At 39.4% G+C, this 134,816-nt stretch overlaps 2 protein-coding genes across 2 annotated transcripts in view; both read left to right on the forward strand.

Moving 5' to 3' along the window:
* Positions 1 to 42,230: 42,230 nt before the first annotated feature.
* Positions 42,231 to 119,538, forward strand: LYST (lysosomal trafficking regulator). Its single transcript, XM_084202995.1, has 54 exons — positions 42,231 to 42,308; positions 50,101 to 50,195; positions 55,418 to 55,502; positions 56,685 to 56,883; positions 57,800 to 57,890; positions 59,880 to 61,956; positions 63,561 to 64,593; positions 65,520 to 65,681; positions 66,323 to 66,479; positions 68,841 to 69,067; positions 69,811 to 69,877; positions 70,651 to 70,760; positions 71,789 to 72,212; positions 73,243 to 73,387; positions 74,148 to 74,321; positions 75,722 to 75,882; positions 77,251 to 77,441; positions 78,976 to 79,221; positions 80,786 to 80,959; positions 81,219 to 81,368; positions 82,004 to 82,141; positions 83,882 to 84,080; positions 85,298 to 85,429; positions 87,522 to 88,164; positions 88,609 to 88,786; positions 89,677 to 89,846; positions 91,262 to 91,492; positions 92,404 to 92,570; positions 93,043 to 93,195; positions 94,355 to 94,546; positions 95,037 to 95,215; positions 96,167 to 96,373; positions 97,630 to 97,806; positions 98,273 to 98,349; positions 99,256 to 99,444; positions 100,171 to 100,316; positions 100,406 to 100,502; positions 101,154 to 101,215; positions 101,591 to 101,646; positions 102,666 to 102,818; positions 103,156 to 103,400; positions 104,091 to 104,157; positions 105,040 to 105,196; positions 105,589 to 105,729; positions 106,133 to 106,350; positions 107,698 to 107,928; positions 108,623 to 108,812; positions 109,686 to 109,822; positions 110,564 to 110,662; positions 114,111 to 114,250; positions 114,565 to 114,662; positions 115,705 to 115,861; positions 116,072 to 116,143; positions 117,493 to 119,538. The coding sequence occupies exons 4-54, from the start codon at positions 56,692 to 56,694 to the stop codon at positions 117,629 to 117,631; spliced, it is 11,418 nt and encodes a 3,805-aa protein (XP_084059121.1). The 5' UTR covers positions 42,231 to 42,308; positions 50,101 to 50,195; positions 55,418 to 55,502; positions 56,685 to 56,691; the 3' UTR covers positions 117,632 to 119,538.
* A 9,967-nt stretch (positions 119,539 to 129,505) lies between these two features.
* GNG4 (G protein subunit gamma 4) overlaps positions 129,506 to 134,816 on the forward strand; it is a gene marked incomplete at its 3' end in the record, with an annotated part of 6,534 nt that continues 1,223 nt past the window's right edge. The window contains exon 1 of the mRNA XM_084202562.1: positions 129,506 to 129,610. Coding sequence (XP_084058688.1) covers positions 129,515 to 129,610 — 96 coding nt within the window. The 5' untranslated portion in view covers positions 129,506 to 129,514. The remainder of the gene's footprint in view (positions 129,611 to 134,816) is intronic.

Raw genomic sequence — 134,816 nt, forward strand, 5'->3', positions numbered from 1 at the left:
TTTGCAAAGAATTCTCTACTTTTCTTCCAAAGAAAGCTGAGGTTAGCTAGAGTTCGGCACAATTGCATGTTTTCACTACATATTTAAGCTAGTGGGATAATTAACATTTCTTTTATACTTTCAACTCTAAAATCTGCTAACTAGCAAACAAAAAGCAAAGAGGGGGAATTTCAGTCAGAGAGGAAATACAAATACTTAAGGTCAGTACTCACATGCCTCATCTCAGCATGAAATATGAGTACTCTGTAATGGCATATTGACACTGATAAATCAGGGAGCAGAATCAGATGTAATATTTTGTCTTACAGCAACACTTACTTTGTGTGGGACGTTCTTCATCTCTGTGTTTTGGGGAGTGTTTTTAAGCACCCCCTGTTGTCTGGTTTCTTAGGGCCAGCGTAGCATCAGAGTAAAACATAGGATTCTCAAATCTTCAGAAATGTGTAATGGTTAAAATGTTACAGTGTCTTTAGCCTAATATGTTTTCCACACCTTCTGATGCAGGGCCTGAAAATCAGAGTAGAGGTAGAACAACTTTGATGGTGCTGTGTTAAACAAGGAACCCTTCTTCAGCTAAAGGCATGCCCTAGCGTCTGCTTTTTCCTTCCTTCTTTCCTTTTCCCAAGCCGGGTTGTGTACAGTGGCTGGAGCGTCCTGCTTCTGAGAGCAGGCACAGGGTGTCTGCCTAGGCAGCTGATGGCCACAGCTTTAATTTGCCCGAAAGGACCAGAGCCGCTTTGAAATTTGGATCCATCTTGTCAATCAACATCCCAGCTGGCTACTTAAACCCTGAAGGGGCAGCTGTGCTCCAGAGAGCAGCAGGTTCTTCTGAGGCAGTCCTTCAAGGCCTTTGCTCAGACACAGATTTAGCCCTGCGTGCTGCAGGAGGGACAGATGGTTTGGGCAGAGCTCTCTGTGGGACAGACAGCCAATTTGGATCAAAGAGCAATGGCGAGAATCGATGCTGCTGTTCATAGCAGCCAAGGGAAACGCCACTATCAGCCCGAGGGTACTGCAGGAGCCATGCCTGGGTAGAGCAGGAGCAATGCCTTTTCTCCAGACTTGCCCAGAAACCGTGAGATGAAGTTTGGAAGCCTGGCGGGCTGTAGGGAATTTGTGCCACGGCGCTCTGTGCGGGAGCAGTAGGTACCACTAGGTGGTAGCATATGGACACGGAATGCCTTTCCACAGCTGCCATCCTGCCAAACCTGAAGCCGGGGCAGCCAGGCTGAGCTTGGAGCAGGGAGAAGCTGGGCAGGCTTTGGACCCGCAGAACTTCTGCTGTAATTCCTTGACTACAAAGGAATGTAACTTTGCACGTTTCCTGCAGAACCTGAATTTGAATGGTAACATCAGGAAATACAGAGGGTTCAGAAAGTAAAATTAGTAGAATGTGGAACAAAAGAAAGTTAAACAACCAGCTGGGAATTAATCCCTTTTCTTCTCATTGCCAATAAAAGAGCAGCAGAACAAAGAGACAAGCCATAATCTGGCTAAAGATGCTGATGAGGTACCCCTTGGGATGGCACTGTTCCAAACTGACTTTGTGGGTGATTGCAAAAAAGCTGTTCTGAGGAAGCTGCTATCAGTTTATTAATCTGCCTTAGAGCTCTCAGCAGCTATCATGCTACTGAGATGACTCTGCATTAAGGCATCTCAGCCCTATGCAATCTTTAGTTTATGGGTCGCTGGAGAGTGCTGTGCTTCACAAAAGGTCTTCTGAAAAGCTGAACTGAATTAGAGTTTAGTTCATTTCTATCATTGCAATTGCAGCAATTGCTGTTAGTTTTCTTGAACAAAGACATTATGAATGAACCTCAACACTGACAATCTGGAGGACTCAAACAGGCAGAAAGGAGCTCAGACCTGTGAAAAAAAAACTGTTCTGCTCTGTACCAGCAACTGCCAGCATTAACATTGGGACTAGTTAATGATCCTCTCATTAACTAGCTCCCTGTGGAAACAAAGCTCCAACAAAGCAACTTGTTGTGAAAATTGATTCTAGTAAATGCTCAACAAACCCCAAAATATTGATTTTTCTCCTAGCACACTCTCCTGACTGTCAGTCAGTCCATCTGCCTGGCAGCTCATTGGGACCAGGTGCCATGTCAGGCCACCAGTGTCCTGGGTTACCAACGTGTCCCCAGCCTTGGCAGAGCATGGAGCCCCTGCCCATCAGCCAGCCAGACCCCAGTGGAGCCATTGGAATGGACTGTGGGAGAAGGTTCAGGTCTGTGACTCATCCCATATCACTGAATCTTTGCAAATGTATTTTTCTTGGGTTTATCCCCCTGTTGTTTTTTCCAGTCATAGGGGGAAATTAACTCCAAAATCTCCCTTAGGATAGTAATTGTGGCACCTTTTCAGGACTGACCACTGTGCCTATCAGGAAACTGTCGTAATGAATGTCATCCCATCTTTAGACAGCCTTTGCCTTTCAAGTCTCCCAAGATTTTCATCCACCTGCCTTTATTAAGCAGGGATTATCAGGCTGTTGAGGTAGCTGAGCCAACTGAATGGCAATGTAGTTAAAAAACCCCAAAAATATCTGAAAACATCTTCCGGAGGGTCATCACTGGTCCTTGAGCCAGCGTTTGAATAACTCTGAGGTAGATGGCCTAGCTGTTTTTCCACTCCAGTATTTCAGGGAGAGGTTCCAAATTCTGAGCGTAGTGATTTAAAAGAACTTTCTCATGGAGTAATTGTGGGCATTACAACATGCTTTATTAATTAATTAATTGACCCCTCTATGTTTTCTATTATAGCCACAAAATAATGAGGGTAGTTACTAGTACCTTGCAAAAAATAATGATGGAAGGTTTAACTACAATAATAGGATCATCTAAGTTTTTGGAAATAAGGGATGATACAAATTGAGACTATCAGAGATTTTTTTAGATTGTCTCTACACTATTGTGCCATTCAATTTCCCTTTCTGTGCAAATAATTTTTATACATGACACTTTGAAATAGCAATGTTTTTAAGCCAAGAACTGAATTAAGTACACATTTCTAGGCTTTATATTGCACGGACTTTAGCAAATTTGATATAGCATTTAGCAATTGTCTGGGAGCTTAGTACTTGGAGAAATCTTCCATAACTGAATCCAGTTGTCTGCCATTGTAGGCAGCCTTGTCATATTATCCTTTTAAAGGATTTATTAAGCTTCATCTTAAAACCGATTAGGCCTTTTCCAGTTACTGTTCCTGACAGGAAGTCTGTTCCAGTGCATCACTTTATTGATGAGTAGAAATAATCCCCAAACTCCAGCCTAAATTTGTATGGGGCTGGTTTACAGCCATATGTTCTTCTGCCAACATTATGCCATTTTTAAGCCTTCCTTTCCCTCTCTTCGTGTCTCTTTCCAGTGTTTTTACAAAAAGCAATCATATGCCCTCACAGACTTTTTAAAATGAAACACGCTTAGCTGGTTTAGTCTCCTCTTATAAGATAGTTTTAAACACCCAGCATCTTTCTCTGCATTCCTTCCAACATGAGTTAGGTTTTTCTGAACATGGGGACCCACTGTGCTCTGCCTTGTCCTGAAAAAAGCCTCACCCAGGCAGTGCCTCACAGCGTGGCACTCTCACACAGGGTTTTCTCCAAGAGTGCTGCACTGCGTACAAGCTTTTGGCAACCAATCCCTTCATCCATCATCACAGGCATGCCCAGCTCGTTGAGTGTCCTATGTCTTTACATCCCTTCTGCTGAGAAAGCAAACTGCAGGGGAAAAAAAAATTAAAAGAGCTGGCACAAAAAGGGAAATTCATCTTGCAGCATCTTCCCTTAAACAGGACACGTCAGACAATCCTTTGAGTAGTGTGAGTATAGACTTTGTCATTTCTGAATTGGTCAAGCCATAATAAGAGTGTGGGTTTTTTCCCTGATTAAATCTTTCCATATCCCAGTTCTATAAGCACAGTGGTAAAATACTAGGTGCAGCCTGTGGTATATATTTGATAGGATTTGAAGTTCTTCCAGTGTGGCTAGCTAACGTCTGATGACAAAGTTTTCCCAAGTAATTTTGAGGCATGTGGATTGGTAACCAGTAAAAAATATAACAAAGGGTCCCAGATACCTGCTACACAGTGCAGGTATCTTTTTAGTCCAGATAAAATTTATTCCATGATACTTTTTATTCCAGATTTTTTTTAAATGTGAACATTTTAGGCCTACTAATGTAATTTGAAGGAGAAAGCCATATAGTTGTGCCTAAATCTGCTGTAACTTAGCAATCTTCCTGGAACTTGGAAAATGCCTTTCTGTGTTTGCTGGATTCTTAGTTTGCATCAAAATGGAAGTAGAGTTCTCACCCATGAAGAGTGTTTGGAAGGACACCATAAGTTCTTGTGTTAGAGATGCCCTAGGGATAGATACAGCTCCTGCTTTTTTGAACTTAATTCTCATTTTTCCTATTCCAGTTAATATTGGTTGGCTCCTTTGGAGTAGCTGCTCACTTACACTGGTACACAGTCAGAATACAGGGATATGGAAAGGACTCTAGAGTGTTTTTACAAAACAAAAAGCAAATAGTATATTTTGTTCAGTTCCATGTTATTTTCAAGATAATGTGGCTCAGTCTAAAGCAATTATCAGTAAAATATTGCATCCGGAGCCATTTTCAGTCCTTGAGTCTATTTTCCGTTCTTTCTATGTATCATGTTCCAGATTTTCTGCATTTCTTTCTTGAATTGTTTTGTTACTTTATAAAAGTCAAAAAGTGACTAGTGTGAAAAAGATAAAAAGCTGTCCAGATGCAGAGGCTCATGACAGCTAAATAGATCAGCTTGATCATTTTTTTAAATAGCTCTTGATCCAGTCAATCTGCTCTGCTGCCCTGCTCTGCTGAATAAGGGCCACTTCACTAGGCTACACTGCCTAAAAGTCAAGCTGTACAGGAGACAGGTGTGCAGCTGCATCTTCCTCTGAAAAATTATCAGGAAAGTATCTACAAGGAAGGCCATCATCAGTAAACTGATCAGCTAAGAGAAACATTGTCTGCCTGGGAAAAATCACATAATCCTCATTATCTTTCTCATTTTTTGCTAAATATTTATTATTAATTACTGTTTTTATTGAACTGTCACTGCCTGGTACAAGATAATAAAGATGAGTGCAAGTTTTTATCAGAACCTTATTTTTCATTAGGCTGTACCCAGTGAGAGATGTTATTGCTTCAGAATGTTGCAAACCATGTGGGGAAAGCGTCCTGTGAACTGCCTTTCTCACCCACCAAGGAAAGTCCCTCAGGAGAAGGGATTTCTTGAGTATGAGGCATATTAAGAACCCCTGATCCAGAAAGATTGTGCTGCGAATCCCAGAGTTTAGTTTCAGGATTAGGTGTTCTGCTTGAGATTTTGCCCTCATTTTCCATCTCTCTGATTTCTGAAGTCCTTTTTCCTGCCTGCAGTCTCTCATTCTTCCTCCTGGAATGAGAAAGTAAGAACAAACTTTGCATCTATTCTGTGATCTAAATGCTTGGAATTGCCATAGAGCTTCTATTGTTGCTAATGATGGGACAGACATCTCAGTTGCCCTACATAAGGCTCATGCTCAGTACTTGATCAATAAAAGGATCTGATCACTCAAAGATCTTGACTAAATCACAAACAGACTCATGCTTTAAAGGTTTGTAAGTATAATAAAGGTAAGTCTTTGCAGACAGGCCAGGTTCTAGTCATAAACTTTTAGGCCATAAATTTTAGGCCAACAGACTTCTTAATCTATGGAGAGCACCACGTAAGCATTGCCCTTAATAAAACCTCATTTCTGTTTTCCTGGATTTATACATTCAAATTTTAAGTTTCTCACCTCATTGAGTTCTGCTGAACAATTAGCACAAATAGAGTGTTTTGTTTTGTGCACGTCCAAGAGTAAATTGGGGCTTGGGGGGGCCTTTTGGTTGTCTCTTTTTTTTTGTACATAAAGTAGAGAAGAGGTCCTAACAACTGCATGTTCTGATGGGGGACTGGAGATAAAATTAGCAGGCTTTTTAACATACACATTTTACCTGAAATTAATTTGAAAACTGAATGTGTTATCAGGAATTGCCCTTCACTGCCTTATTTTTAGAATTTGTGGAAAATACCAAACCATGTCATTTAGGCTGACAGTTGTTATGTTTCCTCAACTGAAGCTAATGAAACAGTGGCAGATGTTTATAAAGCCTCTTCTGCAAGCTCATTATGATATATGCAATAATTAGCTCTCCTGGGAATGTATTTCTCAGCAGCCTGCACAAATGACTCACACTGACTTCAGTGGAAGCTCCGTGCAGGGAAGTGGGTGACTTTATGTAATCTTGAGAAAGAAAAACGCTGTCATCCCTACTTAGAGAGGACAAGCTAAATCTACAGATACAGCTGACTATTTTTATGTCATCCTCCTGTTTTACCCACTGCCATTGAATTCTACCTAGCCTTATTGCTCTTTCAGATATTCCTTCTTCCCACCTCTCCTGTGGTGTTTGATCTACTCAGGCACTGTGCCCCATGTTTTCCTTTTAGGCACATCATCCCCACTGATGGCAGCATCACTCAAGATGCAGAATTGATTCCTCTGGCTCTGTCTGTAAGAGACTTCTCTTGTCTCCTAAAGTCCCCTCAGTAACAGGCAGCAGTTCAGAGTTTCATCCTCCTTTTATGTACTTCTGCTATACAGGACTGCAGCTGGGATGATTTTGCAGACCCAATCCTGGCATACGTTGGTGTGAGAGAGCTGGCTGCTCTCACTGTGTTTTGCTTAGGTTTTAGCTGTCGTGTTTGCACAGCGCAGTTTGTGAGCCTGACATTTTGTGCATTGTATAAGCTCCAGATGAGTCACAGAGGCAAAGATTCACGGGAATCTTTCCAGTAACTTCAATAGGCTTTGACTCGAGCCTCTAGCACCCTCGGCTGGAACAGATGGTGTGTCTGCAGGAAAGCAGGCAGCCTGATGGACATCATTTAGGGCTCTGTGATGTCACTGACATTGATTTGCATCAGTTGCTAGTGAAACCATAGTTCACATACATGGCAATATGGAGAGGCATTCACAAAGCCTCTCCTAAGTGTTGCCATACTGAGTGCAACCCTATTGCCCCTTTATTCCATTGTTCCATCCCTGACAGTGGGGATCAGCAACAGATAGATGGGGGTAACTCATTTCTATGACAATCTTCCCTAAGCATTAGGAACTGGGACTGGTTTAGCTCCTAAAGCATGGGGGGCTTTTGATCTTTTCACGTTCTCGCAATTATTTTTTAAAAATTCAGCACAGAGGGGATGAAACACTTTAGTAGAAATTAACTATTTGTAATTTCTACACAGAGAAAAATGGAAATTTTAAAATTGACTTCAACGGTAGTACAGTAAAAATCTGCTTACCCATGACACAACCTTTCTGAAGTCATCCAGTGATAGAGGGAAGCAGCCAAAAATGTATGCTTTGGGGTACTCAGAAACCTTTAACAGTTGTGGAAGTATCACCAGGTATTTGCTGCCTGTATAGAAACAAAATTACTCCTGCTACTAAATTTCCATCCTAAGACCTGACAGCAGGTAAATCACACAGCACTCTGTCCTGCTGTGGGAAGGACACACATTGTAAAGACTCGTGTCTCTAGGCAGGCTACACATACATTTGCTGACTGTCTTTGAAGAGACTTGCAATGACCACTTCCTTTTCACTGTCTTACTCTAAATGCTTTTATTTAACAGTAAAATTCTGGAAAGGGTAAAAAACTCCACCACTTCTTAGTCTGGGTAATTCAGCATTTTCCTTGTGCTGGCTTTGTCTGTCAGAGCTACTGACCCCCAGGCCAGCGTGATAGCAAACTCTCAGAAAGAACAAAATTCCTACGGGCTGGGAGGGATCAGAAAGCTCTTCTGTTCTGCCTTCTAAACTTTAGTGGTGATTTAGATAATTTACTGAGCTTGTAATTTTCAGTGAGAATGAAACTGGGGAACTTTCAGTACAAAATAGCCAAGCAGCCATTGATTAAGACATAGAATGCAAGAATGAAAATTTAAATCTCTGTGTTTCAAAAAGCATATGGAGGTGTCAAACTGAGCACTAAAAAGCAAGTTCTAGATGAAAAAAAAAGCTGCAATCAACCACTTTCACATGGTATAATTTCTTCTTAACCATTAGCACAAGGACCTCTCTCACTGCTCACGCTCCAACAGGCTCATGTTTCAGTTTTCCTCCTGAGGCAAAGGATGGGGGAGAATCCTTCTCACGGAGAGTACAAACTTAATCTTCAAATGAACAAAGGCTCCATGACTCACAAGTTTCCTCCTCAGGTCAGGTCAGCCACTGCCAACAGCTTCCTCTGTTTACAGTCTGCTGAGCTACAGCCAGGGGTGTGGGTTGTTCATGTTGCTGCTCACTGTCATGCCACTTATGAAAAGAGACTTTGTCTCTAAATAAAATGTTTGTCTCAAATAAAATCTCTGAAGTGATTAAAAAAATTCAGGACTGAAGTCACCACCATCTTTAAAAGAGAAATCTTCAGAGATTTCTAATATTTAAAAGAAAACAGACATTTGCCTTGTACTGTCCCAAATATTAATAGAATGCTTATTATCTTTAGGGAGAAAAACAGTTAATGGCTTTTATTGGCTTTGGACTTTTACGAACTGAAATTATTCATAATTTGAGTTTGGAACAGGTATCACATATTTTAGTTCATTTTTTCCTGGAGAAAACCATGATATTGAACAGCAAGCATGGGTTTGAACAATACATATAACATGTCTGTCTGCACATATGCTGTCAGACATACATTTAATAATGATGTACAGAATCACAGGGTTCTTTCCTTCATTTATGAATGTCATTAAAAATTTGGCTCAGTACCTTATGGAAAAACTTCCTTTCTGAGTGTCATGTTTTGCCAGTAGCTGAAGCTTCAGGATTTTTCATATATTGCCTCAAATCAAAAAATTCACATTTACTATGATATTAATCTGAAACCTCAATTTAAAAAGTACATGCAAATCTACTTGCAGGTAGTGAGGAGATGCCAGTGGTGGTATACACAGGTATGGGGCAAACAAAGAGATGAAGAAAAGAGTTCCTAGCTGTGAATTCACACGTTTTTATTTCAAAAGTGGTCTCGGGGGATTTCTTCAGCAACATGTGCCTGTATCAAGGCACAAATTGCCTAGAGTGGCTGGGAGAAGTTGGCTATCTATGTGTTCACTGTTCCTGCTTTAGAGTATTAGACCACTCCTTCTGCTTCCTCTTGTGGCTAAAAACAAGCTGGCTCACAGATAGTCCAACTCTGTGTGCCCATTACTAGAGATAAAATGTGAAAAAGGAGGGGGCTGTTACCCCCTTTTTGCTGTTCAACGACAGAAAACGAATTCAGGGTCAACATGCAGATGTGCACACCACAGAAATATCATGTCCAGAAGAAAATTACACATCAAACTCTACTGAGCTGGAGGGAGCTTGTTGCTCTGTATGAAAAAACCCCACAAAAATATCTATTTTTCTTTTCTGGGAAGGACTTATTCAACATCTAAACAGTAATTTAGATGCAGTAATTAGATTAAGCAGAGTTAGATTGCTACTCAATTTGGACACCCCTAAGACCAGATAAATAATGGCATCTTTAGCCCTCATGACCTGCTTAGAGCCATTGGACTTCCTCTCCATTGTCACTACAACTTCTCTCTGGCTAAGTACTGGGGGCTGTGTTAACAGGTATAATGTGTCACACCTCTGAAAGCAAAGTCTTCTAGCATTTCAAGGTTTTGTTTATATTTTTTCAGCATTTGAATTTTTTTTCCATCTGTGTTATAATGCATGGTTGAGAGCTTGAAGAAGCTTTCCCCTTGGTCTGAGCCACAGCCTCTGTGTGCTTCCACTAGAACAGAAGAACACTAATTTCTAATGGTCTGACATTTGTCTGGTTGAAAAGAGACAGAAGGCAACTCTTAGGACCTGGTGGTGGATTTCATGTACGTTGAATCAGTGCGTGTCATGATTTCAAGTGCTGTTCACAGGAGTCATGCAGAGAAGCTCTTCATTTTAGATACAGACCACATTTTCCAATGCATGTCAAGTTATACATGGTACCATGGGTCATATATCATGATACGTTCCTCTTTTGCATCAATATGTATGCTATCTTTGGTTTCAGTACATCTTGCAAAGTGATTATTTTATAAAGCAGGAGTATGAAGCTGCAGCCTCTCCATGCATCACAGAAATTGACTGATTAGCAGAATCAGCCTGTTATTATTCTACTTCCTTAAATGTTCCGTGTAACTCCATGTGTAGTGATCAGTCCACACCCAAGAGTTTACTAGCATGACCTACAATGTGTATTTAATTATTATTTTTTTGCCTGAGACCATAATTTCATTTAACAGTGCTCAGGCTGTTGGGCATAACACATTTCACAGGATCATCTGTTGTGCAGTGTCTAAAACCTGAAGAATTAATAGTCCACAGTAAATAAAAATGGAGTCCAAAGCCTGTGGATAAAGCAAGTACTTTTCACTGTATATGGGAAGAGAAAGTAGAAATCTTATGCTTTATTAAAATAGGTGTAGTCCCCACAATGTACTTCATGTTCAAGAACGAAAGCTCAGTGAGAGCACTGCAGAGCCTGCTTCCATCACAGCACTAATCCAAATAAACTGCTGTCCACGAGAACTCAGCCTGAGTTAGCTTGTCAAGCGTGAATGTCAACACAGCATGACTCCAGAGCTGCACAGATTTGCACTGCAGAGCAGCTCAGTTTGTACCCCCATGCTGCAAACATGTGATGACAAATCTGCCTTAAAATTTTCCTCTCTCCCTCCCCGCTGCAGCTGATTCAATGGGTTGTGTGACTGGACTCTGAACTGTGTCTGAGAGAGCCTGTATGGGTGACAGCATCACCTTTTTCAGGAGAGGAAGGGATGACTCTCTGGGTGCTGGAAACCTCTTCAGATGGATCTTTTGGTGATGAACCACTGCCTGCTAGGTCTGTGAGGACAAGCCTGGGAACTCATAGATAGCACAGGATGAGCTGCTATACTGTGTGCTGTTGGGTTGTTCCTATACCTGTCAGAAGACCATTCCAAGCACATCTCTATCTGTGCTTATCACTGGCCCCTCTGGACTGTACTCCCTCTCTTACACTGTCTTTTGTGAAATCCCATAATAAGTCATATTGTGTTCATCTCTAGGGCTGACCACTTTTTACCAACCACAGCTCTTCAGAAGCTCCAGGAAATTCAGCAGCTGTGAGACTTTTCCTCTGGGGCTGACGGCAGCAGGCAAAAACACTGAGTCACATTTGATCAACTCCTGCTCTCTGCAGAGGCTGTCTAAATCAGTCAAATGAAATGAAGTGAGTGACTTTCTGTTTAGCTGGTGTACAGGAGAGCAGAATTACCCACATGCTGGGCTTAAAGGCACAATTCACAGTCAAAGGTCTTCCTACCTCATCAACTATTTTCTAGAAATCTGGCTGACAAAATCTTGTGCTCACTCTTTCCTCCTTGTTTTCTTTTTCCCTTTACCCAGTTAACAACAAACTCAATGGGAGATTGCACCATTACAGGGTTGCATACCTGGATTAGTTGTCTATTTTTGGCATCATTCATTGAAAACGATTGTGTGGTTCTCTTCTTTTTTTCCTTCAATTGAAATAGTAGGGGTTGTATTTATCCCTGCAAGGGGATATATTAAAATATTCACAGAAGTGAATGTTTAAGGAAAAGAAAAGCTCACACTTTGTCTCTCTTACTGACTAGGTTTTGTCTCAGTATCTTAGCAGGGTCTTTGTCTTCAGTTCTGCTTTATTCTCCCTCCTAAGGACCTCGGTAGGAGTTCACTCCAAGCTGTTGTTGTCCTGGTCTGGATTCAAACTTTGGGGGTTTTAACTTGGATAGCAAGATTAAATGCCTGCCTGAGCAACTTCTGTGGTCTCATTGGCTACCCTGGCCTCAGATGACCCAGGCAGGATTCACATATTATTAAACAGATAAACAGTGAAAGTTCAAATATTAAGGCACAGCATGACTTGTCAATACACCTGCATGTGCACGTATACTTAACACTCCTTAGACACCTTCACTGGCAAGAGGTTACTGGACACTGTCAGAAAAAAATATTCTTTGAAAAATTATAGGTCTAATTCCATCTCTTCAATATCCCAAAGAATTGGGTTCCCTCTTGTGATTAGATGTTATTCTTTTTTATTTTCAACAACTACATGTTTTTGTAAGATAAAATTTCTCCCACCAGTTAGTATCTTACATTATTTAGTTAATGCCTGGCATCATTTGTTTGCTTGAGAGGAGTAAAATGCTATCTTTCTTTACTTTCTTTGCAATTTGCACTTGTAGAATATCCTATTTCAGGGATTAGGCTGGCAATTAGAAGCAAATTTATTTCTAAAACAAACCCTAATGTCTGCAGAGTGTGAAAGAGAATCATGGTAGCAACTTAAGTTGTTCTATCAGAGCATGTGAAAAAACTGTAATAACCTCCAGTTCTTCACAACAGAGCAGCAACAGTGTATTATGCATTTAAGATTAATTTCCCTTTTGAAGAAAAAGTAGGCCTCCTCTATCTTCATAATGTAGAAAAATAATGGGATTAAAGATGAGGCAGTTTTTCTAGACAGTCTTAGAATCAGGACAGGGATCTCCAAGGGAGGTGGTGGGTTTTCTTGTACAGAATAGGTGTACCACTAGGTGTTTGGTTCCAAGTAAATTTGAAAATTCAGAATTGAAAGCTCACGCAAATATGAAAGCCAGTAAAATCATAATTAGCTGGTTTCTGTTTTGCAGAAAGCAAACTCACGGATTTCATATAGAATTGGTAAAAGCACCCAACATCCTCCCCTGCAGAGCTACCTATGGAAGCTAGGAGAGATCAAAGCCAATTTACATTATTAGACAGGAATCAGGAAGAGAATGTATAATCGTGCTCATGGGTATTTCTCAGTTTAAAAAGAAACAAAATAGTATATTCAGCTCTTATACTTTAATTCTCAAAATAATTAGGAACATTTTTATATTAAACATTACTACTTGAAAATTTTTCAGCCTGTAGGATGATGAGAAATTTAAAACTAAGAGTTCATAAAAGCCACCGATTGACAAGCTCTCTAAGCCTCTGATTTTAGTAAATAAAGAAAAATTAGGTAATATTAGCAAACATCAGACTCTTTCACAAGCTTGCTTTTAAAAGCTGGAGTTCATAACTTTGGGGACGAGTCTTTGGTCCTTTGAAGGCCAAAACAGTTCTTTCTATCTGCTCTGTGATGAAAGAGGAACAAGTAGACACATTTTGCCTGTGGAAGTTGTCACAGAAATTAGGTCAGTAGTAAGGGTTGTGATTTTGGAACTTACTTTATTTTCAAATATGTTGACTATATTCTAACCCTGCTCGTCAGGGGCACTTGAAGAAAATGTGACTCATCAGCTATATGGCCTTGCCCGAAGAGATGAGATTTCAGAGATCTTCAGTGGTTGATCTGCAGTTACTACTAAGGCATGACAAAAAAGATTTCCTGGAATTTTGATCATGTGAGGGGAGGGAAGGACAGTCTTGGATTTTATTATAGTGACTCACCTTCCCTCTGGAGCAGACATGAAAAAATCTATTCTCATCAATACATCCTGCACCAGCTAAGACATGACTGCAAGGACTGCATGAGCAGACCACTTCTAAAATTACATTAAAAGCAAGCTATGTCATTGACATTGTGTGATTTACACTAGCTGGCTAATGGTGTTTGGCTGAAATTACCACTATAACTCAGTCATGGTGTGCAAAAGAACTGAGTGAGTCAGCCTCTGTTCAAAGGAAAATGAAGGTCATTATTCTTCAAAGGACTGCAGATTTGAAACCTTCTTGGTTTGAAAGTCCTCTCAACCTAGGCAGTAGCACAGGACCTGTAACAGCTCCTGGTTCTCTGTTGAAGTAGCAGCCATGTAGGAGCTTGTGTCTTAAGACAAAAAGGGGAATTGCAGTCAGCGTTGTCAGTGCCTGTCTTCACTGGCAGCAGGAAGGAAAGAGTAGATAAAGATGCACTATTTTCTGGTACACTTAACTTCTAACTAAGTAACTGGAGCCCAAAGTAGTGTGTTCTTGAATGTGTGTAGTTGCTGTGGATGGAAAAGCTGCTGACACCTGCCCCTCCTTGAAATCAATAACATGGCTCCCCTGGCTTTCAGGGGGAACAGAGGCCAAAACTGCAAATCCTATGGGATAATTATGAATCAAACAAAGAGTTGCAGTATACAGTAAAGCTCCACATGGCTATGGTTCAGAAAAGTACTCCATGGTCTTTGTTAGGGGAGTAAATCATGCAGCAGCAGGAGATATCTTCAGCATTCTAAATGCTCCTCAGGAAAACTAAATTCAATTTTCACTGTGCGGGTTTATGGACCTGGTGCCTTCATGAAATTTTTCCACCTTTGAGGACTGTTTGTGGTTGTTTCCTTCAAAAACAAAAACAAAAACAGAAACAGAAACAAACAAACAAAAATCAAACCCCAGTTTTCTCTTAATATTTTCCAGTGTGCATTTGTTTCCACAGCTGATGACTGAAACCGCAAGGAGGCAACAGCTGTTGTGAATGAAGAATCAGATTGCCCAACTAATTAATGGTTTTAAATGGATTTGGGTGGTTTTTTGCCACTCCTTCTTGGGATGTCAGTGCTGATGAAACTGTTAATAAATTCTTAATGAGGAAAAATGTTGCATAAATGTTGGGTAAAGCAGGTCTTTTATATTCAAAGCACAACACATAGTTTAAATGTATCATGTATAGAATCAGAGCTTCATTTAACTCATCTCAACCTACCCACTCTGTGCTGAGATGAATATATCCTGCTTCTCATTTGATGCGTCCTGTTGTGTTAAATGTGCCACACTGATCTAAAAATGGCAGATTCTGTGGGTGCCCAGGGTTGTTATCAGAACCAGATGCTGCACGCTTGCAAGACATGCCTCCACAGAGTGCCTCTACTCAGAAGAACAAGAAATGTGTAAAATCATCTCGCTTCTCTTTTAAAAACATGTTTCTAATCCATTTAATCCATTCCTTGCAAACAATCAACTGAAAATACAATTTCCCTGTTAAAATTGACAGTGTATTTTTTTTTTTCTGTAGCATTTCCTGGTTTACTAATAGTAAGATTATAATCAAGAAAGAACAGTCCAACCTGTAAGGAATTTTTAAAATTAGTTAGAAATCATTACTTTTAATAATTGCTGAACAGGATGCCTTCTTACCATAAATTTTTGAAACATACTATTTTTTTCCAAGAGCTTTCCCAAAATTGCATCTTAACAGCGTGATTTTTAAAGACAGAGTGTTATATTTTCGAATCACTAACCAAAGGTTAAAATCTTCAAAGTGGAATTTTGAGGAATCATATATTTATGGTAAACTCTCATTTTTTGTAAAACAGATATGTGTCATCAGCTATCTTTCTGGTATAAAATTCTGCTGTATTGTGTGTGATATTAACGAGCCTTAGAACGTGGAGAATTATTTAGCTCCTGTTCACTGCCATGGGAAGAAGGTTATGTAAAATTATGCTTATCATACCAGAGACCCAAAAGCCATGAATCAGTCTTCCTATTAAAAGAAAAATTTATTTAAAACTCATAATGTTTCTGAAAATACAGAATATTAATTTATTTTTTAGCCTTCTGTTTTCTGAGACTTTAGCACTTTCATTTTCTGTGTTTTGATCTACAGCTCTGAGGATATGAGTAACTTTTAAAGGGGAAGTGGAGTTTCTTCACTGACCACATAAATGCAAGAGCTGGGCTTTTATGAAAGATAATTAAATATTTTGAAACCTGGGGTGAACAAATCCAAATTGACATGGCTGAGACAACAGCCCTAGAGCATGAAAAGTACTGGGTGCTAATGAACAAGAGAGAAGGGAAAATAAATAATTCTGAATCCTGGTATTGCGTTTCAAGCAAGCACCTGAATTCAGAGTTCAGCTTAATTGTTCCTTCCCTTGCAGGCACCAGACAAAAGTTTTCTTACATGCACTTGTCTATATTTCTGGGCAGAGATTTAGCTTATATACCTAAGGTGAAACTATTTGATGATTTCCACTCACTTACTGCATGTGTCCTCCTCACAACTTTAGTTTTTATTGGTGTTTTAAGATAGAAATTTGGTCCTTATGCACCTCTAACTGTGAGGTTACATTTTCTTTAAATGCTGTTGGCGTTGCAATGTGCTGAGTATATACAGTAACAGAGGTACAGATGCTTCTGACCTATATTCAGGGGCCAGAGATGTGGATCAGAAAGAGAACGAGCTTTTCCCCTGTTTTGGCAGTGATATCCCAGCTGTTTTCATTGCAAATGTTGGAGCAGTGACTCTGTGACTTCAACAGGTAAGCTCTGCCAACCTGTTAGCTGAGTTGTTTGGTGTGGACTTTGATTACCTTTGTACAAATTTAACTTTTTCCTGGAAAACCTAGCTGTTTGTTTATTGCTGTTGCTACAGTTGTGGCTAATATATTCAGATCTACATTATAAAAATGAACAAATAACTTATTGTATTGATCCAGACTTTTGTTTGGCATCAGCAAGCTGCATTCATGATTACTGACAGCTGAAGCAGCCAGATGTGTGTGTGCGTGCTCAGTGCTTCAGCCACGTGGGCTTTTGCACAATAAATCCATTAGGGCTGATTGCTTCCCTTTCTCCAAAAGGCCCTGCTTTTTCACTTCATTTTGCTATCTCTTTCTCTAAATCAGCAAATAGCTTTTGGTAAAATCCTAAAGGGCTGGACATTTGTGAATTATATAATTTAACGCATTAGTCACAAAATTGCAGACGAATTTGTTAAGGGTGACTCATAACTTTATTGCCTGCATCTTCTAGATGTAAAATGGACCTTTATCACTTGGGTTTTCTTTTCTTGCCTTCACCCTTCTTTATTTTTTTTCTGAATGACAAATGCCTCTCCTATTTTATGGCTAAGAACACATATTGTGTGATACAGGCACCTGTTTTCCCTCTGAGAGAGAGAGATGGGGTTAGGAACCGTATGTGGTACAGTCGCTCGGTGGGAGAACATCCTCCTCTCTTGAAGGCAAATCATAAGTACATTTATGGAGGTTTATCGTCTTAGACTTGAAAAGTAGCCTGCAACTTGAAAGTCAACGTTCTTTCACAATTGGTGTGCTACTTTGGAGCCTGGCAACTGAAGGTAGTTAGAGAGAGAAGTGATTTCCTTGTGACCCCAACTATTTGTTTCACACCAATGTTTACGCAAGTGTTTGCACATTTCTGAGCACCCAAAGCTTACATGGTGACGAAGCTGTTACAACACCTCCCTGCCAGCAGAAGGAGAGGGCTTCCTTCCTCTCCATGCCCCTCCAAGTGCCCAGCCCCCTGCTCTCCATTCTGCTGTCTGCTGCTTGTGTGACTGGTCAGGGAGCTGGGCTAGCCCTGAGGACAGCCCTGAGGGCCAGAAGAGGAGGAAGAACGAGAAGGCTGGGGCAAAGAAGTAGATTCCATTCCCTTTTGATGGTTCTAAGATCAGCTGGTGCCACAGCCATAAGGCATGTAGATTCTCCCAAAGTTTGACTTTTCCCTTCCCTGGGTGGTTAGTCCATGAGTCATTGCCATACAATACAGAAAAACATTTTTTGAAGACTTGGGAAAGGCATCTGGATGATCATGAGATATGAAAGCCTGTATTGGTTCTTCCTCAGGGAAGAAGTTATCACAGTTTTTTTTTTCAAAACAGTCTCCCCAAGTACACCCTTAAGCAAGACAGAATGCAGGTTCTTCATGAGGTGGGTCCTCAAGACAAGGTCCATGAGTCAAGCTCTTACTCATTTCCATTGACATGCCAAGGAGTCTTTTTTAAGGCACGTACCTTCTAGCCAAATAGTGCCATCAGAAATAATTGTAGTGATGCAGCTCTTCCTTCCAAACAAGCCAACATTTGTTAATTCGCTGGACATAGTTGGCAGTACCCTTTGATTACAGGGCTGAGTCAAAATTCAGATTATGTCTACAGGTGCAGGAGTACCCATGCAACAAACTTTGCTTTTCCCAGAAAATATCTTGCTGCTTTCTCTCCCTCTAGATGATTCTTCTTCTACTTCTTTGCTTACTATGGTACGTTCCTTTAAAATTTGAATTGCTGAAATCACTCCTTAGTTATTGGACCTTCTGTTATCTCCACCATGGTGGTTTTCCCCTTAGGAAAATGGCCCAGTCATCTCTTGACAGATCTCTTCATGCCAGCCTGCCTGCTCTTGGTGCAATTTGCCATAGTTTGCTTTCTACAGTGAAAGCTAGTGATCAACTGATTTCTGACCTCTTCCCTCCCCTGCAGTACACAGGAAACTGGAGAAGCATAAATAAAAACGATACCCAAAGCCCCTCTCTACCTTCTGAGGGTTCATGTAGGGGTACAAAAAGAGTTGCCCCAGGAGTCTGGAAATCTTGCATGCTGCAGTGAGTTAAGTATTCTTGTTCACATGTGGAAATGGAACATTTCAGGAGTCTCCAACTCATCACCTGCATCTTGGAAGACCAGGAGTTTTTATGGGCTTTGTAAAAAGGATGATTTTGTCAATGGTTAGCCAAGTCAGTAACAAGACTGGGAAAACTGTTAATGATATGTTTACCCAAAAGTGCAGCTAGCGCAATTTGCAAAATGAGGTATGATATCCACATGAATACACAGACATTTATATCCCAGGGAAAAATGGGCAGAGTGTCATGAGTAGGGTGCAAGCTCCCTGACTCATAGGGCAAATAATACAATCAGGGGAGTATCACTTGGAATGATTCTTTCCAAAGACCAGCGCTATATAGAGGTAAAATTCACGTCAGTTGTGGTGGACTTCATTTCATTTTTGCCTGCCCGCATTTGGGATCAGAGCGATAACTTGTGCCAAAGAGTCTTTGACTCAGGAACACCCGGGTTCCTGCATGCTGCTGTGCTGATTGGACACTTTTGTTATGCAAACACTAAACGCTGTGGAGTACAGGCGAAAAAGAGAACTGGCTTGCTCTGGGATGTGGCCCTATGGTGCTCAGTCACCCCCTCCATTTCAGCCCCACCTCTGATGAAAAAGGCTTCTTTGCTTATGGATGCTGCCTGAAGCGCCAGTGGCTGCATATTAACGCCTCCTTTGTTCCCTGCCTTTGCATGAGATCAGCTTCTCAGGGACAGTCCCACTCCCTGTGCCACGTTTGTGCTAGCCCTGCCTCAGCCTGTGCATTGCAGCAGAGCCTCTGCTCATCAGCAGGGCATGGTTTTGAGAGGCCTCTGAACCACCATGGGCGTGCCCCTCTGCAGGGGAAGGGCTGCCACTCTCTCCCCCCTTTCACTGCCTCTCTGCGGGCCTCACTGACAACAGCAGCTGCTGGTCTGTTCGAAGGGAGCTTTCACATCTGTCTGCAGCCATGGGGACCAGGGACTTGGGCCCAGTGTCCTGGAGTTCAGGAGCTAGAGATGCAAGTGCATGTGTAATGTTTGTCTTCTGTGGCACCTTCTCTTTTTCCTGAAAATAACTGCATGTTCTCCTCATACTGTAGCCCTGGAGTTCAGATTTATGGAAAGGAGTTTCCCCTTGCATTTTTAAATACTTTTAGAGGCTGTTTTTTATTTCCAAGGGAGAAACACTCAGCTTCAAAGAATAGATTTAAGACAACATCATTTCTGTGATCATCCTTCATGCACTGGATGTATAAAAACATCTTCAGTCAGAAAAAATGCACAGAAGATTATTAATACAATGCAAATCTTATTAAAATATGACCTGTTCCTTCATTTTGTATTACAAACTGTGTGTTTGCTGAGTACTTTCTCTTTGCATTAAGAGGCTCAGTATTGCTGCTTGGCCTTCTGCCACTTTTCATTGTTTAACTCCTTTTGAAATTTAGCAGCTCTTCTGTTTATTAGGTTTGTATTAGTTTAGTAAGGCATCTCCACTGGGCACAGTTAAATCTCTCTCTCTCTCCCTCAGCACTCATACTTAGTGACTGCTTTCTCCTTTCTCTGCAACTCCATTTAGTGAACTCCCAAGCTTCTCCACCCAAAGTGCTGCACACAGTCAGTGTTACAGCAGTGCAGAGGAGAGGAGTGTCCTTGTCACAGGCTGACCCCACCGCCCACTGCTCTTGTATAGGAGTCCAGATCCCGTGGTGGCTCCTCCACAAGTAAATGGCAAACCTGAACACTGGAGGCTTTGCACATCCCTGGGGATCTGCAGTCAGAACATGGCTAAGCCCTAACCTGAGAGATGCTCATATAAACCTTTTGAAGAGAAGCAACATAGAAGCACCAACATCTGTGTAATATGTTTGTATAATGAAGTTAGAAAGTTACTGGGTATCAGAGTGACCAAAGGGGGTGATGTGGGTTCTGCTGAGGCCTGGAGAATTATTTTTGCTGCCTCTTGTGCTCTGTTTGGGCTTTTAAACTGAATTTACTTTGTCATGTACACAGCTTCTATGGAAGCACATAGATGTAAATATTTACTAAGATAAATACACCAGCTTTAATAAATGTCTCCTCAATGAAACCTGTCCATCTGGTATAAAATGGTACAGATATTAAAACAGGGGTAGCAAGTAGAAATTTCTCCTTTTGTGTGTCACAGTAGATGTCAACAAACTTAACTGTATTGGCATGACACTGTTATCTATACCATAAGTGGTGTCTAGGCTCACACACTTCTTGCACTGTGGAGATGGAAGAGAGGAGGGTTTTCCTCAGGGCAGCTAGACTTAAAAATGGGAATTCAATCCTTAAGCATGACAGAGATGACCTTGGTTTTTTCAGGAATGCTTTTAATAGTGCCTGGGAGCTCCATTTATCTGCCACAGAAAAACAATGGGCTGCAGGAGTCACTGCCACAGCCGTGTCTACCGAGTGTGTAGCTGTCACAGGGGCAAAGCTCCCTCAGCCCAGGGGCTCTGCAGCTCCTCACTCCCCTTGGTCTCTACAAAGTGACAGACCTGCTCTGCCCATGCTGAAATCTCTCAGCCTCCATGGAAACTACCTGAAGTGGAAAGTTCTAAATACTTTCCAGGAGCTACTTGACACTCTGCAAGCTGGAGCTGTAGCAGTTTGTCATTTATTTATCTTTCATTTGCATGTTGGCCATCTTGCTGAATGGTGCCTGGTGCATACCTACACCAAGGTAAGGCTTCCCTGGATCACTCCAGTTCAGGTGTGGTGATGACACTCGGTCTAAGTGAAGGTGCACCTGTGTGGTGAATATAGTCTGCAAAGCCCAAACTACTTTCTTTTGCGCCCTCTCTCTCTCTCTCTTCCCATCCCCCTTCCCTCTCTCCCTCTCTTTCTGAAAGGCTGTCAAATGCTGCCTCTCTTCCAAACTGTCAAATGCTGCTTCTCTGCTGCGCACTGTCAAATAAAGTGCTCGTGAAGAGACAAGCTTGAATTTACAATAAAATCTGATAAATGGAGTAAGGAGGCAAAAAAGAGCAAGAAAACCTAACTACCTGCACACCATAACTTGTCACTGGTATTCTTATGTTCCCTTCAGACCACTGAACCCTTTTAAAAGAATAGAGGTACAGCATATGACATCTGATGCTAGCAACAAACTGGAAAGTTTGGAAACTGAATCTCAGGACCTGTGCCTACTGAAGTCTGACTAATGTTTTGTGTCTTTGTTACATTGACTTGATCTCTGGTTCAAATTACAGCTCAGAAACTGAGACCATAAAGAGATAAAAGAGAAGTTTATCTGTATCAGACATAACCTTGTGCTTAGTCTCTCTCTGGCTGAATTGGCATAGCTTGACAGGATGTGAGTGAAAAAGGAAATAAAATATTTTCAGATATTTTATCTATACAAGAACCATCCTTGCTCAACTTACCCTACTTATGTTTTTCTTTTATTTTCTACCAACATTTGCAAAAGGTGTTTCGTTTTGCTGACATTTCTTGGAGATTTTTTTTAACAGACCAGTTTTAGATAAACTCACTGCATAGCAGAAATAATGCATATGATTTAACGAATGAGTCACATGCAACAAATAATGAATTATGGATGGTAGAAGTCAAAAGAGAAGTCACAAGCCTAATGCAGCATTTAAATCCTGTTTGCAACATCAAATGAATGTGCTTAGATTCAGTTCTTTGCATATTTGCTAACAAACTGGCAACCTTTCTGGTTTCCATGACCCAGAATGGAATGTCACTGATTTCCCTTTGTTTCTTGCTTTCCAGTCTATTAAAATAAAATTTAAAACAAAAAAAAAATTAAAATAAAAAAAGAAAGAAAAAAATAGGAAAACACAGGAAACATAGAATCAATAATTGTCCTTTAGGTGAGACTTTGAAAAGGGCAGCCATTGGCCAATGCACAGACACCACCACAGCTGCCAGGAATTGCCAGCATGTCTGAAAGTGTGAACCCAGAGAGGAAGGAGCAGGTGCCTGTGAGAGACAAACTGCTGCAGCCCCTCTGCCCCATCCCTGCAGCCCCTGCACCTGAATGAGGCACATTAAAGGCCCTGCTCATGCTGGGTTTGTCTTGTGGTTAAATATACAGTTTTACTTTCCAAAGTCCTCACTTTGGCATTTCTCACAAGTGTTCTGATCACCCCTATTAAATTCATACGTGGGCATGGGTAGAAGGAACACAAAGCACATTTTGGTTAGTTGCAGTAGAGTCTGAGGCTTGGAATAAAAGTGTCACTGCAAAATCTGTTATATCCCTACTTTGTGACCAAGATTGCATCTTTTATGCATCAAGCAGTCTGCCTAAATAGTAGCTTGCTTTTGCACCTTCTGGCACAGGCATTGGTATGCTCTTGATTCTACACAATCTTTCTCTTCAGGATCACACAGCTCAACATCTGCTCTGCACATACCAGCCCATCTCTCTGACCCTACAGGTAGAGCTGGCTGATGCAGGGAGTGCATTTGGAGCCAAAGCAGGGAGGCAAAGCTGGCTGGCATTGCTCCTGGACTGTACTGTGTCCCTGCCTACCTCCTCTGCAGATTGGCTATCAAGCCCAACTTCTTGCCATTCCATTTTCCCAGTTCCTTCACTTCCAGCCAGTTTCACTGCCTGTTCTTTCTCTTTGTCCATGGTTTACCTCCTTCAGCTTTGGTTTTCTCTCCTCCCCCAGATAAAATTGTGATGGTCTGTTTTCTCCTCTCTTGTTCTACTTTTTACTAGTGGGCACACCTGCAGTGCAAGCCCCTCGCAACAAAGGCTGCCTTACTGTGAGTTTCTTCAGTGCCCACCACACAAATGTCCCAGTGCAATCTGAGCCCTCTTGCTGCTGCTTGGCCGGCCCAACCACTGTATGAGGAGAGCCCTGCCCTCTGTCCTGGGGATGTAACAAGATAATTTTGGCCCCTACTCTCTCTGAAGGCCCAGCTGAAGTCACATCTCATATGGGAGCTGCCTGATGGTGAGCATTGTCTTCAAGGAGTAATTAATCCTGTGACAAACTTCCTGAAGTCTTCACCTCTCTCTTTTACCCTCTCACTCTTCCGCAGCTCCATGGCTTTTCCACCCTGCAGCTCCAACAGCCAGTGGAGGCAAGGTACTGTGTATTTTCTTGTCCATGCCTTTGCAGGCTTGGTAGAAGCCTCAGGTATAATTTCCTCACATTCCTAGAACTGGTGATGCCGAAGTGGCATAGGCGGAGCAGGGGAGAGACACCCTGTTTCTCAGAAGCAGGCAGAGCTGTCCCAGGCTGGTGGCCTCTTTCTGCTCTGGCTTGTGAGGTTGTTGCCTGCTGCCTCCTCCCCTGCCTGAGGTGAGGGAGCAGAGCTGCCTGCCTCCTCCAACAGCCCCAGCCGGCCCAGCCAGCCTTGCCAGAGCAGCCCTGGGAGACCCGGGCTGCCGGGCTGCCTCTCTCCACCCAGCACCACGGGCTGCCATGGGCTGCTGCTCATTGTCTGCAGGCTTCTGGGCAAGGCACGGGCTCCAGTGAGGCTTCCCAGGCTTGCTTGGGAGCCCAGCATCACTGAGGAGATTTGGAGGCTGCCCCAGAGCTGAAGAGACATCTGGCCACATTGTAAGGAGCTGAGCAGGGTCTCACCACTCAAGCTCAGGAAGACAAAGCAGAGCACTTGAAATTCCCATGCACTCCATGTCCATTAAGTCAACCTAGATAATGTTTTCCTGCTAATACTCTGTTAATGTGTTGGGATTTGGGGAGGTCTTCTGGCAAAGGAGAATGCTGGGAATGGGTCTGTGAGAAATGGTCCCAGAGGGCTGATGCTCATGTAGAAAAGGCAGAGAGATGTCTCCTTCCCATAGGCCCTTTACAAAGCATCTTCTGCAGGTCCTTTGCAGGGACCTTGCTCCAGCTTGCCATCCTATCCCTGCAAGCAGCTGCCTGGCTCTTGCAGTTACCCAGGAACCACTGTCACTTCTCCTCCCTCACTGTGAGGTGACAGGAGTTTTGAAAGGCTTCTGGAACCTCTGTTTGGAAAAGCAGCTCCTCCTACCCTCTGCTTCAGTCTAGCCAGCAATCAGAGGTTGCCATAGGAAGTAATGTGGGCACTTCTGCCACGTGGTTGATCTTTGTGATTCTGTGCCTTTGCGAGGCAGTTTCATCTCTGAGCTGCCTGTGGAACCTGCTTTAAGCCCTGGCTCAGAGCAGTCAGCAGCCCATGAAGGTGCCTGCTAACAGAAAGGCCATGGAGAAGTGAGTCTGGCTACTATTTATAAGGATAGACATTATTGTCAATGAGCCACTCTCATGACATGATGTCACTCAGCCTGTGGCCTTATTCTGTAGTGTAGGAAAATGAGTACTTTTGGTCAGCTGATCCATTCCTATTTGGAGGCAAATTTCATGCTGTAAAATGAGTGTGTAGTTAGCTGACAGAAAGAAAACAAAGGCAAAACTTTACTCTACTACGCAGAATGTTTTTATTGTTGAAAATGATGCAATTATAATGAGCCCAATTCATTAGCTCTCTTTTGAGTCACACACCTTTGTGAAGATATTGAGAGATAACAATCTAGATTTTAATTCCATTTCTAAGTGACTTGGTTTGACCTGTTTTGCTAGAAATAGTAATCCTGCTCATGAATGCCATCTGCCCATTCAGACTGCTCGTGTACCAAATAATATCTTAAAGGCTGGAGCTTATGGCTTTAACTATCACATGATACACAGTCCCATGCCTCTTAATCAGACCATCAAGTGATTTATTCAATGTGCTTTTTTATTTCCTGCCACGGCCTGCCCTCTCAGAAGTTTCCAACAGCTTGAGGCAGCCAGAATTCATTCTTAGGGCTGTCTACTTTCTGACCAGCACTGCTGTTTATAAGCTGCAGCCTTTTCTGCTTTATCTTGCTGTATTTGTTTCTCTCCCAGTAAACTTCTCCTTGTAAAGTGAAAGCCCATGGTAGTGGGGAGTGGGGAACAAGATGACCTTTAAGGTCCATTTCAACCCATGCTGTTCTATGATTGTACAATTCCCACACTGTCAGATGAAGCACATAATTCTGCAGTGAGTTCAGCAAGATCTTCTCTGGCTCCAAAACCTGCTTTAAGAAAGAAGATAATTTATCTGTACACCACCTGGCCCAATGGAACCCTGAACCAAGATCAAACTTCAGGCAGTACTGCACTGTAGCTGTGACAGATTGACAAGATTGCATGAGCAACACTACATGATGTTTCTGTGTCACATTGCTGCAGAAAATCTCAGTCTGTAATGTATTTGGCAAGTGGGTTTTTTTTGTGTCTGTGTTGCCATGACCTGAAAACAGCTTCTCATAGGTGAGCCATGGGTCTCCAGCACTACAGCACTGAATGCTTACTCCAAGCTTGCTATTAAGATAAGCAGCCACACTGATTTAGACACATGCAAAGCATTCATTTAGTCAGGTTTTCTGTTGGAAATGTAACTAGCCCTAGTTAACCAAAATTTGATCCAAGCACCAGACTTTAAATCCAGCATTTTTGGGTTTTATTCTTAAAAGTTCTTACAATCCTGTAAGCTAAGGAAGCACATCACTCACTCTTTCCTAGGGCAGAAACCAAAACTACTGAGAAAAATTTTGAAAAGCTTAATGTTGATCTCCTGACTTGTAGCCTTTGATTATAATCACAAGACCATCCATTTTTCTGTTTAAGTAATAAAAAGCAACAACAAAATCAGTCTGAAATGAGAAAAAGATGTCTCTCTTTTGTTGGAAAGTGATCAGTATTAAGATTAAGGATATGTGTTGCTGTTTGTTATTATTTTAGGTCACAGAGGAGTTAAGGAAGGGAACTTTCTTAGCACCTTCTTTTAAAATGGCTATCTCCCTGAATGTAGGGATGATCATCAAGATGATTTGATTCTGGCCATTTTATTGCACTGACAGCCTCCATCTGTGACTGAGTTGCACTGTGTTTCTCTTACAGCTGTGCAAGCAGATGGTAGGAGCTGTTACACTGCACACAGGGTTGGGAGGGAGGCTGTGGTGAGAGCACTGGAGCACAGAGCCAAAGGTACCATGCCCTGCCTTTCTTGACTCCTAAATTACATTCTGCATTTTTGTGTTTTAGGTGGAACATTACACTGGAGCCGAAGAAACAGAACCCTCTGGGATGAGTCGTTTGTATATCCTGTGATTGTGGTTTTGTTTACCATCCTGCCAAGATAAAGATTAAAATCCTTTGAAGGATGACTAAAAATTGTTGTATGTTGCTGCTAAAAAAGCATCAGCTGTCTACATTAGTGTTATCTTCTAATTTTTGTGATCTTTCTCATTCATCTCTTAAAGATTTTGTGTTAACAGGAACAGACATCTAGCTTTCTTAAAGGGCCTGGCATTGTTATGGCTGGCTGGGACAGCGTTAGTGCTACTGAGGTGATGCTTCTTGGGACATCCAAAGCATTAGAGCAGGATTTCCTGAGCACGTTCAGTACAAGTAGGATGTGTTAAAGCAGCTGGTATGTAGAGTGCATGCCACAGGGGAGAGCCTCTGATCTCCAGCATCACCTTGTGAAAAATATGCATTCAAGAGCTGAGCTGGTAAGGCATCACCAGTGTAAGAAAAACTGATCTCACTTGTGCACTGTAGAGACACCATTCCAGATGCGAGGGTCCTTCTTCTGTCTCCATGGTGTCCATATGAGTTCTGTCTACAGTCATGGTGACTTGGACACCAGTCTCGGGCCCCTGAAGCACTAGCTTTTTCTAAGTTTTCCAACAGGGACCCTGTTGTACAGTGGGAGAGGATGGCATTTATAGTCTGCTGGGCTACTCCACTCAGTCCCCTACTGCCAACACCAGTTTAAAGTTATTTTTTTAGAAGACAGATGAAGACTATGATAAGCTTTTATTTCCTACTGGTCATGAATAACTGAGAGACGTCTGAGTTAATTTCAGGACATGACAGGACTGTGTAGGAAGAACCAAAGCCTCAAAGACCACTTCTAAAATTCATTATGCTGTTATCAGACACCTTCTAGCAGCAGCCTGCTGTGAGGGTTCCATACTGCACCTGAAATAATTCTTTGTGACCTCTTTTAGATACAGACTCTGTCCAAACACTGATGTTCTTGGGTCTCAAAGAAGACTAGCAACTGTAGAACTGCTGGAGGGGGAATGAGTGTATCTGAGTCTTCATCAGGAATTTGGCACCACTGCACCTCAGCTCTGCCAGTTTGAAAAGGATCACAGTGGCGGCATCTGGAAACTTCCAGTTTATTCCAGGCAGTGTCGCCCAGTGGCTGGGGGAGCTGCAGTGGGCATTGCTGCAGCGTTTGGAAGCAGAGGTGAATGGTACAGCAGCACTCCTGATGGAAGTGCTGATAGATGAGGTCCCCAAGAAACCTCAACAAGAATTTAGTCTGATCCTCTTCCCCAGCAAGCCTTGAAGAACCATAACCTAACCCAAGCTGTGGTAAAGCAGATGTTAGAGACACGCAGGGCTGGGGCATGAATATCACATGAGGGGACACACTGCACACAATTATGGTCCAAATAATCTTTTTCTACTGAACTACACTGGAGCCATTGTTGCTGTCTTGCTGAGCATCTGACTGCACATCTACAGCAAATATTGGCAAGAATTTATTTTGACCACTTGTGTAACCACATGTAATATTACTTGTGATTTTGATTAACTCTCTTATCAGGATGTAATTTAGTAGAAATTGCTGAAGAAAATGAGAAAATGCTTGAACAAATTACTGTAACCAATAATCTGATAGCAGGTTTTCCTCAGTTTCCCCAGGAAAGGACCTGGAATGCATGAGCTAAGTAAACGTTATTTAGAGATATAATCACAAATAGTGTAATGCTGCAGTCAAGAAACCAGTACAGAGAAGATCTAGTAGCTGATCAGGTAATGGTAATTTTATAATGTGATATTTGCAATGAGTATCTTTTAAAGGCAAATCTTAACCAGCTCCTCCAATTAATTTTATTTTTCAGCCAAAACATACGCGTAGAAACAGTACCATTTGTGAGTGTAATTAATATACTTGTGGGAAAAACAAGCATTTCTGTAATAGAGAGAGCCAACCAAATACTTAGTGCAGTAAAAACTGACCTGTTATGTGGCATTTTACACCTCAATAATGTTTTGATATATAGTCACAACTTCATTCAAAATGAATATTATGTACTTTGTTTTCTCTTCATTGCCAGTATAAAATGCTTCAAAAGAAAATCCCAAATACCCTGGACTGTGAAGTATGCACAGTGCTAAGCTGAGCTAACAAGAACACCCTGCAACTAAAAAAAAGTAGCAAGAACAGTTTTCTGTGCATCAGGAATAACAAAGAAGCAGGAGCTATGATCATTATATTAAGCTGTGCAGCCAGTTGCCAAGTGCTAATCAATAGACACAGATTTAGAAACGAACGTAAGTCCTTTCCAGTAACAGAAGTAAGCAGAGAGCTCAGAAATAGCATAGCAACAAACCTGCTGTGCCTGGAGGAAGCCATTTCCATCACTCAGGCTCCACTGCCGTCAGCGGTGACACAGGCGGGCCCTGGAAATGGGACGGCTGCAGCACTGAGTGCAGGCAGCACCGAGGCTTCTCTGCCCCCAAATTGCACACTTGCCTTCTTGGCTGAGCAGAAATGTCTGTTCAAAATTGTACTCGTGCTAAGATTTATGTCCTACCTGGCCTGGAGCCAGCAAGTGACAAATTGACTTTGTACAAGATGCATGAAGACTTGCAAGCCTGATGCTGTCACTTTCAGCCAGAAGAGCATTTCCAGACTTTCAAGTCCTGCAGACTTCTGAACCTCCATCAAGTGCTTGTGCTTGTTTTCCAGTGTGGTGGGCACATGCTCAGGGTGAGCAGGATTTCAGTTCTACCCTGGCTTTGGGCCTCTGCACTCCTGCTCAGTGTGCCTCCTCTGCCCACAGCAGTCACCCACCCGAGAAAAGAGACCCCTCTCCCCACCCCCATACAACAGCATTGGCCCCGGTGCTTCCCAGCAGCCTAAGTTCCACAGGCTAATGACAGCTCAAGGAGTTAGAAAAAAACAGGCTTGCAGAAGTTTCTGACAGACCTGAGCCGTGGGTAGACAGCACCTGACACACACAGCTCTAGATTACCTTCACAGCCCGCTTCATCCTCATGAATCTGAGTTTTCTTTGGTTGAGATACATCTCTTAGTGAGTCCAGAGGAGTTCTTTTCCTTCTTCAGTTTAAGGCCTTGTCTTCTTTTACCTTCAGTGGTGAGGAGGGGAGAGGGGCATTTTCAGGGTTCAGTTCACCCCACATATGCATATCTGCTGGATGGACTGAGTTGTCTTCTGGAGGTTACTATCTCTCCCCACTTACCATATAAGAATTTTTATTTCAACTGCATCTCTAATTTATTGGAGGGAGAAGTTAGGTAAGACAAAGATCAAGATCCATTTACCTACCGCAGATGTCTGATTTCCAAGCAAAACTCTAAATGCCACCAAAAGATTTAGAAATGTCTAGACAGATGTGCAAACTGATTTCCTGGTCACCTGAAGGTACTACAGCACCTATGCAGGAATTGTTTAAGGTCTCTGTGTCAGACAGAAAATTTTGCTGCAGTATTTCATGGAGTCATGTGCTGATTTTGTCTCCTTGAAATTTAGAAGAAGGACTTTTACATCTGGAAAAATTCCAAAAGCTTAGCAAAGCTGAGAAGTCAAATTAAATAGTGATTACATGTTTTCAACAGCATTGCACTGGCAGTGCTCCTTATACAGAGATTGCCTGGGTTACCCCTCAGACAACTATAATTTTGCAGTAAATTCTCTGAAGTTAAGGTGGTGTATGTCTGGTGACTATAAATATAGACTCAAGCATGACAGAACCGCACTTAACCAGGATCTGTACTGTCCAAGTGTGTGGTGAATTTTGCCTTCATGGTGAGGCTTAAGAGGTGTTCATGCAGACTGAAATCAAAAGGAGTGGCATTATCCTTCATCTTGCAGGTGCAAGTCCCCCTCCTGCCTTGTGTTGGCAAAGTACTTGCGACTGTGCCATCAAAGAGATCAACAAGCTGATCCAGTGGAAAACTTGCCCTAGAAAACTAGCAGATTGTTTTTCAGCTGGGTCAGTAGGCTGATCCAGCTGACTGCAAGATCAGACAAGCATGAGTATTCCTGTTCCAGCACCTGAGCTCAGTGAAACTGTGCCCTGAGATGTAGCTGTGGCTGTGCAGAAAGTAAAAAACTAATATGCCCAGCAAATACTTGAGGCAAATCCCAAGTCCATATTATACAGGAGAAGCCATAAAGGTAATTCAGTGATTAAGACTAGTAGGTAGATCAGCATGGTCATATGTGTCAGGAAAGCTCAAAGAAGTAGTCTCAACCATCAATTCTTCATAAAGCCCACAAATATTACACTGACAGTTTCAGGGAGGTGCATCAAGATTTAGTGACTTTAGTGTTTTTGAAACCTTAGCACAGTCACAGTGCTAAGGCAGATCACTGTCTTAAAGGGTTTGTGGCTCTGGATCTCTCTACATTTTGCTGAAATCTGCTCACAAGTATTAGTCCTAAGAGAGTTGATGCCCATGCAGTTGGGATCATACACATTTAGATCAAGTAATTCATTATTTTTTAACAAATATAATTTCTTCAGTGTGACTAGAATAAGGGGATCCTGGCCTTGCTATCCTTGCAGTTGGAAATTCAAAAGGTGACATTTAAAACTGTAGACTCTGAAAGGTGTATGTAGACTTTGAATTGCGTGGTTTGAGCACCCTTTTCCTTTTTTTTTATTTTTTGTTATTGTTGTGCTTGGAGATGACATCAGTTGGAGACCAGAAACATTTTTGCAGATCAGCTCAGATTGCGTATTGAGAGACTTTTTGGCAGAACAGGACAGAGTTTTGAGTTTTTCACTCAGCAGTCTCAGTTCATGGAAGTGGCCTTAAGGCCACATTTCACTGTTCCTCTTTATACGCCTATGTACAATACTCAAGTAAACACAATGGGATGGCACATTGGAAAGCTTTTAGACTCTTGCAGCACTTAGCACAGTCTTTGTAGCTGTCTGCACTGTTTACTCATCCTCCTGCACCACTGACAGTAAAAGCCTGCAGGAATCCTTTTCTTTCCTTCCTTTCCTATATGCTTTTTTTTTTCTCCAGCAGCACTGCAGACACAGCAGCAGAACCAACTCAAAGAAAAACAAACCAAAACGTCTTTTGAATTCCAAGCCTCTGCAGGACAGCCTGCTTGTGTGAAGCTGAAAAGGAGCCAGAGCATACCAGCAAGGAAGCTGTGATTTCATCCAGCAGTCTGATAGAAAATCCAAGGTTCCACTGCAGCAGTTTGTGCAGATGCAGCAACCTCCCTCTGGCTGGGTCCATGTCAAATGCTAACAGAGGAGCGCCCAGGAGGCGGATGCCCATGTGATTCTGTGTTGCTATACCTTTGCTTTTTAGTAGCAAGTCTCTGAGGAAACCAGGTATGCTCTACAGGTTTTTAAACAGTTTTTATTCCTTACGGTGATGTCTAATTTCTAAGGGAAAGGGACGCTGCAAGGAAATGGGGAAGATTGTTGAGAGGAAGAAAGGTCCCCAAGGAGAGTCATTCTTGCTGCAGCGTGGTGGTAGTGGTGTGTGAGGGTGTGCAAGAAAATCAACCTGAGTGGAGGTGGCTGGGGCATTTGCCTGGGGTGCAGGTTGGCAGGGAAGTCTCTGGTGAGGTCTGGCGTGAGGACTCAGGGAGGATTAGCACCTGAGTCACACAAGTTTTGGTGTTTGCCCAGGGACTGATATTTGTGGTTTGGCATCTGTGCATCACTTGTATGCTAGGTCAGCAGGCAGGGAAGAAACACTGACCAAGGAGGGCACACAGCTTAGGATGGTGTGTGCTGGGTCAGGAAAACACTAAAGATTGTATCAAACCCATTTGCACCTGTGTGACTCTGGAATGACTCCGCTGACAGCAGTAGAGTAATACCAACAAAACTGTGAACAGGATTTTGCCTTATAGTGTGAGAACGAGAAGATTTGGCAGAGGGCCTGGATGGGTGCTGGGAGGTAGTCTCTGAATGTATGTGTCTGAAAAAGTCTGTGCCAATTGCTGGAGAGATGTCTGAAGCCCTACAAGCATGCGTCACCCTTCCCTTCACAGGAAACAAAGAGGCTGCTGCACTTCAGACAGCCTACCAACTGAATTATTCAATGCAACTAAATAACTACAGAGCTCCAGGGAGTTGCATAAAACTGCAAAACTGGCTCATTCCCTTGACTTGTATCAATAGTATTGTCTCTTTCTGATCAGTATTATAGCAGCAAATCTGTGGCTTGAGGCAATGCTTAAACACACTTGGAGGAAGAGCTGAAAACATAGTAAGAGGAGTGTGGAGGTGAACTGACAGTACACTGTGAGAGAGGTTCTTGCTGAGGAAAAGTCTCCTGCTCCTTGTGAGAAAGTGACAGTGTCTGAAATAAAGCATGTTTTGTGCCCTGTTGTGTCTTCAGACCTAATGCCTGCCCAAAAATGCTAATCTGGAGACAGACAAGCAGAAAAGCACAATGGCTGAGTGTTGTTACAGAGACTACTTCATGTGCTGGGTTTATTCCAAAACAGGCAATGCAAATCCTGCATACCGTCCATGCTGGCTCTCTTGCACCCTTTCACTTGCCAGGATCATCATTCTTCTTGTCAGATTCCCCCACTGTGCCAGAGCTGAAGCTGTGTCATGGTTTTAAGTCCAGCTGGAGATGAAACACCACACAGCCTCTCTCCTAACACCCTAAGGAATGGGGAGAAAGCAAATAAAACTTTTCCTTGAGATAAGAACATTTTAATAATTGAAAAGAAATTAAAATACAACAACAACAACAATATTAATAATAATAATAGCAATGGAAAAAAACTAATAAATGCACAATGTAGTTGCTCACCATCTGTTGACCAATGCCAGACCCCACTTCCCAAACCCGGGTCAGCTGTCCTTCCAGATAACTCCCCCAGTTTATATACTGCACATGACATTCTATGGTGTGGAATATCCATCTAGTCAGCTTGGATCACCTGTCCCAGCTGTGTTCCCTTCCAGTTTCTTTTGCTTACCTCCTCACTGGCAGAGCAAGACAGAAGGGAAAAAAAAGTCCTTGACTAGGGATAAACGACTTAGAAAGAAACAAAACATCAGTGTGTTATCAACACCATTCTCATTACAAATCCAAAACACAGCACTGTAATAGCTACTGAGAAGAAATTAACTCTACCTTAACTGAAACCAGGATTTTATATGCATATATATAATATCCACCCCATTTTCCATACCATTATATCATGCCAAGTTTCCCACTTCCCAATATCCCATGACCTTCCCTATTCATCTGTTTTGATAGGTGTACATGCAAACATCATTCTCTTAGTCTATGAAATGCCTCTGTCAAATGTTCATAAAATGTCCACACACACACACACACACACAAAAAAAAAAAAAAAAAAAAAAAAGTTTATGGAATTCTTTAACTCCATGACTTTGGCCTTCATCTTTGATAACAGTTCTTCAGGCAGGAAACATGGTGTGAGGTGTTGGATTGTTGCATGGTGCACATTTGAGTCAGTTCTCATTCCAGCACTGCTGCACTTGCTCTGTTTTATCAAAGTCCATTGTTCATTGGTGTGAACATGGCAATCAGCGGGAAGTCAGGCTCAGATCCCTAGAATGCTTGTGGCTGAGATTGATGCCATGAGATGCTCAGAGAGGTAATGCACACGTAGCCACTATATATATAATATTACCACTGGGTAGCTATAACATAATGTAATTAATTGTTCATTTTCACTCCAAGTCAAATCCATTTGGGGCACACTAGAACTTCTGCATCCTGCCACATCACCCACCAAGTGCATCCAGGTTTTTTAGCAAAAACCTGGTCAAGTTTGCCTTTGCCTGAGGCAGGACTACTCCAGGTTTTCCCCAGCATGTCTTTAACATGTACTACAAGAACTTTATCCACTTCTACACTATGTAGAATGTTTTGATTGGGCAGGCCATCCCACTTGGCCCTCTGGTGCTGACTAACAAGGTGAGTGTGTACCCAATGTTTGAACATCCCACCACCCATTGCAGCCAGTGTAGTCTTTAACAGTCCATTACGTCGCTGGATCTTTGCAGAGACTGGTGCCTAACAGGGAATGTGCTACCACCACTTAATGTTGTGTTCTTTGGCCCAAGTGTCTCTAAGGTTGTCTAGGAAATGAGTTCCATTGTCTGATTCAGCTCTTTCTGGAGTACCACGTGGCCATAAGGCTTGCTTTCCAAGGCCCAGGATAGCATTCCAATGGTGGCATGGGGCACAGGGTGTGTTTGCAGCTCTCCTGGGGTTGCTGCCACCATCATTAGCGCACGGAACTTGCCATCATGGGATTGGGCGAGTGTGATACAGACAATCTGCCGGGCCTCCCCATAGCTACATTTCAGCCATCATCCTCTACACCGAAGGGGCTTTACCCACTTGGGCTACTTGATTGCAGCACGTGTTTGACATTCATGGATAACGTGAAGCTGGCATATGTACCAACAGGGAACCAAACATCTCCAAATATCTGGAGCTGCTGGGCTGGGGAGAACAGTCTGTCCCCATTAAAGCAGCTCTAGGGAAATACTCTGTTTGCAGTGCTGACATGAGCACGCACAAACACTGTGACTGCTGGGGAACAGGCACTGAACCAGCCTCTCACCTCCCCCTGACAGCACACCTGTACCTCCTCCATGGGGAACAGGCAGCCACGAGCCATCCCAGCACCAGAGGAGTACTTGAAAGCACTCTTGTGATTGCCCTGTGTCTGCTTTACCAGCACCCTGAATGCTGCTTAGCATTGTGCACAGAGGTGAGTTACGTCTTCTGAAGATGGAGATATCTGGTGCTCAGGAAAAAAGTGTTTGCAAATATTGAACATTTATCTTTGCTGAATTACTTTTTCCTTTCCAACAAAGGAAAGTCACTAAGAAATTAATTGCTGGACTAGAAACAGAACTATTAGATTGATAATCAGAAATCACAGGGAGAAATGCAGTATCAGTCTTATGCAGAAATATTTTAAACAGCTTTCTTTGTTTTTATGTAGCATTAATATGTTGGTAAAAGTCATAGTCGGTCTGCCAGAAAATTGTAATGTTTGCCTCATTATTTATTCATAGTCTTGTGATTAATAGGTTTGTGTGGTTGACCTGCATTCTGTACTTTTCTTTTTAAAAAATCAACAAAACTAATCAATATAGAGTGACTATTTTTGTGAAAGACAGAGTTTTGCAGCTGAGTCTTTCTAATGTCACACTGACTACACTGAAATTCATGATATTTAAAGAGGTCAAGCCTTAAAAAAAAGTTGCAAAAATATTTAACAAAATGGTAGAAAATATACTATATATTGTAATTAGCAGGTATATAAATACATGCGATATTAGGGAAAAAAATGATACAACTTTTATAGGAAAAAAAAATCTCACAGCTTGATGGAGTTTTTTGGGCAGAGGAAGGAGATGGAAGTCCCCAGTGAAGTCTCAGAAATCTGGCCCCTGGAATTATTTTGCTTGACATAGAAGTTATCTGAAAAAAAAAAAGCATTGTCTGAGGTGAGAGATGGCAAATTCCTCTAGGTAGCAAAAATGAAAGTCAGCCAAAAAAAAGGGGTTTCATGCTATGAGTTATTGGGTTAAAATGGTAGAAAAAAAATCAATGTTAACAAAAGAATCCTAACATTGTGTCCAAAGACAGAAGTGCTGGAGAGAGAAGTCCCATTACTCAGGCAGAAGAGATCCCTGAGTTATGACAAACAGTTTTATAAAGGGCAAGAAAGCTGAACAAATGGTACACAGTGAATGATTAAATAGCCATGGACTCTTCTTCAGTGTGGAAAAAAAGAAGCAGATGGGAGATTTGACAAGGAGTCTTAAAAACATGAGCAATGTAGAGAGAACAACCACAGAGTCATTATTCCCTCCTTCACAAAGCAAAAGAACTAGACGAAACTAAGAGAAATGGGTGGGTAAAAAGTCCCAAACAAATTAAAGAGGTGCTTTTCACCAGACATGTAATTCAGCTTTAGGATCCTGCAGGACTTGGTGGTGCCAGAGGCTTTTGGGGTCTCACACAGCTACTGGGCAAATCAATGGAACAAAAATGAATCAAAGTCTATAGACCATGAAGACACCCCATCTGTCCCGGAATGCTCTTGAACTGAGCAGACTGCTGCAAACCAGAACAGGTACTAAGTGTCACCTTATACGTGTTCTGTTCATGCAGTCTTCTGCAGGCAGCTGATGCTGGGCTGAACAGGTCTGCTGTGACTCAGACTGGCCCTTTTGAAGGTGAGACTGGAATCCATCAGGAAACTGAAACAGTGAAAAAGACACTGGAGGTATTTGCATTGAAACAAAACCAGAAACTGTCCCCATGTGTCAAACCAAACAGCAATGAAGAAAGTTTAGCTGTCACTAGAATACTGAGCAGCATCATATTGTTCCAACTGTGTCCAGGCAAAATAAATAGGGTTTTCTTTTTTGCAAGTAGGAAAAGGAGAGATACACTGGAAGTGTGAGAAACAGGGTGAAAGAATTCTACAGGAAAGCTTGGCTAAGCTTTATCCAAACAAATATATACTCCTATCACCCCTGCCATAGAGTTCATGGAGTTTGGACCTGCAGTTCCCAGAGCTACCATTCTGATAATTTGCTCCTTTAAAAAATAGATTGTTAACTTAACAAATTCTTGAGGATAACCTCTATTAGGATATGAATGGATAAACAAATTATGACAGAAATACACATCTGGAAACAAGGTCACCTTCAGGGGCCTCTGCATGCTTTTGTGAATTTCATACTTTTGTATTGTTCGTTCTTTATAAAATATCTACCCATTCTAAACTCCAAAGTACAATCACAATTTTTCAAGAAGAGCAGTGCAAAAACTCAGAAATGGTGCATAACAGATGAAAATGAAAATCTGCTTGAACTTTTCCAATACTAAAAAGAAGTTTTTTAAAAATAATACTACTTTCTATGAATTACACAATTTCATAGGGAAAAGATAATATAAAGCATGTGTGTTATTGAGAACAGCAGATATACTTTTTGCAGCGGATTAGGAAGACAGTATTTTCCCATGGGTTATAGATCCAGCTAAAGACAGTGGTAGGCCTAATAAGGACATGTGAAAACTGCAGTCTGACATGCTTTTAATGAGATTTCATCTCAGTTTCACCTCTTGAACTGACTCATTTCAAGAACACATCCTTTGCCTGACTGTTTACTGCAGAACAGATGTGACTTGTTTGACACATGACAATGTGTAACTGTAAGAGACTATGATCTGGTGTAATTCATGCATTTACAAGCCATGAGTAGGTGCAAATTGAGACTCAAAGTCCTGTCTATGTTTTTAAACCATTTGCATTTCTCATTAGGCTTCTCTCCTTCTTTGTAGTGGGAATTATTCTAGCTTCAATCATTTCTGCATAAATCAAATTTCCTTGCATCACCCAAACTCACTTCACTAAAGGCAGTTTAATTCTAGTTCAACATACATTACAACAGTGATTTACCTCAGCTGTTTGTGAGTAAACTTTAAACTAGATTAATTCCTTCTAAATGGAAAAGCCAAGGCTGGTCAAAGTAGACTCACTGATTAAAAACTGATAATGCAAGTAATTTTTAATTCTTTCATCTAGATTAGATATTGACAAGTTTAGGGGTCATACAATGTATTTCCACCAGGCTATCTGGTTACCTCCTGTTCTGTTTTGGAAATGGGTCCTAGAACCATGAGTAAAAACATCCTGATGTCAGAGTGTGCTGACCAGGAATAACTGCAATGAAAAATCAAGCATGACAGGAAATCAAGTCCTGCTTGCAGTAGGCAAACCTAAACAAGGATTATAAACAACCAAGGAAGACTTTCTACAGCTCCTGTGCTTTAAGCCACTTTTGAAAGCATTTAATTTCACCTTTGCTTTCTACCTACTAGATAATGTTTTTCTTTTGTCTCTGGTCTTTCTATACTGCTGTAGCCAAACATGAAAAACGCAAACATGAAGTGTTCAGCCTGTATTTCTTTGTCCTTGAATTTATTCAACAGCTAACTCCTCCAACACTGATCTGGAAGTGAGTAGATAATCACAGACTGTTTCTCCCCATGATACAGATAAACCCACACACAGACTAGTATGTTTTTAATGGCTCTTTAACAATTTCTTGATTCCCTAAGTGCAAAACTGGTTTTGTACTTTGTTCACTCTTTTGATTTTTTTAAAGTAGTATAGGGATAAAAGGGTAATGTGCTTCCTTGGGAAAACAGACCTTTATTCATTCCCTGCTGCAAGGCTGCTCATCTCAGCTGACAAAAGATGCCCTTTCCACAAACCACTCCGATTTAAGATCATGGACTTAACACAGATTACATATTATATTAATTACTCCACAGTTTTAAACATTATTTTTATTATATCATCAAAACACTGGTAAATTTTCCAAGACAGGTATGTACTCATTGGAAAGGAGAGAAAATGAGACTGTAAAAGTGGCTAACAAAATCTAGGCCTTACGTTACATTATCTTTGCAAGGCTTTCAGCTGAAACCTTTATGATGAGAGTAGATAGACCTTTATTGAAAAATGTCTAATGGGTACTTAAGAAATTCCAGGAATGGACAGTGGCTCACTGAACACCAAAATTTTGAAACCACTGACATCAATCCACTCTCTGTGAACATTAGTACAACACACTGAAGAATTTGAGTACCAGTGTGACCTGTGCAGGTCTCAGTGCTGTGGACTTGTTCTACTGCTCAGGAGAACAGTAGGGAAATACCACTTGTATTCTTGCTCCTTCCTTGTTTTCCATCTTACTATTGTCTCCATTTATGCAGAAGAGAATGAATTATAGCAGAAACCCAGGAAGAATGATGCTGAAGTGAGATTCAGGTACTGATAGCAGGATAGAGGGAGTCATCAGAGAATGCTAAGAAGAACCAGGCTTGATTTGAAGTTATTCTAGTATGAACTGGGGTCATTCTACTCACTTTCATGGAGGTGCTGTGAATTTATATTGATGTAAATGAATTCAGAATACTTAGTACTTTACTGAAAAACTCTGATTTGAAATTGAAGAGCAAGCACAGTGTTGTATCTGTGCAGGATCTTTAATTATTGTAATTATAAAAAAATCTGCATGGCTGAAATGTTGTACTTTGAAGCATTCAAGTGAGAAAAACATTATCATTCTGATAAAATCTGTAATTGCCCCTACTTATCTTTCTCAACAATATTTTTAGTCCAAACAGTTTATAATCTTTTTTTAACACACATGATAACTGCTCAGTGCAGTTCTACTCAGGCTATGGTATACTTGCCTTCTAAAGATTTTAGTAAATACCTTGTGAAGATTCACTCAGATGTTTGCATGTGATGGCCAATTCTCTCCTGAAAACTCTTATTTTCAGTAAAATTTATGTTACCAATCTGAAATGTTCATATTCTTTGCACTATAAAATCTAATATTCCAAGGGTTAGCTGATGTGCTACTGGCCATTGACTTCATTTTCATTGCTGCTGTAACAGTTTTGCTGTACAATCACACAAGGCAATGTACAGCCTGCTTAGCTTCACTGGTCTCCTTGAGAAGCCGTAGATAATGTGCAAATGTCAAGCACTGCGTTTGTCCTGTCCTACATCTGTTTCTGAGGAAAACTGGGCAGCAGCAGAGAGAACAGCAAAGAGCCTTGGAGGTACTGGCACACAGGAGTTTTGTGGGAGAGGTCAATAGAAACCTCTGTCTTCAGGATGCTGCCAGCAGCGAGAAGGGACATACGCATGCATTCATCGTCTGGCAACTGTATGATCTGAGGGAAAGATAAAGGAGTGGTATCTCTACTTTTCAGTAAACAGGAAGTCCTGGTTCTGAGGTAGAAGAGACTTCTCTTTCTTCTCAGCTGCAGGAAGTGGAGAGGATTTGTGAGAACATTATTAGGGAAGGACTTCCTGAGCCTGAGTTTGGGAATCTTGGTTCACTTTCCTCTCCAGCAGCTGCAGTGCCAGATGGGATGGGTTGGATTGAATCCTACTACATTCTCCAGGAGTTTAAAATAAACTGGCTTAAAAGTAGGATTTAGTCTGCCTGAATTAGCAACTCTGGGACATCAATTGAAACATTGATTGAACTTTCTTTTAAGTTCTCTGTGGCCACTGAAGAGGCTTGGGTGCCTTTGAAAGCCACTTACCTCTCCGAGCTTCTCAAGGGTGGGTACCTAAGCAGGGACATGGGGTGTCACTGGGGCTCCCACACCTGCAGCTCTGTGACTCTGCTGTGTAACCTTGCTTAGCAGCAAAGCAGCGTCAGGCTCCTTTCCCTTCCTTCCTATTCTATTGGAATACTGGTGGCGCTTGCCTAGGACTGCTTTTCTTGAGGGATTTAAGCAATTTTTGGGTGCAGAAGTGTTGCGTAGGTGCTTAATTCCCAGAGAAAGGCACAGTTTTGGGGTCTGCACAGCTGGTCCTTGCAGGGAAGATGCTGTCTTGGCTTGGAATAGAGATCTGTTTAGCCCAGTACCCATCTGACAGGGATAGTTTGCTCCATGTCAATAAGGTGAGCACAAACATGGGACAACAGCCAAAAGCAGGTTCCAAGGGAAAAAAAGATGAAAGGTGGCCATAAGTAGATGCCATGGGAAAAAGTATGAGAAGCAGGGTGTACAGGCAGATTGAAGTTTATATTTGCAAGATTTAACTGCTGTTACCTCGTGTGTATCTAAACTTACTTTGGCAGGTGGGTCCTGGGATCCTGCTGTTTGAAGCATTCCCAAGATCTGTCTCTGTCCATCCGTGTAATTCTTGCAGGCAGCCTGGCTTAAGTTTTACAAAGCCAATATGACACCAAGGTAGCCAGCAGGCCCTGGGATGATAAGCAAAATACAATTACACAGTCCTCACCAGAAAAGGCAGCAAAAGTCAGGGAGTAGGAGGCCTATGGATGTGAGAAGGATACACTTGCTCAACCTCTGTATGTACATTTTTTGTGATTTCAAGAATCAAGATAGTGATGCCAAACCTAGGCATGCATAAATATATGAAGCATATTCTTATTAACATTGCCTGTACCATATTGCTCTCACTTTCATAAAATTACTGGGTGCCCTGGCCGTGCAAAGTGAAGTCCTGAAGCAGGCAAGAACAGTGACATGCAGTCAAGGCTCACTATTTATTTATTTGCCTAAGCGAACCTGTTCTGTCAGGGAGTTGATCAAACAGCATTCAGGACAACCATTTCTTCTGGGCATTCCAGACAAGTGCCAAAGCCCGGCTCCGCAGCCGTAAACCTGCTCCAAGAATTTACTCCGAGCAAACCCCGAAACAGAGCGCAAACCCTCCGGAGCCCTTCGTGAGCCAAGGCAGCGCTGCAGTGGCAGCAGCCCGGCAGCGCCAGACGCCAGCGGGCGGATGGCCACGGATACGTGACCCGCATGTTAAGGGCGTTTTTAATGTTGACGTTAAAGCCGGGCAGGGTAGTGGCGGTGGTGGCGGTGGAGTGAACCGGACTGGGGGGGACCTCCTGCCCTTTGGGCTCCCCAGCAGGAGCCGCAGGCCGGCCGCTGCTCGTGAGGCACTTGCCGGGCGCTGTTCCGGCCCGACCACAGGAGCAGGCGGAGCCGGCAGTCCCAGGCTCGCCGCGGCACTTCCAGGGGCGCCCTTGCACCGGCGGCCCGTCCGGCCCGGCGGAGCCGCGGCGGCGGGCGCGGGGCGGGGCGGGCGCTGTGTTGCCGGGGAGACGGGGGCGGGCGGCGCGGCGGGGCCGGGCAGGAACCTCCCGCCATGGGCTGCCGGGACGCTGTCAGCGGGATAAGAGCGGAGCGGGCGGCCGGGCGCGTCGGCTCTGGCGGGGAGAGGAGCGGGTAAGGGCGGGACGGGCACCGCCACGGCGGGGGGCTCGCCTGGCGGCACGGGGCCGTGGGAGGGCGTTCAGCACAGGCCCTGCCCGCGGGTTTCGGCGGGCCGAGGCCGGCAGCCGCGGCGCCGGGGCGGGCTGTCAGTGGCGCTGCTGCCGCCGCTGTCGCCTGGAGATGCCGCTGGCGGCTCGGGCAGCCCGGCGGCGGCGGCAGGAGTAGGCGGAAGGAGCCGCCGGAGGTGGCGCGGGCGGGGCCCGACCCACCCCGGGGCTCCCGGGCAGTGGCGGCCGCCGGCGGCGGGAGGGGCGCCGCGGGCTCGGGGCCCGAGTGTTGCCGGGGCCGGCGGCGAGCGTTCGGCGGCCCAGAGCGGTCCCTGCTGACGTGAGGCCTCGGCCTTTGCCGAAAGGCGACGTTTAATAGCCCGTGTGCTGTCCAGACGGTGCGTGCGGGTTCTCCTCCGCCCCCTCCCGTGTTACCGGGATGCTGTGCGGTGACCGAGCACTGGAACAGATTGCCCAGAGAGGTTGTGCAGCCTCCCTCACTGGAGGTGTTCAAGAACCGTCTGGACTCAATCCTGTGCCACGTGCTCTAGGATGACCCTGCAGGGAGCTTGGAGCAGATTCCCCGCTGTGGTCCCTTCCAGCCCGACCCGTTCCGTGCGCGCTGCCTGCGGTGGGCAGCGCTGCGCGAGGTGCTGGCGCAAAGCGCGAACACAAAGCCCGTGCTGTCAGCGAGGCGTTAGTCGCAGATGAGGATTGAAGAAAAGCAAATGAAGGCTGTGCACGGAAACGCGGTTACGCTGGAGGACGTGGAATATACAGGACTCGTAGCGTTTCAGCAGCTGAACTGCCCTTTTTCAAAAACATGCTTCAAAATGGATGGGCAGAGGCGCGTTGGAAACTCTTCTATATGTTCTTTGACTGTGGGGAGAATATTCAAAGATGCTTCTCCGAGAGAAAAGCAAAAATCTAAGAACTAGATATTGCTTGATATCCCCAGAAAAACTAAAGAGCTACGTTTTACTAACATCTGCAGTGAAGGGAGAAGGCAGGAAAAGCAAGTGCATCACTGGAAATGAAAATAAAACTTATTGTATAAGAGAAAACAGAGCAGTTGAAGAAATTCAGAAAGAAGATCAGATGGCTGAATGTCATGACCTAGGAGTTGGAAAAGCATCTAATGTGGTTATAAGTGGTACTGGCTAAAACAGAAAATCTGGATGGCAGACTTTTTTCTTCTTTTTTCCCCTTCTTGCTTGTAGTGCCATGTGAATCAGTAAGACTTCATTATAAGGGTCTACACGGAACTTGGAGCTAGTGACACAAGCTTGTGTACTGTTGCTGATGAGGTGGTGGGATAACTATCTGTTTTAGTCATATGTTTCATAATCTTGTGCCTGGTAGCAGAAAAGAGGTGTCTGGAACATTTAACCATTCCTGAAGGAAGGATCAGATTTTGCTTGCTTGGACAGGAGACCATGCCTGCATAGAGTTTTTATCATAATGGAGCTACAGTGTGATAAGGACTTGGGAAAATATTCTTGAGTCTCCTTTTTGCCTGTATTGTAGGCTTCCAGAGCAGTAGTGCAAAGGAGAAAGAATCCTCTCAGGTGCTTTAGAAAATTTGTGCTTTGCTGTCTCTGAGAGTTTCTGGTGGATGTTTTGAATAGAGTGAATGAAAAATAACATTGTTTTCATGTATTATTATAGGTAAGGAAAAAAACCCCATCTTTTTCCTAGGGGGTTTTAATTTAACTGTTCCTACTTGTTGTCCTTTGGACAGAGATTCTTGCAAGCTAAAAGCATATAGTTTTCAATGCTTTACTTCTAAAATCAAAGGTGGTTGCCAAAGGAAGTCAGTTGTCACTTGGTTTATAAGACTGTATACGGATTTCTTAAGAGGAGCTTTTTTGATGTCACTTACTTCCTGCCTTCCCTTTCTCCTTGCCCTGTGAATTTTTTTAACCATACTCAAAGACAGCTTTCTGTCAAAAATGTTTGATTGTAAGACGTTTTTCTGTAAGGTTAATAACCATTTAATTAAGATTGTCCTTTGATGCTTCTTTTGCTTCTTCCTTTCTCGTAGTCCCTGGTAGGTTTTTCATGTGTCACCACATCAGTTGTTAATGCAGCTTAAGATAGTAGGGAAAGAGTCTGTGAGTACTTTGAACAATAGTATGGGATGTGTCGGAAAGTTAGACACTGGATATGTAAACACCGGAAAAGAGAAACTCCATTCTTAACACTTACTGAAAGTAAGTCGCTGTTTTCTTATGGTTTTCTTTGCAGTCAAGCTCAAAGAGCATGAGCAAATACTGTGATTCTATCCACAAGCACTTCAGGAAGCTCAGCTCTGTATTTCTCCTGTTAGTGATTTCTGTAATAGACCATAGTGCTTCCTTATTATGAAATTGTATACCCTTAGAGCTGGTCATTTAATATTTCCTTCATATTGGCAGAATTTTGCCATTGCTATGGTGGTCACTTTTCAAATAAGATAATATTGCCCATGGAGGAAATCTGAAACAAAACTAGTTTTGATACTTGTCTTTTGAGGGCAGAAAAGAGCAGAGGGAATGTAAGGTGAAATGATTATTTTGTAAGAGGATTCTGCTGCACCCGGAAGTGCCGTCCAAAACACACCTGCTTGTCTTCTATGGGTGAATTTCATTTCTTTTCAGTGAACAGCTGTCGCTGACAAGACCACACTAATACTTGTTTTATTCCTTTGTGAGTTGTCAGGCTCTGTTGGCTTCCTTAGCCAAGAACTATAGTAGCTATTGCATGAGGTGTCACTACTCCATCTTTTTTGCTATGTTTCTTGGAAAATTGGATTATATTGTTAGAAGAGGATTGTAATGTGCAGTGGAGGGAGGCCTTTATGTATATATGCCTGGGGCTACTTTGTCTTTTGCTTTCTTTTCCAGTTCAGAGGTGGTTGTGAGACTATCAGGTGCTTTGGCAAATTATTGCTTGCTGAAGGCTCATGGGCCTTTAGATAGTATTAGCTGGTGTCATTGCAGCTGTGGGTTCCTGTGACAACTCTGATCTGAGGCTGGTGCACCTGGGACAAGATCAGGTAGAAGAGACTTGAGGTTCCTTCTGTTGTGTGATTTGGACTGCTTTGTCTGAGCTTGCTAAGCTGATTGAGCAGCTTGTTACTGCTGAAGGAGGAAATCTCCCTCCTGCAGCCTTCCCTTCACTGACAGTGGCAACTGCCTGATCCCTCAGTATGGCAATTCAACAGCAACAAATCCAGCTGAAAAAGCTAGTTTTCTGCAAAGCTGTCAGGGTGGGCCACATGAAGAAGGAACTGGATGAGTGCAGTGCTGGCAATAAAAGGAAGAGAGGAGTTGCTGGGGAAGAACAGAAGAACCTTTTTGCTAGTCATATGTCATCAGGTGGGCTGAGCTGTCTTGTATAACTCTACCCTAGCTGCATTTTGGGAGATGAGGGCTTTTACTGAGGTTCAACAGTGTTTAGATTCAGCTGTCATGGTCTGTTGAGAAGAACTAGTAAAGGAGTGTGGTATGCACCAGATCAGGTTTTCTTTTCCTCTGCTTACATTCAGGTCTTGCATTTGATCATGGCTCTCAGGGACTTGGAAATTAGTGCAAGGTGAAGCCTTGCTTCCAGATGGAGCATTCTATATAGAAGTGATAGTGAATGTGTGATGGGAAAGGAAAAGGCTGTGTGTAGTCTTGTTTTTCCCTTGCTGTAAGCCATTAGCTCTTTGGTTCATGTTTGTGGCCTGGAGTCTGATTAAATCTCTTTTTCTAGGAAGTCAGGATTTTTACCAATTAAGTAGAAGTGTGAATCTTCTTGGTGTGGTTTTTCAGTAACTATGTTGTGTGAAGATAATGATTAAATCTGATGCTGAGTAAGAGAGCAAGATGGAAAAAATGCTGTGAAATTCCTTAGCTTATGTATGTTGAAGAAGGGATAGGTGTGTAAATCTGTCATCCATGTGATGGTGAAGTCCTGGAATAGTGCTGTATCTTGGTGCCTGTACCTGTTGGACCTGCTCTTGTATCTTTGTTTTGGATATTTCTCTAAAGTTCCCCTAGATTTATTTTTTTTTTTTTAGTCACTACTGCACATTTAATCTTCCTTCATATTCTGTACCTCATGGATTTTGTGATTTTTGAGGTGTTACAAAGGAGCCACGGCATCTATTCCTCTGCTTTTCTGTCTTCTGTTTCTTAGTCAGCTTCTCCCCCATAAATAAGTCCCTACTGCCTTCTCTTACTGTGAGGTGAGGATTTGCAGTGACCATGCTGTGGGAAGCCCTGAAAGGGTTGTCTTCTGCACTTCTAAGCTTGTGTAGCTTCCTGCAGGTATCTGGGGCTTCCCCTGTGACCCTCGTGTTTGTGTGGGGTTGTTGAGCCATGTGGTGCAGAGGCACTCTGGGAATTACTCTTCCTTACCTTATGGAAGAACTTTTCTGCGCTTCCTGGATAACTTAAAAGGTGGGAAGAGGAAGGCAGGTCATGAATAGTGGCTTATGAAAAATGGTGGAAGACTTGTGCCTGTTAGACTGTGTCTGTCAGATGCTTGCTCAACCACGCTGACAATCTCAGCTAAATCTCATGTTTATGAATTCTTTGCTCTTTTCTTGCACCTGAAAGTTGCGCTCCTTGGCTTCAGTTAGAAGCTAGCACTGTGCTCCATGGAGAAGTATGGGAGCATACTTGTGAGGCGGGAGGAGGGAGTTTCTGATTTTTTCAGCTTTTGACAGTAGAGAAAAACCTTTCTGTTCTCCCAAGAGAAAATTGGAAAAATAAAATATTAGGAGGAATTATTGTCAAGTAGTGCTAAATGCAAGGGTCTGCTGGAAGTATTAAAACTGATGTTAACTTCTGTGCAGTTTTATTTCAGCAAACAGTTCATATCATCTATTCCTCTGTAGTATTGTGGAGGCATTTACCAAAGATTGATGTTCTTTGGGGGAATAAATGACAGAAAATGTGTAAGTAGATCTGTTAACTTCAGTAAGCTACTGATTTGATAGACCTTAGTGTATTAACTGAAAGATGGGGAATGAGTAACGGAAACATCTCTGAAGAGGCGAATAGCTCTCAATGCCTTAATTCTGGAACAGTGTGAATTAGTAAGGGAAATATTTAAGATTTAGAGTAAGAAATGCTCCTGATAGTTTATAATTCTCTTGCAGGACCTGATAAAAATCCAGCACTATCATAATTGTGACAAGATTTCGAAAGTTGACCTCTGTCCAGTTTTGATTCACCAGTTTAAACAGACACTGAAATAGTCTTAAAATTAACCAAAGAAGTGCTAGTCTTTCTGTTGGAAGGCAAGAGAGTTTAACAATCCTAGTTTCCAAGAATTGAAATCAAATGTTCTTATGATTTGCTGTAGAGAAAACAAAGCAAAATCCCTCCAGTGTAAAACTGTGCTACATGATTATTAGCACTTTTCTTTGTATTACTTGCATGTTTCAATGATACGGGGAGATTTGAGCCAGTGAGGAATGTGTAGTTTCATTTTTTATTTGCATATTTCAATTAAGGAAAGATCAAAGGAAAGCAGAAAACTTCCTTCATACATCTGAATATCTAGAGGAAATGCTGGGGGGGATGTGTGGGTGTATTTTCCACTCCAGAAGGTACTCCTAATTACTCCAGAACTATTTTTAGAAGCCTAAATTACATCAGTTACAAAGCCAATTTGATTATTGGAGTCCCGCTAAGTCCTTAGCATTTGCAGCAAAAATTATCATATGATGTTTGCTTACTGAAAACGCTACTTGGCTACATATGCACCTTCATCTGGCATACTTTGTGCATCTCAGTAGTGTAAAATCTTTCTTTGGTGTATTCATGAGTGATACACATTTAGAATTGGGGACTTCCTAGTTTGGCACTATTTTTTTCTTTGCATTGTGGATGGATTAAAGGTTTACTCTGGTGATTCAGCATTTTGTTAAATGTTTGCCTATCTAGTAATAGGTATACTGGGAAACATCGTATTTTTGGTCATTATTATATGTAGTAAAGTGTAATTATTAATTATAATTTTTCTGTTGGAATCTGTGCTCCTTGACTAATTTGGAGTACTGTTTAAACTTCAAAAATAAGTTAGAAATCCTAGTTGTTCTTTATTTGCATTCCCATTGGAGAAAAGCTCTGTAAAGTGAGATGGTGTGAGTCATTTTGCCTGTAGTTATCTGGAATGTTGACTGGGTCGTCTGAGTCCAGTTCAGTGGAAGAGGGGCAGCTGAAACAGATGCCTCTTTGCTGTAAAGCCTGGAAGAAATACAGGGTCTGCTTCCCTAACACCACCAAAGCTGTTTTCACTTTGTAAAGAAGCTGGCATACTGAGCTTAACAGAAATAGCAGTATATGTCACTCTCGGACATTTGAGTAACTTTTTAAATTGCCACTTTTAGAAGTGTTTACCTGCTGTTTTGTCTGCATCTGACAGCTAACAGACAATACCAACTTCACTGAAGTTTTAAAGCTTCAGAAGTGGAATTAGTCTTCAGCCCTTTAATGGCTTAAAAAAAAAACAACCCTCTGATAATTGATCTTCCCCTCTTATTTACTGCTCTTAGTGGGTACTTTAGTCACAATGTCAAAACTTAGCTTAAGCACTTTGTAGTTTTAATCCTCTCACTACTAAGCTTTCATTTACGATAGCCTTTACTCGTTCATATTGCTTCAACAAGAATGCCTCAAGCACTCTTTCTCCAAATATTGGTACAATCAAAGTGTATAAGATTATAAGTCACAAAAAGTTTTGTATGCAGGGTGGTATGTGTGCTTGTAGTGTTGCCCCAGCTACAGTCACAGAGGCCACACTATCTCCAGTACTGTGGGTTAATGTAGAGCATATCACAAAGTCTGCCTGGTCATGCAGGGCTGGTCTTTGTGGGCTCAGTACTGGAGACGGTGGCACTGAACTTTGACTTACCTGTGATGGTAGACTGCTGCTTTCCTTTCAATTTGCAGAGTCTATGGAAGTTAGTCTTAATCTTTAGATTTAGTTGTTAGTGTGCAGCCATGACTGTTGAGGCTTGCTTGTAGTCTGGTCTGTGGTTAGAGAATCAAACCTAAAGTGTGGAAGAATGTATTTAGAAGCATTACTTGTATATATTTTAATTTAGGGAAAAAAACGTGTTAGCACTCTGACTTGCGTTCAGAACAAGGCTCATTAAGGAGCATTGCCTTGCCACTGACAAATGTTTTACAGATGATCTTCACCCTTCATTTTTCTTTTGTAGGAACTTACTGGTCTTTCATAGATTCCACCTTGTGGAATATTTGTCAGTTCCTTCCTTTAGTACCATATGTTTGCAGAGGTGTTGGCCTCTGACACTTTAGATAAGATCTGAAAGAAATCCTAGTCTTCAGCCCTGCTGACATTTTCGTGGTGTTGGTAGAAGCATTGTATTCTTTATTGCTTTTTAGCTGATGTCCATGATAGCAGGTGTATTTGTTTTTGACAGAGTCAGTGCTGCAATGATTATCTTTGAAGGCCCCCAGCTTTACCCATGCCTCTTGTAAGGAATGCTTACTCCCCGTGCCTGTATGCAGTGGCCTGAAATACGAAAATTTTAAATGAACTGGAACGGATTTAATTTGGCTAACAACTATGTTGTAGTTAATGACTGTGGATAGTATAAGACCACAATCTTAGCATAAACTTGAGTATAGCATATGTACAGGGCTAATGTGTAACTTGAGTGTAGGTGGTTGTTTGAGAGCCCGTCTTTCATTAGTGTTGTACTTTTTTATCTTGTTAGATGAGTCATCTCTCATTTTTTTGCTTCATTTCAGGTTTGACAAGAATGTATTCACAGGTGTTTCATATTGTTTGATGACTAAATAAAATTCCACATGAAGTTGAGAAGCTGTCTCAAAGCACTTGTCTAGTAAGTAGCTGGCCTGTGGGATTCTTTGCCATTAGCTCTGTCTCAGTGGTATTTCCCCCAGATTCAAAAGAATGAAATTACTGATAATCTGTTAACTTGTAAAGCAATATTGTTCTTCATAACTCAGAGCAAAACATGAGAACCTGCTGAATTTTACAATTAAAAATGTCCCAAGATGACACTTTGGAAACTGTTGAACACTGCAGGGTGGGGAGGGGGTGTGTTGTTGTATGTAAACAAGAATAATGTGTACATGTTAATCTGAGATACCTCTGAGTTGTGTGTCTGTCATTTAGAGCTGGTTTCACCAATAGGTATGCTAGGCAAGTGAAATTCTTGAAACAGTCATGCTGGGGAGAGCAGACATAAACATAGGTCAGAATATATCACAGGAAGCTGATTAAATACTAGCAAATACATTATAGGTTATGTTTTGAAAGAATACATTGACCAAATTTTGCAAGTGTAGTCTGAAACGATTTTTGTGCCCAAAGACATTACCCATGAGTTTGATTTCAAACTATAAAAAAAATCTGAGGCCTGAAAATCCATGGGAAATTATAATTTGAGAGTAAACAAGGGTTTGGCTTTTTCTTTCTTATGTCACTGCGTGGTACACCACAGGTCTGGGTCTTGATCAGAGGGATGGCAACTCTGAAATCGTTTCTGAGGTGACCTGCCTGCACCTGCTGTAATGCCTTTGTGTATCTCAAAGTGTCTGTAGCCTTTGCTGGCTTGATTTTATAAATATATGTATATATGAGGACAGGTATTTTGGAAAGCAGCTGTTTCTTTTATTTCAACAAACCTGGTTTATTGTTTGTCTAATCTCATTTGTTTTTTTCCCGTGGCATTCCTTTACCATGGAGAATGGCTGGTTTAGCCATCATGTCAGTGTTCCCTAAGCATACACAATATAGAAATACATATTTTTATTTTTTTAAGGACTATTTTTTCAGTAAGCACAGAATTCCTTTAAAGCATTTTTTTCCCAGTGTAAGATACAGTGCTTGCACATCCACAAGAGGTAGAAATTTCCTAATTCTTAGGTTGTATAAGCACTGAGCTTTGTGGATTAAATTTTTAATACCATGGCAGTACAACACAAGTAAACAATATACTTATAGAAGGCTTATAATACTTGGAGAAGCAGGACTCTCAAGCTTTAGGTGTTGCAAGACAAACATCCTTCTTAAGTGAGATGGGAGTTAGTACATAAAGTGGCAATATTAAGAATATACAGACATAAACACACTTGTGTATTCTGAAACATCATTATTCTGATGGTCTGACCATACTTTTGAAGGTTCATTAGAATAATACTTGTTTACTGTCTTGTGCACTTGACACACTTCCCTGGCTTGTAGAAAGGACAGTGCCTGTGTTATTTATCCAAACATACCAAGCATTTTTGGTTTTCACCTTTTTCTTTGTTTTAGGGGGAGAGACTCTGAGTAACTTGTTCAGAAATAATATTGATCTAGTTAAAAGCTAATTACTGAACTTCTTGATGAAATCTAGAACTTGGTCAGAAATAGCACTGTGCCAAAAAGATTGACAGCTACCTGCAGCCTTATAATAAATTCTGTATGCTAAGAAGTTGTTTTTTCATGTGCCATGTTGTGATTGGAGCAGCACTGCCTTAGTATGTAATAGGTTTTCTGCTTCTGTAGCTGCAAATAGTTAATAAATAATAGCAGAGGACAGAGCAGAAAGTGGATGAAAATATTAAGCAGGAGGTCTTCTGTGGAGCTGGAGTGTTGCCTGGTATGTCTGTTTTGAGAAAGAATCAAACTTAAAAGGTCCTGGTTTTGCTCTTGTTTGCTTATATTTTTGACCGAGTTGTTGGGTGGTTAGCAAATGTTCACTGTGTTTTGTAAGCTATTCTTTTGGCTGATTGCCTGCATCAGTAATGCAAAGCATCAAAGTGTCTCAGGCTTTCTGAGATGTTCTGCTTAAACTGCAGGTTCCTGTTTTCTTTCTGTGTGTTGCTCCTGCTGTGTAACTGATTTTGGCAATGTCAGCTGTATTTCTTTCCAGCTTGTGTAAAGCTTTGAATCATACCAAGAGAACAGAAAAGGAAGAATGCTGATGATTTCGGTGATGCATTACTTTGTGAGCCTTCACTTGCATTTTCCCACCACGTACAGATTTCAAGGCAGCACTATACTTCCTATTTCATTCCAGGCCACACTAGATATATATTACTCTGTTGCATGCTCTCATGCACTTTCTTTTCCTCCCCAGTTTGCACAGAGGATTTCATTCTTAGTCTGTTAGTTATTTTCTTTAACCAGATAATCAAAATTGCTGTCTGCTACTAACAAGCTAAACTTAATTTCTGCAATAACCCTGACAATCTTTGCTGCAATAGCAGAAGCCTCTTGTGGAGTGTCTAAATGTTAATAACATGCTGTTGCTGTTCATTATGTGTGTGTCCTCTGCTAAAGAAGCTTGAGCTTAAGTTGAAAGTTTAACCCCAGACTAAATCTTATTAAATAATGATAGATATATAAATGTTAAAATCCTTGGAAAGGTAACAAGCATGCTCTCCAGACCATAAACATTAGGTACAAGCAATGAGGCTGGAATAAGCCCTTGCTACTTGAAATGAATACTGTATAAACTAAATGTAGTGTTTGTTGGCCAGAGGTTACTTGTGTGTGCATGTATTTACGGATATATATGTATGTGTGTGTATATGTATGTATGCATGTACTTTATTGTAGAGAAGGGGTGAAAAGGCTACAAGGTTTGAACTGGAGGCCAGAAAAAAGTTGATTGCACAATATCTTATAGAAACTAAGGGCTTTTCCAAAGCATTGCTTTTAATAGCTGCTGAAAAAGCAACTTCATTGCAGTGTGTACTTAAGAGGACTTGTAGCCATGCCATGCCTGGTCAATGTTTCCTCTCTTACCTGAAACAGAAAACTAGGGAAGGTAAATAAATTAGCAAGTTCCTGTAGCTGTATGTTATATTGTTCTCTTTTACTCCTGTTGTAGCTGTTGGGCAACAGTTTCTGAAAGTTATAAACTACTACTGTGGGCTTTTGAATTAATACTGTATTTTATTATGATGCTGCTGTTTACTGGACAGTCCAGGGCCTTTCTGGGCAATTAATTGTTGAAAACATAACCAAGGAAAAGGCCCAGTTCACTTTAGTATACAGAGTATTACTTCTGACTCTGTGCTTTTGTTGCATTTTCTTCTTTCCACAAATTCTACTGTTGTTAGAGATAACATCTAATAATTAGTACAGTGCAAATTAGGTGTGTTAATGATTCAGTATTCAAAATTGCTAAATTGGTCTTAGAGTTTTATCCTTGTAAGGACAATTTTGATATTTTCTTTCAAAGTCCACTGAAGTACAAGACAGTCTTACACTTTAAGATGCTCGGTTGATTAGCAACTTCATAGAAATAGAAAGAAGTTCAGAAAATACAATTTTCAGATTTCTGCCGCAACACTGGAAATTGATTTCTACCGCAACAGTAAATAGGAAATTACTCCCTTGAGAGGTGAGGCAGAAAGGGGCCAGAAGGCAGACATGATACAAGTTGAATTATGAGCATGATGCAAAAATGGGCATGAAAAGGGCAAAAGAATATCAGATTATTTACAGTTAAGTGTGTTTTTTTCCTTTTGGTGTTTTTTATGAAATATGATAGTCATATTCTTCTAGCAAATGAAATGGCTCTTTTTTTTTTTTTTTTGAGCTGGCTATGTGAAGCCCTGCCACTTAGTGTATTTCAGAACTGTAAAACTGTTAACATCTCATTGTGACTCTGTACAATGTTCTAGTACGTTTCTTTCTGCTCTCATACAGCTTAGTTAGGTTTTATCATTAACTGCTTCCAAAGATATGTTTGTGCTGTCAGTCTCTTTCAAAGCTTCATTGCTGAAAAAGAAATAGGTAGAACTCAGAACTAGCTAGCACTTGTTGAAGCAAGTCCTAAAAGTGCCCCATTATCCAGCGTGGTATCTCTTGACAATTTTTTTTTTCTGCACTGTAGAGTCAGGGCATTTTAATTCCTTACCCATCCTATATTAAATTATTGTGGTAAGAATATATGCCTAATGTCTTTTTGTGTTAATGGCAACAAAATCTTACTTGATCTGGCTACTGATATTGGGAATCCACCCTTCTGGTAGAATATGGCAATGTATGTTAAATCTATGTAAGCAAGGAAGCAGTACAGGAAACCTGGAGACTAAAGCTTCAGCTGGAAGGACACAAAAACATGATGGACAGCTTATCTCTATGTTTGTTACTCTGGTGCAACTGCAAAACCACTAGCTGCTTAAACTATTCTGTTTCAATAAATTGTAACTGCTGAATGGGTAAGTTAGCTTTTTGTGAGGCTGAGGATGAAACACGTTTCCTAGTGGTCAAAGCAAGGCCAATTATTAGGTGCTTGCCTGGGTAACTTATAGTGTTTGTCTCTTTCCTTAAGGAAGTCTGTCTGGTAATGTTCATGCTCATCATAACTTTAAGCTGAAGCTTTTATTTACTTGCCATCTGAGAATACTAAACCAATTAATTTCGTGTTTTTCTTTCTTTTTTTCCCGTCCCCATCTGTTGTGTTTTGGTTTTTTTCCTCACAATTAACTGTGGATGTTATAAATGTCTTTTGAGTGCTCACCTAGAGACCTTTAGTAGTTTACTGTTTTTGAGGCTTTTCTTGTTTACTACCCTTTGCATTCCCAGTAATAAATTTCCATTTGATGAGTTTCCCACTGACAAATTTTCAGTTTTTATTAACTACATATTCCACAGTGCTTAGTGTGTTAGAGAATTAGTATTCTGTCAGGACAGACTAGGACAGACTTAAGATGCATTTATGTCAACACTTGACAATTCAGTTCTCCTTCTGTCCCTCACTTGTACCTGGAGCTGCAAGTTCTTCAAAAATTATATATGCAGGCAGTGACCACTAAAACTTCATACTGTTTCTAGAGGGAATTATTTAAACTTGTGTACGTAGCTCATTTTGCATTTTGCAAACTGATGGATTTTATTATGTTAGCCTATCTCATGTATGCCAATTATTTTCACTGTAATTGGATTTCAGTTGTGCACAATCTTAAAGAAAAAGTGAAAACTGGGGCTTTAAAGCTCAAAAAAAACCCTCAAGGACTCTTCCTAAATTTCAAATAGCTCTTATAAAATAACTTTAAAAAAATCCTATTAACCGTGATATTTTTCTGTTTTTAAAAACAGGTGAACCAGGAGTGATATTTCCAGAATATATTTGCCTGTTCTTCCAGATAGGAGATAAATGTATTAAGCTGGCAAAGTGATTCTGGTAAGAATTTTTTTGCTACTTCTATAGTGAATGTCATTATAAGTGTTTGCAGTTTTGCTACTAGAAGGAGCTTTCTGTACCATTAGTGCAAACAAACTTACTTTTACTTTCAAGGTCTTATTTTTTACCTAATATTTACATATTAATCCATCTGTTATGTTTGAGTATTACATTGAAAATTATTTGCCACTTTTTTTTTGTTTGCACATTCTGTGCTTGGATATGGTGAAAGTATTTGACTTTTGAAGCTTTTACTGCAGCTGTTTATACAGAAATAGAAGGAGTTAAATGAGCTGTAGCATTCATTAAGTGAGGTTTGTGTGGATTAAATGATCACTGATTGGTTTTGTTTTCCTTTCTTCTGTGATCCTCTTGAGAGTTTTCTCCAGCTGAGTCTTGCATTTTTTGTTTTGTTTGAGTTAAATGTTTCTCCATGTACTACTGCTGAGCATCCAAAGCAAAATTAATCAGTCTGGGAAGCAGAACCAATATTTTTGGTATTTTCTCCTGAACAATGCCAGCAGAATTGTCTCTTGAATTAAGCACACACTGGTAGTGACTGCTACCCACTCAGTTGTGCCAGAAGGAATACACTGTCTGGTTTAATTGTAAATGTAAAACATTGTACTTTTGCAACTCCCAGAATTATCTGAACTTTGTAGTTTTTTTTTTTTCTCCTTGAAACAATCTGCATACTGCTGGAATGCATAACATGGTACTGTTCAAATAAACTATTAAAGAATAGGATTTCTGTACAATGTTGTGTAAGTGCTATGTGTTTTGCCCTTATGCTTCAAGTCAAATACCTTTCAGTAGCAGACAAATGTTGAAGCTTGCATAGGGATTACGAAGAAAAGCTGGAACAACCTCATTAACTTTCATTTATGCAGTGTGAGGGAATGCTCTGTTGCAGGCTTTTACTTGTTAGACCTATGAAATCAGTGTTTGGGGTCCTGGGCTGTTAGCTGAAGTTTCACTGAAATTCTGTACGTTTGTTCTTTTCTTTCCTTTCTACCCTACATGGGTATATTGATTCCTTAGTTCAGCAGACACTGTCTTTTGAAGGGGGTGAGATACAGGGAAGAATCTTTCCTGTATCTTTCCCTTTTCCCCCCCAGTCTTTTGCCTATAAAGAATGTATTTTCTGATGGAGTTAATTTCTGTCCTTTTCTCTACTTACAGCTCAGACATGAGCAGTGCCAGTAACTCACTGGCACGGGAATTCTTGACTGATGTCAACAGACTGTGCAATGCAGTGGTACAAAAGACAGAAGCCAAGGAGGATGAGGAAGAAGAAAGTCATATGGCAGCACTGGGACAATACTTAGTTCAAGGCCGTGGGTTTATTTTGCTTACCACTCTGAACTCAATCATTGATCAGGTAGTAGCTTTTCTTAAGTGGTTATAGTTTTTGTATTGAGCTTTGACTGCATGGATTTGTCTGGCTCACGTTGGTTGTTCTTGGTGCTGGTTTTCTTTCCTTTTTGTGGAGAGTGCATGAGTTAATTGGAAAGACTAGAAATTCAAAAAGATATGTTGTAGTTGCATTCTGTCCTTCAGCAGGAACAGAAAATGGAAAACTAGATAATCATAGACCTGTTTGCCAATTCATATTTGTCCAGGGCATGTGTGAAGCTCAAGGGCAGTAGCTTGTAGTAGAAAGAGACTTCAGCTGCATGTCCTGGGGTCACGTGAAGTGCCAAGATGCTGGAGTCAGCTTTTTGTGTTTGAAAGTTATTGATCTGCAGGACTGAAACCATTCTGATAGTGCTGCAAAGCATTCCATAAAAGAGTTGTTTGAATTCTGTGCTTTCTATAGTTCTTCCTTGCACTGAAGTTCTTAGTATGTAAATGTTAGAATCTTAGTAGGAGTGGAGGTTTTTGGTGGTTATTCTGTGGTTTGTTTTTTTTGCTGTTACATTTTTAGAACAAAGTTTCGAACCTGTCTGGGGCTTCCTGCTGACTTTTTAAAATCACAGTTTCGTTCTTTTGACTTTTCTGGTTTTCTTTTTTGAGTAATTCTTTCTACAAAGAGGATTAGGTGAGCTTTCATACAGAAACAGTTCAGAGGTGTAATAAATATCTTGGATATTTATTATCATTCTATAATTATTACTTATTCTTTCTGACTCGCTCTAGTCAATGATTATAGCACTCTTTGTAGTTAGGTTGTTTTTTCAGTGCTTAAAACAGCAGAAGGACATAGGGAACTGAATGCTGAATGGCTTGGTAAAATAAAGGTTAATCTGTGTTTCAAAAGTACAAGATCTTTTACTTTTATTTTTTTCCTAACATAGGAGCTGACATGTCGAGAAGAACTTCTGACCCTCCTCTTGTCCCTTCTGCCACTGGTGTGGAAAATCCCTGTCCAGGAAGAAAAAGCAATAGGTATATTTTATCACTTAGAGTATTCAACACTTAGAGGAAGTGATTTGTGTTTTACTACAGAGCTGAGGAATCTGTGCTAGAGTAGTTCATTGTAGTACATCTCCTCTGATATGAAACAAAGATGTGGATTCTGCAGAGAATTTAAAATTTTTAAATGCCAAAAAATTGTGCAGAGAAGGTAAAGGCATTTGGTCAGTGTGAAAGGCAATGCTTTTGTTGCTGTGTAAAAACTGAACAAGGAAATGGCAGTGATCTGACTCAGATTTTTTTGTTTTGGGCTCTTATATTTGTTTGATGTATTCTTTTCTCTCCCAGAGGGTAAAACAAAGAGAATGAAGTAAATGAAATTACCTAACTGTTTGAGAGAGTTTCTAGGATTCATACACAAAACTCCTCCAGGGCTTTTTTTTGCTATTCGCAACTCCTCCAAATTGAAGGTTTTTGTTAATGTTTGTAGACTTGGAGTCTTTAAAGGGTCAGTTTCTTAGAAGTTTTATATAATAAGCTTTTCTGCCTGCTCAGACGCATCATTCTTTCGTGCTTCTGATGGAATTAAAGAAATGTTTTGGTTATTCTGTGACAGCTTAGTGGCTTTTCCAGGGTTTGTTTAAAAAGCTGTTGTGTAAATAGGTTTTAAGATGTTGTGGTTTATACACTACATAATGCACAGCTTTTATTTCTACAAATTAACCTCTCTTAGTACTGAAAGAGTAAGCATGATGTATCCAGTTGCGCACTAAGTCAGGTTTTTTCTTGGACTGAAGTAAGTTCCCCTGTATTAGGCAGCTTTTTTCTTTCAGTGCAGGTAATATCCTTTGTTTGATAAAATACTCCTGATTAATTTCCTGCCTTCAAAGCAGATGATGTTAGTTTCTTAAGTATCACAACAATGACTTTTTAAACAGCATGGCACAGTCGTGCTTGTACATGGAAGCATCTTTTCTTTCAGTTTAAATAATCTTTCAGCTATTGTGTGGGCTTCTGGGGCTTTGTGGTGGTGGGGGCTGTTGTTGTTAGCTATGACATTTTTCTAAATAATGAATTTATGGGGTAGAGGATACTTGCAGATGTTTTATGGTAGCTATTTTACTGCCCAAAGCATCCAGTTACAGTTCTGTCACTTCTTAAAAATAACAATGGACTTAATCCAAGAACGTTCAGAGTTGTTTCTCTGCTTGCTTTTTTGGTAGTTTAATTGGAGTTTACTAGTAGAAATTAAGCAGTAGTATTTATTTTTTATTCTTCAAAATGTGCTTGCCCATTGACTCAGATTTAAATTTTATACTGCATACTTGAAAGTTGGGGTTTTTCTCTTGGTTTTTGAAGGAATATTCAGGAATACCCTAAATGTTATTCCTTTCTGTCTCTCTTTTGTCCCTGACTATTTTAAAATCCCCTTATTTTATTTCTGCTGCTTGTATTTGGAATAATTAATGCTGAAGTAAAAAGACTGAGGTCTGTATACTTGAAGATTTGCACTGATAATAAGTAGAGAAATTTATTTTTTCTACTGTTACTAGTACACTGGTAATATCCTAATGCATGCTAAGAGGGCTGTGAGCTAACACACAATATTTTGAGTTGCAAAAAGTGACAATGGAGCATCAAGTTAAAAAGACCTTTTCCTCCCTTTAGTTTGCTTACCAAAAAGTCCTTTCACCTACCTTGACGACATATTTTTTTGAGAATGGTTTTTTTGAGAATAGTTGTGCCAACAAAAAGTTTTAGGAAACCTTTTATCACACTTTTGTTTAACCCTAAATAGAAAATGAAATAATTTTTCTAGGCTTTAAAAATAGCCAGCCCTAAACAGGAGTTGTTGCTGCCTGTTTTATACTGAAAATGTCTGATACAGGTGCATGCAAAACCATGACCTATTAAGATACAAATTTCCTGTGTATTTTAAATCTGGAAGTATTTAACTATAAAATTAGGAAGAATGCTTTACATATTCTAATGTTCCTTTTTGTTATCTTTCTGTTTCAATAGATTTTAATATACCCTTTACAGTAGACGTATGCCTGACCAAAGAGAATAATACAAGTTCTGTGAAATCTACTCAGGAAAAACTAAACTTAGATGGAAGCTCTCATTCTTCTCTTCAGACCTCCGTAAAACAAAATCTTCGATCTCGAAGAAGCGTCCGTCTCCGCAAAACCACCCACCGCTACTCCGTGCGGGATGCGAGGAGGTCCCAGCTGTCCACCTCAGATTCCGAAGGCAATTCTGATGAAAAGACTGCTGTAATAACAAAACACAGACGCTCCCAGTTACTGCAGCCCTTTTTAACCTCTTCTGTTAGGGACAGCTACCCTGGGGGTAGAAGTGATTGCCAACCTCCTGAAGCGGTACCAGGTTCTAATACCGATGCCCCTAATCTAGAAGGTTCCAGCAAAGTTATTCCAGCACATGAGATTTTGAATGAGCCAGCTGCAGGAACGTCTGAGAGCAACATGAATAACTCTCCTTTTGACTTATGCCATGTCTTACTGTCTCTCCTAGAGAAAGTGTGCAAATTTGATATTACTTTGAATCACAGCTCTGCTCTTTCAGCGAGTGTTGTGCCCACATTGACAGAGTTCTTATCAGGATTTGGGGACTCCTGCAGTGTAAGTGGTAACACAGAAAATCAAGTAGTTTCTGCAGGGTGGACAGAAGAACCTGTGGCTCTGATCCAGAGGATGCTCTTTCGAACAGTTCTACGTCTTATGTCTTTAGACGTCAGCAATACAGAAACAATGCCTGACAATTTACGAAGAAATTTAACGGACTTACTTAAAGCAGCATTAAAAATCAGAATTTCCTTGGAAAAGCAACCCGGTCCTTTTGCTCTAGGATACAAGAAAACACTACAGCAGCTGGTTCAGGAGGACTATATATTTTCTAGATGTCGTCACAGAGCCTTGCTTTTACCTGAGGCTATAGAAGGGGTCTTGCAGATTTTGATCTGCTGCCTACAAAGTGCAGCCTCCAATCCATTCTACTTTAGCCAAGCTATAGATCTGGTTCATGAGTTCATACAGCAGCAGGGATTTAAGCTGTTTGAAGTAACGGTGCTTCAAATGGAATGGCTGTGTATGAAGAATGAGGGAGTACCTGGGGAAGCCTCAGAGCATCTGAAAGCCCTGATCAACAGCATAATGAAAATAATCAGCACTGTCAAAAAAGTGAAATCAGAGCAGCTCCATCAATCAATGTGTACAAGGAAGCGGCACAGACGATGTGAGTACTCTCACTTCATGAATCACCACAGAGATCTCTCTGGACTCTCTGTATCTGCTTTTAAAAACCAAGCTTCCAAAAATCCTTTTGAAACTGCTGATGGAGAAGTTGATTATCCTGAGAGATGCTGTTGCATCGCTGTTTGTGCACACCAGTGTTTGCACTTGTTGCAGAAAGTTTCTTTGAGCAGTACCTGTGCTGAGATTCTCTCAGGCGTACATAATGTAGGAATATGTTGTTGTATGGACCCAAAGTCTGTGATTGTCCCATTGCTCCATGCTTCCAAGTTGCCAATATTAAAAAATTTTCAACAGCACATACTGAACATCCTTAACAAATTTATATTGGATCAACTGGGTGGAGCAGAAGTCTCTCCAAAAATTATACAGGCATCATGCAATATATGTACTGTTGATTGTGATCAGCTCGCTCAGCTGGAAGATGCCTTGCAGGGCAACTCTAGTGATGCCAGTCCCACATCTAGTTCCTCTTGCAGAGTTCAGGGAATTCTGCCTAGCACTGGATCTGAAGATATGTTGTTGAGATGGCATGCACTGGAGGCTTATCAGGACATTATTTTTGAAGAAGACAAACTACGTGGCGCACAGATCGCAAGCCATATTTGCCACTTAATTCAAAAGGGAAATGTAGTGGTCCAGTGGAAACTGTATAACTGTATCTATAATCCTGTGCTGCAGAGAGGAGTTGAGCTAGCTTGCCATGCTCAGCAGCAGCTTGGACTTAGTACAGCTGATAAACTCATGTGCATTTACCATAGCCAGGATTTGCCTTCTGAAGTGCTTCAGGTTTATTTGCAGATGCTCCCTCTGTTGCTAAAATCCAGGTTGGTTGATTTTCTGTTTATTATTGGGAAACGTGCTAATTAGGTACAGAGCTTTGTATATTTGTTACTGATTGGAATGTAAGTTTTATTTGGACTGTAGGTGGTGTTTGGCTATTGCAGGTGGCAACAAGATAAATGCTTGAGCAACAGATACAAGCTTAGATTCATAAACTATGGGAAATGAGCACTCTCTACTCAGGAATTATGGTCTTTAACAAGCTAAACTCTGTAGCAACAAATAAAATCTTTGTCCAGTGTGGCATGCTCTTTGCCTCCTCATTCTTTGTTCTAAAATTGATCAGGAATGTTAAACAGATTGATATGTCATTTTTCTGTGGGAATTAGAATACATAGTTTTCTGATCTGTTTCCTTTTTCCCTCTAGAATGGTCACTATAGAAACCACCTTTCAAAAATAAGGCTTGATGTTTACTTTTCCTGTAATAACTGTTTCTTAACTTAGAAAATCCTGTTTGTTTAAACACAGTTTAAGAACAGGAACCGAAACAACCCCAAAACACAAAAAAGGCACAAACATTCTCCCAAGGCATAAAATAGATACTTTTTATTTATTGTTAAGTTGATTAAATAATTGTTTAATAAATATATGGAATTTTTTTCAGAATATGAATGTGTGCTTTTGTCCAGGAAAGACTGATTTTATTTCTCTTGGAGTCCTGAAGTCAATTTAGTGGTTTATCCAAGAGAAAAAGTAGACTAGTACTCCAGTTTATGTCAAGGGATTATCTAATATTGTTTTAACTTCTAACCTAAACGGTATCAGAAGCTATTAATTATTGAAAGTGTACTTAATGGCAAAAAGGCAAGAGAAAAAAAGCTTAGATGAAGAGAAAAGTTAAAAATGTCCTTTTTTTTGGCTTAAAGGTGGGAATAAATAAGTAAGTAATCCATTTGATTAGAGTAAATCTGATCCTATGGGAAGGAGATGGGAGGTAAGTAAGGTAGATAAGCAAGCATAGTATGCTAATAAGCTTACAGATCCTTACCCTAAATTTTGCATGAACTTATATACTTGGAGAGTAGAAGAAGGGAAAAACAGACTTGGGAGCAAATATATGGAAAGATTTTTTGATATTGGACATAATATCAAAATATTGAACAATTTTTTGATATTGCTGGCATAACAATTGCACAGAAACTTGTTTGAAAGATATTACAGAATTTATCTGAAATTTATCATCCATGCAACTAGTAGACAGCTAGGAACATGTCAAGTTTATTTGAGAAGGAATCACTGCTTTCTGGTGAAATCACCAAACAGAGAAATAGCTTCAATTGCTAATAAAAATTTTGGGCAAGGAAATACCACTAAAGAGTAAATGTCATAAATAAAGTTAATTAACCACCTTTAGTGTTTTGAACATCATATATTTTTGTGGTCTGCATTTTAGAGGGAGATATTTCCTACATTATATCTCACAAAAATTGAATTTTCTACTACCAGCTGGGCAATGCTGAGTTAGGATCCTAGAGTGCTGCAGACAAGTTCCTCTTCTCTTTAATTTACAGTAATTATAGCAATTGCTGACTTACATGAGTTTTTGGCTGATTTATAAGGTAACTTTCTTATATTTTCTTTTGCAGAGTAATTAGAGACTTGTTTCTGAGTTGTAATGGAGTGAATCAAATGATTGAGTTAAATTACTTAGATACATTAAGAAGCCATTCTTTGAAGGTGTTAGAGACCTTGATACTCTGCCTTGATGATCAGCAGGAAGACCAAGCAACCCCAGAATTGGAAGTCCTGAACAGTGAACAGAAGGAATCTGTGTCTGACTTGCCCACTTCTCTTGGTAGCCAGCATGCTGTTACAGAAGCTCCTCAAAGCCTGAGCAAGTTTTATGCTGGCTTGAAAGAGGCTTACCCAAAAAAGAAAAAGTTTGTCAGCCAAGACATTCACGTCAACACAATAAACCTGTTCCTCTGTGTTGCTTTTTTATGTATAAGTAAAGAAGCAGATGGTGATCTGGATTCAGCTAATGAGTGTGAAGATACATCAGGATATGATAGTACAGCTAGTGAGCCATTAGGCCACAAATTACCATATCTGTCCCTGGAGAGCCTTACTTTGCCCTCTCTGGAACATATTCATAGGGCTGCAGATATTTGGTCCATGTGTCGTTGCATCTATTTGTATAGTTCAGTTTTCCAGAGACAGTTCCACAGACTTGGAGGCTTTGAAGCATGCCAGAGATTACTAATCCTGATAATTCAGAAACTTGCAAAAAATAAGGAAAAGGAGCAAGAAAAGAGGGAGAGAGTATTGAGTGAAAGCAGCAGAAGTTCACATGGGAGTCCTCGAACTGAGCTTCTCAGCAAGGATGACTCTGTTCAGCTGGCTAAAGGCAGAGAGGTGACACAATTGGAGCTTGACAGTTCTGGCAGTCCTGCTGGTGCTGAGCAGCTGGTACCTGACTCTGGCTCCTGTGACAGCCCTGTGAGTATGGAACACACTTTGGTCACTTCAGTTGCCAATCTTGAAGGGATAAGGACTTCTGCAAGAGAAGAGACTGAGTGGGCACTCCAAGGTATCAGACTTCTAGAAGCTCTGCTGACCATCTGCCTGCACAGTGCAAGCACCATGCAGCAGAAGACAGAAGTGGAGATGTTTCACCAGGTGCTGTGCAAATTTCTCTAGCTTCCTTTGCTCCTATTTGTTTCATATTATTTTAACTGTAATTTAGTCAAAAGTTCTTATAGGGAGGTAAAGACTTTTTGCAGTTTTTATGGTATTTTGTATAGTACTGAAAGTGTACAGCTAAATAATGAGCTTAGTAGTCAGAGTAGGGGTCTGCTTGAGTAGTACTCTTTTCAGAAAGAGTATTCAGTAGAGAATGTGTGTGAAAGGGATGCTGCAGGAAAGCTGTGTAGGCAAGATGTGACCATTATACCTAGTGACTCCTTGTTTTTTGAGGATGGTTGTGAGCAGAGCATGGTGCTTGAGAAAGGACGACTGAAGGGCACATACTGAAAGGACACCTGAAAAACTTTTTCGTTAAGCCTTAGAGGTGGAATAATTCAGTATTCCACAAGAAGTTGTTAATTCACTGAAGGCACCTTCACTTTTCTTTAATGTTTTAATTACTATCTTGGAATTTTACTGGGCAATTTATTGCAAAGCAGGAGGCATTAAGTGCAGGAAAGAATTGGAAACTGGAGTTCTGTCTTGAACATTCACTGTTTCTATGATCTTGGACATGTCACAGTCTGTCAACGGCTAGTAATGCGGTGTGGTTTGAATGCATAGCCTACCTGAAACTGTTTCAAAGATGTTTATTTTTGAAACAGCACTTTCACCTGCAAATTTTAGATAGCAGCATTTTAGCATTTTGTCAGATTTTTTCAGTGTGCAGGTTACAATGAAATCTGTCATGACATAGAGGATGAATCTTTATTATTTCAAGAGACTGGATGAAATCTGGTGGTTTTAGATGAGAAGTCAGATTAGGTAGAAGGAGAAACTTAAATGAAAGAGCTAGACTATTTCTGTTAGCCTGAAATAGTAACATGAATGAAAATGTTTTTCTCCCCTCCAAAAAACAGAATACCTGTGTGGATGATATCTTACTTGAAATAAGAGAGCAGCTTGCTCAGTCAAAAGTGATAGAAACTGACTTGGCAAAGCCTCTGTTTGATTCGCTGCTTCGTGTTGCGTTGGGCACTTTTTCTGCTGATCTGGATCATTCTGAAGAAAAAATTGAAAAGGTATGAAACACCAGCTAAGCAGTCTCATTCTGAATAATGCAAGATTTTCTCAGATTTCTTCTCTGGGTCTTTTTAAACCTCATAGGAAATGTCTAGATGTGTTTGGTTATTGTGGCAGTTGAAGATGAAACCTCTGCTTCTCATATCAAAGTGGAATGCTGCTTATTGATATGGTCCCCACAATTACTGCTCAGAAATGAGTCATGCTCCAAAAAGTAGCAAGCTCAGTCAAGCTGATATTCTCTTTACTCTTTCATCTCACAACAGTGTGGTGAACTCTTGAAGGAAGGGCTTCAAATGGGAATGTTAAGTGACCTTAGTGGCTGTAGACATCTTGACCTTTGAGTGAATGTCAAGGTGCATGCTGATGGTGATAGTGATTTAGAAATAGTTTTAATGCTGCTTCCTAAAACTTTGATCAGGTAGTTAGTAAGAAAAATCCCTCTTTCCAGATTCAGTTTTTTACAAAAGAATTAAGTATTTTTAACATATCTGAGATTTCTTGGAAGTGTGTGATTAATTTGTTTCTTTCCCCAGCGGGCTTGGCGAAATAGGCATTTGGATGGTTCTAAATTATTTGCTTTTCTGATCCAAAGATATTTTTTCTGACCAATGACAGTCTATTTGGTTGTATTGTACAGACCCATTACACTGAGAAGGAACCTGTGTCACAACCTGGAGAAATTTCTGAAGAAACTGAAGAATCGCAATGCTGTAGTCTTAAACTTTTTGCTGAAGAGGAAGGATATGAAGCAGATAGTGAAAGTAATCCTGATGATAGTGATACCAAGAATGATGGTAAGTGGAAACTTTCTAAATATACAAAGCTATCTTTATGATATAGCAAAGCTTGTTTGTTTTTTGAGATGTACCAAAACAGTGCAAGCACCTTTAATAGGTAGAAATAATCAACTTTATTTACTTCCAGTAGGATGGAGTTACAAATAGAGAGATGATAAATATTCTTACTGAGTGCTACAAAAATTGTTCTGTCTTGGTTCTTGCTCTAAACTCACACTGCTCAAGTGTGTTTTGGGATCCAGAAACTCCAGAGATATTTATCAGTAGTTCTTTTGAAAATCAGTGTTCAAATTTTTTTTCTTTAGGATGGTAACTATCTGGTGAAAATTAAATAGTTTAATTATGTTATAGAATACTAGATTGAAAGGGACCCCAAGGATCATCTGATCCAAACTTTTTTCACAAAAGCACAATCTAGACAAGGTAGCCTGGCACCTTGTCCATCTGAATCTAAAGTACTCAATGTACCACTTCTATGGGGAGATCTATTCCAATGTCTGATTTCTCATTAGGGAAAACATTCCTGTTGTGTCTATATGGAATTTCCCCAGAAGTAACATGTACCTGTTACCCTTCGCTTTGTCCATGTGACTTGTAAAAAAGGAGTCAGCCTTCTTTGTAGACAGCTTTTAAATGGTGATAAGATGTCCTCTAAGGTGCCTTTTCCAAAGACTGAGTAAGCCCAGTTCTCTCAACCTTTCCTCCTGTCTTTTTTATGTAGTGGGGACAAAACCAAACACAGTATTCCAGGTGTGGCCTGACAAGCACTGAATAGAGTGGGATAAGGTTTTTTTATCTCTGTTGATGATGTCCTTGTTGATGCAGCCCAGCATCCCACTGGCTTTCCTTGCCACAGCACCACACATTCACACATGCTGAGCTTGCTGTCCACTGGGACCCCAGCTCTCCAGCCAGGCAGATTCCAGTCTGTGCTGCACTCCTGGATTCTATTTTCCCATGTGAACATTACATTTGTCCTTGTTGAACTTCATAAAGCTCTTGTTAGCCCACTCTAGCAGCCTATCCAGGTCTTCCTGCAGGGTGGCTCTCCCTTCCCCACTCAGTGCCCGCTTCCCCACTCAGTGCCCACTTCCCCACTCAGTTTGGTGTCATTGGCAAACTCCATCAGGGTGGATTGATCCCATCACCCAGATCACTCATGAAGATATTGAACACCACTGGGCCCAACATCAATCCCTGGGGACTCCACTTGTGACAGTGTCCAGTTTAAAAAGGATTTTCCACCCCCCTCTGGATGCACCTAGGCAGTCAGTGCCCACCCACTGCACAGACCCCTTGTCTCCACCCTAATGCATCAGTTTATCTGGGAGGAGCCTGTGGGAAACTTTGGAAAGCCTTGGAGAAATCCAGGTAGACATCCACTGCTCATTCCATATCAACCCAGCAGGTTGCTGGCTTGTGGGGAAGGCAATCAAGTTTGTCAAGCACTATTTGGCTTTTCCCAATCACATGCTTCATTTGACTTGATAGCCCCCTTGTTATACAACACATCTCATTATTCTAAACAATTGATGTGCACATATCTTGCTGTATTCTGTTTGTGTAATTAATTTAAAAATTGAATTTGCTTTAATTTTTTTCCTTTGTGCTGAGCACACCTGGGTGCTTATGTTCTGTTATGAGATCAGCATGAACAGCAACAGCCTTTAATAGAACTGCATCAAACTGCTGCTGTTTACCTGCATGACTAGTCTTTATCAATAGATTTATAATATTTTAAAAGCATTTCTGAATTAAAAAGTTCATCTGAAAAACTTCCATGATCCATTATTTAAAATTATTTGGTACAGACACATGTTACATGCGAATGTATTTTAAAGTGTCTCCAAAATGTAATGGGGAGGCTTACATGTTTGGGTTTTTTTTTTTTGATTATCATGCAGATATTCTGTCATGTGCATTTTCAGAGTTAAATAAAAAATTGCTTCATCCAGCCTTTTAACATGAAATTATTTAAATTTATCTCCTTTCTTGGCAGGCTCAAAGTCTGTGTAGAAGCTTGGAGCTCTGTTACAATGATTTTACTGTTGTGTTTCATGAACTGCATATTTTGCCATTTCTGTAGGTGTCCAATTCCCAGGAAATGAAGCCAGATAGTTTAAGAGCATGTAATGGGAGAAACTGCATCCTTGCCCTTCTGTGTTGGCAGGATAATAATAAAATCTGAAGTGGACTATAAAACTATGATAATCTCTGAAAATTGCTTATAACCTAATGACTGTTTTTGGTTTGTACCTGTGAGAAGGTTGGAGATACGTCCTTGGATGTTCTGCTTAAATCATGCAAACTGTATTCAGCTGAGTAAGTTTCAGTAAAATGCATGTGGTTTCTTTTTAGGAGCAGACACGAAGGCAGAACCAGGATGTACTGGTGCTTCAGGTTATTTTAATGGCCTGGCTGAAAACATCAATCAAGGAGAATTAATATATCCTGAAATTTGCATGTTAGAATTAAACTTGCTCTCAGCTGGTAATGCAAGTTTAGATGTGCTTGCTCATGTATTTCAAAGCTGCCTGAATATCATCAATCAGAAGGAGAGTAATGCCACTGTCCTTATAGAACAGGTAAAAATGTTGTTAACGGAGGGAGGAAACAGTTTAGCAGTTGTATATCTTTAATTTTATCATACCTAATAGTGTGATCTTGAATATTCTCACTTTTTATGGGATTTTAGAAGATGTGAAACAGTGTAAATGACTGATATTGTCAACTGCATTGCATTTAAGTTACCAGGAGCTAAGTAATTTATTGAAAGATATCTGTCCTACAAAGCTTTTGAGTTTTGCAGGTGTCTTTCTTTTATCAAGACTGTTCAATCCCTACAGATGGATTTGATGATTTTTAGGGCCTTAAGGAAAAAAGGGCAGATATCTGCTTGTATGTATATGTAAGCATTCTAAACTTTTTATTGAATATGTACTTTTAGAAGCTGTGAATCATGTACCTAAAAAATATTCCATGCTTTTTTTCTTCATAACTTTGTATTAGAAGTTAGTTGTGCAAATGGTCATGCCCTCACGATCCTTTGGAGTTTTTTAGTTGCCTTTTTTAACAACTAAATTGAGTATCCTTCCTGCAAAAGAGAATGATTTGAAATTCAAAGTCTCTCTTCTGCAAATGAACTGTACAGAACACAAAAGATTGTTCATTGGCAAGTATAAAAACAGTCCATAATTTCTAATTTCCATAATTTCTAAATCATCATTAAAATCGATAGCAGGCAGGAATTGATTAGAAGAACTTAGTTCTTTGAGCTGGGGGATATTCTTCAGATATTCATTTTACTTATTCTTATTCTTTTGTACAGGGAGCTATTAAACATCTTTTGGGAGGATTTCTGAATATATTGACACAAACAGAATCTAGTTTTCATGGTGAGTTAAAGGTCCAAGTAACTTAAATATTGGTTTTTAAAATCTAATGTATACACGGTCAAACAGTGCAAAATTGACAAAGGAAATTCATTGGTGTGTGAATTTATGCAGCTGGTTTTTTAACTTGCAAGAAAGTTTAGTGTAAATATAGGGTTATTTCTGAGTTAGTGGAAACAAAGAAATTCTGGCAGATGTGGAAATGACAATTGAAACCATAAACTCTAGTGTGACAATGTTAAACACTGCTGCAAAAAAATAGCAGCTGATGAATTCTCATTCCAATTTCTTTGTAACCCAGATCTTGATGATGCCTTGAGTTTTATTTCTAACTGAAAAGCAGCTAGCTAATCCAAGAATGTGGAAGCAGAGGAAATGTTTGCCCTAAAGCAGCTTCATGTAATGTGGGTGCTTCACAACAGAAGGTGATGTAAACCCATCCCAGGACTTGGATCCATGGTGGCTTTGTGGGGAGAGCCTTTGCCAGGAAGACACTTGGTTCTCAGACTTTCACTCCATTTTGCAAACCTGGGACAAAATTTAGCATAGCACTAATTGATTAAATGAAATTTTGAATTATAGGAAGTGAATTATCAGGAAGTACTGTTGGATCTCTTGAGAATTCATCTTGTAATTGTTATTGCTTCCTTAATTTGAAATGCTTTTGAAAAACACTTCAAATTCCAAATTAATCTTTCCTCATAATACTATAGAATATGAGTTTTTAAAGCTTAAAAAAATCCATTTCAACAATATTATTGTCTCCTTATTTTTAGCATGTCAGATGGTGCTGGTAGATCTGCTAGTTTCCTTGATGAGTTCACAGACTTGTTCAGAAGAGCTGACTCTTCTTCTGAGGATATTTTTGGAGAAGACACCTTGTACGGTATGTATGGAGTAGCACATAGCAAAATTCAGAGGTCTAATGAGAAAAATGAAACAAAAAGAAAATCCTTGTTCCAAGAATTTGGGGAAATAAGGAGATGCACAGCAGTGTTTGAACGGATCGGAGCAAATAAAATTTGGTTGTAGAAATAGTTCTTTCTCAAAACTGGAAATGGAAAGAGGAAATGAGAAGGGTTTTGAAGGGTGTGTTGGTCCTGGGAACTCTCTTCAGCACAAGAAACCAAGAATCCTCTCAAGGAGACTGACATTGTGGTTATGGATGACAGAACAATAATACTGAAAAATTAGAAACAATTCCTTTAAAGTTACAGGGCATGTCACTATTTTGAGAATGCTTTAGCAGCAGGAATTAGTTTCAAAAGTGTCCTAAGTTGGTTGGTGTGATGCTGGAATCTACTGCTTGTGTGGGATATACTGTTGAAATAACTGTTGGTTTCTGTGAGAGTCTGTAGAAAAATACAAGTGGAAGAAAAGAAAAAAAAAATACTGCACAGTGTGAAATAATACCAAACCAACCAAAAGAGTCACAATTCAAATTTTCAATGGTAGCATGTAATTATCAGCCAAATAACAAGAGAAACTTTTTGGCTTAAGGGCTCAGCTAGTTTTGTTACTGGTTATGCAATAACAAAGTCATGGACTGTGTGTGCTTTCTTAACCAGCCTCAAAACAGAGGGTAAAAGGTGATGTCTTTTTATGCACACAACAGAAGTGAGATAAGATTGTGCAATGACCACCTGCTGCTTTTCAGCTGATTCCTAAGCAGGGTAACTTGAAGTCTGATCTGCCCAGACTAAATCCCCAAAGCTTTGTTGGCCCAGTCTGTTGAAGTTGCTACGTGATGTTATGCCAGTGTGTTTAGGTTTGGATATGCAAACTCACTTCTCTTGGAAAAACATGACTCCAAGTTTAAATGAGGAGTAGGCTTCTATTTAGTTGCATGATACTTGACTACGTGGTGTAAACAGTTTATTTTTTCTTCTTATTTATTTGTTTTATTTCTTCTAGGAGGTACTACTCAAGGGTGTATTGAAGATTGTAGACACTAATATTTATATGAATCCTTTACAATACCTTGCCTTTCCTTTGCTGAATGGCACAAATTTGAGTAGCAATTCCTCACAAAAATGTGCTGGCACTTCCAACAATAAAAATGCTGGACTACTAAAAAGAGCAAAATTGTCACAGAGTAAGAAAGAGGCAGATGGTGAAAACTTGAGTCACCAGCTACTTTCTTCTTGGCATGTAGCCCCAATTCACTTGCCTTTAGTTGGGCAAAATTGTTGGCCACACATGTCTGATGGCTTCAGTGTCTCACTGTGGTTTCGTCTGGAGTATGCTCATGAAGCAGAAAATTCAACAGAAAAGGGGAAAAAAGTCAAGAGGAGAAGCAGACTCATAGCTGTAAGAGAGAACAGTTTCGACAGCACAGGTAAGGATATAGTATTTTGTTTTTATTTAGGTAGCACTGAAAGATTCTGGTTATGTACTGTATACAAAATTTTGAAAATTTTTGATCGATATTAAACAGCAGTGGTAGTATTTCTGATTTTTTTAATGACTACTGTACTATATACTTAGAGATACAACATTTCCAACCCTAGTTCTTGAATTAGATTGTCTGCTTCCTTAGAAATTCCTTAGAAATATTCTCATTGGATTTGTAACTTCAGTAGCATTTATGCTACTTCATGTTATGATGAAAATAATAAATGCTGCAGCTGTAGTTATAGAAAACAACTGCTCAAGTTTATTTGATTTCATGTATTAATGATCAAACCTCAGGCTGACTCAGCATAGCTCCTCTTAACTTTCCTTGTGTGTGCACCATGTAAATACCAACAGATGTAAAATTTTCTGTTCATACTTTTGTAGGGACGCAACCACTCTCAAACTGTTCTAAGCCGAATCTTTTGGTTTCTAATTTGTAAAGGAAAAATTCCTTATTTAAAATGTGTCCCATTCACAACACTTTGAATACCTGTACTCTTTTTTCCTTCTTTTTGTATTTAAATAGAAGGAGGGAAAACCCATCCCTCAACCTTGAAAATCACTTGAGTTGCTTTTGTTAGGTCTGTGCTTTTGCTTAGTAAAGTAAGAATACTGATCATGCTTAAATCTGAAGATTTCTTGGTGCACACCGGTAGTTCAACATAGGAATGTAACAGGATATGTCAAAAGCATCATTGTTGGAGTGTATTCAGCTCAGTGAATTTATATATTACAAACAGAAACAAATAAAGTGCTGAGTTAGTGTGAAGTTCCTCTATTTCTGTTGGAGACCTAGGTTTCTAAGGAGAATCATGCTTATTAGTCAACACACTTAAGAAAACCAAACCACCTCAACCAAACAAAACCCAGGTCTATGCAGTACCGGAATGGTTTCTTTTCACACTTGATACATGCTGTGAAAGGCATTGTTGTAGTATTATATTGTAATTGCAACATGCTTATATTTCTAGAAGAAACAAAGTCTAGAGGAATGGAATATGTAAGCCTGGGAGACAAACTTGTTGAAGACGGCTGTATTCACATAATTTCACTGGGTTCCAAAGCTCTGATGATACAAGTTTGGGCAGACTTGAACACTGGAGCATTCATTTTTCGGTAAGTGTATTAGTCCAGAAGCAGTCCTGTGGACATATTGTATTGTTATCTGTAGTAGCAACTTGCAGAGAATACTGATGGAGGGTAGAGAACTAATTTCTATAGTAGAGACATCTTGCACACATGAAGTGTATTGGATAAAAATTTATAGGTTTATCAGCTTCAGCTGTTAAGCTCTGGTCTTGCATTTTCATGTAGTCATTTATAAATAACTGCCCACAAAGTAGCAATTCAAGTTCTAATGAAATGACACAATAAATGTGAGAAGATGGAAAAGATTTTTGCAGCTATAGGCTTTCACACCTCAGCTGTGAAAATTACTGCTGTGTAATACTTACTGGGACAGTGTTAGTTTTAATCTTCTGAGCACACTTTAGCACTAATTTAGTTCTCATAAATAATCCTTAAGTATTCTTGAAATGTGTCTAAGACTGCAATTTTAGAACACTTTATTTCTGTGTTCAAAGCATCTGCCTTTTTTCAGTAAATTGAATTCAACTTTTCTCTAAAATAGAGATATTTTTATCTTAATGTAAGCAGGTTTATGCAGATAAGTTAAATAAGAAAGGTGAAAGTTTTGTGCCGATTTCCCTACCTTATGCTGAGTACTCTAAAAATAGAACTGTGACCCAAAAAATTACCTGTCAAGGTTAAGGAACACAATCTCAAATTAACAGAGGCCCAAATGTGCAGATTTGGGGCTTAAAATGCAAATATGAAAACACACACCCTCATTGTTTCTTTTTTGTTGTTTACATAGTATGTGCATGGATCCAAATGACGAGATGAAAGCTGGTCTGCTGGCACAGGCTGAATCTCCAGGGAATGTTTTCCTTGTGGGCAGGTGGCAGCATTTGGCATTAAAATACCTGCAGAAGCCAGAAGGCAAGAAAAATTTCCACGGAAAGCTGTTGCTCTGGGTTTCTGGTCAGAGGTAAAGAACACATTAGTTATGCCTAGATATTTTTCTTCTTTTAAAGATATTTTCTGTTAAGAAAACATTGCATTATTTTGGTGCAAGCTGCAGTTAAGGTTGGGTAGTCTTCCAGGAGGATAGGAGAAGGAAGTAGGTTACACTGTTAGGAGTTTTTTAGAATATTAGAGGTATCCAGAATATTCGTGGATTACTTTGAGACTTGTTAGTTTATACCATGGACCAGTGCAGACATCAGTGTTTGTCTTCATCACAAATAAGTGAAAGAGGCAAGTACTACAAGATTGTAAGATCCAAAATAAGCTATGGCATAAAGTTAGCAGTAGGCATAATGTATCTGGTTGAATCCAAATTAAGGAGGTGTAGGTCAGGCAATACTGCTGGCAGTAGGAATTAAGAGGAGTAGGAGAAAAGGCAGTCACTTTGTTCCATTGAGAAAAATGAATAGGGAAGATAAGAAAAAATACTTCAGAGAGGAACTGATGGCGAGAAGTACTACTTCCACTGCAAAGTTGAGGTCCATGCTCCTAAATGAGGTACCTGATACTTGGTTGAGTGGGCGTGTGCCTGCATGAATTATTCACTGGTTAGAGAAATAGGAATTTATTAAATATCACAGTCTTTACCCTTTCCTCCTAAAGTCCAATCTGTGAAGGCTATGTTCAGTCTGCATGCTGATATTCAGTAAAGTCCAAATATGGAGATATAGCGGAAAGCTAAAAATACTACAGTGTTCTCCCCATGTGTAGTTGTTGAGACCTCTCTCTATATAGATTTAGCTGCTAGTTTGATAATAGTTAGGCTCTTTAAGGAAGCTCTGAATGACCTTTACAGTCAAATCAGTCTGTTTATGTAAAGGCACATAAGTTAATTGGATGCTTTCTGAAAGCATCAGGCTTATTGCCTGTGGCTGTGCAGCTCAGCAGTTCTGACAGTGTTTCCTGGTCCAAGCAAATCCTTAACTTGGTGTTTTCCAGCCTTTGAGAACCACAGTTTTCATGATATGCATTAACATGCTCAAAGGACTTTTGACTTGTTAGGAATAGTAGAAATTATTGAAAAATTGTGGTATTTTAGAAGTGTGTAGAGTGTTACATACCATTTCCTCTTTGAGGTCAGAGGAAAGAAGGTATTTCAGAGCTAGGAAAACCTGATTTCATGGCAACACTAGCTGGGACTTTATTCATGTGTTCTGTGCAATATTGGAATGTATATATTTTATGTTACTGAGTTTAAGGTGCCTGGATGTTGAAGAGGACTTCAGTAATTTATTGTCGACGACAGCATGGCTTCTCACCTACTGAATATTAAAATGAATTTGAAACCTCAGCTGAATATCTTAGATAGCAATTTTGATCAATTCTTACTATTTCAACTTGCTTGTTTATATTTATTTTTAGGCAATGTGAGATTAATTTAGATTTTGCACTACCAAGGAAAACAAGCTTATCATCTGACAGCAACAAAACATTTTGCATGATTGGCCATTGCACATCATCCCAAGAAGATCTGCTTCGGTTGTCGGGTAGATGGGATCTTGGAAATCTGCTCCTATTTAATGGTACTTTTGTATGCTTTTTTCTTGAATAAGTGCCCATTTCCTCTTTCCTCTCCAAAATCAATGGCTTATTTTAATGGCTTTTTTAACATGCCAAGTTTTTACAGTAAAAACAACAATACACCCTTTAGCAGCATAATATATCAGGGAGAATGGAGGCAAATGTTTCAGTGTTGGATACTTCCTAATGTGTGTCCTTCTGCCTATTTTCTTGCTTTCTGTTTAGTGCCATAATTGTAAAATTTCTTGGAATTTTTAAAAATACCTTGGGGTAGGGGATAGAGAGATAGTGATATTTGCTCTATTGGGTTTTTTTCTTAAAGCACTCAGTCTCCTACCTGGAAAATTGATTTCACTTACCTGCTGCTAACCTGCTAGCTTCAAATTGCATAAAGCATATTAAAAAGCTAATAAAATTTGAACCACTGAATGCTCTGAGTTAAGCAAGCTTATTTCTGGAACTTGTAATGATATTTTAGAGATTTCTTAGATGTATAATTCTCCTCCTTCCTTGGGAAGTCTTATCTAGTACTTCTGGGTGTTTGCTTAAAGCTGAAGGCTGGAAGCCTACTGCTTTGTCACCTGGCATTTCAGATCATGTTGCCCAGTCAGGACTGCTCCACAAGTGAGATCAGTTTGCCCAGGATCTATGGTGCATGCAGGTCCTGTGTGTGCAGATGTGCATTTGTGGGCCATAGGTGAGAAACTTGTCATAAATGTAACCTGTAGAATCTACATCATCTGATTGCCACCTGCATAACTGATGTATCCAGAGAGCCCTGGATTTGCTGCTGTACAGTTGTCATGCACCCACACATCAGACCTGAGTCCTTCTGGATGCTTCTTTTGAGTTTGTGTTCTCAGATCACAGACAACCCAAGATGTGCTGCCCAGAAAGGGGAGGAAGGTTCATTTGGTCTCCTGCTTTGTTTTTTTTTCCTTCTGTCAGTTGTAGTGAGCTGTTGTTACATCCTGCTCAGTCACTGCCCAAGCCTCCAAGACAATGCAGTGTTTTGTTGCTATCTGTAATCTCACTATGCTTTGAAAGCTTTGAGGAGCCTTAGATAGATGACTTTTTAATTCTAAAAAGTGAAATTATTCAGAGATATTGATCTTCAGTTCATGCAGGTAGTTTTCCTAAATTGGTTTCAGGTGCCTTTGCCACTGAATCAATCTGGCCTGTGATGTGTCAGAAGTCACTGATCTGCTGTAGCTCATAGCAATCATTAGGCTGCACTGATTGTTTCATCATCAGAGCCTAAAAAATCCAGTTGGTGACATTCTTTGTGAAGTCTCTGATCCTATTAGCCAATGTATGAATTTTGCTTTATTGTATAGTATAGAGTTAATAGATTATTTTCTGGATTTTAGGTGCAAATATTGGACCAGAGGAAGCATTTTACTTATACACGTGTGGCCCAGACTTCACATCTGTAATGCCTTGTAAATATGGCAAAACATTGACTGACTGCTCAAAGTACATAAGTAAAGAGATTCTACAATGTGAACAAATTAAGGAGCTCTTCATGACAAAAAAGGAAGTGGATGTTGGGCCTCTAATCGTAAGTTTCTGGTTAAAAATGGTCCTTAATCTTTTAGAACTGATTAAGAATGTGGGAATGTCTTTCCTGCTGTTTCCCAAAGTGCTTAATTTGATCAAAACAGAGATGATCAAATCCTCTTCTTATTAAGATCATTGTGGGGCTCTTCCCACTTATTTTAATGGGAGCTGACCTCCACACAGGGTGACCATTTCATCTTGCTTTAGGTTGGGTTCTGAAAGTTTCTAGATGTTCCAGCATCTATAAATAATTTAAATCACGCACACTAAACCATAGAGGATAAAGAGGTGCCTCCAAAAGCTTTAGGATGGATACATAGCTCTTCCCTCCATTAGTGTAAAAGTAGCCAAGGAATGCTAAATTAACCTTTTAAGATTAAAACTGAGAGAAGAGGAGAAATGAGGATTTATCTGGCTTTGAGGAAGTAAAAGAATTAATCCAAAGTCCTTGAAGGTTTTGGAGGAATTGAGTTTGCATCACGTTTGGCTGAAAAGTCATTTTCCAGCTGGGAGATACAGCTTCTCATCTTTCCTGCCTGAAACAGCCCTGCCAGATGCAGGTGTAAATATACTTATTGCTAGCAGAACAATAAAATAAAACTTGCTAATCAGTGAAGCCTGCTATATTCTGGGAATTCATACACTAGTAATTCCTGCTGTATGAATTGTTCCCACTAGAGGGATTTTTCTGATATCATTTTGTGGCTGTAGGCAAAGGCTCATTCTGTGTGGATGTGATCCTTGTAGACAATGGTACTAAACTTTGAGTAGGTTAAGAAGAAATGAATTGGATAAGAGCTTAACAAATCAGTCATGCAACTTATAAGCTTATTTTGCCTTAAGGAGCACCAGATAGGCAGAGGGAAGAACCAAGGGCTCAAGTGATAAATCAATCTTTACACTTTTGCATAGAGTGCAAGCTCCTTAAATGAAATTATTTCTCTATTTTAAATAAGCTTCCAATAAAGATCATTTTATATTTCTGTGAAAAAAAAGTTAGCTGCTTTCCATAGGAGCTTTGGTTTTGGTTTAAGTCTCTTCATTAATAAAACTTGTGTTTAGTTTCTCTTATGACAAAACTGATCAAAGAATAGAATTAAAACAAAAAGCTGGAGAAGATTTTAAAAACCATCAGTATTTTGAACTTGCCATTTTAGAAAAGGAAACTCTCTACTCAATACCTCTATATGCTCATTTTATTTTAAATTCGTGAGTAACTTTGTTTTTTATGCAAAACAGTTATGTAATTCTTAAGGTGATGAGAGGGGGATCCTTGGTGAAATTTCTTATCATTTTCTTAATTTTCTGTGCTTTAGTATCGCATGAGTTTGCTAAGATTTGGGGATCCTGCTGCATTTTAGTGTGCCCGCATCTGCATGCAACTTCAGGGCATGTTAATGGTAAAGTAGAAATAAACAGCCAAAGTTGTTCCTACTTGCTGTTAGGTGACTTTTGTGTTTGGCTTTTTGCGTCCTTGGTGGGTGGTGGGTTATGTTGAATTTCTAGAAAAAAAAATTAAATTCCTTTCTTTTCAGGAGAGTCTTGCTGTTGTTTATACCACAAGCTGCCCTGGTCAGTACACCATATACGAGCCTGTCATTAGACTGAAAGGTCAAGTGAAAACTGTACCTTCTCAGAGACCTTTCAGTTTGAAAGAAGTTCAGAGCAATGCGTTGGACTCTCATCACCTAAAAGCACTGCAGCCAATTGAATATAAAACTCTTCAAAGCATACTACATGAAATTGGAGGCACTGGTGCATTTGTTTTCCTCTTTGCTAGGGTAAGAGGGCTCGAGGAGTAGAGTGTGTGTATGTGTTCTCCCATATAAAATATTCCTTGTATTGTGTAGAAAATCACATTATTCTAGCTGCCTTGCTCTATTCTGCATGTGATGCTTTTCTGTTAAAGAAAACTTGTGGAAAATACCTGCAGCATAAGACTGCATCATGCAGGTTGTCTTAAACTGGAAATGTAATTATAATTCTGTTGTATTATGGTTTTTATAATATTGCCAGTATGTAAGATGAAGTTACATTATGATTTAGAAATGGGGCTTTTAAATATCAAAAGAGATTATCTTTAGGGATGCTTAGAACTGATTATATTTTTTGTCTCTGATTTTGAGGCACCTAAATTCATTGCAGATCTTTAACCACAGGATATTCACAATGCAAGTATGAATAAATATGAAACTGCATGGTCTGCAAAGTTTTTTTCTTTTAGTGAATAGCGAGAGCTTTTTGGTGATAACTGTTCACCTGTCTTCAAAGGCTTATCCTAAGAAAAATGGCTTTTTGAAAAAGAGTAAGGCCTTAACTTAGTTACTGCTTAACTGTGATGTGTACATGGAGAGGCTAATATTTGTGCTAGGAGTCTCTGAAGTTAACTACAGTTAATTGAAAATACTACTGTAGGCCTAAGATTTGTCTGATTTATATACCTCTGGTATTGCTCTGAAAGATATGGTGAGAGTAGTAACAGATGCACATTAGATAATGGTTATAAAGATGCTGGCTGTTGTAATTTCACCACTGATAGTGAAATCTGAGGTGAAAATCCTAATCCATGTTATTTTATTATGTAAATTTATGCTGAGTATCTGCTATAGATCCTGCTGAAGACTGCATCAGTAAGGCAAGCAAATGATAGATCAGCTGTGAGACAATACAGGTGTATAAATGTGAAAGTGCAGCAGAATTAACAGGTACATGTCAAGAGAACCTATAGGACCTGAAATCCCATTAATGTGAGATTTCATTCTTGTATTTTTTTGGTAAAAATACTAGTTGCTCTTGCACTTCAAGAATTATAGAAAGCAGAGAGGGAAAGGATTCATGGTTTTCATCTGTAAAATTACTTGTCTCTTTATGGATAAAATAAAATTTCAGTGTTAGACATTTACATCTAGACTTAGTCCAGAATTTCAGGAACCTTTTTTTATAGCCTAAACACTATAAGTAGTGTTTAAGCTATAAAAATACTTTTTTCAGTTCAGAATCAAACAGTTGATTCTTGTTCATGGCTCATTTATTTCACAACCTTGTGACTTTGTAGTATGGCAAGTACCTTCTACTTAAAATTTATTTAGAACAGATTTTTTTTCTTTGAAAGAGATTCTTGTAATGGGATGTGCATTTCCTTAGCAGATCATAATTTAGCACAGTAGAAATTATCACTTCAGGTATAATATCTGGAAGTACACACAGACAAAAGGAAGGTTATGTACATAATCTCAAATGCTTTAGAAGAGATTTAATCCATAAGTAGTTATTTAGGAGTGCAACAAAGCTTTTTCCTAGATGTTTCCCACTTAAACTGTCTTATTAAATTTGCCTTTTCCTCAGGTGGTAGAGATTAGCAGCTGTGAAGACACTCAGGCTTTAGCACTACAACTTATACTGTCTTTAACAAAATACAATCAACAGAGAATACAGGAGATGGACAACTGTAATGGTTATTCTATGATTCGTCGGGTCTTGATCAAACCAAAATGCATTGTTGGATTTTGCATGCTGAAGGTAAAGTCCTGCTCTAAACCTGATATTTTGTTCAATATTAGGACAAATCTAGAAACTTCTGAGATTTTAATTGTAGATTTGATGCTGTTTTTACAAAGGCAGAACAGTGATTTGAAGCAAGATTAGTGTGGACCAGGTAGATATGTCTTCCCTATCAAGAGTATGCTGTCTCTTTCAAGATTTTAATTTTTTTATAAATGGGATAGAACTGTACTGCTTTGTTTTGATACTCAAAAAAAAAAATTCCCCCCTCTTTAAGACTCTCCTTGAAGGATGCTGCAGTGATGAGATTCTCTATACAAATGAAAATGGGCAATTCCAGCTTGATCCAGATTCTACTGCAGTTATTCAAGATGTCCAGTTGCTAGAAAAGCTGCTGCTTGACTGGAAGATATGGTCTAAAGCGAAGGTAAATACTTTCTTTGGAAATACTTCAGGTCTAAAACTCAATATTTAAAAAAAAATTAAGTATTATCATGTCTGAAATTAATCTCTCCAGTTACATGTTAGTAACTGGAGGAGTTGTAGTAGTTAGTTAATTACTACGATTTTCTAAAATTAATGTTCCTTGTTTTCCTTTGAATAGCTGTTTGTGATATCAGTCTCCTGTGATCAATGGTGCAGGTAGCCTTAGTGTATTAAATTTTGTAAATGTGCTGTATGCATATGACTTCTTAATTGAATTGATAAATTTTTGGGGAGAAACTAAGGAGGACCTGTTTTCTCTTGAAGTTAAACTGTTGAAAATAACTGTTCATGGTTAATATAGATTATAGGTTAGTTACTTTCAGGGCTAAAAATGTATGAAACTGATTTTAGACAAGTAATTTTTTTGTAGCTTAATCATTAAAACATGCTGAATTTTGTACAAGTGTGACTACTGATTAGTTTCTTACCTGTTCTGACCTGGCCACTTGTACTCATTTAGTCATTATCTTAGGTGTAAGACTACCTTGACTTAGTCTTGGGTTTGTTTTTTTTCCCCTCAGTATGTAGACTCAGAAATATATTTTTCAAGCTACATTCCTCTTTTTTGTTTTTCAGCAAGGTGTTTGGGAAACCCTGTTAGCAGCTCTAGAAATCCTTATCAGAGCTAACCATCACCAACAGATGTTTAACATTAAACAGCTATTGAAAGCTCAAGTGGTCCATCACTTCCTGTTAACTTGTCAGGTCCTGCAGGTACTTCCACTCTGAAATTCTACTTTGTGCTTGGCAAATACTTGTTTTTATTTGGGGAGGGTGGGGTGGAGGGACTAAATTCTGTTGCAAAAGTTGAGTAGACTGTCCTCTGTGCTTTCAGGCTACTTCCATCTTCTACAGATATTGTTGCTGTAAACTGGTTCAGTTCCCTACTTGGGTGCTCTATTTACTGCTGGGCAGGAGGGAAAAGAGCTTGTAACCATCTGGTGTGATTTAGAAACCTAGGCTCTAGGTTGTTCACACAGCCATACACCAGCAGGAGCTGAAATTAACTGTCCCTTTCATACAGAAGTACCTGAGATGTCTCTGGCTGGTTCTTGTGTTCGGGACTGAAAGCCAGATACAGTGCAGGTAGTGAAGCTGTCTGTGCTGTATCTCATCAGACCTAATGGGGCAGCCTGACTGCTGTGCTCAGTCTGAGCACTCATCTCAAAATTTTGGTACAGTAGTAGCTTCCTCCCTGGCATGGAAATAGCTATGCCAGAAAGGACTTTAGAGAAATGCTTCAGTCCTTTGATAGACACTTGTTAAAAAACATGATTTTGAAATAGTTTCCTGCTTATAGTATATGTATCCATTTGTGAAAATAAGTATTGTAATCACTGTTTCCTGTACTCTTATTTCTACCTTACATTCCTTTTTACTCTGAGTTTCTCACTTCAGCACACAAAATGGATTTATTGGGTTTTTTCCTCTTTTAATGATTTTTTAATAAAAATATTTTCTTCATTTTAGTATCTGTAAGTTTTTAGTTTCCTCATTTTTATGTGGTTTTCCCTACTTTTGGAACTTGTTAGTGATGTAGTTAACTTATCAAATTGTATAATAATGCAAATGCCTAAATACAGAATGCTTAATAATATTTCTCCTGTCATTTTGCATATTGGGGAAAAAGTTATTGTCCTGATTAAAAAACCACTCACATTGGTCAATGATTTGGCAGTTTTGGGGGGACTGATGGAACAAAGGTGAAATTATATAAGCCATTCTCATTGGAAAAACTTACTTAAATTAACTTCATTTAATCTTTTCTCATAGCAGTCTCAGTTAAGGTGCTTGGTTTCAAAAAAGGAGGTAAATTTAGAGAAGTTGGAAAGAAAGAAGAAAATCACCATGCTCACCTTTTGGCAGGGATTCCTACAAGTTTCTTGAAGTTTTTTTTCTAAAATCCATATTATTTTAATATTTTTTTCAGGTAGCTGTTGTTGAACTATATAGAATGCTTGATTAAACTTAAATTATAAATATAATAATAAATTAATCTCAAATGTGTATGTTCATAAAAATGGCTACTGAAGTGGAAATACAGATGACTCAGTGTGGTCCTGTTCAGAAATTTATTAATATATTTGAATTGTTGATATTGGCAACTATTAATTTCTCTACAAATATGTAATCCAATGACAATAAACTTTACTTTCAATGATGATTCATGTTCTAAAGTTCCAGCATTTCATGGCAGGGCAGTATAGTATGGAGAAGATGCTCGTCTTCCTAAAAATCAACTTGCATAACATATGTAATATTTGGTTCATGATGGACTGAGATAACATCCAGGACATACAGAAGCTCCTCTCATAATTAAAGACTACAGCTTTATTAGCTGACCTTCTTTTCTTGTCTGTTCTACTACAGCATGACAATTTAAAAAAAAAAACAAGACAGTTTGTCAAATTCAAATTGTGAGTAGTTTACAGTTGTACTACTCTTTCTTTCTAGGAGCATAAAGAGGGACACCTTGCATCCCTGCCTCAGGAGGTTTGCAGGTCATTTGTGAAAATAATTGAAGAAGTACTTGGTTCTCCCCCAGACCTGGAATTGCTGACATTGGTCTTCAATTTCCTCTTAGCAGTTCACCCTCCCACTAATACATATGTTTGTCACAACCCTACCAACTTCTACTTTTCTCTGCACATAGGTAAATATGCCATGTTTAGATAAACAAGAAGAGAAAAATCTGGGAATAAACTGGTATTTAAAAAAAAACTTCCCTGTATTTTAATGACTATATATTCAAAATTATTGAACTGTTGGAACTTAATACTGTAAACTACTTTCACTTTTCTGGAGCAGGTTACATTCTGGAGCAGGTTAGACATTGTTTACTTGGAGAGCTTTCTTCTATCTGTAGCCATAGATAATTTCTCTGGTGGTTTTGCCTTTAACTTTCTTGAGTTTGATGCAGCTAAATGGTGTGCTTAAGTTTAGCTGCCTGTGTGGACATTCGTCTGTGGGCAAATTTAGAAAAAACATCTAGCTTACTTGTAAATGGAACTTCTTCCAAAAATCTGCATTTGGTCCTTTCTCCACTTGTACTTTCTTGCTTCCTGTAACTGGATTCCAAGAAAAGTAAAGGACCCATGGAGTATTTTTTGCAATTGATAATTTGCACTGCCAGACATCATTGTTAGGCACCATCAGTTCATTGCAGACAAGCTCCTGGCAGTGCTTGTGGGCTTTGAGGGGAGCAGACCTAGAACAACAGCTGCTTTAATATATCTGTACTGGATGATCATGTTGGCAAAATGATGGATGTGAGCTTTAAAAGCTACTTCTTTGTCATCTTAAAAATGTGAAACAATGTATAGTTCGTGCTTTAATATTAGCATTGTACAACCTAAGCTATAACTTAGGTAAATGTGGAAAGCATCATCCAAGTTGGAAGTGTTTTCTCCTTTTGCAAATACCTGTTTACCTCAAGTTTTAGTGATCAGTTTCAAAGGGAGCACAGTTGTGTTTATCTGTATCTGTCCTCTAATACTAACTACTGTAAAATTCTGAGTAAGGGGAGAATGCATGTTTTGATGCTTGAAACCTTTTTAGGCTGTGTGAGAACAGCCAGCTGTTTATGACCTGACAAAAAGTCAGTTGTCACTACTTGCATGACTGCAAGGACTGTCTTTAAATGTAATTGCTTTAGTACATCATAATATTTTTATTGTTCTAAAGTAAATTTTGAAGTTATACCGCTAAACCAAAAAGTGCTTTTTCTCAGTTGTCTGGGCTTGAGCCCTTCTCATTAGCCTCCAGTGATCAGCTCCAAATGTAACCACCACTCACTACTGTGAGTAATTTATCAGCAATGCAAACATAAAAAGCTTTTATATAACTTTTCCTCTTGTCTTTTCTTTCTAGATGGCAAAATTTTCCAGGAGAAAGTTGAATCACTTAGGTACCTGAGAAATTCCAGCAGTGGTGGGAAGTCAGTAGACAATTCTGCGTTTGTGATTACATCTCCAACTGGATTTGCAGCTTTACCACTGGAAGGTAAAACAATACTGGAAAAACAAGGATGTTAAGACACAATCCTTTGGCAAATGACTAGAGTGCCCTAAAGTGTTACTTTCCCACAGATATTTCTTACAAAGCTCCCCCTGTCCCTTGGAGCTTGATGCCTGAACAGCAGAGTAAGAAGGATGGAACAGAACGGGCTACCTAAATTGTTTTTCATTCTTAAGTTGAAACAAATTGCCAGGCTGATGGCTGAGGCAGTGAAATGCATCAGATAAGCAGAAGCATTTCATTTGTTAAATAGACCTGCTAGAGATGTGTGAGAGAGCCCTGACCAGGCATCAGCTGAAGTAGTCAGCCATAAGCAACTATTTTATCTGGGCAGAGAGCACTAAGCTGATACTTTTCTTTCTTTGTTTCCCTAACATCCACTCGTATATTTCAGATCATGTGTGACTGGCTATGTTCTTGGTACCAAAACGTAATACCTTTTACAATTGATATCTTGTTGCTATTTTGTTTAGGAAAAGGAAATGGAGTCTTCAAGCACTACTTCAGTTGAAACATGTTTGTTCAAATTTTTTTAGTTTTTCAGTAAAGAAGTGGTATGAAGAACCTGTCACAGTACTAAACTGTGCATGGAATCAGTCCTTTTCCCCCATACAGAAAACATATGAAAACTCATTCTTCTAAATAAGTACTTTTAGTACTTTGTTTATGTCAGTATTACCTAATTATTGGTTTTGAACAGAGGAATACTCAACATTATTTTTGGTGAAAATGTTTGTGTTTGTGATTCTTAATTTGAATTTCCAAAATTATATAAATAAATGTATAATTTATATACTCTTATATTTAATCAGGGACTATAATAGTGATAGGACAAGGAGTAATGGGTACAAATTAAGAGGGGAAGTTTAGGTTAGATAGTAGGAAGAAATTTTTCACTGTGAGGGTGGCAAGACACTGGAGCAAGTTGCCTAGGGAGGCTGTAGATGCCCCAACCCTGGAAGTGTTCAAGGCCAGGTTGGATGAAGCTCTGAGCAGCCTGGTCTAGTGGCAGGTGTCCTGCCCAGGCAGGAAGTGCTGGGACTAGAAGATTCTAAAAGTGCATTCCAACACCTTAACACTGTATGATTCTATAAAATAGAGGAACTTGTATGGGTGTTAGATAACCTGCTACCTGCATGCGGATTTGCAATTTGTTGTACTACCTGCTGATGTGTGTGAAAGCTTGACTGTAAGATTGCTGCAGCTGTGTAGATCTCCCTTGATGTGGGAAGACCATCTTGGTCTGGCTGTTTTTGTACATGTATGTGTGTATGTATATTCATGTATTTCTTTCATATATTTCATTGATTTCTCATTAAAAATACATTCCTAATGCATTGTCATTGCCATCAGTTAGTATTAAGTCATTGCCTTAATATAGTTTTCAAAATATTTGTGAATGAAAAAAATTCTCATTTTCCTAGTTTTAACAGTAACTGCTTCTACCAGTCTTGTATACAGACATCTTTCTCAAAACTATATTTTGTTACAAACTTGTAATAGGCTCTGAAAGTTTGACTGTTGCAGGTCAAAATGTGCAGTTAAAAGCAAGCACTGTTAATTTAAACATGTAGTTATTTGTTCGAAATTTGAAGTATGTGTAAAACTTGGTGCAAGAGTTGCTGAGTAGAAATTTGATGTCCACTGAAACATTGCAGATTGGACTTCTTACACAAAGCTCCAAATAGAACAAGCTGCTTTATTTGACCCTACTTTGATCAAAGATTCTGTTGTAGCCACCTCCAGATGTGTCCTCCACCCTCCGTGATTCTGTAAAGGTTCCTGCTGAGGGTTAGGTGAAAGGATCATAACTTAAATCTAAAAACTCCTGTATATTGGCAAAAATTACTTTGCATTTTGTTTCTTTCACATTTGTGACTTGCTAAATATATGGCTACATAATAGTTTAATATCTCTACTTTGATTAACCAAATCTGAGCTATGTTAGGTGTTGAATCAGTTTTGCACATAAAATTAACTTGGCTCACAACAATTTTAATTAGGTGAAGAGTGTAACATTATTAGAGAAGCTGGTTTTACTGAGAAAGGAATGCTTAAGATATCCTTATTTCTCTAGGGAGCACTTCCAAGGCTAGTGTGCAGCAGAAGATAAGCTCTCAGGCACCTAGAAGGCTTTCTAAAAGCTTACCAGCATCACCTACTTCCTCACCCCAAGTTCATCGAAAAAGACTGACTGAAAGAATGGGAAGAAGTGTTGATGACCTGCAGATCCTTGGTGAGCGTGACTGCGTTGATCTTCAGGGTAGAATTGGTTTTGTGGAAAGTTCTGAAACTGTAAAGAGAGTACAGGAAGAACTCTTCCTTAGCAGCTGTGAGTCTGCAAAAACCGTTTGTGACTCAGAGCTAACATCTGCCGAAACATTTGAGGATATTGCAAAAGAAGTAGAGTTATCTGAAAGTGCATTAGAGAGTAAAGAAGCTGATACAGACCTGAAATGTACTGAAGCTGCTGCTGGTGGTGTTGCAGCTGAGGCATCACTGCGGCGTCCAGACAATCTGAAAGGACTGCCTTCATTTCAGAAGGGGCAGGCTAACTTTGCAGGGTTGGGCTTGGCATTCTCTGTTCTTGGAGCATCATCGGCCATTGCTCGCTGGCCAAGCTTTGCTGACAAGAATGTTCTTCCTGAAGACTGGGACAGTCTTGCTTTTTCTTCACCTAATGAGAATACCCCAAAGCCATCTGAAAGCCCTGACGACAGGTAAGCACAGAAAATAATAAGTTAACATGAGCTTTAATTTCACAGTTCTTGCTCTTGATTAGTATTCCATAAAAATTCAAATTCTGAAAACGAATGGAATGTTTTCAATAACTGTCATACACAAATTTATTAAGCTTTTAGTGTATGGAATGTTCTATTGTTTCAGTTTTTGCTGTATTTACATAACAAATTTTTTAAATCAGGATTTTTGCTATGTACAGTAAAAGTGGAAACTGCTCACAAAAGAAAGTAGTTCTGGTCAGATTATCCTTTTTACTATCTGCCATATAAAAATAAGCGTTAATGAAGATTGGTGGCTAGGGGTATTGGAGAAATTATGTCTTCCAAATTTCTAACCTGAACCCTCTTTCTTTCCCTCAAGAATTTCAATTTTGTATTTTTTAGTCTTTCCTGCTATGGTAAAACATATTCCTCTGTTTTCAGGTGTGCAGAAGACTATCTTGTGCTTATCTGTTGTGGGTTATATGATCTCTTGCGTGGAGTTCTCCTAATCCTACCAGATATCATGCTAGAAGATGTGATGGACAAACTTATCCAACCTGATTATCTTATAGTTCTGGTGAACCACCCATCTCCTCTCATACAACGAGGAGTCATTAAAGTAGGCCTATATCAAATGTTTTCTCCTAAAAAGATGTCGACCAGTATGGTTAACATGTTGGAAATGTGGTGGGATTTTAATATTTTTGTTGATCTTTCTTCAGTTTTCTACATTTGAGTTTTAAGATAAGTTTTCACCCTATGGATTAAAAAAAAAATTTAAAAAAACCCCAAACCCAAGCAAATTACAAAGCAACATAAACACAGACTCTTTGAATAGATAAATATAGTCCCTAACGTAAGCCAAAGGCCTTAAGAGCTTGTTGATAGCATTACCATTGTAAATAGAAGCAACAATGCAGAAAGTCAGTGACACAAAACATAATGCAGTGTGTATAAGTACTTGCACCTTAGTTTGACTTGTAAAAGAGTTGACTTTGAGTTATTCTGAAGAGTCATCCACACATTTGAGGACTGAAGATGGACTTGAGGCTTCAAAATGTTTTCAGAGATTTTTGTAGTATTATGGACAGTGTTTCTGTATGATTATATTATGGAGATAAAAAACTTTGAGTAGATATCTATTTTGATTTGAGAAAGAGTAAGACTGTATGGCTTTATTGAGAATGAATGTCATGCATGCGTTTGCACGCACACTGAACTGTAAGATTGAACTAATATAAAAATTTTACTATTTATGTATTCATTTGCTAACTGTTGTGCTTGATTTCATCTGCCCCAAACTTGATGAAAAATGTGTGTTCAGATCAAAAATATACTATCAAATACTGGTTGTAACAAGGACAGCGTAGATTGCAGCTGCAGTAGTATAATTGATGTTTGCAATCTTGAATTTTAAAAAAATTATTTCAATGACTGACAACTTTTCACTTTCAGGGCAGTTATATTAAATGTTTCATTCTTACACCATAATTATGCATTTATTTTTAGTTGTTGGATGCATATTTCAACAGAGCAAAGAGGGAGCAGAAGGAAAAATTCTTAAAGAACCGTGGCTTTTCTTTGCTAGCCAACCAGCTGTATCTTCATCAGGGTACTCAGGAAGTTGTAGAATGCTTTTTGGAAATGCTTTTTGGCCGCTCTGTTGGCTTGGATGAAGAGTAAGTAATGCTTTTATGTCCTCTAACAATATGTGAGTTACAAGCAGTGCATTTTGCTGGTCAACAACCATAAAAAAACTATTCAAAACTATTTTGGTAGGTTTTGCTTGTTTAACATTGAAATGTATTAAAATCCTTAGGGCTATTGTGTGGCCCTTAAGCTGTTTGTAAGCAACTTCATCTGATGGAGGCTCTCAGCAGGGATCTTGTAAACACTCAGACTTTCTGAGTGCCTCAGAGGCCTTGAACTCAAATGTCATGTAATCAGTTTAACTCTCTCTGTCTGTGATCCTACATGAAACTGATTTGTATCCTTAAAAGTTTTAAGCAGTAGTAAGTAGACTTCTTCTCTTGGATTTTGGTAGGTAATTAAGGAAAAATCTTGATGCCACCGCTGCTTCCTTGTCTTGGCTCCAGATTTAAATGTCTGTCTCTTTTAGAAAAAAATCCCAGAGAATACACCTTTTCATGAACCGAAGAGCCACCTTATATTGACAGAAAAGGAGATTACCTTTAAGCAGACAGCTATAAAAATACATTATATTTTTTAGAATTAGTCTGACTACTTAATGCTTGTACAGAAATCACCTGAGCAAATATATTCATTGGAAAAATCTTGCAAAAAGTTCTTTATCAATTGCTGCCTCTGCAGGATTTTTAGCCAAATTACTTTTGCCTCTTGACCTGATCTTCACCACTCAAAAACTATTTTTGTTTAACTGCAATATTTAGTCATGGCTGCATAATTTGTCCCAAGGCAGAGAACAGTTACTTCTTCAGGATGTATTATGGGGCTGGAAAGAATTCTGTCTAGTGGCTAAAATTTTTAGGATTGTGCGTAATAGTCATATGATGGGCTGATAACCTTATAATAGTAATGCAGTTTCTTAGTGCACAAATAAAACAAGGTCTGAAGCACTGCTTTGAGTTCTGCAATCACTCTAAGCCAGGTGCCAAACTTAATTAAACCTCAGCAGTAATGGATATAGGGTATCAAATGTGCTGCCAGTCAGTTTGTTATTGTCACAGTGATGACAAGCTCTATCTCTTCCCTTGATAGTGTCTACATTAGTTATAATAGCGACATTGGAAGGGTAATGCACTATTTTTCTACACTGATTAAAAACTCCTCAGTTTTCATGAAGTCTGTATTGTAGACAGTTGGTAGATAGCTGAAGCATCAGATTTACTTTTTAGGCACTTCATTTCTTTGTGGCTCAATGAAAAGCTTCTATTTCTCTTATTGGATTTTTTAGTAGATAGCTATTGTTACTACAATGAAATGTAGGAAATTACCATGGACATCTTTGCCAAAATACAAGCATATTATACATAACTGGTATTCCAGTTGTCTGTACTGTTGTTGTTATCAGAGTGTTCTTTAAGATGCCATTTACTCATATTTCTGTTAACAGATTTGATCTGGAAGATGTCAAGAACGTTGGACTCTTTCGAAAATGGTGTGTCATTCCTGTTCTGGGTCTAATAGAAAATTCCCTCTATGATAACGTTCTGCTGCACAACTGCTTCTGTCTCCTCCTGCAAATCATAAATTCTTGCTCAAAAGTTGCAGACCTGCTGCTTGATAATGGTTTGCTCTATGTGTTGTGTAATACACTGGCTGCTCTCAACGGATTGGAAACAAAGTGAGTATTGTTTCTGTTGCTATCAAATATTCTAGGCACAGCCTTAAGGCTAGCAAGAAATTACTGTATTGCATGTTTTCTACTTTTTGAAATTATCAGAGAGCATGTACAAAATACTGGGTTTGATGTTTTCAACTTTATACCTGTAATTTAATGTTTAGTCAGTTCAAATAGTGGAATATAAAATGTCCTTTCCATACCTTAAATGTTCAAGTGAAATGACATTTTAAAATGAGAGTTTGTCACACTGTCTGCACTTTCAATGCTTTTCTTAATAAACCTGAACAGTAAGATAAAGGCCCAGGAAATGGTACATTCTAGTGTCTCTATGGCCAATATCAAAACTGAAGAAAAGTCTCTCCTGTACCGCCTATGATTTAATATTTGAGATTTTGAGTAACTTCAATGACTTTATTAGAGATAAAGATTCTGTGCTTTAAAAAATATTATACAGGGAACAAAGGAGAGACAGGGTTTTGTTATTTTATTTCATTAGTTGGTATCCTGAAGAAATGGAAAGATTTCCTTTTTCCTTCAATATAGTTTTTGTTCAGCATGATTACAAAATGAGATTGTCCTGATACTTTTTTGAGAAATATAGGATTTCAGACTTGTTCTTTAACTTAAAAATCTGATAGTAATACATCATTGCTTTTCCAATAAAACTGTGCTGCACTCAACATTAGAATGTCTCAAAAGTTTGCAGGCATCCAATCTGCCAAAGTTAACACTAAAGAAATGTCTCCAGTTATAATGTTCTAGACTTCAGCAGTGACATTTTTAAATAAAGTACAACAAAATATTAAGTGCAGTTGGCAGAAGTAGCAAGGGGAATAATGATAATGGGTCTTGTTAAGAGTTACAATCTACTAGAATTGTCATGTTTCTGGTAACTACAACTTTGTTTGCAGCATTCCCTTGAATGACTACAAGTTACTTGCATGCGATATACAACAGCTGCTGGTAGCAGTTGCAATTCATGCCTGCAGCTCCTCAGGTTCTCAATATTTTCGTGTTATTGAAGACCTCATTGTGCTGCTGGGTCATCTCCAAAATAGTAAAAATGCAAGGATGCAAAGTAAGTTTTCTGCTAATTTTTGGGGTCATGGGACTGGAAAAGTAAATCCCTTCCCCACTGTTTTCTGTTTAATATTCCTGCTGAGGGAGAAGGGGGAGTTTTCTGGTGATGAATCTTTCTCTTCTAAGTGGTTCTCAAATTAGTAGTTTCCCTTAGGAGCCTGCCTTGTGGTCAAGAATTGTGTACTGCTAATCTGAAAAAATCGTGACTGTAAAAATTCCTTAAGGATATTTAAATAAAAACATTCTGTACAGTTTAATTTAGCTTGTTTTAGAGTAATCAAATTCAATGGCTTTTCTATGACAACTCATTTCTGTAGTGTCTGTATCTGTGGCATAGCAAAGTGACTTTGTGTGACTCCTGTGGAATCTAGTTTTGTAGCTCTTGACACATGTTGTGGTTTGACTCGTTACCAACAGCTGGTAAAAATTCCTGAAGATGTCATGTACACATTGTATGCCTCTCTCTCTAGATATGGCAGTTGTTCTGCAGTTAAGAGTTCTTCAAGCAGCCATTGAGTTAATAAGAACCACAGCAAGCCAGGATGCTCAGGAGCAGGCCAGTTCAGCCCCGGCACCCTCGGCACCACATCGCGCAATGTTTCAAAAGCGCAAAGGCATCGCCGGTGAGTAGCACAAGTGTGGCATCCTTGTGCTTGCTCCTGTATGTGGTACTTGATGATTCCATGGTATTACCTTCTTTGGGGATTCTCTTAAATTCACAAGTTGCTTAGTAAAGATGTTTTTAAAGTAATTTGTAATGCCTGTAATAGCCAACCTCACAGTGAGTTAATGCCAAAATCAAGGTAGTGTTTGTAACTAACGCAGCTATGATGTGGGGATAGCTTTGTTGCATAACTTTTCATTAGAGACATTTCATCCTGAAATAAATACCTTCCACTCCAAATTTATACTTGGAAGTCCTACTGTGGATGTTTTTTTAAAACCTGGGTTGAGTTCTAGCTTATTTGATAGCTAGTCAGTCCTTCTCTAAAGGTTTTGGAGCTGGATGTAAGTTGATTTTGAATGTCTCTTACGAATGCATTAAAGACTTCACAAAAGGTACAGTTTAATAACCTGGCAAACACTATTTCCTGTTTACTATGGGAATGTTTCTCTTGATGTTCAGCTTTTGAGACCCCCTCTCCATCAACCTAGTGAAATATTTTATATATATGTTCGGTACAGTGAAAATGTTTTCGTACTAGTGAACTTTGTAAAGCACTAAAGTTAAATAAAAATAGTTGTTTCCAAAAGAAGGAAGTACAGTCAAGGCCTCCCAGTTCATATCAAGAAAATTGAGGAACATTCTTGTAAGTTAGATACTGTGCTTCTATTAGTGTCAATAGGTATGGTACAAAATGTGTTTGCTGATATGTCTGGCTCTGGCATTTGTACTGATGAACCCACTCTGCAATATGCAAGGTTTTGTTCTATCACTAATTTTTAATCCTTTATCCTATTTATACAATAAAAACGGGAATAAAAGTAGTGGGTTTGAATGTTTAGCAAAAAAATATGGAAGTCATACAATAAATCTGATCTTGAGATTAATTCATGTCATGGTATTACTTATTTGAAATTTATATATTTATTCTCAAAAAACCTTAAAAATTAAAAATAAGAAAGACAAACGCCCAATGACATTTATGTTCCCTTTGATACTGATACATTTCAAATGTTTGTTTTGTTAAATGATATGAAATCTTTGGAATAAAGTAGTTGCTGAGTGATGGAGTTTTTGTGCATTTTAGTAGAATTCTATTCATGCTTCTCTCCTTTAAGGTTCCAGGAAGTTTTCACTTGCTCAGTCTGATGCTCTGCTGGTGAAAATGCGCTCACTAGCAAGTGAGGAATTCAACATGATGATGCAGCGGAGAATGAGCCAAGAAAATCCTGTCCAAGCCACTGAGTCTGAGTTTGCACAAAGGTTACAGAGGCTGACTGTTTTGGCTGTTAACAGGCTCATTTATTTAGGTAGGATTTTTTTTGCGTTTCTGTTTTGATGAAAAATGAATTCTTGCTTTTGGAATGCTAAAGTGTTAGAGAGGAAAGTTGGTCTATTGACACGAATTTAATGGATTTAGCCATAAAGCATCATTCTCTATGATTTGTCTCTCAGTATTATGTAACTGGCAATCTGGGTAGTGTTTTTATCTGAATGAACTGAACAAGTTGTTTTATTTCTACATTAGTCCATTCATGTGTTAACTTCCCGAATTATTATGTGAAGATTTAACTGCCAAAGGGAGCATCTGCTCTCTTAAAATGAAAATTTTTCTACAAAATGGCTACATTGGTTAGCAAGACTTGATGACTTTGAGAGCTAGTTCAAATTCTGCAAAAGCGAGAGAGAGTATGGTAAATATATCAGTAAAGGCAGTATTTGATATAATGCCAACTAAATGTTTGTAGGATTGTCTTGCTTGAGATGGTACTGATCAATATGTACCTCTTACATTTTAAGCCTCTACTGAAGAGTGCCTTGATGTTCTGGGTATAACAGAAAATACAAGTCAAAGCAGACTTTCGGCCTCCCAGCTGGAAGTTCCCGAAGAGGAAAGCCAGCAAGAACTGACCAGCAGAATAAATCCTTTTCTTAAAGAGATGGTCAAAATGTTGGTGGAAGGAATCAAAGTATCCAGTGTAAGTAATTAGAAGCTGTCCACATTAAAGTATATTTTATAAGGTTCCTTTATTAGAAACTTTCATGCATAGTGTATTCTGTTCATAAATGCTTTTCTTACTGCCTCTGTCCATCCAACTGTGGCATTAAAAACTGTGGCCTCTCAGTTACTTTGCAGTTAAATATGTAAAATATGTAAAATAAAAAATGGATCTGTTCTGATTTTTACCTTTACATTTGGCAAAATTCTTCTTAAACAAGAACACAGAACCTAAATAGACTTTCTTGTACTATGAAAATTTGCTTGGTCTCTTAAACTCCAACATTTAGATTTGCTGAAGCCTATAAAACCAGATCTTCTGTGCATCCACAGGTGATGGAGATTTTTTGAGCAATTTGTTTATAGTATATTTTAGAGTTAGGAAGGAGAGCTTGCTCTTTTTTCAATTCTTAATAAAGTGGTGAAAGTCTTCTGACATACAGGTGTTAACTTGTCAGCATTTTCAAGGCAATCAGTTTTTGCTTGGATAATACAAAGTGTGTTATTGCTCTTCCTTAGGTCGTCTTGTTAAAAGCAGTTTTACCTAATTTTCTTTCTAGCTCAGAAAAATTACATTTGATAGGTGTATTATCTTTCCATTGTCCCATATTTGTAGTACTTTCCAAAGATGGCAAGTTTTTCCTTGTGAACAAACACACACCTCCTTCTAATGCTTGTTTTCTAATCTTTTGAGGTAGTCCATTCAGAAAACTGGTGATTAATTTAAAAGGGCTGTTGATTAAAATGAGCAATAAAGAAACCCTCTGGTTTTTAAATTCTCTGCATCACTTTCTAGATAGAATGCCTTTTAAGCCATAATCACTATAGTAAACCAAAACACTTATTTTGCATTTTGATCATAATAATCTGAAAAACTTGATAGAAGAAAGTCCTAATCCTGTAATATTAAAAAGTTGTCTCTATTACTTAGGGCACCAGCAGAATGAGCACTCCAAAACAGCAATGGAACAGAATCCTCTTGTTATGTAAGGACACATTCCGTACGCAGCTTGGGAGGCTTCTTGTGCATAGCTTGTCTCCTGGAAGTCCTCTGCAGGAGAGGAAGCAGGCTTTGGAGATGGCCCACGAAGTAAACCAGCAAGAGATTTTGCGTGACTGTCTCAGCCCAACTTTGCAAGTAAGCTCAAGAGTTTTTGGGAGAAGTTTCTAAAACCTAGATTCAATTTTGTCTAGATTTTACGATTATTTAGAACTGTATGTGGCAAGCTACACTAAACATTGCTACTTGTGCAATGTTTAGTGACTGACAATTGTCATACAAAACACTTGTGTGTATCTCTGTAATTGCTGTACTCTCCTGAGGACAGATAGAATTAGGTCTGGATATGTTGGTGCTGTTCTGCATCAAACATATCCCCTGTGCGGTGCAGAGACAAAAGGTGATACTAGTTTTAACATGAAGGATTTTACTGAGGAAGTCAGGAATTAACTTGCCCTAAAAAAGCAAATTAAGGAAGGAATTATCCTTGCTTTGGAACTCTTAACTGCAGACTTCCTGAAGCTTGTAAGAATTGATTGCAACTAGATTTTAAGAAGCAGTCAATCCTCAACCAAAGCAGTACTCTCTCTTTTCTTACTTGGCCTTTATTAGCTCTTCAAGTGGGATTATGTATTCCATGTTCTTAAGTTAAAAAGCTGGATAGGCTCTCCCTGCTTTTCTGAGTTTGTCAGAAGAAAGCTTCTAATGGTGCTATGTTAGTGCAAGCTTGAAAGCAGTCATTTCTTTGAGTCACAAGGAGAAATCAGGTAGGAATGTTGCAGTTGGAGATCTTCAGGAACTGCAAGAATGAAATAAAAGACATGCCACAGTTTGAGTCACTGTATACTAAGGAGAGAAAGTATTTATTGGACTAGTTTATGGCACTCACATATTTCTGATCACATATACAGAATTCAAATAAATAAGTTTTATCAGGTAGAAAAGAGCTCATGTACTAGCAGTGGCTTCTGTGTGGGAGTGTCATGTTGAGTGCATTTATGACTTATGTCTGCTTAACTTCATTATCTGTCACCTCTAATTTGATTAATCAAATGAGGTGTAGTGTTCTTGGCATGCAAAATTAGAAATATGTTTCCTGAAGTATAAATAAGGCTGTTGGAGCTGTGTACTGGGTCTTGCAAGCCATTTGAAAAGTCACAAGATGCTGGGGCAAATTTTACCGTGTGAGGATAAGATTCAGCATGTTTTTCTAGTGTTATAAAAGTTTATCTTTAACCATTAAAGCTGTCTTTTTCTTTAAATTAGAGAGTAATTAGAGGAAATCTGCACAGTCTGACTAGAAAAGAGAATAAAAGTGGAAGGGAAAATATTGCTCAGTGTTGTGGAAATGAGCATAACCATACATTCTCCTCTTTCCCTCTTTCATCTTCTAGCATGGGCCTAAATTAGCGCTCTATTTGTATGAGTTAATGCACAATCACAGCGATGGAATGACCAAAGAACAACAAAGAGCAGCAGGAGACTTAATGAATACACTGAAAAGTTGTGGCTTTAAATGCATTCCCCTGAGCCCACGACCAAAACCAGATTTAATAAAAGCTTTGAAAGAGGTTTGTGAATAAAAACTCTGCTTAAAAAACTGGGTGTATTTGAGACAGTTGTCTTATATAGGATCTGAGTATAACTGCAAATTGTGGTGTTCTTTGGAGCACGGCTTATGCTTTTGGGAATTCTCTTTAGGTTCTCAATATTTCTGTCACATACTCTCAACTGTTCATAGCAAGCTCATAAGCTCCTTGGTTAAGCGTATTTAATCCAGAGGAAGATGAGAGTTCATAATAAGCTACTAGTATCTCTTATTTTCAAGAATTTTTTTTCTTGAAAAAAGAAAAGTTATAAATAAATATAATAAAATGGGAGTAGCTGAAATGAAGCCTTGCTGGTTTTAAATGCCATGAAGATATCAGTTGAACAGTTTTGTCACTCTTCTTTTTTAAAACTGGCATACCCTTTAGCCTCCCCTTCCTTATTTTGTCCATCTGAGAAAAGAAAATAATGTGTTAAACTTCCATTCAGGATCAGAAGAAATATGAGATGGAAGAAGGTGTAAACAAAGCTGCTTGGGAGAAAACAATGGCTAATAATCGGCAGAAGTAAGTACCTTAGAGGGGCTGCAAGAACTTTAAGAAATGTTCTCTGTGCAGCAATTCCTATTGCAAAGTTGCCTATGTGATTATGGATGGGTTTTTTTTCAAATTAGCAGCATGACTAGCTTTCAGGCTTTTAAGTATGCTATTATATTAGAGGGATATGCATTTTGGTAGGTTGTATAATAAATGGCATTGTGTGAACCTCAATACTGAATTTTTTTTTTGCACATTTGCCATTTCACCCTTAATTTTATGCCTATTGCATCTGTCCAATCACCTCTCCTGTTGCTGTGGTCTGTGCAATTAAATGTCCCTGCAACTAACCCTGATTTTCAACAAATGAAATACTGTATTCAGTATACAATTTGAATATTTTTGTGAGCTATGTAGACTACTGCTCCTTGGCATAATTTTAAATTTCGGTACATTGCGGTAGATTGAGTTTTCCATTTATTTAAATTTCAGGCTTTGCCAGGAAATCAGATTTGCGATGTCCAATGTGGTTTAAAGTAGGCAAGTGCAGTAGCTGGAAAGGTCAGCTTAGTCAAGTTCATGCAAACAAGTGTTAAGACTTGATGTTGAATGATTTAGGAGATTTAATCAGTGGGTAATTAGTGTCCTTACTCCAGATTTTTATTGTAACAAGTATACATTCATTAGTCAAGCGTGTTAATACATAGCCATTGATCTTCTGACTGGCTTGTCTTTGGCCAAAAGTAATAGGTTTTTTGATGGCTATGAAACAGAAGTTATTCATGAACCTCATTATGTAGGCTAAGTTGTTCTGCATCTGCTGTAACAGGAACTCTACATATCTACTGCCAAACTGATTGTATTTGATAAAGCATTTTGGTCTTTCCCTTTTTAGTGTGTTTATTTGGCATTTTAAAGCACAACTCTTCTCCTCAGTCTCTTTCAGCGTCTAGATGCAAAGTCTAAAGACATTTCTAAAATAGCTGGAGACATCACACAAGCCGTGTCACTGTCACAAGGAATGGAAAGGAAGAAAGTAATCCAGCACATCAGGGGGATGTATAAGGCAGAGCTGAGTGCCAGCAGACATTGGCAGGAACTTGTTCAGCAGCTTACGCATGATCGGTGAGTTTTCTCATCTCGGGGAAAAAGTGAGAGAGACTTGATGCCTGACATGTGCTTCTCATTCTAATCAGAGGCATATGAAATGGAGATTGTACTAAAATTAGAATTACTTTTGCTAACCATCTGATAGTTAGACTTGTGAAAGACTTGACTTTTTTTTATACCCTATCTTTTAAGGTCAGTAGCCAAGTAGTATTTCTATCCCATTTAGACAGTTTTTTTCAGCATATACATTTTGCTGTGCCTAATACAATGAAGCGTGTCCTAAAATTTTCATGTCTTGCACAACATAGATGGAGTAAAACCACATTTTTGGTGTAATGTTACTCATTAGCATCTAGATACTCTGCTCGCTAAATAGTGTAGAACAAAGGATGTCAATGTTAAGAAACCAAACTAGGGTATCTTCACCACTGCAGAACTAGTATTATCTCATATTTGCAGCACCAGAGTTTTCAAAATAATATTGGATGCATTGTATTGCTGTTTTCATTAGAGTGAATAATTTCAAGAACATTCTTACAGTAGCAGCTGGTGAAAAGTCATTCAGTGGAATAACTCATGAAAATAAACTAGAGAATTCAGTCTTTTAATACTTTTTCAGAAATAATTGCCAACTGTACTTCTGTGCAACTTCTGTATTTCTACTTGTTAAAGAAGAGCAGAATTTATAAGCACATATACTGCCTCTGCTGCCAAACTTCTAACATATCTTTTTTTTGTCAGAGCACTCTGGTATGACCCAGTCTATTACCCAACTTCCTGGCAACTGGATCCAACAGAGGGCCCAAACAGAGAGAGGCGCCGCTTGCAGAGGTGCTACCTAACTATTCCAAACAAATACCTTCTCCCAGACAGGCAAAAACAGGAAGGTAATTAAAACATCTTCAGTGCTGAATGTAGCATAATGTCTGAATTGTAATGGCTGTTACTACCTTATTATTTGTCATGTCTTTTTTAGGTGTGATAAAAACTCCATTGTCTTACTTATTTGAAGACAAAACACATTCTTCTCACTCCTCTACTGTAAAGGACAAAGCTGCAAGTGAACATATTAGGTATGTTTTGTATAGCACATGCTACTCTTTGCTATCTTTTCCCAGTCAAATGAAACAGCTGTCTAAAAAACTTTTTTTTTATCTTAAAAACATTTTTTAAAGAATCAAGTGGGAAATGAGACCAGTGTCAAAAATACTAGGCATTTTGCTTTACTCAAAAGCAAAAGACTAGAGCTATCAAATACCATCTGGTGTGCTGTGGATAGGACCTGTGGGATAACCTGATGAGATCTTATTTTTTGCTTAGTAGCACTGCCTGGCCTAGATATCTGAGATCTGGTAGGTCTTTCCATCTGAGTTCAAAAGCAAATTGCCTTTCCATCCTCTCTGCTTTTATCACTGCATTACTCAGCTCTGCAGTTATGTCAATTTGCCACCAGTTACAGGCACTAATATAGCCTAAAATAACTGCAGAGAACATGCAAAGAAATAAGTACAAATACACTTATAAGCAAGGCTAGAAAGTTGAGGTTCTATTTCTTTCCCTCTTTGGGATATGAACCATTTGTCATGTTGTTGGACAGCTTTTCTTCAGCTACAGCTTGGAGGCTGTTTGGTTTAGGTTGGTTTTAGAACTGCTAAAAGGTACATAAATCCTTAAGGATAGGCATTTCCATAATCCATAAGCATTTCCACTTTGAAATATTTCAGAGTTAATCGAAGATGTGTAAGTGTAGCACCTTCTAGAGAGACTGCTGGTGAACTGTTGCTAGGTAAGTAGAATTTTCATTCTTTATAAATACATTTCCGTTGTATCTTACTGTATAAATACAGTAAGAGTCTGCTGCATATATAAACCTGGCTAATTTTTTATAAGTAATTGAGCTGACTTTGTGGATTACATACTTTATAGATCAATTCTGCCTTTCTTCTCTACTGTTTTCATGAGTGCTGTTTGAACTGCCAGTAAGTTTTAAGATCTGCAGACCACTTGGTAAAAGATGTGGAATCATAAATTGTATTTCTGTCAAGTGCTGTCTTGCCCCAGGTACTATTCTTAGCATTCTTAACTCATGACTACTGTTTATATAACCCAAAGATGCATTGTGCAATATCATGTACCTTTTCATAACTATTTTTTGCTGTAGGAAAATGTGGCATGTATTTTGTTGAAGATAATGCTTCAGACACAATTGAGAATTCGGTAAGTGTTAGAATATATTGTCCTCTAATTTTTCCAAACTATGACCATTAGTAGCTTTCTTCTTCAGCAATTTCAGTGGCAGTAGTACTAGAGTTAGAGATCTCTGGACGGAGCTAGCCAAACCATTAGTTTGGTTTGTCTTGCGTCTGTTAACCCTGGCTATGGTGATATGGTGGTGATAGAATAATACAGGAAAGATGTGAGCCTGGGGCTGGGAGGGAATGAGAAACGGGTGATGTGAGAGGCTTCTGCACCTTGCAGTGCATTGCTTTGATCTTTGTGCATCAGCAAAGTATGCAGAGTTTGCTTTGATCTGTGCCTGAGAACTTGCCTTAGTGGAAGCTGGGGCACTATGAAGTGCAGAAAGTTACAGGTGTATGAATTGTGCTGTGCTCCAGAGCATCTTATTCTTGAATTTTACGTTCTATATGATGCTCTAGCTCCTCCCTTTTCCTATACAAGAGGATTGTTTCATGAAGAAGTGGGAACTGAGCTAATCCTTCTGATACACTAAGACTGATGTGTAAATTGTTTATACATCCAACAAACATGTAAAAGTAACCAAGATATGGATTGCACTACTGAAAGCTTTAAACTGCTTTTATGGAGCTCTTTCTTGCATCTACTGAACAGGCAGTTCCTGTGGTTTAAGGTGCTACCAGCTGCTTTGTCCTTCACAAGACTGTCAGAGCTGGGATTCTCAACAAAGCTTTGCTTGCTCTGATTGGCTGTCCAATATTTTTAGCTTAAGAGCCATTGAAAATGTGGCATTGCTTACTAGTGCTGGGTAGGGAACTGGAGCAGCTGAGGAGCGTGCGTCATGTTCTACCCACTGCTTTGAGGAGAGTAGAGGATGGGGAAAGTAGCTAAAGAAAATCACAACAACTTATTAAAGCATTGCATTACAATTAAAGTTTGCCTTATGATATGCTGTATTGTTATAAGCTGGCTGCATTGAAGTGTTTCTTGTTTGGAAAATTCACTATTTAAAATTACTTTTTAAATTGCAAATTCTGTAGAGTTTTCATGGAGAAACCGAACCAGCATCATTTTCTTGGACCTATGAGGAAATTAAGGAAGTTCATAAGCGCTGGTGGCAGTTAAGAGACAATGCTGTGGAAATCTTTTTAACAAATGGCAGAACTTTACTCTTGGCTTTCGATAATACAAAGGTACTGTGGCACCAACGCAGAGTAATACACCAAAGCATTTTGCTGTGTCTTTATTACATGCATATTAGTGCATTAGGTTTTTAGGGAGACCTGTTGCATGGACTAATGAAATTCTGCCTAATACCTTTGAAAGAACTTGGCTCAGCTAGGCTTCTGGCTGATCATAGGCATGTTGTAAAACACATCTCTTATATATTAAGACATTAAAGAATCTTAGTGATACTAGACATTATTCTATTACAGCAGATATCTGGAAATATACAAAATGAGAGAAATTTACTCTTGGTAGTTTTAAACTTCTAAATTGTATGATTAAATCTATGATGTTTTCTTCTAGGTCCGTGATGATGTGTACCACAACATCTTGACTAACAATTTGCCTAACCTTTTGGAATATGGAAACATTACTGCTTTGACCCACCTGTGGTGCACAGGACAGATTACTAACTTTGAATATCTGACTCATTTAAACAAACATGCAGGTCGTTCCTTCAATGATCTCATGCAATATCCAGTATTTCCTTTTATACTTTCTGACTACACCAATGAAACGCTGGACCTAAATGATCCCTCGGTATATAGGTAATACGAAATGCTTGAAACTCGTTTTTTCAAATACTTGAACTGATGATCCTTATATAGCTTTTTAACTTTGTTGTACTAAACTGCACACACACACAAATGGAACTATTCAGGGACAAGCATCATCTCTAATAACTTGGGTTTTTACTGTAAGTGGCTGCTTTGCCTGGGATATTGAAATAAAACAGGTGTGTAGATTCAAATGCAGTGTATTGGACTTACACTGGCTTAATAGGCTATGTATAATACACAGAATTAAATAGGACCTATATGTTTAAATTCATATGATTACAGGCTTCCAGGCCAATTAGCAAAAATTTAATAGAAAAGGAAATAATATTGTAAATTACTTAGCCAGTTACAAAATCACAGTCTTATTTGAATGGATTTGAGTGAATTGTCCCACCCTAATAAATTTCTGTTATGCTAATTTAACATTTGTGTGCACAGAGTCTTTGCCTTTATAGGATGCCTCTGATTTGACTGAGGTGCTTGGCATTTTCTTGCTTGTTACTGTGCTGTGGATCAGTTTGCCTTTAGCACTAACTAAAAGTTTTTTTATTTTCTGAACTTTCCTGAAAAATGTTAAGTTTTCCTTGGCCCTTTCATTATAGTAAAGGTGTTATTCTTAATGATGTGAATCAATATTTTAATTAAAATTACAACATATCAGTACTGCTTTTGTTGCAGGAACCTGGTCAAACCAATAGCTGTGCAGTCTAAAGAAAAAGAGGATCGTTATGTGGATACTTACAAGGTAATTTGGATAACTTTCTATTCTTGCCTTTGTCCCATGTATAAATGACACCATGGCTTTAGTTTTTATAAGATATTTGTTGGGGAAGAAGAAACCACAAATACAGTATTTTGTGGCTACAGAGCTCTTACTTCTAGTGTATTTTCCAGGAAGCATTTCCTAGAAATTGTTTTATAACATGCTTGGAACTTGTGGTTTTTCCTGGAATGTCAAATCAATTTAGCCCATCCATGTGATACTGTTGAGGAATTTAAATGGGTACCACCTTATATGGGAACATGTATGCATTTAAAGATCCCTAAAGATCAGGAAGATAATTTACTGCTGTTTAGTTGACATTACTTTGGTGGAAATTGTAGCTATTTGTTCTGTTTGATAACAGAAAGGCTGTTTTCCCTCAAGCACTTTATTTTAACATGCCCTACTATGGAAATAGTAGGTGCTTTTTAATTTTTTTTTCTCCTTAAAATGTTTTAAAGGCTGTAGGAAATGGCAACACACTGGGGAATTGAAGCATCTGTGTCTGGACTTTGAAACTTGTCTGTGTCACCACAGTCTACTGTATTATTTGCAAATACTGTTTTTTCTGTGAGACTGCTGTGTTAGAAAACAAGATGGGGGAGTGGGGAAAAGCAAAAGTAATAAATAATGGAAAGTAGGTCATTTAAATTGGCTGAGGACTTCAATACCTAACTGGATTGTAAAAGTGATTGTGTGTCTTTAGACACTTAGGTGTATTTGATTCCAGTTCACTTTTGAATATATGTTTCTGAAAAGAGTGTTTATTCCTAAACAATTTAGGCAAGCACTTATTTTTGTTGTTGGAATGCATCTAAGGAGAAGGTTTGTGATTTTCTTTTTAATTCTCTCCTGTTTTTCTAGTATTTAGAAGAAGAGTACCGTAAAGGAGCACGAGAGGATGATCCAATGCCCCCTGTACAACCATATCACTATGGATCTCATTATTCTAACAGTGGAACTGTACTTCATTTCCTGGTTAGGCTGCCACCTTTCACTAAAATGTTTTTAGCTTATCAAGGTAAGGTTGCATTTGCTTTTACTTGCCTTTTTTATCTGGGCCTTTTTCTAATAACTCAGGAATGCTATATGTTACCCAATTTAGCATAGGTTTTCCAGTTCCAGATAGCTGAGCCTGGTAAAATTAAATCTGGTATGCTGTAACAGTAGATCCCTTCTTGAAATCATCAAGCTAGACCATAAAGCTGCTCATCTGATTTTATACCTTAGTTTCTGTAGCATAAAAAGCTGACCTCTATTTGACTTGCAGTCGATGTGTAACACACAGCAATTGAGATGAGAGAATTCTAAATGTTCTCAGCTAACTAGAGAGAAGTTAACAACATGAAGTTGCGATGTGCAACTGTTAGTGTCCGTCATCAATGTAACAATTGAGTTTGGATTTCTTTACAGATCAAAGTTTTGACATCCCAGACAGAACTTTTCACTCTACCAATACAACCTGGCGCCTCTCTTCGTATGAATCAATGACTGACGTAAAGGAGCTTATACCAGAATTTTTCTACCTTCCCGACTTTCTAGTTAACAGAGAAGGTATACTAAAAGGACAACAGAACTATATACCCAAAAGAGTTGTATGATTGAGCTTATGGGTTGAAACTGAGAACATTTATATGCCTTGGCTGAATATGCTGAGTAGTAGATGTATGGGAGAAATCTGGTACAAATTTGTGGGGTATGCTAAAAAAGCTGTTATGTAGGAGTTAAGCTGAGTTTTTCCCTAATTTTGTCAGCAGGGCAAAGGCGTTTTCTGTTTTCTCATTTTTCCATTTAAATGAGTATGTACAGCTGAATATGTTTTGGAGAGACTTGTTAATGACGCTGCTTTGTTGACTGTTAATCATCATGCTTAATCATTGAGGTCTGTAGAACCCTACAGACCTTTTTGAAGTTACTGTCAACTAAAATGTTGGAATATTCACTCCCCTGTTTCTAGGCTTTGATTTTGGAGTGCGTCAAAATGGTGACAGAGTTAACCATGTCAATCTTCCACCCTGGGCCCGTAACGATCCTCGTCTGTTCATCTTGATTCATCGTCAGGCTTTGGAGTCTGATCATGTTTCCCAGACAATCTGTCACTGGATTGACTTGGTGTTTGGTTATAAGCAAAAAGGCAAGGCCTCTGTTCAGGCTATTAATGTCTTTCATCCTGCAGTAAGTATTTGTTAAGCAGCATGTTTGTTCATTGTCCTTAGTAACTTAATGGGGCAGAGTTTGGTCTGACTTGCTTGGAAAACATCAAGCACGAAACAAGATCCCTTGCTCATGGAGTGTTGAAGAATAAGAAAAGGCTTTAATGATTTCAGTGTTGAACTCTAAGATCCCAGTGGTTATTGTGAGACTTAGTGAATTTTTGTTCCTCGTTCTTGCCTTGAGCTAGGTGTGGAGCATGATCAGATCTGGGGCTTAGACCTTGTGGGTAGTTGTTTGCAGCGGCTTGCAGTGCTCTGTTGTAACTGTGTGTATCTACTTCTGCCTAATTCAAAAGCTTCTAATTTAGGCGGATGCTGCTGCAGCTTTTGATAGGATTGAAATAGTTCTGTGTGTCCTGAGCTCGTGGTGTTTTCCTTCATACACGTCCTGTGTTCTGTCCCTCTAATGAGCACTTTTCTCTACAATAAATTTAATTTCATATAAGTCTTCATTTTATGTTAGGACTTCCAGAGTTTTACTGCCTAATTGCAGCATGGATATCTTGAATTGCATTCTTTAGCGTCAGTCCTTACTATCACAAGGTTTGCTCAGCTTGTAGTCCTGGTTGTAAGTGCATTCAAATGTTTCCTGATTTTAGTGTTTGTTTTGTGGCTGGAAAAGCTAATAAAATGGTAGTGTGTGGCAGTGATGCCTTTTTCAAGTAGCAATCCAAGTACTTCCCTTTCTTTTACTCTTTTTGGGCTTTAGTATTGATTTAGTTAGTACCGTGAGTTTCAAATATTAAGTTTGTATATTCATTATTTTTTTAAGTGAAAAGTCAAGGCCTTTTGTGTGACTGAGGAAAAAAAATTGTGCAATGCACAATTGGAGAGGTGTGAAAAAGACAAATAGGAGGAAATAATTTCCACTCTTTTGAAGTGTGAGGTTTCTTTCTCCTTCCCTACCCCAAAAGAGAGCTTTAATATGCTCATTAGAAAGTGGTAAAGAAAATAAACTTCTCCAGCTCTTTCTAATTTTTTTGTTTATCATCAGCAACCCTTCCAGTTTTGCACAGACTGGTAAAGATCTCAAAGAAAACCTTCAACAGAAATTAGTCATAGGACATAGGAGCAGCTCACATGATAATCCTTAAAGTGGTAGTTTATTCCAATAAAGAGGAGGTGACAAGGTTATGTTCTCAGTGGTTTTTAAGTCAGCACAGTCATTGTGGGATCTCTTCTGGTCCACACCTTAAGCAAACGGCTGAATAGTCTGCCTCTGAATCTGTGTGTACGTGTTGCAAAATCTTTCCCAAAGACAAACCTGATGAGCTTATTCTTGCCCCTCTCCTTTCTTTTTTGCCTATAGACCTATTTTGGGATGGATGTTTCTGCTGTTGAAGATCCTGTTCAGAGAAGAGCCCTTGAAACAATGATCAAAACATACGGACAAACACCCCGCCAGCTGTTTCACGCAGCCCATGTTAGTAGACCTGGATCCAGGCTTATCATGGAAGGAGAACTTCCTGCTGCCATGGGACTACTAGTGCAGTTTGCTTTCAGAGAAACCAGAGAACACACTAAAGAAATAATTTACCCAGTATGTACTTTTCAATTGCAAGATGGTTTAATATCCATTTGCTGTAATTGTTGTACTCTGTACCCTGTTTAGAATTTTCTTCCTAAAAGTACTACTTGCTATATTATACTGTAAAGAAAATACATAAAATTAGGAAGTGATAGTGAAAATTGCTTTCATGCATTGGTGATATTTTGTGTAAACTAAGATCTGAATTTGACTTGGTTTTGGGAGATAGGCGTTGGAAAGCATTTCAGTTAACCAGTTTTATAGTTTCCATGATGAACTGGGGAATGTGTGTGCAGACCTACAGCAAGCAAACACATACTGTGCTTTCTTCCATCCCATCCTCAGCTTTTTTACTGCCTGTAGGACCATTAAGCTTTCATTTCAAGCACTTTTTTCCCCTGAAGTCCAGTCAGAAACTGCATCCTTGGATTTAGAGAGCTGTATTTCTCACTGAACTTATTTTGCCTGAACTAGAAGCTTGCAGCCTATGCCTTTAAAGAAGGAGTAGAACTACCTTAAAGTCAACAGTTTAACTGATGGTACTAAAGTGATTTGAACTTGTCTCTCTAGTGGTTTTAGAGTAAAGACTTCAGCTGTCTTTAACATGTGATTGCTTACAGGAAACTGACATGAATCATTCTACATTACTAATGAAATTGTTTTTCTGAAAGTTCTTTAATTTGAACCTTGTCTGTGCTTGATTTAGAGTCCATTACCATGGATAAAGGGCTTGAAGTGGGGAGAATATGTTGGTTCCCCAAGTGCTCCAGACCCTGTTGTCTGCTTTAGCCAACCACATGGAGAAAGGTTCGGCTCTCTTCAAGCTTTACCAACTAAGGCTATCTGTGGCTTGTCCAGCAAGTTTTGTCTTTTGATGATATATAGCAAGGAGCAAGGTATGATTTTGTGCTTTATTCTCTAAATGCACAATATATGTGAAATGAGCCATAAAAAAAATTAAATCTAATGCTACTATTATTCTTCAGCAAACTTCCCAAGCTTAGTTGCTTTTGTCAAAGATTAATTTATAATTCCATTAACAGCTTCCACGTGTGTGGTATCTATACTGGAGGGTGGATTTTCCTTATAATTTTCAAAACTACAATAGAGGCCTTCTGTAATTCATATTTTTCATTGTAGTGACTGAAGCATGAGAATTTAACTTTAGAACTTGCCAGCAGATTGGGTCCAAGAACTGAAGAACAGATGAAAAAACTCATGTACCAACAGAAAGGAAAACTTAAGAAATGGATTTTAGAGGCAGACAATGAGAAAAGTTAACAATAAAAAAGCAGAGGTGAAGAATCTTCTGCATTCAGTTAAGCTTCCTGGAGGGATTCTTATTGAGAATGTACAAAAAAGTTCTCAGTCTTTTGTTTTCTTGGTGACATATACTAGTGCAGGCTTTCTAAAAATAAATCACTTCACATTTAGTCAACAAAAATCAGTAACATTCTCCTTGAAGTTACAAGCACTCCTTTCTCTAAGTGGGAAGTATTGTCTGCCATTTTTCTCTGTTCTCAAAAGATGTCTCTCTGTCAAAAAAGTTTTGTCCAGGTTGCAAATTGTCATTGGAGAAGATGGAATGTTCATTTGGTCTCTGAAAACTGTTTGTTTATAATATGTTACAGACAATACCTTCTTTTGAAAGTTTGAGGGGGTTAAATTTGAACTTGTGATAAAACATGAACCTGAGACTTTTGCTGTTGACTGTGTAAGTGTTTGAATCTTGCTGTACACGTGACACAATGCTGTGTGCCTTCCTTCAGGTGTGAGGAGCATGCACAGCACTGACATTCAGTGGTCAGCCATCCTTAGCTGGGGATATGCCGATAACATCTTACGACTGAAAAGCAAGCAAAGTGAACCTCCAGTCAATTTTATACAGAGCTCACAGCTCCATCAGGTAAAACGAAATCAGTCTCTTGCTCTTCAATTTAATATTGGTAGCTTAAGTGGTGGCTTGACTTGGCAGTGGGGTACTCTTGCTTTAGCCTTTTTTAGAGATGAGCATCCAGTCACAACTCCTTTTAGTCTTTTTTATTTGTTTTGGAATGTGTTACTCATGGCTCCACTGTTTTATCTTGTTCCTTGTTGTTTTCTGGTAGTAGGTAAAGATTCCTTTTGAATTAATTTGATTTTTGTAGCTTTACATTCACAGCAATATTCTATAAGAAGGAAAAAAGTTTTAAGTTTTGTCCCAAGAAAAATCAATACAGAAAAAATGTGTAGATGCTTCATGTTAGAAAAACGACTCCACTCTAGTTTAGGATCCATTTGAAAAAGATTGTCTAAAAGATTTTTAGGGAAAGCTACATAATCTCTTTCACAATCCAGTGAGTGGTAAGATCTTGCAAAAAGATTTTGGTGAATGATCTTGAAGTCTGCACTAGTCTGTGCTGCTCTTTAGCTATAAATTACAGGCTATATAAAACTCTTTCTTTACACTGTTTCTGACATAGTAACAAATACAACCTAGAGTAGCTATATTTTAGCTCTTGGATTTCTTTAGCTTAGGTATTTTACATGTCTTTTCATAGGATAACTAATAAAGAATCAGTTTGACCAAATGCTGTGACATAATGAAAACAGCAGTCAGAATAGTTTTTCTGTTCTAATTTTTTCCTGGATGTTTTGTCTTTTCAAGGTAACAAGTTGTGCTTGGGTGCCAGACAGTTGTCAGCTGTTCACAGGTAGTAAATCTGGTGTCATCACAGCATATATGAACAGATTCACCAGCAATACAGTAAGTTACATTGGAAATAATTCATAAATAAAGAATTTTGTGTACTCAGTATTAGTCTTTTTTTTTAAACAAGAAAAATGAGAAAAAGCCATATTCTGGATAATTGCTAAAAAATTACATGCATTTTTAGTATTTCTTTTGGAAGCTCCTCTGACATCTCAGCATGTTTGTTTGACTGTTTTTCTTAAGCTGCTGTTTACATACAGCTAGCCTTTAGTCAGCCCTCATCACCTGAGTGCAGAACATGTAGAGCTCGGACTGTGTTCAGGATGGGGCTTGGAACTGTAGCTCTCTGTCACAGTGAAGCTTCTCACATTAAGGAGTAGCTTCTTCTGTGAAGGAGACAGAGCCTTTCAATGCTTTAACTGAAGCTGTGGAATGCAATTCCCCAAAGTATACAATAATTCAAGTGCAGGAGGCACTCAAAGTACAGAGCGCCAGGATGAATTCTCAGACAGTGTATATACTAACCACCAAGCCTCTTTACTTTGTCATATTCTCCAAGGGGCAAAGTTGTGAGTAGGGAAGGCAAAAAGTAGCTTGTGTTACTTAATCTATTAGTGGAAAATACTGAGAGTAGTAGAAAGTCCCTTGATACTGTTTGCTAATAAACATAGCATAAATAGAAAAAATAGAAAGCATAAAGAAACTCAAAATTAAAAATCTAATTCTGACTGAGTTTTGAAGCTTCCATCTGAATCTTCCATTCTTTCTTTAGCAGTAACTTCTATTCTCTGTAGTTTTAACGAAGAGTAGACAACTTTCCTAACACCTCATTTTAGGTGTGTCTACAGTATTACCCACAGCAACAACTGAACTAAACTGATTTCCTAGATGTAGCTTGACACAGATGTAGCTTGGACAACCTATTTGGTGTTGTACTCCTTGATGCTCTTGAATCCCTACATTAACATCAGCTGGAGAGAGCCTTGGTATGGTCTGCTATGCCTACCCAGTTTTCTGTTTTCAGTAGTGGCAAACAGCAGATGCTTAGACTAGGAAGAACATAAACAGAGTGATTTTTAGATTTCTTTCCCCCATTGCTTTCTTCCAGTTTCTGGTGATCTGCTACTCATGCATCCTAAGCTCAGCAGCACTTTGAGAATAGGAAATGAAGCAGAGCTTCAAGCCTGCAAACTTTACTTAGCTGGATCTTAAGTCAGGCACCTTAACTGCTTCCCAGAATTGCGAACTTGTAAATAACCTGTACTGAGACTTGGATTCCAGTTATTTTTTAACTAGAAATTGAATAGACTTGTATTCTGCAAAGCTGAAAAGAAACTTTAGTTAGTGGGGTTATGGTTCTTGAGTTCCTTCTGTTTCCTAGAAAAAAGTGATTTTTTGTTCATCTGCACAGATGATGTTCTTTGAGACCATCTTTGCTGAATTTCTCAGCATTGACAGTTTTATGTGCCCCAGACAGAGGGACATGGTGTCAATTTTGCTCCTGTCATTGAGTCAGTTACCCAAGTCAGGGCTGCAGGGAATGCAAATGTTCTTCCTGACATCTGCTCTGTATCCATCTTGTCAGCTGATGAGTTATAAGGTGAACAGTTTGTTATAATGCAGTACTTGAAACATGACTATTTTGCCCTGTTTCACATTTTATAAATGCAATGCATGGGCATGAAGTAGATAGTGTTGTTAATTGGGTATGGGAACTCAAAGGCATGCTGTCGCAATTCAAAAATGGTTCCATGTTGTGCTTCAGGTGCTCTGTTTTTCCTTGCCTTACAATGGTGAAAACCCCATGAAGTGCTGCTTTGACTCTGTGATCGTGTGACAAAAAGTCGCACCTGCATGAGCCCCTCAGCCACAGGTGTCTGGTTGTACACATCATTTCAGCCTTCACTTGCTCACTGTTAGAGGTGTCTTGCAAACAGAGAGTTCACTTGGAGGACCTGTTTGGGTAAAACTAGGAAGAATTTCAATTCCCCACTCAAGTGCTGTAGGCAGAAAGAGCTGTTGTTTAAAGATAGATATGTGAATGCATGTTTTCCCATATCTAGATAACATTTTAGGGCTTGTCACCTAAAAGCAGGAGGGGGAAGCAAGAAGGGGAAAACATTTCAGGTGTGAGAAGTACCTATTTCATTACTTATTAGAACTTAATATAACTTAGTACAGTTGGTGTTAGAATTCCAGTTTGTCTCATGGCAGTATTATTACTATAAAAATCAAGAAACCATTGCCATTAGTGTGGTAGGGAGAAGCAGCAAAAGGTGGGTGCTGCTTTTGGTTCAAGTGTTGAAATGCAGATTAAGAGGAAACACTTGAAAGGAGTGGGAGAACCACAGTAAAAAGGTTATCAAAATCAGTTCTTCATAAAAACACAAGTCTTGTTTGTTGCTGTTAAAGAATTTTGGTGTAATTTTTTTCTCTTAACTGAGAAAGGATTAAAGAAGGATTTTTGTGTGAGGTGTCACTGAGAATGACACCTGGGTACTTGCATAAATGTTTTACATGGATGGGATGGTCAGTAGTAAGAGCAAACTAGCAAGTCTTTCTTTTGTCAGACTGTGCATTGCCTTTTGCAGTATTACATAGATTAGATCGTCTCTTTTAGTGCAAAAATGTACATTTTCTACAACCTGTGACTTAAGCATATGTCTGCTTGTCAGTTTGAACTTTTAAGAGTTTTTTTGTAGATCTGCTATAGGTAGGCATCCTGTAACCTCATATAAAAATGCAGTTGATGTGCTCTGACATGGGTGAGGAAACCAGCAGAAAATTGTTCTATCGCTTTACCAAGATTATTCCAATCTCTGTACAGCAAGTTGTCTTAAATAAAGCATTAACATTCTGATTAAGCAGATCCTTCAACTTAGCCGTTTTTCAGGAAGTCTGAGTCATTTCAAATTATATAACTTGAATAAAAAGTGTTGTTTGATGTTAAATTTTGCTGCTTTAATTTTTACCTAGCAATTTCTGTATTAAAACTTGATTTCCTGCACATTTTTCCAACTTTATCATTAAAGAACTTGGCACCAACTTGAGAAATTCCTAGTAACTTGCTGTATGGAGAGTGACAACTTCCAGGCTGGATTTTCCTTTTATGTTTCCAAGTGTCTTCACTAGATGCTAAAATATTGAGAACTGTCATTTCAGTGTTGCATGGGAAGAGCAGTCTTGCAGAAAACAAATCAGCAGACTTCAAGCTGTGTAACTGAGACAGAACTACGGTAGTTTTTCATTCTGGTTCATTGGATGACATCAATTTATTTGCTGAGGCTAAAGCACTGGAAGCAAAAAGTTGAACATCAATAACAGCTATGTTTTATCACATTATAAAGTGTTAAACATAATAAAGCATGAACATAGGTGCTAAAATTAAAAGCAATGGGGAACTGTTCTTTGAAATCTATGACTTAAACTAGGCTTATCTTTTTTAGAAAAAGAGACATTAATTTTATTTTTCATGAGAGTTTCTTATCTTGCTGTTTTTCAGCCTTCAGAGATAGAAATGGAGTCACAAGTCCATCTGTATGGACACACAGCAGAAATAACAAGCTTATTTGTGTGCAAACCATACAGTATAATGATCAGTGTCAGCAAAGATGGAACCTGCATAATATGGGATTTGAACAGGTACGAGTATATAGGTAACTTTTTCCCATAGCTTTCTTATAAATACAGGTTTGTTTATAAATACAGGGATGTTTATAAATACATCCCTTTTGCCCCTTTGAAGTTAGTTGAATTTGTTCTGTGTATATCTTATTGGGAATCAAACCCTTACTGTTTTTTCTCATAAAAGGTGCTAAAATTTTATTAATATGCAAAATACCATAATTGTGCAAAATGTTGCTTGTAATGAATGTAACTGTTTTTAAGATTTTCCTCAAAGGACCTTTTTTGCATTTGAGTCTGAAGTTTAGGCTTGTTCCCTTTGTTTTCTTCAGGCTGTGCTATGTCCAGAGTCTGGCTGGACACAAGAGTCCTGTGACTGCAGTTTCAGCAAGTGAAACCACTGGTGATATTGCAACAGTTTGTGATTCAGGTATGTTTGTGGGTCAAGAAAGCTGTTTTGACATGAGGATGAAATAAATCATGAGAGTTGTAATTAAATTAGCTACTGAGTGTGTATTAATCACCTGAGGATGCATTCAGTCATACAGGAGCAACATTTTGCTTTTTTTTAACATGGTAACATACAAATTTCTCCAGAAGTGATTAGGCAGGTGTTTGAATGTAATGTAGAGATATGAAGGCCAACAACTTGGTCTCTTTATAAAAGACTTGAAATTTCAAAGGTGCCTGGGACACTCCCATTTTGTGATGTGGGCTGCTTTCATTTTGATAGAGATTTTTTGCCAAAAGTACAGTTCTTCAGGGGAGTACCATGTATGACAGAGCACAGGCAAGGGGTATTAAAGGGCAAGGGGATGTTATTGTGGCAGTTTCAAAAAACTAATATTTAGATTTTTTTTACTTACTTGGAGACTTTCAAGTCCATTTCTATAGCTCACAAAACATTTTTTTCTGCAAAGCGTTTTATTTGTTAATTAGTATAAGGGACATTATATTTCCTTTTAAGACAATTCCTTTCAAGACAAAAGCAGTAATCGGGTTGTTAGTTTGTTGATACAATCAAATAATGCCAGATAACCAGGTAAGAGAACTGTGCTTGCTATTTAAGTATTTTGCTTAAAATGCAAGCTAAGGTATGAGAACCAGCTGCTTAGGTAGCTAGTATGAATTCCATCTTAGTGCCTTCCCTGTTATTGTGTGAAAATTGGTCATTAAAAGTAAATTCACGTAGTGCTTTGTAAGTAAAGCGTTCCATAAATAGGATGTGATGGCTTCTAAATCACTGCAGTTCCATAAATAAGTTGTGATGGCTTCTAAATCACTGCAGTGGCTTGGTGGTTTGTGTGCTTCCTGTCTCAGAGAGAGAGAGAGGTAAGTAATTGCAGACATAACTCAGTCATTTAAACCTTATGAACTCTCAAGAAGTTGAATTCTTTAACATTTAAATATTATCGACGTAACTGTTATCTAGATTTATTTTCTTAATACTGCTGTGCTATGTTCTGTTACAGTTGGAGGAGGCAGTGATTTGAGACTTTGGACAGTTAATGGTGATCTTGTTGGACACGTGCACTGCAGGGAAAGTATTTGCTCTGTTGCTTTCTCTAACCAGCCTGAAGGTGTGTCTGTTAATGTGATTGCAGGGGGCCTTGAAAATGGAGTTGTAAGGTAAGCATTTGAAATTTTTATTTATTAAAATGCTCTATCACTTAGGCTCACAGTTTGAGAGCATGTAGCCAAACATCATGCTGGTATTTGGCTTTAAAGAAGGTGGACAAGCTGTTACTCAGCTCCCAGTCTTAGCAGTTGCTAAATAGATTGTTTATCACTGAAGTATTTGTAAAAGCAAGTGTGAAGAAAAATGGCTCTTTCTTTCAGACTGTGGAGTACGTGGGATTTGAAGCCGGTACGCGAAATAACATTTTCGAAGTCAGCCAAACCTATTGTAAGGTAAAAGAATCTTAAGTGTACAATGAATGCATTTTTATCTTTAGGGAAAAAAAACCCTAAACCAACAAACAAAACCACAACAAAATAGTCTCGAGTATTGAACATGAAAATAGGAGGTAAACACCCATGACTAAAAAGAGCAATGCAAACCTACTAATTATTCATGAAAGCAAAGTGAGCACAAGTGTACTGTATTGGTAATGACAGTAATAACTACATTCTGCTGCTGGCAGATGGAAATTAGCAGGACTCCCTTGAAAACTGAACAATAATTACTCCTCTTATTTTTAAATTTAATATTTTTCCCCAGAATGTGTTAAAATGAGATGATCTTAACTTTGCCAGACTTAAATATACAGTTTTTCTTTGTCAAAATTAAATGAAAATACTGCCTTTTCCATTTTTTCTGATGGTGGAGGGAAATGGTGGAGAAAGAGGCAAGCTCAGAGTAGCCTGGAAGCTGCCATTTTGGAGTGCTTGTGTAGTTAGTTTTCTCTGAGTCCCCTTGATTTATATGAGCAGAGTTCCCGTGCCAAAGTGTTTTCAGAACGTGGTCAAAGGATTGACTCTTTGATATCCCCAGTGGTACAGTAGTCTGAAAAAGGTCTTAGAGTTATGCCAAAATTTTATCTTAATGTTCGCATAGTAACAAATGACTGAAAAATTTTGTTTTGACTGTTGTTAAAATACCATTTAAAATCCAAATTACCATTTTTTAGAAATGAAAGATTGTCTGGTAGCAGTTATTGTCTTTGTTACCTCCTTTAAGCGGCATATTTCACAAAGCTTGTAGATAACGATTTAGTAGCTATTGAATAATTTAAAGTTTCCTGCTTAAATGTGGCAGTAAATGGATGCTGACCTTCATGCTCTCTAACATTACTCATGGCATGACTGAAGGGCTTTACAAGCCCTTCTACAGCTCAAAAAATACCCATCTGAACAAAAGTCCTGTTCTGTGCCATGAAATCTGATGGATTTCGTTTCTGCCTTTGTCAGCAGTGCAAGTTTATAGGGCACTGAGCTCTGTTGCAGAAAAACTTTCCTTTCAGAAACAGAAGGGAAGAGGGTAGAATTTTGCTACTAATCCTGCCCTTTGCTGTGACACTGCAAAGAAATAAGTATTAAACTGGAGGGGATGTTGAAATGCTGGCCAAAGCCGCAGTTCAGCCTGTTTGGGTACAAGTGGATAAGCAGATATATGCAAACATATTGCTGTGTTAGCGTAGGCAGTGGGCCTCCCCTGACAGCTCATCTCTGTTGGCTGAACTCTCATGGGCTTTTAATGTCTTCTAGCATTATAAATAGCCACATCTGGTATAAAGATAGACTCTCTCCTTGTTTTGCAGCCTTACATTTTCCTGCGACGGCCATCACTTGTTCACGGCTAACAGTGATGGGAATGTCATCGCCTGGTGCCGCAAGGACCAGCAGCGCTTGAAGCTGCCCATGTTCTACTCCTTCCTCAGCAGCTACGCGGCTGGGTGACGGCGGGGCCTGCTGCTAACTCGTGTCTCTGATGCACTTTAGTCCAAATAGGCTACAGGAGTCTTATTTAACTGGACTTTGAAGTACTTTGAATGTCTCTAGAATGACTGAATCGGTGGGGTTTTTTTAAAAAGAGCAGCCTAAGGTGGTTGTAAGATTGCATATGTGCATGCACAAACTTGAAGCATATCCAGGTCAGCAGGAAGCTCTGGTCATATTATCCAATGCCAGCAAAGTGACTAACAAATGCTCAATGCTGCAATATAAAACACCAATGGTATTTTTTTAAATCACTTCTTGGATAGAAGTATTTAAAAAAATTGACTATGCTTATTCCCCCTCTTAGTATTTAAAATATCAGCAGCATCAAGTTCTGTAAATATCTATTCAAATGTCAGCATATGTATATCTGATTAGTTAAGTGTGGTATGGTTAGCTCTGGGATAAGCAATCCAAAACTTAAAAATCAATGACCACTTAAAATTGCTTTTTTTGAGAAGCAAAGAACTTAGTAGGTGCTTTTTGCACCATCTTATGGTATTGTGATGCTAAAAATAGAATTTCTGCTATCTTTTTATTTGTAAATTTTGCCATCTTCTCTGTTACTGTAATAGTCTTTGCAACAGACAACGATAAAATATTTGTCTTAGTGATGGGTAGATACCTCATGGCATCATGAAACAGTGGTTAGATCCCAATGCAGTGTGAACTCCCTAACTTTGTGCTGGTTGGCTATCGCAGTTCTGTGGCAGAACATCTATTATGTATACACACAGCTTATCTTCCAGAGCTCTAAAAAGAGGCGTTAAAGAAGGAACAGATGTGCTCCTGTTCTAGTGTCATTGAGGTTCAATACACTGTAAAATGTTTGAATCTAACTGCTTGAATAATCAATGCTCATACGCATCAGATTATTCGGAAAAGTTCACACAGATACACTGTGCAAATTTGTTGTGTATTCCTGGGTGCTATTTTATGAGGGGAAGAAAATAAGCTTCTGTTGTTAACGGCTTAACAAATGTGAAATCTTAGGCCATATGACAAATTAGTATTTCAGCTGATGGATTTGAAGACCTCTAAACCTGGCACCATGACTGAGTGCCTACTAGTCATGTGAGTGGTAAAGTAGGAGTGCTACCCAAGTCTGATGTAGTCACATTTTCCTTTTAAATTGCTTTGCTTTTTTATCACTGACATGGTCTGCTATTGCCATTCAAACTGCTGTGTGTTCTCATGTTTAAGGCTCATCTGCCTTCAGAACACTTCACATGTAGTTGTCAGGTCACGACGAAGGTGACACACACACACACAAGCAATCTTTACATTTCTTTTGAAAATTCCAAATAGTCTTCAGAAACTCTTGAGACTTCCCAGTTTAAGAACTTTTCAAACTAGAAAAACTTAAGAAAAATGTTCTCATAGCTCATGACACAAAGGCTCATCATTTGTTCAATTAAGCAAGTGGCTGCATACTGTATGGATTGAGTTTTAAACTGCATATTATTGTAGCAGCATTGGATGGGATGGCTTTAGTCATGTTTTTCCTCTGTCTAAATGTTATTGTAAGGTCCCAGTACCAACTGAAAATCTTCCTGGCTCATGTTGATGTGATGTGCTTTGTTTAAGAGAAAAAAGACAAACATTGTGGTTTTGGGGTGCTTTTGTGCTCCCTGTTTTGGGGTGTTGCTCACAAAGGCTTATTTTTTTATAAAGTAGAATTCCACTTGTTACCAACCGATATGCAAAACTGCTGGCCTTGTAAAGAGTGCAATATTATATATTTTTATGTAAAAGTAAAAATGATTTTTGAAGCAAGGAATATTTATTCAGCTTAATATTCTGGAACTATTAAATTAACATTGCAATAGTGTCTGTGCATGATGTACTTAAATTTCCTGTAAATGTCACATTCCACACTGTATTTGTATATATACTGTCACATTGTTGGGTAATAAACAGATCTTTGTATCAAACCATTTTGAGATAATTAGAAACATGTTTTTAGCTTAGTTGCAATTTTCTTCTTTTAGGGAATCTGTCATGCCTTGCTCCAGATCAGTTTCTGCTGGTTCCCTTGTCTTTCATATTTTAAAAATCATCAGGTGGGAAAGTTCCATTTACGGACTACATCCTGTGTCTGTCAAACTGAAAGTGGTGAGTGTAAAATGGGAAGTGGGAAACTATCTATATCACTTTGCACATGTGTGCATGTGTCCTTCCTTCCCATTGGATGCATGACTAGAATTTGGATGAAATGATGGCTCTGAAAGCAGAGACATTCCCCTTCCTTCCATCTGCCTTCTCACTGAAAACCTGTCTGAGCAGCAAAGACAGAAAAGCAAATTCTCTTGGGGTTCTCAGAAAGACGGGTGGAAATTGGAAGACTGGGATCTTGGGGGGGGGCGTCTGAAAGTATGTGAGGCTCTTTCTGCTGCCAGCCAGAGTTTGGGAGATGTTCATGGGGCAAGGCCTGTCTACCTGATTGCAGGATCCTGTGGTAAATCCCAACCTTTATGCTCTGATAGTGGAGAGATGTGGTGAGAAAGGGAAGGGGAGGCAATAGCTGGATATTCACTTGTGGTGGGAGAGGGAGTCTCCAGGTCATTACTGAAAGGGAACCTGAGCTTGCATTTAGAGATCCACTGCTTAGACAAACCCATGACAGTGAACAGAAGGAAAAAAAAAAAAAGCCTGAACTGAATTAAGCAAAAATACAAAAGTAAAAAATAACAATGGAGTAGTGGGGGAAATATCACCTGGCTTGCTACTAATAAATTTTTACTTTACCTTTAAATTTCTTCATGCCTCCTTTTCCTTAAAGCTGTATTGGGTTTTCTTCCTTGCATATGAAAATGGAAGTCACACTTTGTATGCTTCTACTCTATCACGAAAACAATCAAACAATTACTATTTAAAAGCTCTGCTTGGCTTGAAAAATATCAACTGGAATATTTAAGCCTCTGTACATACAGACACCTTTTTTTTTTTTTATGCTGCTGTATTAAGTTACAAACTACTGACAAATCACTGCTGCTTGGAGATTTATTTGCATTTACTACTCTGGAGTGGGGTCAGAAAGGCACTGATTTTGCATTAGAGTTTCTGTAATAGGCTCTGCTGCGTATTTCATAATTTTGAAAAAGGATTAAAAATGAAATGTGGCTGCTCTGATTAGGCCCCTAAACTATTCTGGATTACACAGCAGTTGAGTAAAACAGGAGCTTGCTTACTGTTTCCAGCTTTAAGCTAGCATTCCCAGGAAAAAAATTTAAAATCCTAATTCTCTAAAGCAATTGACTGGAGCCCATGTAAGACTCATTAGGGCCAAGTTCATGTAAATTTAAGGAATGGTAATTTGTGTTGGCTGTATGGGTATTGTTTTCAGAACCTGTAGAGGAGACTCCTGATTATGGAAGGTTAAGAGTTTGCAGATTTTAAAAAAGGCAATTTAAAAAAAATAGCTATGTAAAATATGATGAAAATATGTTTTTAAAACAGCCATTTCCCACCTTTATATTTTAGCTTAAGTCATAAAATTGTTAGAATCCAGTGGTAAAAATGTTCTGATGACAATGGCCTCATGATTAGAACTATCTAACGTGCTCTTTGCCTAACAGCGTGTAAATCCTTTATGTGTGGAATGGGGCCTTTTGTAGATTGATGATTGTGGATGAACACGAATGAAAAAGCAGCAGCATAGGCCAGTGAAGTCTCCATCAGTTTCTGGAACGCTAGTTATGGGAAGCTTGTGAATTTACCTAATTGTATTTAGTGATGTTTACCTTCTTCCTGTTGCATCTCCTTCTGCCAAGCCACTACCCCAAAAGCCATTGACTCCATCTCAGAAGAGGCTGCCCTTGCTCCAAAGCACGTTTAGAAACAGGACTCTTCCTTGTTCTCTTCCATATAGAAAACAAATGTTACTTGGGAATTCTGCTCCATTATGATGGAAAGAGAAAATGTGCTGAGGGCAGGTAGGAGAAAACATACACCCCTCTAGAGGGAACGGCCATCTTACTGGGGAGAAAATGAATGAGACTGGTGATCCTGCCGATGGGCTATTGAAGCTGACAAAATTTTCAGTTAAAGATGTTAATTGGCACTTTTAAATGCTGCTGAACCATACAGCTTTTATAGGGAGAAGCATATAAAAACTGATCCATGAAGCTGAATTGTGTTCTTCTGACATACTAGCCTTAACAAGGTGAGTCTAAGCAACCCCTTTCCCACAGCAGTTCCATTCCTCATGGCTGGCTTTTACATCATCCTTCTGGTTTTTGGTGTGAGAGCAGGACAGGCACTGTGGGCTCTCACCCCAAACCCCAGTGCTGCTTGGGCTTTGCTGTTGAGGTACCGTGCTCCAGGCTGGGGCAGAGTGGCTGGGAAGTGGCCCAGTGGAGAAGGACGTGGAGGTGCTGGTCAGCACCCGGCCGAACATGAGCCAGCTGTGCCCAGGTGGCTGAGAAGGCCCACGGCATCCTGGCCTGGATCAGCAACAGTGTGGCCAGCAAGGGCAGGGCAGGGACTGTACTGTGCTCAGCACTGCTGAGGCTGCACCTTGAGTATTCTGCCTTCCGTTTTGGGCCCCTCCATTCAGGAAGGATGCTGAGGTGCTGGAGCATGTCCAGAGAAGGGAAATTAACTTGGTGAAGGGAACTCAGGTCCTGTGAAGAGTGGCTGCAGGGGCTGGGGATGTTTAATCTGGAGAAAAGGAAACTCGGGAGACCTTAGTGTTCTCTACACGGGAAAGGAGGCTGTAGCCAGGTGGGAGCTGGTCTCTTCTTCCAGGTCACAAGTGACAGGAGGACAGGGAATGACCTCAAGGTTCAGTTTTGACAGTAGGAGGAATTTCTTCACGTAAATGGTGATTAAACTTTGGAATGGATTGCTCAGGGACGTGCTGGAGTCACTGTTCCTGGATGTGTTTCAGGGAAGACTGGATATGGCACTGATCGCCACGGTCTAGTTGAGAGGGTGGTATTCGATCAAAGGTTGGACTCGATGATCTCAGAGGTCTTTTCCAACCTAATTGTTTCTGTGATCTGTGATTCTGTTTGAGAACGCCTGGATGATCGCTCGATCCCTAGCGCCGGCTGGAGCCGGGGCAGGAGGCGGCTGCAGCAGCAATCGGGAGGGACAGAGGCAGGCGGAGCGTGAGGGCGGCGGCACCGGGGGCCGCGGCCGCCCCTCCCCGCCGCGCCCTGTGCCACGGCCGGGCTGCCGCACGGGGAAGGAGGGAGGGAGGGAGGGAGTGCCCGGGGGCCCGGGCGGGAGAAGGTGCCGGGAGGGGCGCCCAGCGCAGGGCGGGTCGGGCTTTCCGCGGGGCTTTCTCCGGCGCGGCGGTCGGCGCTGGTGTCCTGGGAATCCCTTGGCCGCTCCGCCCGGCATCCCGGTGGTCCCGTGGGCTGCTGCGGGTGGGCGAGGACCGGCGGCGGCCGCGCGAGCCGGAGTTTCCCGGGTATCCGCAGGAGTCGGCGTCGGGCTTTGGGCTCCGTTGTCGCCGGCACCGGCGGGGAGCATCCTTCTCCGGAGAGCCCGCCCCGAGCCAGGTACCCCGCGGGGAGGGGGGGTTTCTGCCGGCGTGCTCCTTCCTCCTCCGTCTCTGCCTGGGGCGAAGGCTCAAGGAAGTGGCCGCTTTTCCTGCTGGCTGGCTCGCGCTGCCGGAGGAACAGCTCCCGCTGCCCGGCTGCTGCTGGCGGTAATCGCTGATGTGCGGAGCTGGGAGCTGCTGCACAGCAGAGCCATTAGGGCAGCGCAGTGAGACAGAAAACTCGGAATAACAACTTCAATAACGCTTCTGCCCTGCAGGTAATGCAGTGCCGAGCTTCCCGGAGAAGCTCTCCCTACATTGTAGGTTACAATGCTGTTCGAATGCGTTTAAGCGGGGTTTAAGAGGGATAATCAAAATTTCCTGTGTATTTCTTTGAAAGCTCGCAGCTATCTTTCAAAATTAGCTAAAGAGATAAAACAGTAGCCAGGAAAAATCCTTCTGCCTCAGACTTTCGAAATCTCTGATGGTTTGCTGGGCTATATGTTCACATAACCTGTATGCTGATGATAAATAATATTGCAAAAAAAGATTTTCCTTGGGAAATATCACATTAGTTCAGCCATTGTTTCCCTTGATTTTTTTAATGTTGAGAAAGAAGATGATATTTTTGAGTAAAAATTTGGTTATGATGGCAAGAATTTTTAGAACTTGACAAATGGACTGGATATAGTACTGGATATGTTAGATGAGAACAAAGCTGATGGAGTTTCGCTGATTTGCAGTTACATGAGGAGAAGTTATTTTCAAAGTCACCACATTTATGGTATGAAAATTGCATTCTTTCCTTATTGTGTTCTTGCCTTTAATCTAATAATTTCCGCTTGTACTACACTTCTCCTTAGGAGATGGAGTAAAAAGCTGCAGTAATTTTGTTGTATTTCTTTGTGCAGCCATGAGACAGAGAAAGAAAAGGATTCCTTACCCTGCCTCTCTCTTTACAGAGCTACATCAGCTGCTGTAAATCTTAGAGTAAGAACTGAGATAGCAGGGGGAGTTGGGTTTCTTTCAATTTCTTTTTCTTTCTTTTTTTTTTCTTTTAATTTCTTTGGTATACTAGTTTGGCATCGAACAGCTGTGAGGCAGTAAATTTTGGTGTTTATGTTCCTGCAAGTGGATAATTAAATGTGGTGATCCTTCCTCAATGTAGGATGTGATTTGCAGGTCATTATCCAGGGATGATTCCTGCTCATGTCACTGGGACTTAGTTGAATGATTGATTGGGTTAACTTTCCTATTGGGCTGTGTGGTCCACAAAGTTCAGAGCTTGAGTGAAAGGTGTTCTTTGGAGTTGTCAACCCCAGGTTTTCTAATCTAGTAATTTCAGGTCCATGACTTTAGGTTAAGGCAGCAATTTGGTTTAGGGATTTTTAGATTGAGTTCCAGAGGTCACTTTTATGGTATGGCATTGTAAGATTGTACTTGGAGCTAGAGGGGGGGGGAAATGCAGCTTTTCATCCCTGTTTCTTGTAGAAAACCATCCTGAAGAGCTTGAAAATTCAATTTTGCTTCTATGTTACACAAGTTTTTAGACTTTTTCTGTATTTTACTAACAAGCATTTATAATGTTTAGTAAGCAAAGGTTGTGCTCCTTACTCCAATGCAGCATCAAGCTATACCTGCAAATCTTTATGCAGCTTTATGCATTATAATAAGATAAATTCTCCTTTGAAGTGCTGTTGGGCACAAATATTCATTGTAAAACAAAAAAGGAAAAGCTGCTCTTCACAAGCATTTTTAGGAGCCTGGGAAATGAAGAACTTCAGCACACATGAGTTATGTGCACCCAGAAAAAGGAGGAGGTAAGGTAAACAAAACAAAACGCCAGAAAATGCAGCTGGCTGGGAGGCTGTCGCTGTGCAGCTTTCAGGAGTGATGCTTTAGGAAAGAGCTGTCTGGTGTGGGGTGCCAGTCAGCAGAAACTGTTTGGCTGAAAAAGGCTGTGTAGCTCTGTCACTGTTCTTCGTTAGCCCAGCCAGTGTTCCCCTAAAAGAAAAGAATCAATAGAGACCAGGTCAATGAACTCGGTGTGCTGCACAAAAACACGCTGGACAAATGAGCTCCTGTACAATCCAGGTCTGCTGGCTGCAGCAGTGACATGTAGACTGCGTGTAGGCTGCTCCTTAGCACAGTTACTGTAACTACAGTGATTATCAGGGCCTGTGTGTGCCTGTATTGATCCAACCTAAACACAGGAATGAGCAGCAGCAAACCCAGCAGAGAATTTCTGGTTCCAGGGGTTTTAGGTAATTCAGATGATGGGGAGAAGCTGCCCCTTTAAAACATCAAAAGCGATGTGGTCAGCAGGTCAAGGGAGGTGATTCTGCCCCTCTGCTCAGCTCTCACAGCACTGCATCCACACTGCACCCAGCTCTGGGGTCCCCAGCACAGCAAGGACCTTGACCTGTTGGAGTGAGTCCAGGAGAGGGACACCAGGATAGCAAGGGGCTGGAGCACCTCTCATATGAGAAATAGCTGAAAGAGTTGAAATTGTTCATCCTAGGGAAGCAAAGACTCCGGGGAAACTTACTGCAGCCTTTCAGTAATAAAAAGATGCTTAAAAGAAAAACTGGGACATAATTTTTATCTGAGCCAGTTGTGAAAGGACAAAGGGTAATGATTTTAAACTAAAAGAGGGTTCAAACCAGATGTAAGGAAAAAAATTTGCCAGGACTGTGGTGAAACACTGTAAGAAGTTACCTAGAGAAGTGGTGGATGCCCCATCCCTGGAAACATTCCAGGTCAGCTTGGATAGGGCCCTGAGCAACTTGTTACAGTAGATGTTCCATTGCCTTGAACCAGGTGATCCTTAAAGGTGCCTTCCAACATAAACCATTCCATGATCCTGTAGACTGGGCACCCAGGTACAATATAAAGATTACTGTGCCTTCCTGTGGGACTAAAGGCCTGGAGAATACTTGGACAGTTTTAGAGGAGTCATCTTAAGAGAGAGGATCAGATCCATTTGTTAGGCTGCAGCCTCAGATGAAACACATCCTTTGAGAGGGTGTTTGAAGGAGAGGCTTCCTCATTCCAGGGGATGGGTGTGTAATAGATTCTCTTGTAATTAAAATTTCTGTTCTCTCCAGAGCTGTTTTCCTAAGTAACAATTTTATTTCATTAAAGACTATTAAGCTTAAGGTTATTATCATAGGTCCTAAGGAGAGCAGAATCAAGTGTTATACAAAGTTTTGTGTGCAGCAAGGATTATTATCATAGCCTGGTTTGAAAGTGGGTACAATCAATTCTCATTTTCAACATCACACCATATGTAATAGGGCCTTGAATGATGCAAAGATATGTACTGTGTTTGCAGAGAGTGAGAGAAGGTAGAGGTATATGTAGCTTGGTATGTGAGGAGAAGTCAGTCTCACAAAGTTATGGAACCCTACCTGTCTGTAGGAAATTAAATACTTAAATGGATGCTAAATACTTCCAGAAATATAGTAGTTAAATATTCAAATGTATGTAAAGGCCAAGGTTGGAACAGGATTTGGAACAGAACAAATGTTTGTGCTTCAGAGTATAAACAAACCTCTTGCTGGGGATAAGTGGAAATTTTCTCCCGTGTCTGAAATGCCTAGTGCCAGCCTCTTTTTTTAATTTTAAAGTTCTTTTTTTTATAAAGCCTCATGTTCTGGTTGTTTTTGATACTGTGAAATGCTTTACTAGTCAAGATATATATTTTCTTTTTTTAAATTTTCCGATTTGTTGTTTCAGAATATAGGTAAGGATATATTATCTTTGTGGCATTGCTTTAGAAACACGGTTTGAATTTTTATAAGCATTTTTATGCCTAATAGCCTTTTCAAAATTCTACTATGGACTTAACTCAATCCTTATTCTGTAAATGCTTAAACACTGGCTGGAAGTACTATGAACACCCTTCTTCCCAACATTGTTGTAGCTAGTGACAGTTCAAACTGTCTAACTCTAATGTTTATAGTTTTTACAGTCTTGAGGGAGTGAATTGCCAGAAAAGTGTGGGAGATCTGGAATTCTCTGGACTGTTCAGGGAGTTGCAGTTGCTTAATTCAGTTTAATTTAAAAGTTTGTGGCAAATGTGGAAAGGCCTCTGACTTGATTTAGCTTTGACATTTTTGACTTTGTGATCACTAGTAAGGTGGAGATGATGAAATTTAAATTACTCACTCTTGTGGAGGTATCATTTTGTAAACAAAGCTAAGTGTGTTTATTCTAATTTTTATGGATAGGTTGATTCTTAAAAGTGATGGGATTGAGTCAAACAAAAAGTCCAGAGATGAGCTGTAATTCAGAGCCTCTCCTTTTGTGAGTGTCTTGTACCCTTTTCTGCTGTTTGACTTTCCACTGCAAGTCAAAACACATCTCAGAATGGATTGGAGGCTGTGGCTTGGTTGTGGATTTTTGTACAGTACGTGGCATTTTATGCAGAGCCAGTTCCTCCACATGTATTCAGTCCTGTGCCTTGTAAGGAATATGAGTTAAAAAATTGTAAACAAAGATGAAGATAAAGAACCTGCTGTGTTCTGACACGATTTTATTTCATCAGAGCACGCAAGGGGGAAACTTGTGTTCCATTCAAATGACACATGTATATGCAGAAAGCCTGTTCTTTGTCTTGGCATATGCTAAAGCTCTTGTTTTGTTTCTTTTGTTTTAGTATATTTAAAACTAGCATTTCCCTACCTTGACTTGTACTAGACCTAAAAGAAAAAGATTCTATTGTTTCTTCAAATTAGTGTTGAGCATGGCTCACCATAGCATTTGTATTACACCATCTATTTTACAGCACAGGTTACTGATTTTTAGAAACAGTTTGTTTCATACCAGGCTGTGAGAAGAAACAACTGTCTTTGACTTGTCTCTGAGCATTTGTGTTTTGCAAAATTAAAGTAGTTAAAAAATTATTCTCCGTTCTTTCTGTACTATGGATTGTGTACTTCCCATGAGTCTAACAGGGGCATTCACTGTACATACAGGTTTTTTAATAAGAGCATTTCCAGTGCCCTACTTTATATTTCTTGTTTGTATCTTACACCCCAGGGACTGGATCAGGTAAGCTATCAAGGTTCAAGAAGGGAAGTTTCTGTGGTTCTAGGTCTTTGCTTCTTATCCAGAAATCGGCTGGAAGTATTCATTGTGAAGGTCCTGAGCCTAAAACTGCATTGGCAGCAGTGCAAAATGCCTCCTTGTGTGTGTGTTTTTCTCCTGTGTCCCATCTGCCTCTCACACTCTGTGTCCTGTGCACTTTGCTGAACTTTGTATTGGTTTCTGAGGCTTGCTGCCAGACTCATCTGGCTGCAGGTAGCCCTTGTGGTAAGGACCATGGGGGAATGTTGCCTGATTGAAACCTCAGCATCCAGTCTTACTAGGTAGTACAGCTAATGTCTGGGACCTGTCCAGGTCATCTGTATCCCATCATCTTTCCATGTGGCCTTAGTCCAACCTCCAGTGACTTCAAAGCAGTGACTGTTCCTTGTGCTGGGCCAGCACTGCACAGGGGTGTCAGCACAAGGGGGTCTAACCTGCAGACCATCTGGCACAGATGTTGTAGGTTAGTCAAGGGCTGAAGGTGAGTGTCTCGACTCATTTGGTAACAGGGCTGAGGACTGCTGGATGTTGAGCTGATTTAATCCCTCAGGGAGGAGCAATGCAACAGAACCAAAGGCTGCCATACCTCACCTAGATGTCCCTTCCCAAGAGCCACAGATCTCTTAAAAAATAAAGTGTCCTGTACTGTACAGCATACTGTACTTGGTTTAGTCATCTTTAGACTTTGCTGGGGTGTCTAAGCAAAAAGTTGGAAACCTCTGCATTATTTCTTCTTAGTCTGTTACTTCATTTCTAAACTTCTTCTTTTATCAATAGTCAGAATTCTGACTCTATCTTAAAATTTCTCCCTGATGCTTGATGAGAGTGGTGTGGCATTAATTTCCACTGCACACATTTCTGAGCTTATTTTGATGTTTCTAGGTGTAACTGGGGCGTGGAGCCAAACCGTGCAACGCCTGCAAAGTCTGTTTGTGAACAGCTGTTCTGCGTTGGCAACGTGAACCGGGGCAACCATTTTCACGCTGAAGTCATGGTCATGTGCTCTGCATTTGTGTGTCATTTGCAGGATTCAGGCGGAATGCTGATGATCGGGGATGCAAATATGTAATGCAATAAAGTGCCATGGAGCTGGAGCAGGGAAATAAATGGTGTCTGCTTTGTATTCGTGACCAACAGCCTGGCAGTGTTGATGTGGTGGGCAAGGGTTGGTCAGAGTTCAGATAACTGTCCTCTCAGTGATTGCTGCATTTGCTTCCTGTTCTTTAAATGGTCTCAACTTCATCTCTTCCAGGAAAAACAAAATGAAGGAACTAGTGTCAAACAGTACAACCAGTATTTCTCAAGCCAGGAAAGCTGTGGAGCAATTAAAAATGGAAGCATACATGGATAGAATAAAGGTAATCTTAGACTTATTGTTGATATTTTGAATTCACTGACTAGTCTGTGGAACAGCATGCCCTTAATAATGCAGAAATCAAGAATCTGTGTTGAGCAGTAAAACAATCTTCAGTACTGTGAGTTACATACCAACTCATAGGTTCTACTGTAGAGATTTCCAAAGCCTGGCTTCAAGTCTGCTTCTGTGTGAGTATCTGTTACATTTGTCAAAAGTGGTGTTTTGTGAAAAGTTTAAAATCAACTGGTAGGTGCATAGGTGGCCTTTGTCACTTGTAGCTGAATATAAGTGCAGCTATGGTCTCTTGGTTTTCCTCCTTTAAGAATTGGAATAAGTCTTAAAGATACTGCAAAATTTTTGAATAATGATGAGACAAGCTGAATTGCTTTGCTTTGTTTCAGTGCAGACGTCATTGTGCAAAAATTGTGTACGATTGCAGTGTGCAGTTATGATTCTTCACACTTGATAACGTTGTATGTGAAGATTTGGTTTCATCATGCCTCTTGTGGATTAAATATTATCATTAAAGGCACTATTAACAGAGCTTTTCAGTTTTTTAAACCAAAAAATCCTGTGGATTATTCTTGTATGTCATTCTACTTTCCACTAGGCTAAAATTTTGTGAAATATCAAGCACCTAGAAGCTAAAAATGCCATAGAACTTTTTAAGAAAGCAATGCTCATTTCTTTTGCTCTCTTCCTCTGAAAATAGAGAATAATTATTTCTATAAAAAACCCAATCCTTACAAGGAAGAAGTTTTTAGTCTTTCCATCTTTAAAAAGTAATGCACTGAAATTACCCAGTTCTCTACAAACAACTGTAACTGAGTTGTTACAAACTGTAACTGACATTATTAAGTCAGTAGGACAATTTTAAAATGTTGTACATTGAAATCTTCATGTAGTCTTAACTCAGTCTGTTTGTCCATCCATCCTGTGTGCTGAAAGTCTGCATGTAGTCAGCATGGGGACAGTAGTACAGAGTTATGATTTTTAAAATAGTCTCAGATCACAGACTCACCAGCTGGAGAAGTAATATTTATAATTCAGAAATGTTAGTACAATTCACATGAGTGGTCAGTCTTGCTCATATGAAAAAAGACATTTCAGTCACTGTGTTTTGTGGCAGCTTTCAGCTATGTCTTGTAAGACCACTGGATTTGCAAAAGTAGTTTCTCTATTTCGTAGCATGTCACAAATTCATCACATAACCTGTTCATGGGGACAGGTGTTTGCTTCCTGCAGTACAAGAAGGTCTGCCTTGGTTAGTCCCAGCTCAGGTCATATTGCAGCTGCATGAACAGAACTGACAAGGGAGGGTGTGGGCGGCGGAGGAAAGGGTTGGAAAGATACGGCCCAGTTTACTGGCATTTGAAATTGTTGATTCTTAGTAGATTGCCCTAAACTTGCTTCCTCGTATGCAGTGGTAACTGTCATGTCCACATCATTAGGTCAGTTTTGCAAATAGCTCCATTAGTTAGGTGTATAACATTCTTAATTACATGTGCAAGAAAGACATAGCTGCAAGAAAAACATAGGTTATTTTACAGTCAGTTTAATTAAAATGAACACTGTTATTACAAATGTGGCAGACCTAAAAAACAGGTAGCTTGAAAGTGCAATTATTTCACTTTTTGAAACAGCCTGGGACCAAAAACACACCAAAGAAAATCTGGCATGTTTCAGAATTATGAGGGCTCCAACACTAACATAAAACAAATATAAGTTTTCAAATTGCCTTAATTTCTGGAATTTCTCTGAATAATCATATGAGGGATTGTGAGAAGTGGTTGATGGGCTTTTTATTCCTTCAAAATCTGCTTAGCTCTTTAATCTTCAATCAGTTAAGTGTGTGTTTCAGCACAGTCAAATTTTACCAAGAGACCTTCCAGTGGTTACAACAGGGGATTTTGAGTTCTCAGAGCATTACTCTAAAGGTAGATAAATGAACTTACTTCCTTTTTTTCCTAGTATTTTGCATCTGATTAAACTAGTTAGACATTTAATAAAAGATTGGGGCTTTGCAGATAATTTAATTATACCCTCTTTTGCAAATAGCCATAGCCAAGTTGTTATTGCCCCAATAGCCAAGACCACTCTGCTAACATGGAAGAGGTGCCTGTGCTATTGACTGGGAAAATCAGAAGTTCCAGTTTATTTTTCTATACAGAGGCACTTTGTTTCCAATACACAGTAGCTGCCATAATCAGCAAGAATTGGGTCTACTCAATTAAAATGCTGTAGTTAAAAGTATGTTGATAGATGCTGACTCCCCACTATGTTCTGAATTTTTCAACTAATTTAAGAAGTCCTGTTAAGTCCTCTAGCCAGTCAGAGCAGCAAAGAAGGGCTGTGTTCTGAGGTTCCACAAAGACAACTCGCTGCTGAGGTGTAAAAGAAGCAGGACACTCGAAAGAGGAGGATGGAGTTATTGGTGTATTGATTGGTAGTTGGAAGGAGGATTACTGTGGGTTTTTTTATAAACCATAAGAATGCCAGAAGGATGATAACTGAACCTGTCTTACCTGGCAAAGGAACAGCTAGAGTTATAAAGGAGAAGTAAGTAGGAAGCTGGAAACGCAGATTCCAAACTAGGAAACACCAAAGTAAATCAGGTGAACAGTGGCCTCATGACTAGTAGAATAATGTATCTTCTAAAGATGCTAGCAGCAAAATTGAGAAAGCAAAGTTAGTGTTGGAGTTTATCAGAGTTGTCCTCAGAATAAAGCACTAGTTAATCTTCTCTTTGCAAGCAGAAAAGCAAGAGTCCTCTGACATTTAAGACCCTTGGCATATCAGTTATCATTCAATTTTCTTTTTCCTAAGGAAGATAGGAAGTATTCTTAACTGGTCCTGAATAGTGTTGGGAGACAATAGTGAGAATGCCAATAAATGTGTGTGAATGTCTTTGTTTTAGATGTAACGGATAAGCAGAGTGGGTGTTGTAGCAGGGATGGCAATTAGTCACAATCCATGACAAGGCAAAGACATTGTAATTGTAGCATTTTGCCCTGTCACTGAAGCTTATAATTATTAGTGCAGCTAACAGGATGTACTAACTCTGGCAGTTTTTATCACCTCTGCTATTCTGAAATATAATGGTAAAATTTCATAGTCCTCCTGAGACTAATTCTTTAAAGCATCAGGTTGAGTGATTTGTTGGATTTTTTTCCCTATTGTTAATTTGATGACCAGATATGTTTTTTGTGAGGGTAGAAGTAATTCTACAAAAATGTGAGATCAGTGTGATGCCTATATACTCCATCTTTTAATCCATACACCTGAGAAGATTTTTTTAAAAGGAGATGTTAACTTTCTGATAGAATTCATCAATCAAACTGGAGTCTGATTTTTTTTCTTTAGCCACTTCTACAATATGTATAAATTACTTTGAATTTGCAGACCAAGCCGTATTGCGTAGGAAAGCTGACATGATAAATGTGTTCGCTTCATTTGAATATTCAAATCCCATGCATTTATTTTAATTCTTAGGAAAAGCTATTTTGCAGCTGTCCAACAACATTCAGCTACAAATAACCCCAAAGGCGAGTACCAGCTAGGATAGACTGGGCTCCATTCCACTCCTCCCACGGCACAATGGGACGCTCAGCACATCGGTGTGTGCAGCACAGCCCGCAGCCCTGGCCGCGGGGCACCTCTGGGTGCTGTCTGTACCAAAGCAGCCATCCCTGCCAGAGCCTTGGTGCCATGCTCAGGGCACAGGCCTTCCACCACTGCTCTTCCCAATAATGATACTGAGCAGGAAACTTGCTGGAGGCAGTATTGTATTTTGCTCTCATTTGGGCCACAAGTCTGGCTTTGCCGATGCCGCTCGCAGCCGCAGGAACTCGTGTTTTCATTGCTCCTGGACTGTGATCAGCTCATTTAACTCCCTGTTGTGAATGGTCATTATTCCACTGTGCAGGCCTAAGTTACTCTACTTTTAGTGAAGAAATGGTTATAATTCACTTTTTTTTATGATTACTGTAATCCCAGTGGGAGGATTTTTCCTCTCAAAACCTTTTATTTGTTTAAAGGATGAAAATACATGGTCTAGTGCAGGTTTAGTTTGTGACAAAGATCAGTTTCTTGTTGCAGGTTGGTTTTTAAATAAATTGTACTATGGTTTGTTTAAAAGCAAACTAAAATGTAACTCAAACAGTATGACATTGAAGGAAGGGTTTCTCTTCACAGAAAGGGGTGATGGGGCATCGGAGTGGGGTGCTCAGGGGGGTGGTGGAGTTGCTATCCCTGGAGTTAAGAAGAGACTGGATGTGGCACCAAGTGCTATGGTCTAGTTGACAAGGTAGCGTTAGGTCAAAGGCCGGACTTGATCATTCCAAAGGTCTTCTCCAGCCCAGATGATTCTGTGAATGTGTTACTCTGCTTCACAACATTCTTACCAGCATTACAGGACAAGCTAGATACAAAAATGTATGCTGAGCTTTTCCTAGTGAAACATCCTTTTTTTTTTGGTTATACTACATCAAAGCACAGTAATATGTAGAGAAACAGGAAATTATATTATTGGGTTTCTCCCTCCTAAGAATGTGGTCTGAAATTGTACTTCTATTCCATTGAATGAAAAACAATATACTTGGGCTGATGTTGCTTATCCAGGCATGAAACGAACAAGATCATTACAGGAAAATAATTCAAATCCTTTGTAGTTTTAGGTCTATAACTTTCAATATATTTTTGTTTTACCTGCTTCTTTCTTGAGAAGCAGTGGTCGTTGTGAATCTCTCTTCTGATTTTTTAATTTTTCTGTTTCACCTGTGCCCAGCAGCCTTCTCTTCATATGTAGTGTCTCTGCCACCTTTTTGTCTTACAGGCCAATTCAAAGACAAACTGATTTTAAATAACCTTAACACTCTTATTTCCTCCATTAGGGGGATAGTCTATACTGGGGTACCAACCACAGGTTCTCTGTAGGTTTAAGCATTCTACAAAGACATACAGAAATAAAAAATAAAGAAAATAAAGAAATAAAGTCTGTAACCGTCTTCAGAAGTTCATTCAAATTTCATGCAAATTCTGATTCAATACCCCTTGACTTCACAGATCTAATCTGAAGCCTACAATAGGCTGGGTTCGTGTCAAAGCGAGCAGGGCGTGGGGAAGCTTAAAGCAAACACTGGGGACACACCTGCTAGAAAAATACCAGAAATGGAATTTGTTTCTTCTCTTCATTCTGTTGTGCAAAC

This window comes from Fringilla coelebs (genome assembly GCF_963513975.1).
Source record: "Fringilla coelebs genome assembly, chromosome: 3".
NCBI lineage: Eukaryota > Metazoa > Chordata > Aves > Passeriformes > Fringillidae > Fringilla > Fringilla coelebs.

Bases quoted from the DNA above. Each gene is read 5' to 3' on its own strand.
- LYST (XM_084202995.1), top strand. From the start codon at position 56,692: ATGAGCAGTGCCAGTAACTCACTGGCACGGGAATTCTTGACTGATGTC. The intron at 56,884-57,799 runs GTAGTAGCTTTT...TTCCTAACATAG, and splicing joins TGAACTCAATCATTGATCAG to GAGCTGACATGTCGAGAAGA. The intron at 88,787-89,676 runs GTAGGCCTATAT...ATTTATTTTTAG, and splicing joins TACAACGAGGAGTCATTAAA to TTGTTGGATGCATATTTCAA.